Below are 144,179 nucleotides of genomic sequence, written 5' to 3' on the forward strand. Positions count from 1 at the left end.
TTACTTGTCATTAATTTAGCAAAACAAATGCAAAATCTGAGCAAGAGAGCCAAACCTTGCGTTACCATTGCTTCTATATTTGTGATTTTAGAATGGCTTACAAGCAAGTAAATACATGCACACTGGCCATGTAGTCTACTTAACAGTACTACTCTTTTTTGGCCTATCCATGGCCACAGCTAATTCTTGTTCATACATAGTGTAGCGAGCACCTTGGGGCACATGCAGACATTGGCTTGGTTGTATTCACCTTCAGAACAATTTGCATGGAAATCATTATTCATTTGATTCCACACCATCCCTCATTTATTAAAAAAGTTTTCAAGGGAAATGTCTCCAAATGTCATGTTGCTGCATGACATTCAAAATCCTGTATACTGCTTTGCTGTAGTGCATTGAAATGTTTTTGCAACATTCATTTTAAAACAATACATTCCCATCTTTGTACGTATTTGCACATTTTAGGATAACTTCAGATGTATGGAATTAAGAGAGTGGTTGTTATTCTAGCCTTTCCTGGTGAAAAACATTCCTAAGGGGAATTTCCAAAGCCCAAAGAAGTTTAATGTGATGCTGACAAGAATACCGACGTGCATTTAATAACTGAGTGATGAGTAGGCCGTTAATAGTAAGATTTCTGAAACAGTTAAATACAGAGATCGTATGCTCTTTTTATTGGCATACAGTCACTACCCATAGAAGTGCATTTGTGTCAAAAAAATAATTTTCATATTTACAGGAAGTGACAGAATTCCAGTTGTTGGCAGAGTATATAAAGCTTTTCATACACAATCTTTTTCATTATTAGACAGAGAAAATAAAATCTGAACTGAAAATCAAATTCAATGCATCCTGGAAACTGTATTCCTCAACAGCTTTTCTTAAGCTTATTTCTAGTTTCTTTCTGTCTCTCACAAGACATCCTTCTAGGACATCTGAACTGTTATGCTACCTACTTTCCAAAAATTCCTCACTCTTACCTAGAGCAAAGAGTGTAGTGAGATTGGATCAATACATCATTATTTATATTCCTACCAATGCAAGTAAAGTTGTGTGATGTAAATTATGCCTTATTTTGCTAATAAATGACTGCTTACTCTATGTGAAAGATATAATTGAGGGGGATGTTATAATTTATAACTGATTATTTATCTGTAACAGTGTTTTGATAAACATGCATGTATTCACTAGCAATTAGCTTGCTTATTAAACACATAGTTAAAATGCATTTCTTTGCTCTGAAGCAGTTTATTTCTGCATCTTATTTATGAAAAAATAACAGTGGTAAAAAGCTGCATAGCTGAATTTTCACTTAGTTAAATGGATTTATCTGTTCATGAAGACATGCTTTCCAAGTTGCCTGTACTAGTACCATTTCTTCTCAGAAGATAGAGCCAATCAAAGAGAACTTACTTCTATGTTAAGCCTTTTACCTTTTACACAACTGGTGTCATTCATACCAGACCTTTTAGGCACAGATCTCTCCATGAATTTATGTTCTTCTGTGACAGTCATTGGCCTAGAGTTGGGTATTGTTGGTTTGTCTTTTAACTTACATTACTTCAGTCTTGTTTCTAACAGCAATAGTCAATTTCCTTAAGTAGGTAATCAGTGACCTCTTTCACTTTATGGAAATACAAAATTTTGTGGTATTGCTGATACATCAATGTATCAGCTTTACATGAGTCATAATTCTTGAGACACTAAGGACCTACCTTTAACATTCAGTACACATTTAATGCATGTGCCAAAATGTAAAGTTAACCTATTGTCAGTTTTCCAGTGTGTACTGAATGACGTTTATAAACATGCTCCATAAAAACACAGAAAATTCTGAGCTGTGGGTAATATCCCTGAACATCCAAAGATCTCTCTGAAAACTGGGTGAGGAATATAGTTCCAGAGCTTAACACTGCCACATGAGATCAGTTAATCGCACATATTCCTACTGGGGTTCAGTCTGTTTAACTATAGCTTGTATTACAGTGACCCATATTTTACACACACAGCATATAGTACCAGCTAGACCAAAAAAAAGGGTTATTAAAAAATCTATTACACATATCTAAAGAAAAATAAGATGTCTTTTCTCTGTTCTTCCACACCCCAATAAAGTAATCTTATTTATGTCCATGGATTACAAGTGTTTCATGTTAAATCTTTTTCAAGTACTTTAAAAATCTGTTATACCAAAAAAGCTGCCTTTTTCTTTTTTTTTTAAGTACTTTCTACCATTTACCACAAAATTCAGGTGCAAGAATTTTAAACAAAAAATGAACTAAAGAGCTTTATTGACATCACAGTACATTCAATAGTAATTTTAAGAACATTACAGCTGAAAGAGAATGGCCTGTTTTATAGTCTTAATAAGCACTACCGTTCTTGAAAAAATGTAATACAAAGAAATCCTATTATTCTGAGCAGCATTTGGAAAAAATACACCTATTTACAAATAAAAAAAGGATTCTGGTTTCACCTACGTAGCCACAATGTGCCTCTATAATGAGACAAGCCTTTTATAACTCATGGAATTTTTAAATGTCATAGCACTGGTGCCATAAATTCCTCAGCGTTTACGACGAAGAGGAGTTGTTGATCTGAAAAATAAAGGAAAAGGGGGGAAAAGTTAATTGGAAAAAATAAAATACCCCCAAACCCACACACACTTTAGGCATAGTAATTAATAGTTTTAAAAGTTTTTCCAAAGTTACTTTTGCCTAAGACAAAATGTTTAATAAATACCATACTTTATTAAAAAGGTTCATATGCCGTACACATGAAGACGAATATAAAAAACTTTTTAAAAAGAAGTCAGACAAAATACTTTAAAAGTATACTACCTTGATCGTGACTTAGACTTGTGTTTGCGGCTTGCCTTCTTACCAGACCTTTGAGATTTCTCCATGGAGCATGACCGAATATGCTTCGATTTCTTAGCCTTCTTTTCTTTACTGCTTCCTGGTGATTCAGAACTACTCCTTGCACTAGATTCAGAGCCTGATCGTTTTTTGCTATCTTTGGTAGTAATTTTTTTGCTTTCTTGTCTGGAATCCTGTCTTATTATTTTCACACATATTGAATCACTGCGAGAGAAAGTTCTTTCACTGTCTCTTTTTCTCTTTAATCTACTGTCATCATGATTGCCAGTCTTACTTTCTTTTTCCTCTTTTTTGGGCTTATCTTTTCTTTTTTCCTGATCTCTCTCCCTTTCTCTGTTCTTTTTTTTGTCTTTATCTACACCTCCACCCTGCTCCTTCTTCCTTTCCTGATCTTTACCCTCACTTTTATGTTTGTGCCTATTTCCAGTAGGGCTTCTACGCTGGTCTTCGGCTTTACGTCTGTCCCTGCTCCTGCTGCGGCTCGCACGGTTGGCTCGCCGGTCTCTTGAGCGGCTGCCGCTTCTACGTCTATCCCAGCTTCTCTCTCTCGAAGGACTCCGATTTCTCCGCCTCTCCCCCCTTTCAGCACTGTGATTTCTACTAGATCTTCTCCTTTCCCTTATTTTCTCCCTGCTCCTACTCCTCTCTCGCCTGTTTCTGTGAGAGTAACTCCTGCTTCTACTGCGCCTAACTTTATGTGACGGTGTCCTACTGCGACTGTGTCTCTTCTTCCTTTTGGGAGAGGAAGAACGTGAAGTGCTGCGACTACTACCTGAGCTAGTGCTATACGATGAACTGGATACTGTGCTGCTACTGCTGCTGCTCCTGCTATTGCTGCTGCTGCTACCACTGCTAGAGCTTCTTGACCCACTCCTTCCTGTCCTCTCTTTACCCTCTTTCTTGAGTTCTACATCAGGTGTGATTGCATTTGGAGATCTCTTCTTTTCATGAACCATATCTGCTTCAATTTCTTTTGCCTCCTGTGATGCTAAGTTATTATTCTGTTCTTTGTTGATAAATTCATTCATCTCTTTTGAAACTTTTTCATTTTGTAGCTTTTCTTCTGAAAAAAGAAGTACACAGAAAAAAAATTGCAATTGATTTAGTGCAATATGTCAGTAATTTCCACACCGTTACACTGACAAAACCAAGTTTCCAAGCACCTCTCATAATACTTAAAATTAAAACACTGTCACTATACTAACTACTTAACAAACTACTTTTTTTTCCTTATAATTCTAGAAAAGTTGTCCTCTTGGTTTAGAAAAAGTGTAGAGCCCAGTCATTTTAGAAGTCTTGAGGCTATTTCATGTTTTAGTGGTTTAAGATGAAGTTCTCAAACAAATATCCTCCCAAACTGATCTACCCACAAGACTTTTTCCTTTTGCAACCTTTCTGCACACCTGATTCTCCCTTTGTCCTTCCTACAAGACTCCTCATCAGTACAGGAGGAAGTACTGATGCTTTCTGCCTTTCTCTGAGCCCCATTCATCTGGGTTTGAGGATTACTGTCTGGTCTGAAGAAACTATATTTCTCACACAGTGAGACCCTCAGAGCGTTTCCCAGAAGTTTCCAGAATAAAAATTATTTTTATTCAACCTAGGATTCTTTGCATCACTGCCAACTTTATCTCCCCATTTTAAATTGAATCCAGAAAAAAATAACTGACATACATTTTTTGCCTAAAAATGGCCTTTTGATGTGGGCCATCATTTCCTGAATTAATTTAGGGAATAAAACTGCATCTAGAAACCCAGAGTGGTCCAAATAGCAGCTAATGGTCAAATTTACCCAGAAAACAATTACAGCTGGTCCCTGAGTTATTAGGCAATACAGGAGGAAGCCAGTGTATGTTAGAAAATGCTGTATTGTCCATTAGAAATCTTCTGCCTTTCCAAAATACTGCTACAAATGAGATTCTGCACTAGCATTCTTCAGTATTTTGGATGTACAGAATCAGCTGCTTTACACCCTAGTTTTGTATATCTGCAAATAGTCCCAGGGAGATGTCTCCACACTGACATCTGGCTTCCTGCACTAGGAAGAGAGGTCACAGGCCACCACTCAGACACTCTCCATATGGCTATGCCTTTATGCATACATCTTTAAACACTCTAAGAGAGAGAGGACCATTAAGAAAACCAAAAGTTTAGCTAGTCCAGCCTTTCATTAAGGGATCCATATGTCTTATTTTCAGGACTTTAAATAAGAAGTTAAAGGAGGAAACTATCAATTTGAAGTACTGTCATAATAGCACTTTCTCCTCCAGCCTGTGAACTTGGTTCATGACTTCTTAACATTGCATCAATCTGTAGACAGCTCTTCAGCACTGCGAGGTGACTGTGCTACCATTTTGGCCTACATTATTTGTACAAAAGGACAAACCTTACCTTGTATGGAGAAGCAGAAGTAAATCACAGGGTTTTGGTTTTTTTTTAATTTGAATTTAAAAAGCATTATTTATAAATTTAGTTTCGTATTTTTTTTCTTAAAACTTGTTTCTTTGCCATCAATTTACATACACTAAGTAGTCAACTCCATTTGCACTGGCACAGTAAGAAGACTTCATATGATTTACCTTCTAGCTGTTTTTCTAGTAGTAGCTGCTGTTCTCTCTCTTTTCTCCAAAACGCTTCCTGTTTTTGCCTTATTCTGTGTCGCAATTCCTCATCATCAGTATCAGATGATTCAGAGCCTCTGTCACTCCTCTCATCTTCACTGTCTCCTGATCCATAACCACCCAGTCCACCTGCGTGCATAAAGTCCAGTCTATCACGAGGAAAGACTAAGCTTTGTTCTTAATACTTCTGTGAGGCAAAGAGGAGAGTAACATTGCCCTTCCTTCACTTCCTCGTCTCTGAAGAAGTCACTTTATTCTGGTAAGTGCCAGTGTTGTTTGCCAGTGTGTTCAAGGCCCCCGTATCTGCATTGATGGTCACTGTCTGCTTCTACTCCTTCTGGAACAGCTTGTTTATTCTCAGCAAGCAACCACTGTGACCATGGTACTTTTTTCCATTGTATGGAAAGGCAAAAAAGCTCCCTGTGGAGACTGTAACAGTACCTGCCTCTGTATCAGCAACGGGACAGAAAAAGCCTGGGATCTTTCCCAGAAGACATCTCTGAAATGACTTCAGCTGCCTCCATAGTCCAAGGCTACAGAAATTCTGAATGCCATATCAATTTTTCCATATGATTTAGAAAACTCTGCACTTTGACAGGAATGGAGATGGAATAGAAACAGATTTTCTTCTCCCCCAGAGATATTTTTAACTACTGGACTGATAGGGATAAAGTCAGTTTAAACATCTGACATGGATTTCTTTCAGTCTGAGGTCCTTAGGATCTTTACTGAGTTAGTTTTGAAACATGAATACTTGTGATGATAACATTCAATCTAATTCATCAATATTCCATGTAATGAACACATAACTGATCACTGACACTGCTGTAGTACATTTTAGATGATAAAAGTCATGTTGGGAGAAATCTCTTGCAGTTGTGTCCCAAGGCTGGAATTTCAATCTCTCTTTCCTGTGTTGTTTCTGGCAGTATATGATATGGGAGCCTTTGTGTTTATGTAGCTTTTCAATAAAATAATAATTACAAAGATTATAATATTTTTTCACATTACTCTTCTATCAACTTTCCACTCTGGTTCATATGGATCAAGACAGAAGAAAAGTATGAAATAGTATTACTTTCTTTGAAGGCTGCAGTGTGCTTCTGAAGCTATCATACTTTGACATGTAAATCTATCTAAAATTTTTATTTATTTTCAAAATTAATGCAAGATTCTCATACACTAAATCACACTGCCTAGTCCTTTACTCCAGCAACTATCTCACTTATATATCAGTAGGACCACCTGTGGAACAAACAAAGGTGCTGATAATGATGAAGTTATGAGAAAGTGACCCATACTCCCAGGCAATTAAAATCTAGTTTCAAAATGCAATTTCTAGAAATGCAAGGCAAAAGTGAAACTCCCCCTTTAAGCCCTCTCAAAAATAAGGAACATACTTACCGAGTCCAGTGAGGGAAGCCAGTGCACTGGACTGTGCCAGCTGTTTTGCAGGAGCTTTGTATCACATCAACAACAGGAACAACATGTTAACACAAATAGCCACGATTTCATAGTCATGAGTCTATGGTATTGTTAAATCTACTACTATTGCTGTTCTTTGGAGGGAGAGAAGAAACATTAAAAACGCATCATCCATTTAAAACCACTTCTAGATTTTCTGACCATGAAGATTTAGAATTTAACTTCAAATTAACAGTGAACAGAAAAAAAACCCAAATATATACTCATAAATCACTTTCCAAGTTACAGCATCTGCACATAATTTTCAGCTTCTGTAGTTACATACTTAGATTAACACTGTTATGTTAAAATAATCTGTTCTGTAAGTACAATACATGTTAATAGCAAAAGCAAATTAGTTACTAATTGAGGACTCAAAGTTCATCTCTTTTCACTTCTGAACAGCTTTGAGATAAAGATGATAGTAGTAAGGAACAGCTACAACTCAAGAACCATTGACACAGGTACCATTTTAACTGAAATGAATTGTATGAAAAAAATGGAATAACTCAAGTAACTCACAATACACTGCACAGGACGACAGTACATGATTACTGGATTTGAACTCTACCAAGTTGGATGCATTATACTGGAATTGTTCTTGAGGGAGAACTATGGAGGTTAAATGTTCTAAAGACATGCAAATACAGAATTTTCGCAGAAGAAACTAAAAAGAAAAAAAAACCTCCCAAATCTGGCATACCTTTAGTTGCTTTACGGTGAACATCTTTGGCCACATAATAGATTTCTTCATTTGTGACATCTAAGAGAATCTCTGTCAGCAGCATTTTTGTCAGCATCATCTGAAGAAAATTGCATATACAATTAAAGTCCAAAACATCTTGAATAAATGCTGCATTCAAATTATATCCATACAGCTTCAGTTCTTTTGATGACTATGAAAGTCGTCTCCTGCACATTTTATTTAATGACTTCTTTCAGAAGACATGACTAAAAACCCAAAAAAATATTGAAGCTGTTTAAATGTGACCTGATTTCACAACTTCATAGTTAGTATTTTGACTGTGAATTGTGTCTGCATGTATTGCACACAGCTGTATCATCTCAGACATTAAGATCAGTGCCCTGGATAACAAATGAATATGTAAATCAGAAATGTACTTAGACTGATTCCAATTATTCTTTCAAAAAAAAAAAAAAAGAGCACTTTTCTGACGGGTATGCTGCCTGTAAAGATCATCAGAGGTTACTTATATAGCATTTTATTATCACATATTTTCTACAAAAACTGAAATGGCAGCAGCTAGTTCTCCAAGTTGTTTATGTCTGACCAAATACTCTACAAAAATATATTCATTGAACTTAGTAGAATTCAGGGCCTTAATTAACAAGGATTCACAAGTATGAAGGTTGTGCAGACACAGTGAAACTGTTGGTGATCTAGGATTTAGGGTTGTAGCATTTCATTGCAAGAATACATTTCTTAAATTCCCTTTCACAGGAACTGAGGCTGAAGCATAGATTTGAAATGGATGAAATTTAATCAATAAAAGTTTTCAGAAATTTGATAAGTGAAGCAAAACTATAGACTTAATAAAGATCAATGCAAAGATTTCAGTCATTACACTCTTTCACTATTGTGCTAAATACGAGTTATATAACTGATATCCTTGTTTCTGTGAGAAAGACAGCATTATGAACAGATGTAAATATAACCCTGCTTTACTGTACAATGCTTATTCTGCCTCTGTTGACATTATCAGGCATAGAAAAAGTGATTTACTTTGATATGCCTGAAAAGTATGAGCAATTAAACAGAAATACTTAGTAAGAACTACATTATTCATACCATTTGATACTCCTTTTCTTCTTCTGTCATTTCTGGTTCACTTTGCTCCTCTTGAGGAGCTGGGGATGGACTCCTGCTGATTTTCCCAACACTTACAGCTTCTGTGTTTTCAGCATCTTCATCTTCCTCATCACTGTCCTACAAGCACAGCATCATACACCTCAGGAAAAACTTAAATATCCAGCTCCTTAGTTTCTATTTTTAATAGTCAACTTCATTTACTTTGTACTGAAATCTGTATTACAAGTTATCATCAAACCATTTTTCTCCCTTCTTAAAAAATATGTAGGTACATATACCCACAAAAGCTAAGAAAATACTTAGTTGTCGGTTCCCTGCCAGACACATACTTTGGACTACAAAAAAGATAATTGCTAAAATGAAGGCAATGCAAGGTTTCCTAAATTGGCTCTGTTTAGCAAATATGGGTATCTTATTTTTTTCAGCTGCTGATTTGGAATTCTGACTTTGAAAAGCTCTGTACATTCCAAAAGGAAAAAAAAAAAACAAGTCCAATTTCATCCTTGTTTCTTTGCTATTACAGATTAAATTATATACTTCTACCTCTTAGCCATCAAAAACTTCAAAACATCAAGTAATTATCAAAGAGCAGCAGCTTAACCCTAAACAACAAAACCAGTGAGGTAACCAGGAACACAGAGTGTCTCCTTTGAAGAGACTAAAAAGTTGATACCTTTCAGGAAATACAAATCTGAGCAAAAAACAAGCCCTTCTACTTACAAATTTACTTCTCTGAGGTAACCGTGGGCCATCCCCTTCTTCCGCCTCCTCACTTTCCTTTTTCTCTTTTTTAGACATCTGCGAACGTTGCTGCTCCATTCTCTCTTTCTCCAATTTTTTCTGTTTTTCTCTTTCCATCTTTTCCAGGCCCTCACGAATCCAGGCAGGAAGAGTTCTACGCTTCACAGCATCTACATAATCAAGGTTTACAGTTTTCCAAGATGAAAATACCTTCCCCCCCACAAAAAGGAATAAAAATATCCCCCAAAACAAAAAAGTAAATCCCCCACCCCCATCAAAACAAGTCGTACATCTGATTGTGGGGAAAAACATTTATAAGGGCTTTTACTTTCCCAGCTCTTATTTTCTATGAAAAAGGTCTTCAAATTTTGCAATTCTTTATAAAATACAGCTTTTACATTTTTTCATTAAAGAGTGGTTAACATGTACCAATCTGGGGAGGCTCCTGCTTCACAGGCATCGCAATAGGTGAACGCTGTCGATCTCTGAATGAGGGTCTTTCCCTTCGATTCTGAGTAGGTGCGGGAGGTGCTGGAGGACCTGGTGGCCCTGGTGGTCCTGGCTGCCAATAAGGTGGGTGAAATCCACCTTGAGGTGGACCAAAAGCAGCCCCATGCTGAAAGAGTAATGCAGTTTATTTTTCTTCACATGGTAACACTAAATGTAGCATGTGAGCAAGTTGGTCTACAAAAATCCATGCAAGTAGGAATCCATGATTTCTATGCTACTGAGATCTCTCAATCTCTTTTACTGTGGTCCCCAAGAAACAAGTTTCCTTTAAATATTTAACGACTAAACTTAAGACTTAAGCAGGGATTCTTAATAAACCTGAAAGGGTTTCAACCAATCTCCTTTCATATTGTGCTAAACATTAAGCTCTATAATCACTATCTCCAAAAGTTCTATGCCAACTTAGCATCAGAGCATGCAGTTAAATAAAGTGTGTACAAAACTAAGATTTGAAAGTCTAGGTATGTTAGCAGTCTTTTAACTACAACTTGAGAACAAGAATTTAAAGCTCAGCCTTTTATTACATAACAATTTTGCACTGTGCACTTTCCAGTAATTTTTTACAGATCTTATTAATATGGCTGATTAAAATATTAAATGCATAAATACACAATTTTAGTACAGATTCTGGGTTCTGGACAATCTGTATACAATCCAAAAGTTGTAAGTCTTGAGGCATATATGAGGAGTTTTTTATTTTAATATTTACTGGCCAGAAATACTAAATAAAACTATTTAAGAAGAGAGTGTTCAGGAAAAAGGGTATAGTATCAAATATTCTACTGAATATTTAAGTGGCTAGCATTAAACCACTCTCCACTACAATTTCAGGTTAAGCATCTCTCTTTCATTCAATGCAAAATAAGTTTTCTGTAATACTTAAAGAAACTAATTTTAAGAGTTTGTCCCATGACAATAAACAAAAATTATTATAAACTCACGTATTGGAAAATTATTGGATCTCTATTTAACAATACTATTGAACAAGAGAATTGTAAGAGGAAAAATAATCTAGAAGATAAAAAATAGCTGAGAAGATAACAAAAAAATTTCTGCCCATCTTCCCTTGTATTTGTTTATGAACAGGAGGTAGGTTTTTAGACAGCTAGTTTGTCATTTATATCAGGAGTTCTGAAAGAAAAATACTGAAAATAGAGGAAAGATACAAAACTTCTTTGTGTTTAACGGTCTGTGCAATTGACCCTGCTATTATTAGTGATAAAACCACCTACATGTTTATTATAGTATACAACTTATATGCCAGAATGAAGAAAAAAGTGGATATGGATTTATTCTTTTAGAAATACCATTGTTTATTCAAAGAATCACAGTAGGTAGATATGGAAAAGATCAATGGATCATCCAGTCTATCTCCCTGCAAACAGAGGACTGTTTCCTGCGGTACATTATCTAGTGTATTTAAGCATATCTTTCTGAATTTTTTTTTTCCTTCTCCTCTTTTTTTTTTTAACACAAAGCTACATAATCTTAATTTATATACTGGAACACAGTGATTCATTTTAATATTGCAGACAACAGCCATTTCTCATTAATACTGCAGAAAAATAAAACCCTTTGGCCTCTGAACAGAACTGAGAACTTTAAAGTATCTTCTGTCAAGTGTTTGGTTAAAGTGTATCTTAGCAGATAACAGATTCTGTAGATGTTTGTAGAACTGAAGAATGAAAGTCGCCGCTAGATGATATTAGAGGAACACATCCATGGAAGGGACTCTGTGCACCTACAATATTAAAGCAACAAATATGTTTCACCTGATAGTCAAACTGGTTCACTGGCCCCATTGCAAAATTATCGGGAGGTCCCCCAAAGTTGTGATTGTTCTGGTTAAACATATGCCTGTTGTCAGGAGTAAATTCCCCACTGTCCTGACTGTTGCTGTCTTCCGATGGAGGAACAATTTCCATTTGACCTGGGGTTGGAGTCATCCACTGCTGATCTGGAGGTGGGTGAGGGGGTTGGTGAGGCATTCCCCATTCTGTTTAGGATTTAGAATACAATACAATACCAAGTTAGTATACTTTATATGAGTCACCAATCACTCAGTGTTCTTGTATTTATGACAAGGTTCCTCAAAGCACCACAGATGATAAAGCAAGGAAGAAACATCAATCTGCAGACTGTATTATACTGTCTCAATTTCTTCAACTAAATGAAGGAAATACAAATAGCTGTAGCTGAATTGACACATGCAGTAGGGGGATAGATTTGGACAGGCACAGACATCCTGTAAATTTGTTTTTATAAATTTCTAGTGATAGTGAGTTCACCAGAAGACTTAAAAATTGCTTAAACTGTTAAAAAACTGCTCCTACTTCTCTATGTCAATTTTGAAAGCAAGGAGCTCTTTTACTATTTCATATAATAGACTTGAAATACCTACTATGGAAAGAAAATGGTGTTGTAAGCAGTACAATCACTGAAACCTGTGCTCCAAAGCCTTGAGTCCTGATAATGGATGATTTCTTGGATTGCCCACTATCTAGCACAGGTCCTAGAATAAGCTGTAGGCATAAGCCCTCAAACATACGTTACAATTGACTAACAGAGTGAAAAGGGTCTAAGGAATGAATTAACAGCTCATGGGGCCATAATTTTTGACTTACTCCTTAAAATGACAAAAATTATGTGCACTATACAGATACTTATAGACCGTGACACAGCTGCCTTATAACTCTCACCAGTAACAGAATTACTGTCTAGCCTCTCAGGTTAATTCCTACCATTCATCCAGTCCTTTAGTACATTTTTCTAATATTTACTGTCCTTCCCATCTGCATCATAATGAGATCAATTACTATAGCAACTAAAAAGTGTTATTATAGCTTTTCTATTTCTGTGAAAATTTCTACTTAGTGTACAGAAACACAGCTAGAATACACTCTGCCACACAGAAAAGTTTAAAATTCTTACATGTGCCTATAATAACTTGTAGCCTAGTACAGGTAGGTGAAACCTGATGGCTACCTCCCTTTTATTACGCACATATAAGAACTACCAATAACATATTAAGCCTACTTATATTAAATGTTGCATTTCAATAAATTTGGATAGTGACAGCGAAAACTGGGAGTGCTATGCTTTCAGCCATTAACAGAATCAAGCACGAAGTGCAGTTTTCCCCAAAACAACTGAAGACAAGCACATAGGCTTACTTTCTTGCTCATACACTTCAAATTGCATTACACTACAGTGTCATAACCTAGCTTTCAGAAAACAATTTCAGAAAAATTCTTAGCAGAAAATAACCCATTTCTATCCCATTCTTATTACCAGTGGTATCTTGCGAAGTTTTAAAAAGAAATTTAATTTTTGGGAAAAAATAAAGTTTGGAGGAAGTTAAAAAATACAGAAAATAATCTATACTAACAGAAGCCTCCAATCAACTTGAACTTAAAATGATTGAAAAATGCTGACAATCAGATACCTAAGTTAAAAACGCTAAATCCTAAGTATATGAAACACAATAAAACAATATTTTTCACACAGAATTTTACTGATCTTCCTTTTTAAAGATTTTATGACACCTAAAGGCAGCATCAGTTATACTGTGAACTCATTCTATAAGTCAAGATCATGCCAGAAGCAGGTATTACACTACAGGAGGCAACAGTAGCTCTCTAAATAGGAGCTGCGATAGTCAACTGGTGGTTTTGCATTTTGAAGCCTGAGGGACAGGGCATCTTCACATAAAAAAATATCTGACAAGAATAAAATGAAGAAACATGAAAAAAAGGAATGAACAGGAAAGGAAACAAACCTGGCTGCCACATTCTGTTGAAATTGGGATCCCCCTGAAAATTATTATGGTTGTTTGGACCAGATTCTATTCCTGAAATGTCCTGTCCATTTGGCATCATTCCTTGTTGTTCCACTACATTCTGTTGCCCTGAGGCTTCTCGCTGAGCAATCCATGCTTGAGCTAATGCAGCCCAGTCAATCTGGCCTAAAATAAACAGAGGAAGTTAAAAAGGTTAGAACTCACACATCTGAAGTGCAATACTGTTTCTCAATTACATGTCTTATTGCTCAAGATAAATGGGCAACATTTAGCTTCAGCAAGTTCTGTGAGCACCATTTAAACTTATTCACAGTGTATAGCAAAAGAAACAAAGCAAATGTCAGTGTACAGACTTGCTGAAGTACAGTTTCTCTTCATATGTTCAAAATGTCACAAGGCAGATTACTTTACATTCATGTTAGCATTGAATGGGTGGTAGTAATGCACTTTTTTCATATGTGAGCTAATTTTGACATCAGAAATTAATATATATATCCTTATATTATAAATTCATGAAGATTTGAGAGTAAAAAAGATACAGTTAGAAAATTATTCTTCAATATACCCTCTTCGTATAACCCTTGCGGTATATTATGTTACGGTTCTCACTCCCATTTTTTTTTCCCTTTATTGCCATTCCTATCAGTAAATAAATAAATTGCAGTCTCAGATAAGAACACTAGTATGTCTTCTGCTTATTGTCAAATTAGGAAAACTCTCCAGTGAATTTAACAGAAATTAAAGTGACAGTAAAACCTGTGTGCCTGATCACTTTGCCTTAGTATTAAACACACACCTGCACTTTCATCCATTTCTCTATTTCTCTTGATGTTTTGAATTGTTGCCACCTCATTCTCAACTTAAGGCATATTATGTTCTACTCTTTAAAGCACTTGGTGGTTTTGGTGGAGAAAAAAAATTTCACACAAGAGATCATGATTATCACTGCTGTAACCTAAATCAAGAACCGTTTTAGTTTTCCAGTGAGGTTTTTTTACTGTATATATAATCTGCATTAATACTTCTGCCACACAGGTACTGAATAAAAAAAACAGATTCTGTCAAAAAAAGGATTTAGCTTGGCTAAAGAACTGACAGGGACACATATCTGGTAACAGAGGTCTAAATGTTGATCTGTATGACTGGTAAAATGTTGGTAAATTGTGTAGGATAACTCAGGTTTCTTGCCTGTATTTGCATATTATATATTAACTATGTGAAAACATTTGGAACCTTTGTATGTTTTCTAGTTCAGAAAAGCATCATAAATGTATTATCTTGAGAGCAGCTACAAAGGCAACTATGAGTCATACTCTGTTACGAAGATTCAAAAATTTAAATGACAACACATTAAAAGAATTAATCCACAAAGCTTTCTACATACTTACTTGGATCTTGCTGGTGCTGAAATGACTGCATCCACTGCTGTTGGTTCAAAGGCCATTGCTGCCAAGGTTGTCCACCTTGATCCCACATCTTTTAAGTCTTTATACAGTCTATATTTCAACTAAAAATAATAGTTGTATGTTTAAACAGATGCCCATGAAATATCACATAACTGAAACTTACATAACTGCAGATATAGTTAAGCCTTGCAAAGCAAGCTGAAGCAATGCTGGCTTATTATTTTAAGCTGGAGGAAATGGTTCATCCTTTGAAGTAATATCTGAAATATTACTGTAAGATTTCAGGAGTCTAGTATGCTTTCTCTGTATTTTCACAATGAAATTAACTACCAAATGATGTTCAAGGAGAGATATGACAAGTTTGTACAACAAGATCTCATCTGGCAATAAATGCAATTTAAAGCAAGTCAAAATATAAAAGGCATGATTGGTATCTTTGCCTGCTTCTTAGGAAAAAGTTGTGTATTTCTCCAAACAAGTGTCATGCAAGGCTGTTAAGCAAGACAGAAGTCACCAAATGATAAAACACATTGTTAATGATTGCACAGGAAAACTGCACAGGTACAAGACAGTGCCCCACATGCATGTTTTATGCATTGTACAGACTCTTTTTAATTTATATATATATATATACAGCTTCAAATCTGAGAAAGAAAGCCAGTTACCACATTGTCCCTTAAAATCATGAGAAACAATTTTTGCTGTGCCATATATATCCTCACTGAGCAGGCAGCAGCAGCCCTAGCTCCAGATGGCAGGCAGCAGAGCTCCACAGCCTGCTTCCAGTGAAGCTCCAGGGCCAGCTCTGTGTGAATTTGAGGAGGCACAGCAGTCCAGGCTGGTGTGCCCGCAATGGCACACCAGTTCCTTCCAGTCATTTGTACATCAGCACACACCTAACCTGCTACACATGGAAGACCTGAGAGCAGCCACCTGCACTGCTCCAAACAGCTTCTCCAGAGACAAAGCCTAGGCACAGTTCTGGGAACACCTCACTCCAGAAGCAGTTCCCAAAATCAGTATGGTAGGAACGCACTGAGTGTGACCCCCTCTGCCCTACCCAATCTGTTAAGAACTTCTCAACAGGCTTTCCACTCAATGAATATATCCTGACGGAATTTAACATACAATCCCTAAGTTCACGCTATTAAAGCATTAAGCATGTGGGTTGTTTCAAATACTCCAAACTTAAAAGAAAGAGAAAAATTCATTCCCTGAGGTCACAGGAGCAGCATACAGGACCCAGCCGTGGCTCACAGCCAAGTGCAATACAGAATAGATGAACAGAGCCTCCGTGCTTCAGAACAAACCAGTTCAAAGCAGCCAGTGCCACTTGGGTGGCCAGCCAGGAGCAGCCCCAGTGGCTCTGAGGGAGCGGGACACACACACCCCACCCTCGAGCCCGCTCTCGGCACACGGACAAAGCTACTGGAGTGGAACCTGCTGGCAAAGGCATCTTGTGCTCACCCGCTCACACACGGGACTGCATGACTGCATAGGCAGAGAGCATCACTCTACAAAAGTGCACCACACAAAGAGCTGCACTCAACATCAGGGGCATGGGCCATGCAGAGATGAACACAAACTTGTATTTTGCATACTTCTGTCAATGAAGTTCTTTATCTGAAAAACTGTAGGTCGCCTTTGTTTTGAGACTACTTACTGTCAACACTGTACAAAAATTACATCTGTGGCTCTGAAACTCTCAGCTGCATTTTGAGAGGGCTTTAAACAAGGCCAGATTAACTTTGACAACAGGGGGAGTATTGGGCAAAACCTATCTAATACTTTATTATTTTCACTATCTTTTCTTGCCAAACTAAGTATGGAGGCTTTTTCCCATTTCATGAATACCTTTATGCTATTCAAACCTTTAGTAAAAGACACTCTCTTGTCTTTTTCTTTTTTCACCTTTTTATCTGTACCTAGTAAATTAACTTTTTTATACCAGCTGAGTGTATGGGTGGCTACTAATGCACTTCATGCAACATTTTAGCTGACCCCTTAAACTAGCTCTCCAGGTATTCACAGACACATATTTCATACACTAGACATGAGGAAGTAACTGCAAATACTATTTTCACCCTAAAGAAGAATGTAAGTAAATGTTTCTTCTTTCCCTCAGTTCATCTGTCCATCCAGAATAAAGATTCTTTCAAATGTCAAAATAAATTTGTTTACATATTAAAAGTTATAAGAATTGAGGTTTCAGACTACCACTACAGTGCACAGCCTCATGGTGCTGCTCCTTTTGTTTCCAGCTGTTAAATCCCACTAGCAATAATAAACATGGATTCCACTAATTCTGGTAGCACTTTTTTACCTCAATATATAGTATGTTGCAACAAGTTTGTGGAATTACACTTAAACTCAGCAAAAGGTTTAGTTTTTTTCACTAATAACTTATAAGACCACTTTGCATATAGCTGAATGCAAAAAAAAAAAAAAAATTACACAGTTAAATACCAATTTCTCTTATGAAAGTGTAACAATATTAAGACCACTTCTACAAATGCAACTAAATTGGAACCTCCTACACACAGCTTTTACGTGGTAGGATTAGATGAGATTTATTTTTACTGGACTTGTTCTATCTCTGTCCTAAAATCTTCAGTATTACAGATATTTTTAAACATGTTCCAGCTAACACAATTCTATATCTATTTCTCAATTGAAATGGACACTTAGTATTCGGGCTACTTTTTTTTTCTTTACTCTCAGGCCTTGATCCTCACTATGGACAAACTGAAGCACTTGTTTAGATCATTAATAAGGTCTAAGACAACAGATGTCTCCACTTCTCAGTAAAACCTGCCCTCAAGACAATAACTGCCTAATTATTTTACAGGGTATTCAAATAAATCTTGTGGAAAATATATATTACCTTGCAGCCCTGTACCAAGTGGCATCTAAATGGTGACCAAGGGATAAAGCAGACAGGCAGTGACCTCAGCAGCAGCATTCATTCACCTCCTGGCTGCCCCATCAGCAAGTTATTATATGCCCTAGGACACTGAGGCCAAGTCCACACTCCTACAGGAAGGGGTGCTGAAGGACCCCCCCGCCTCCCCATTAGAGAACAGCACTGACCCAGGCCACCTCGCACTCTCTGGGTGCTTCCAAGCACATCTCAGGTGTGTGCATGGACCGGGGACCCCACAGGCAGTTAACACATGCCCAGTCTAGTTTGGAAGGTCACAGGCTTTCCCTCAGTGCCAGCTGGCTGCAGGGCCAGAATAAAAAGCACAGCTGGGTTTTAGTTGTTAGCACAGACAGCTGCTGATACACTGCTCTGCAACATAATATGGCCCAGTCTTCAACTTGCCCTAGAGAGATTATTTCACCTTACTACTTCTATTCTGGGGAGAGAAATCAGGTGGGGAAGTGCAAAGCAATAGGTCAAGGCATGCAGCTGGGTTCTATTTTGATGCACAACATTATGACAAGACAGAAACAACAGCGTAAAACCCTGAAGAACTTCAACATTTGGCTAATTCAATTTATGCCACTCAGAGCACTAATTTAAAATCACTGCAATTTGAAACAGCTAATTTTAGTTTGTGAACTGTATTTGAAAGCTTTTAATTCTGTATTGCATTTGTACTTCTATGTTTTTCCTGAAGAAATGTTGATTTTCATAGGTTGATAACGATAAAATATGCTGGCTTTCAAGTACACAGATTTAATACCAAAATCAGTGTAAAAACATTCTTTACTAATCAGAAATATGTACTGCACAAACACTTAAGCAATGACATAACTTTTTTTTATGCAATTGTACATGCAGAAGCCCTTTTCCAAATATGATGTGAAAACTGTCCAAAACTAATTTTTTTGTTTATTTCAACACATCTTCCTTATTGAGCAATGTTTGCTTTACAGAAGCAGGAACTGGATATGGAAGGAATAAAATTCATACCTTAAAATGTTTATAGAAGTAATCTTAACATATACAGGCTAAAAGAGAAGGTAATGTATCCAAAATTTTTAATATTTAAGACTAAACATGTTGGCTCAGAGCCATTGAGCAGAAGAGGTTAATTCTAGCACCTCTCTTTATGGTGACCTGGAATAGCAGGACATGGTAATTTTCTGGGAAACAGGCTCCCCTGCTTTTTAGTTCTCCACTTATTTTCCTGCATTTTCTCCAACTTTTCACCAGCTGGTACAAGGTAAACATGAAAAAGGTACTTGATATAATTTTTTTTATCTACTACAGGGAAGCTACAGGCATTTGAAGACAGTTCATTGTCTTCAAAAACTGTTTTGCTAAACACTACAGTGTCAAATAATTCCATCTGCTTTTAAGTTTCAGAGGCAAACCCCAACCTAGTTTTAACTCTAACTAAAATAAGCACTTATGCTGTTTGATGTTAGTTTATTTTACATAAAGGCAATGTAACTTTGTATTCTGCTTGGGAAATTTCACTGAGTATGCAAGGACTTTTCAACAGAATCTCAGAATTGTCCTGTCAGACATCACTGACAGTTTCCTTCCTAGTGATATTTTAAAAGTGTCAAAAATAAAAACAGATCAAGTCAAGTCATACAGTAATGAACAAACTAGATGTGAGAGTCACCAATACAACACTTTTGAACCTGAGTCCATAAACAGAAAAGGGCACAAACTACTTTACAAAGAACTCACAAAACACAATGGAGAAAATGTAGCCTGTTTGCAGTAATTTTAAAATTACTGCAAGGGATTGACCTCCAATACCAAGGCAGGGGAAGAGGAAACAAACCCAAAATCAACAAACAATGCCTCTCATCCACCAAACCAGTAACTTAAAGGGTTCAAAGAACTGGAACCTCTTGTACTAACGTATGTGACAAGAAACAACCTGAGACACAAGTAGTAATTAATAATGGAGCAAAGATACTCAAAGTCTGCTCCCACTAACTAAAATATGCATTGACAAAATTACCTTAGGATGCTAGACACAAATAATAAACAAGTTTTTATTTCTTACAAGTTCCCAAATCTGCATTACCTGAAAGAAAGAGGTTTCACCTAATACAATGGATAGCTCTACTTCCCACCAGTGACCTAAGGCCAAATACACAGCAGAGCATCCAAATGACAGTGAAACAAACTTTATTTTCTTCTGAAGCTGGAGGGGAAGCAGATGAACACTGGCTAAAATTAACTCAGTTCAAACGTTAGCAAGACACTTAGTAACAGAAGGGTACCTCAACTGAGCAGTCATTAAGACATACTGGTTCTGACATCACTAGTGCATACAACAGGTTCAAAGAATGGATCCATTTTATAGGCACCTACTTACAAAGGAAAATGCAGACACTACCCCTGCTTTACAATGATGGGTTAAGGTTCTTTTACTTAACTGTTCTACCCTCCAATTCAATTGGGCATAGCCTTTTTTTCTTTCCTCCTCTCTCTCTAGTACACACACACAAATAAACAAAAGAACATTTATTGGTGCTTCAAGAGCTGTTCCCTGATGTCAGATCACAGAACAGGAACCTGAATCTATTAAAAAACTGTTTACCCATGAAGAAACAGAAGCCAATTCAGGATTCTTTTTGTTTTATACAAAAGCACAATCACATGAGCAAAACACACTCACTTTTAATTTCAGTTACACGCATTTAACAGATTATGGAAAGTTCACACAATACCTGAAAATCCTACTAGAGTTCTTAAGAGCAAACATGTTCTGAAATATGTTCTTTCACATGTTGGGTTTTTTTCTTTACAAATGTCTATTCAAAGGCTGGACCAGAATTCAATGAAGTTTTATTAAAGCAAATTACTGGTATGAAAATGTGCTGCCCTTGACAGGACTGCTGGTGAGGGCTCCCCTGATGATGATAAAAGCTGAGACAGCAACACAGACAGGACTTACCTCAATCACCATCAACCTCTTAGAGCCAACAGCACTCAAAAACATTTAAATGTGGTGTCAAACTCTCTACCACTGTATTTAAACTAGCTTTTCTTTGCATAAAGACAAAGAACATATTTTAAAGGTACCTTTCCACTCCCCTCCTCTCCAAGCATCTCAACTACAAATTACACCTCAATGTTAACCTGTTCTTCTATGGAAAAAAAAAGGCACCTCCTTCAAACATATTTGTTGGATTAATAAGGTATTTTCCAACACAGCTGTATGTGTCCAGACACACCACACACTGAAAGGCACACATTTAGAAGGTACTTACCACTACACAGAGTCTTGAGTGATAATTCACAAGCTCATCTTTAACTCTGGGAGACCCACCCAAGAAGTTCCCACAAAACACATAAGTTCCTTCAAGATAGCTGTATTTCCACACCAACAGGAATATACTCTGTCAAGGAGAGCATGGTTTCCTGAAAATTCACCAATGGCACAGGGCTTAGTGAAGGCCCTTGATGGCAAAGATGGGGCCATCTTTTAGACAAGGCCACCAACAGAACTTGAGCACTAACAGGCTCAGTCAGGTTCCTTGGACAATCTTACCTAGTTTCATAATGTAAACTCATAAAATCCATTACCAGTTCAACAGCACTTGTGCAGAGTTAACTGTGTTCTGACCTTTAAGATCTTTCAGGTCTTTTCCAACCTAGTCATTCTGTGAATTCTTTGAATTCTGTGACCTCTCAACACTGGAGAAGAGCAGTCCTATGGAGCAAGGCTCAGTCCTGGAAATGTCAAAAGATAAAGCCTGCTTGTCACCTGGAGATACTATCCTCCTTAAATGTCTTATGACATTGGCTGCAGCAGAACTGAAAAATATCAAGAAACTTTCCCTGGAAAGATAAGCAAGATCTGTCCCTAAACAAAATTTAATACTGCTAATGGATAAAGTGAATTGCTCCAATTCATGCAGCTAGTCCAAGACAAGAAGCACAGAGACCTAGGAAGTTAACTCAGCTCCAGAAAAGCATCAGGAAGATAACTAACCATACCAAGCTGTCCTGATAACTGCATCTTGCACACTCTTTCTTGCTCCTTCTAAGTAACTCCGATCACTCTGACAATTTGCTTCTTCCCAATATCAATGTTACACACCATCCTAACCGTGCAGAACACCTTATAACTCAACAGTTTCTGCAGCAGATACAGAGATTCTCAGTAGCTTGCCAGGAAATTCATGAAAGTAAAATATCTTAGAAATGAGAAAAAAGTAATCTTTGGAATATGAAATCAAGTATTTGTTAGAAGCTAGACTATCTCAACTCAAAGAAATCAGGAGACAGCCTAGAAGTCAAACTGTCAGTAGAAGGAGAGTAGCACACACCTTCTGCTCTATCGTGAGCTGAAAAGATCAAGGTTAGGAACTCCTACATCAGACATCAGTCTGGACCTGATCTTCAGGGCACAATCTGGTGGCTTTTCCAACCCTATAGACAGGCAGACTAACAATTCTGGAATCTACAGAGCCTTTGCATCACCTTTCTGATAATGCTACTCATCATTCCTGAAGAGCAGGTCAACATATGACATGAGATGGCCTGACAAGTTTTAATTGCAAATTGAACTCTTAACACACAGCTGCAGGAGTTTTTCCGGTGACTAAAGATTTGTCTTGCAGGCATTCCAAACAGGCATTGCATTTAGCAAAGAAATAGCCATCATCTAAATAAACAAGGAAGCTGAAAGAGCAGGCCATCATGCATACTCTTAAGAGAATTCCTACACAGCTAGTCTTTGTACCCCAGGGTTTAAAGACAACACGCTCTTTTGCACTCCATTCTCAGGTCAGGTGTCTTGGCAAAAAAACAAAACCAAACAAGAAAATAAAAACCAAACATTTAAAAAAACCCAAACAGCAAAAGCTAGAAAGATGTTTCACATCCTCTAAGGTAACCTGACAGTGCAGCCATGAGTTTTTGACTATATTTAGGTCTACATAGTTGAAGGGTAAGACCCCAAGAGGTAGGAGTCGTGGTTTGTAACAAACTGCAATTACTGGTTTTGAAACAAATCATTCTCTAACAGTCAGTGTCATTAGCTAGGTAATATTTTGGTGTGAGTTTAAGACAATACAAGCAGCAAAGGCACATTAGTCTCTGATGCTCTTTGTAGAACCTGGGCTACAGAAGTCATCCACATCACATCTCGAGAAGGATCTCAAAAGCGTCACATACTCTGTGGACAGAGTTTCTTTATCTCATATAGATTTAGACTCTGAAGGTGAACCTAAAGGAAAATGGAGATGTTTCAGGAGCAGAGCTCCTTGAAATCAATAGCCTGATTTCTTGATCTTTCACGTGCGTGCCTTATTCTAAGGTAAGGTTTTTACCCGTCATTCAAGGTAGCTGGTATTGACTCTGTGAAGTTTTAGCACTGTTGAGTGAAAGTTCATAATGAGTTTCCATGATGAATTTTGTGGAACTGCTCAGTTGCAAGGAGGATAAATCCAATCCTACATTCACCACACCAGGATCAAAGCAGTTAGTAGAAGGACAGGAATAAGGCCAATACCTCCAAGAGTTGAAGCTGAACAAGTGTTGCTGCAGAGCTGTTTCCCTCCTCACTTTCCTCCCACTGTGCTAGTGCTTCAACAGGGCCATGGCAGCAAAGACATCACCAATGAGGCTGGAACGACTAGTGGATAAATACTCTAGGGATACAACACCAACAGTTCACATAGTTCTCCCAAGGAATCAGAAAGAGCAGCTCATCTGTGGTATTATCAATATCCAACGAAGCTGGAATCCAAAGTCAATAATGGACACACACAGTACAAACTCCAAAGATGTCTATTTCAAAGTACTCCCAACTGGAAAAAACGTAAACTGAGCGCTTCTTCCATGACTGTGTCACTGGAATAAAAGATACTTTTCTGTAAGAACTTGTACATAAGAGGTCCAACTGAAAAGAACTGCAAATGAAAAACAGCTTTGCATACGCAAAGGAGCCCCCTTACCAAGAAGAAAAATTTAATGCAGAAAGGGTGTCACAAGAATTATCATTAGCTGGTGGTCTTAGCATAGGAGATCCAGGTAAGTCAGAACACTTCTGCAGTTAAAAAGATGTGGGAGTCTGGAAAAGTGCTGTATCCTATGCATCCACAAAGAAGTGAACCCTGCAAGTTACTACAGAGTGGCTGCAGACACATTTACTCAGAGTCAGAACAAATGCATACCATCACTCAGACAAAAACATACCAGCTTCAATTTTACTTGTAAGAATTAATATTTACTACTATATTATACTCAGCTGTTGATTATAAAATCAAGTATTTATGGCATGATTTAAGTCTGCACTAAATCAGAAAAAGTTACAAAAACTGTCTTGCCTATTACTCTGTTTCACTCATTACACTTTCACTTGGCCAAACACTTCTGTACATCATGTAGGGGACCACCCTAAGTTGTTCCTGGTATTTCATGCCCAGGTACTATGCATCTTTTCTCCTCTTGAGAGCCAGAAGCTACACCTATGTGCCTGCTGGGATCATTAGCAAGATGACAAGTCAAAAAACATGTAAAATCTTCCAGCTCACTTATAGTTGTGTATCACTAAAATTTGCTCCACTGCATTTTTTAACATCAGAACTATTCTTTCTCAGACTGAAGAATAGAGGCTTTTCAAATGTGTAACCAAGATCCAAAATATAGAACCACAAAAAGAACTGATGAAAACAGCTTGCTCAGTATCCATGAAGTTTTCTAGAACCTGGTTCACACATCAGTACATCTGACTAATATTTACAATGCTAACAAGATGAAGCAGCATGAACAAAGGTCAAATAAAAAAAATTAAAGAAATTAAAAAAAAAATAAAAAAGAGTACTGTGAAATCTTCCTCAGGGAGTTACTCAGGGAGTACAGCTTCCAAGGTCTGTCATTTCAAACTTAAATCCATATATCCATTGAGCTGAATACAACTCTTTTTTAAAAGAGCAAAAGGACCAGATATTGGCATTCAGGTACCATTTACTTATTTTTTTGTATTTCTAATACATAAAGACAAACAAATGATTTGATTATCATGAAGTACCAAATCACTGCTAGAAGATTTACTACCACTGAAACATTATCATAACTTACGTAGTTTAAGTCAAAACTCTACTGGGTTTGGGGGGTAAAAAAATTCCAATCTGATTAATTTTTGCATGTATCATTCTTCTGGAAGTCCTGATGCAGGATTTTCAATTAGCCCTGTAACACAGCATTATTTTTTTCTGAAGTGAATAGTCCATCTACAACTTCCTCTGCAATGAACCTGCTCTGCACAAAAATTAATAGTGCCAATAACTAAATAAACAACTATTCCTCACTTGTCATGAGCAGATATTGACCTCAATGATAAATACGGTTACTACTTAATAAGGGATCAGCTAGTGATGAAAGTAAGAACACTTTAATAACACCAACCCAAAATATTATTTGTCACCAAAAGCAGACTTAGAATCACCACATACCTCAGTCATGAAAAGATGTGAGACTAGACACTCCTGTTCCCATTGAATCTTTACATAATCCTGCACTTAACTAAAAATCAAGCATGGTTATAACTCCACTCTGCCACTACAGCTTATAAGGTGAGTTAATCATTAAAAATTTGTGGAACTGTACTAAATTTGTGGACACTTAAGCCCTACAACACCTCTGAGCCCAAAGTATAGAAAGCATTCTTATCAGAGCAGGAGTTTGTATGTCATGTGGGACAAAGGAAGTCTTGTAATGGCATAATAGCAGAGATGACCCAAGGTTTGCTGCTGCACCAAACAAATTAAAAACCAGGAGCTTGTCTGTCAGCAATCCTAGCAGCTTGTGCCTGGACAAAGCTGAGACTTTCAGTTCCCCTCTGTTCTACAGTCAGGGGAGCTGCAGCCTCTGTCACTCCCTTAAGAGCCATCTTTAGTGCAGCTGCACTCCAAAAAGGTTTCATACTCCTACCAACAGTATGGGTGTTCAGCTGGACTGCACTGGTATGCGTAACCCTGTCTTTGGAAAATGATGTTAGAACACTGTCTGCTGGTAGACATGCTTTGTGCTTTGCAGACCACCATTCCCCCTCCATGAAAGGCGGCTGATTCTGTTTTAAAACAAAGCCTTTAGGGCAACCCTTGTTTCCTGTATCCCGCACCTGCCAATACACTGTTGGCTTGAAAACATTTACAAATGCTAACTATAAGAGAAGAAATTAACAACAACCAAGGTGGCTGAATACCCTGCATAATCACTTGTTACAGAAACTTGGGAATTTTCAGCTGGGGTAGCACATCATAAATTATCCAGTGGTTTGGGTTGGAAGGGACCTTTGAAGACCATCTAGTCCAACATCTTGCATGAAATGATGTTGCTGAAAGTTCTGTCCAACCTGATCTTGGACATTTCCAATCGTGCAACTTCTCTGAGAAACCTGTACTACAGTTTCTCCACCCTTATCATAAAAAAATTCTTCCTTATGTTCAGTCTAAATTTATATTTCAGTTTAAAACTATTGTCCCTCATCCAGAGCCCTGGTAACAAGTCTTTTACCATCTTTTTCATATTTGAAAGTACCTTTCATACCCTTTAGGTACTGAAAGGCAGCAATAAGGTCTCCCTGCAGCCTTCTCTTTTCCAGGCTGAACAATCCCAGCTCTCTCGCAGAAGAGGGGCTCTAGCCCTCAGACCACTTTTGTGTCTCCATCCTTAACTGTAAAGCCTAGCACATCCTATTAAAATTCACTCCAATAACTTTGTGGGATTATCTAATGAAGTACAGAGAAACTGCAGGGATAAGTGCTGAAAGCAAAAAGGCTTTCAAACTCATCATCTGTTTGAGAAGCCATTTAAAAATACCCTGCGTTTGCCAAGCTACTGGTCCAGCTATCTTACCAATGCTGCTGTGTGAATTTCAGTTCTCTGGAGCCCTCCAGTGGAACAAACTCATAGGAGCGGCCACGAAACCCATGAAACAGCACAAATACCCCACAAATACATTTCATCCGCAGGAGCCGGGCTGCTGACACAGCCAACTACCAAATCCCGGCGCACATGTTGCTTCCCTAACTAGGCTACCGGCTAAACCAAGTAGACACTCTGCCCCGCGGAACCACGGCCGCTGCTTCCCCGGCAGCCGGCGGCTCCCGGCGCGGCCGGGCCGGCTGCGCGCTCCCGGCATCCCAGGATCGCCGGCCCCGCGAGGTCGCGCGCTCGGCACCGGCCTCTCCCGGCCCCGCCGGGGCAGCGGCAGCGGCGCGGGGCGGCCCCGGGACATGCGCAGTGCCGGCGCCGGGCCCGTCCCCACCGGGGACCCCCGCCGGGGGGGTCGGTGCAGGACGGGGGGGTCCCGGGGGTCCCCGCCGCCCCCCCGCGCCCTGGCCGCGCATGCGCGGCGCGCCGCCTCCCCGCCCCCCTCCCCCCCCCCGGACGGGCGGCGGGGGAGGGCGAGCGGCTCTCGGCTCGTCCCTTCTCGTCCTGGCCGCCGGTTTCCGCTGTCGGCGCCGCCGGTTCCTCACGCCCGGCGAGCAGCTGCTGCTGCTGCTGCTGCTGCTGCTGCCGCCGCCACCGCGGCGCGCGGCGCCCTCCCGGTTCGGCTCGGAGCGAAGGGGAAGACCGGGTCAGCGACACCCGCCGGCCCCCCGGGAGCGCTGGCGAGCGCAGCCCGCCCCGCTACTTACGCGCTCCCCCGCCTCCCGCTGCCGCCGGTGCCGCCGCTCCGCGGCCGCTCTGCCCCCGCTCTCACTCCTCGTCTTCACGGACAAGACAATATGGCGCCCGCTGGCGCTCACCCGGAAGTGAAAGGCGTCACGGTGCTGACCCTCGCCTGGCATACACGGGCGCCTTCCTCCGCCATCTTTGCTGAGGGCGGCCGGGCGGCGCTTCCCGTTCCCCTCGCCCCGGCCGGAGCGCCAACGCCCGCTGCCGCCATCTTTACTGCGGGCAGCCCCGCCGGTCCTGCTGCGGGCGCTCTCCGGGGCAGCCGCGGCGGGAGAGGGAGGCGGGGACGCGCTCCTGCCCGGGAGCGGGGAGAATCAAGCGGGATTCACCTTCCCGCCTGCGGTAGTGTGGGGAGGCCCATTAGCTCCGTGGCTCCACGGAGAACTTCTCGTCAGAGTGTGATCCGTGTTTCCAGTACGGGGTCGACATGAAGAAGTACGTAAAGCTGCACGAAGAAGTTTCTAAAGCTGGTAGCTACGTGTAAGTGCTGTTAGTACGTGAGTGGACAGGCTCTGGGAAGTGGCCCCACACTGAAATACAGCATAACTGCTGTGTTCCAGGGTGTGAGCGTTCGAAGTCAGGCCAGTGTATGGCTGTAAGAGGTGCTTGTGAAGCAGGACAATTCTCCAAGTAGCTTATCCAGAATATCCAAATTAACTTCTGTGAGTTCTACCTGGAATTTTTCATTTTATTTTAAAGCATGAAATAAAAAAAAAATCACCCGCAGTAAACAGCTCTTCTTGGATCGACACTGGGGCTGATTCTGTAGGCAGGGACTGAGTAATTCCATTCCTTTGTGTGGAGCAGAGGTTTCCATTAGCTGGCACATTGCTTACCGCTGGGATCACTGCCTTCCCTTCCTTCAGCGTCATGGATGTAAATGCCTAAAACATCCACAGTCTCTCTGATCACTGCATAAAGTTACATTAATACCCACACGGAGTAACAAAATAAACTCTTATAAATCTATAGAAAATTCAAGGATTCCTGAAACTTTTGTTATGATTGTCAGTGCCACTTAGGCTACATATTAGTGTTGGCTGAAGCATTCTAGATTTTCCCCTTCTTGTGTCACTTGGACTGGCAGGATTGAGAATGCTTTCCATGGACAGAAATGCTGTGGAAGTTTTAAGTCTGTCCAGTGTCAACTCACAGCTGGAACTCTGGTGTGATGCTTATGGATGGACAAACTTCCAGCTGCTACTGAAACAGGGCACGCCAGGAAGTCCCACTCTTGGTCCTGGTTTTATCACAGAATTACAGAACTCAGTTCTTGTAAAGGGAACAAATTTTATCTGTGCCCTTTGTCACAGAGGGTAAGGCAGTGGAAACAAGCAGTGCACCTTGTTCAAGGATATGGATTCATCTCTGGGGAACTCTTCTACAGAAAGTGATGATGTGAGACAAGACAAAAGCAAAAATACATGAACTCAGATGTACAACATACAGCTTATGTTTAAATAACACAGTTTTCCAAATGGCTGGATGTTTTATTTACAAATTTTTCTAACAATATATAACAGATGAAAAGACAGTATGAATAGATGACAGATGCAGCTATTCTCTCAGAAACTTGTTAAAGCACCTTGGGTAGACTGAAAAACTGATCAGACTTGTGTTTGTTTTTCAAATACAGTCTGTATGTAAGGCCCTGTTTACTTAGTAATATTTGGAATTAGAAATCTACTAATGAAATGTATCAGCACTGTAGTCAGATTCTAAAAATACTATTTGTTATTTAAATACCTGCAGAGTAGAGTCAAGACTATTAGTTCAAATAGATGAAAAAAGGAAATGAATGAAAACTAGATGAAACTTTTAACATGCTTGATTTATTGCTCACAAGTATGTGTTAGCGCAAGCACACATGAACATATCAGGGATTATCTCATTTATAAATGACAGTAGAATCAGAACTCAACTTTAGTGGAATAGCTAAATAGGGAATGGAGGCCGTTGACATGGTTTCACTACAGAATACACTAAAATGATTCCCATGTTACACAGCTCAAAAGCAAAAAAACCCTAAACCAGCAAAGCAATGAGGTAATTGCTAAGTCATAAACTCACTCAAAATAAACATTCTTGTTTTCTTTTAAAAGCAGTTCTGCAACTTTACATTTTGTACTAGAAAAATACTGGAAGCTGCAAAAGATGTACGAGACATTCTCGACACTTAAAAGTTAGTTTTTTCTACTGCTATCAATAATGATGGAAGTATTTATAACTTTATATAAAGTATATAAAGTACAGCAAGTAGTTTTGAAGTGGCTGAAATGCATAGCAATTGTTTTATTATAATGTAAAAATTCACTCAGACTTCTTATGTAATGTTGTGCAAAGAAAGTGTTTTGACTTGCACAAACAGACATCCATCTGAAAATATATTTTATAATCTCATTTACAAAAAAATAGATTATGAATAATTTTGAATAATCACTTTTCCACCATTTCTGCAATTTGTTCATACACCAACAGGAGAGGTACAACAGCTAGAACAGCTGGCAAAATGACAGCCTAAGACATGGTAAATAGACACAGAAGCAACAATAATCCGTTCTAAAACAATTAGACTGAAATGGTTCTGCCAAAGAATAGTGGCATTTCTTTCATGTAGATATACAAATCTTTGTACAAATGCATAAATGTGTACAGGGTATAGCAAAATAGAGTCCATATATTGAAAACTAAGGAGTATCAAATCTTTGTTTAATCAGGGTTGTTGTAACAACTCTCACCTAAATCTCATCTAAACATTATCTTTCTTTCTTACTTAGTGTAGACTTAGGTTATGATGTTGTTAGCTGGAATACAGATAGCTAAAGCTGAGGTGTGCTACCACTTTTTAATGAAAATTGAATTTGTTAATTATTGTTATCAGAAGAGTTGTATTTAAATGCTTTCTTTGTTCCCATCTAATTTGTTTCCTTTTTAATACATCTTAGATTTTGTACTAAAGAAATTACTCCTTTCTTAGTTTGTTACCAATATGTTCAAATAAGATTTTTATAATGGCTTGAGAATGTAGATGCATTAATTTCATGTCCCTTTATGATTCAGTTTGTGTTAGTATAAAAAAGAAGCATACAGAGAAGCAAATGGTGAAGTTAAGATATTTCAGCCTTTCAATGAATTTATAAACCACTCTCACCTGCTACCACTTGAAATCCATAGGCAAGAGCACTTCACTGATGCACACAGAGGGTGCAGATGGGAAAGGGGAGGAAGGTTGGCAGACTGCATGGATTTCATTTTCTAAACAAAGGCAATTACAGTGTGTACATTTTGGGCGGCAAAGTTCAGGGTTTGTTTTTCCTTCACCTCTATTTGTACCCATCTCTTAGGAGAACAGACTAATGCAAACATGATGTCTGTACACATATTGTAGACAGGTTAGTATAATAAATCTCTTTTGGTGTAAATGATAGATAAATCCAAAGATAACAAAGCTCTTATAATCTGTACTAACTCCTTAGCTGATGCAATGGTCTTTGTTGATGCCTCTGTTCTGGGGAAATTTGTAAGGGGTTCCAGTTGTCCATATATGTAAATCAGGTACTTCCCATAGGTGACATTTACTTACTGATGAGTGAGGAACTATTTAATTTGAATCCTTTGTAATTGTTTTAAGGGTACTGTCTTGTGACTGGTCAGCAGAGAGCTGCTCAGGAGTCACAGCTTTTCTCAGGGGTCAGTATTGCAGCCTGTAGGCAGAGCCAATGTGGTGGTGGGAACAGACCCGACTACAGCTACAGTAGCTCTTTCTGCAAGAGCTTTGCAAGCTCACGGAGTAAGTGATGAGATTGGGAACCACTATATCCTGCTTAAAGATCAATGAAAGCAAAGACATTGACATAGAGGCTGGTTTATGGAGACCCCAAAAACATAAAGAACAAATGGAGCTGATGAAGAAAGCAGTGGTGCCCTTGTGAGAAGAGAAGGGTGGGATGAAGAGAAAGCCATTTTGAAGGTATGCCACATGAAGACCCAGGCTACTGCACTTTCTCAGGGTGGGGAACCACAAAAGTATGGTGAAGCTCTGTAAGGAGTACATCCTGTAGGCCTGAAGAGATTTTTCGTTGGTAACATAAGACATTTTAAGGAGAGTCTTAAATTTTCAAGCCCTTCACTTAAATCCTGAAAACATACAGCTTTTCAAAAGCGTGCACACATCTAGTAATTGCAGCAAACTGCCAGTTCCTTGACTCTAGAATTATATTTAACATTCTAGCACATATAGGATATCTACTCTTGTTTTCCCAGAATGCTCTGAGCTTCTTTTCCAATTCCTGATAAAGAATTATAAGAAGTCTTCAGGATACACATTTATGTAGTTTCTTTAGAGCGAAAATTTACACAAAATAACTTCGATTTGTGTAAAGGACACTGTGACTTGCATCTAAAATTGTGTGTGACATCTTGCACTGGTCATCAGTTTTTTTCATTTTGAAGGCATGACTTCACCTATTGCCTTCATTTTTAGAGAATGCTTCCTTCTATCATATTTTCATACCTGTTCCTGACTCAAGGCTTACAGAGTTCCTCCCAACGTAGCTTTTTATTTCCACTCAGAACACCTCATCCAGGAACAACAGTGATGGCTATCTTGAATAAAGGCATTGGTTCTTTTTCATGGCACTTTCTCTCTATGTTCTATAAAATACCGGTAAATACAAGTAAATGTTCCCTGGCTGTTAAAGGGAAAATAATCCTGCCAGCATCTTTTATGATATCCTAGGCAGTAAAGTCCACTTGGGAAAATTTCAGCAATCAGCTTGCAAACTCCAGTTAAAAAGAAGCAAGACCAGCTCAGGAATTTCCTGATAATAGCATTAAAAGTAGGAAGTAACAGGTTAAGAACCTCATTCTCTTTCTGTCCTAGATGGGCAGTCTACGGAGGTAGTTCTAGGCTAAAAAGTAGATTAATACAGGTAATTCAGTAGTTTTCCAGAAGTCAGCAAAGAGAGGAACGTCAGGTGTCAGCTACTCACTCTGCGTGCTTTAGGGTGGAGGATTCACCATGTGTCCTCCTAGCAAGATTGTGTCACATAAGTGATACTTAGTTGCCATTTGCTACGCCTGTTGCCTGGATCTAATTCTGAGTTTTGATCAGTTACACACAAAGAGGATAAAGGCGTGTGTAGGTGGACGAATGATATGGGAAGATAAGGAGCCAAAAGAGAATTATGGAATTTTAACCAACTCTCAGCTAAACATTATCTTTCTTTCTTACTTAGTGTAGACTTAGGTTAAGATCTTGTTAGCTGGAACACAGATAGCTAAAGCTGGCTGCTTGGTTTCTCTGAGTTATACTACTTTTGGGTAGACTGAGACAATTTTAATTTATACAAGGAAAAAACATGGTTTTGGCCAAAACACAGAGCCTAATTTTGATCTAAACAGAGGAGTTTTCCTTTCGAAAATAAAATGCTGTGCAACCAGAGGCTCACTCCATTATGACTATCAGTTGTATGGCCTAGCAATCCCTAGTGCCTGAACAAGAATGTGCAAGTCATGTGGCTCTTACACCTCAGCAGTTTGAGCAAATGCAATTCTAGCAGGTTGTGCCATTTTCTTATGCCAAAGAGGGAATGCAAGTGGGATGAAGCTCTGAAATAGAAGTAGAGACTAGGAGAATCAGGCAGGTAGGTATGACAATATGTGGTACAGACAGTAATAGGGACAGCATGTTTTTTCATTAAAAAAACATTATCATAAATTAAAACAGTAAGCATATATTAACATTTTTTTCTCTACCAAAGAGCAAGTCATACAGGATGGAACTGTTACAGAGGTAATTTGTATTTAAGTAACTGCTTATTAAATGAATTAATTACCACAAAACTTCAAGTAGTCATCAGGTCTTGACCTTAGAATGTATCTGTTACTCTCTGGGATGGAAATGAGAAATTAACAAAGGAAGTACCACCTCAAAACAGGGCAGTCACACAGTCTACAGAAACCAGTTCTGCCACTAGGACTCCTGCTGTCCCCCACTGCTGAAAAAAGGAAGTCCAGACATGTATCAGAGGGCAAAGGTCATCATTTACTGTCCAACTCACACACAGTGCAAAAATAAGTTATAGTTTATTACTCCTGTGAGAAAAGTATTCAGGAACAGATAAACAAGTTCATATTTGGAACCAAAAGTAACAGAATTTACTGAATTACGCTTAAACTCTGTACATACACAAGCTTATATGCTGTACATTGTCATAACTGTGAAGTTGAAAAATTACTAAATACAGAAATTATTTGCAATTCTCTTTCCTAGAAGGTAAAATGACAATATCTATTGATGGATTTATGGTGTGTGTATATATCTCAGAGGATATACTTATGCACACCAAGCACATATTTATTTTGAAACAGGAGTACATTGCTATACCAGTGCCAGTTGGAGACAACTGAAAGGGTACTGGGTATCTGAGGATTCACTGTCACTATTTAGAAGCCATGTTTTCCCAATCTATTCCCAGCTCTTATCAGGAAAGTGCACTGAAGCACTACCCAGAGACAGCTGGGTAGTCACTCCATTCTGGAAGGACTCTGCTTTCCAGTTAATACACACAGAAGCAACACTATTTGACAGGCTCTTGTTTGCAGAAATCTTAACAGCTGACATCCAGCCCAGTGATGGGAAGGGTCTGGACTGGATCAAAAGAAGTTGAACACTTTATATTGTTACTGTACACCAGCAAATCCAGGCACTTAGCACTATCAGTATTTCTATTCTCAATTGTTCTAGAACTATGGGCAAAAGCTTATCTTTATTATAATCAAAACCAAACTTTCCCTAGACCTCAGTAGGATAGGACATCATCTTACATTCTAACAGTACTGCATCTTAATGAACCCAGGAATTTTATGTTTGTCAAAGTGCATACTTAAAGAGAATAATTCAGATATTTATAATAGTTTAACTGAACTTCAAAGTCAAAATATGATAAATTCTCTACGAGATAAAGGCACAATATTTACAGGTACTCTTACCACTGCAGCTTTAAATAAGATACTAAATAACACTACCTTATTTGAAATTAAACTGTTAAGAATTATAGTAATAATCTTTCATAAAAAAGTAGATATGCTTGTGCATTTAGTACTCTTGATTCTGGAACCATCTGAACATGAGCATCACTAACGTACACCCACTGTCCTCCTGATGCTCCCATGGCTTCTTTTAAACCTGAAATACAGAAGCAAAAGAAATTTTTTTCTTGTCTTTCACGACATCATCAAGAAAATACAGTGGCTATTTCAAAAAGCAAGTGAAGCTTCTAACGTACAAGAATAATTCATTACTTAGATACAGTCTGCTACTCAGTTTAAAACTTACGTGTCAAAGAGCATTGTAAGAGAAATTGGTGGAAGACAATGCCTAGGAATGGATGCTGCCATGGCTTTTTTCATATATTTTCAGAAAGCCTAAGACATTTCCAGTACAGCTTGCTGAGTTTCAACAGGAAATTATAATAGAATACAACCAGTTCTGACATAGAAAGAAGGTCTTATTTTAAAAGCTGACCGGTGTGAAATTAAGAACATGAAAAGATCTAATCTGTTCTAATAATCATTGCAAGTCAAGCATAAGACTGAAGGAAACTTTGATTTCATGAATAAGGTAAAAGATTGTCTTTCTGGGAAATGAGCTTCAAATGCACAGTGATAGTACATAAGATAGAAAGGATAATGTTTGGTTCATACTTTCCCCCAGGAAGGTAAACAGTAAATATATTTACCTAACTTTGACAGCTTAACATATTCTTGCTGCTGCAAATTTTTCACTAACAGATTCTGTCCTGGAAACTTATTTCATTCAAGTCCTAGGGTGACTTTATGATGCTTGTATCCCAAATCATCTGTTCTGCATACCCATCAAGTATTAATAAGAAAGAACTAGTGTGCTGTTCTCAAAATGCCAACAGAAACCCTACACCAAACCTTGTATCTTCCATGAAAAAGATTATTGCTGTTCACATTAAACCAGAGTATTCCAGATTTTTAAGTATTAAAAAAATTCCCATCCTAAAATACGTAAGATACATAAAATGCTCAAATATTCAGAAAATATTATTGAATATAATGGATTTGACTGGTGTACTAAACCATTTTCAGATACCAAAAATGCCAAATTAAATTTTATAAGGCAAAACTACTCATCAGGATGTATTATTTTGAGTAGGAAAGAGAGAAAAGTTTTCCCTCAATTATCTGTTTAATAGCTGAATCAAAATTCCATTATTCACTCAGTTCTATATGGGATTAATAGCAGAAGTAGGATATGTATTGTGTGCAACAACAACAAAAAAGAATAATTAATAGAATCATAGGTTGGTTTGGGTTGAAAGAAACTTCAAAGATCATCTAGTTCTAACAGTTCTGCCATGGGTTAGGGACACCTTCCACTAGGCCAGGTTCTCAGAGCTCCATCCAGCCTGGCCTAGAGCACATCCTGGGATTGGGTTTGTACAACTTGTCTAAAAACCACAATTATTCTCAGCTAAAAAAATATTTGTTATAAATCCCTGTAGACAGTTACTTTTGGTTTACAGTAAAGGAAAGGAAGCTCTGTTTGTACATACCCAGAACAGTTTTAGTGGTAGAAATATGCTCTAGCAATTTCTTGGAGGATGTCCTGACTTTCACATACGCCGCATAATGACCACCTCTCATTGAGCCACTGTGCTCCACTATTCCATAAAGACTATACAGCACTCTTGCACCATCCATAACGTTCTGCATCCCCAGAAACACAAAAAACAGAAGTGAATTATTTCATGATAAATTTTACAGGCATCTTAAGTAGCTACCAGCAGTATGATTCCAAAAGAGGCAAACAGGTGTCTACAGCATTTCCAACAGTAAAATACCTCTATTACAAGTACTCAGTAGTCTTACTAATTTAGTTACCATAGAGGCAGCAATACTTGTCCTTAATACTTGTCCACCAACATCACCAGGGCATCACAGTTAACTAATATTAGCTGACATCTATGATATTCTTGATATGAATGGGATTGCACACAGTTACAGTTCTGATCTCAAGACACTATCTGAAAAATTCACTCTACAATTTAATTAAAAATCATCATTATCATCATCATCAATCCAATTTAACTTGTGGTCAAGACACCAACTGCTGAAGTACAACAAAAATAAAGATTTTAAATGGTACCTTGCAAGATGCAGCACAAAATGGTGCTAAGTCTAAAATCAATGGGAAATCCACATGCCTGTTTACTTTCCGTAGACTCAAACCAGCCTTAAAAAAAAAAAAAAAAACAAAACCAAAAAAACCTCTAAAATAAGTATTTTTATGAGGAAGCTTTTTAAAGCTAAGGTGGATCGCTATACTATTAAAATTAACCAAATCCAAGAATAAGATTTCAACTGATTTAAACTTTCTTTGATATGTTTCCAATGTAGTGCTATATGTAACATGACAGACACACAAGGGGTTTCCCTGGATACATCAGGATGGTTAAATGTACTCTGAAGGTGTTAGAATAACCACAATAAACATCAGCATGTTTCACACAGTGCTTCTACCTTCTAAAAAGGCAGTACTGGGATCCACAATGACACTTGAAGAACTGCTTGTCCACCAGTGGGGCGGAGGAATATACAAGAGGGGTTTGGCCTCATACCTGGTGGAATCTTTTCAGGTGGAGAATAAGAATAGCAGGAACTGAAGAAATCAGCAGCTGTTTCCGAGCATTTGTGTAGACACCTTCCATTTTCTTTTCTGTATTTATGAATATCAAAATAATATGTAAAGCGAAGGCAGTCATATGGAATTTTTAAAGTACTTTCTCAACATCTGACAGACTAGATCTATGCTGTGATGTTTCTGTACATATACAAAAGACAAGGGAAATTTTGGGGAGTAACAAAAATATTTTCTCCTTTTTCTAGTTAATAAATATAATCTGTGAAATCTGAGCATTATTTTAGCCAGTCTTGTGCAAATCAGATCAGAAGCTGGAATCCTGTCCACTATCTAGGTCAGCTTGCACACTGAGATACCTATATTGTCTGTCACTATAGCACCCAACTTTCCTGTTAAAACCTAAAATAAATGCATGATCCCTGGATAAAAACTGGAAGGCACAAGTCTATTTATCTATGCTAATGTCCTAATCACTAAGAGTTTATTTTTCCATTCTTCGGTTCTTTCTGCGTGACTACAAGAAAGGTCTGAGGGCTGTCTACTTCAGGAAGCTTCCTAACCTGCTAGCTTCAGCATTCAGGATTGGGATATGTGGCCTCCAAACGCCCTATGGTGCAGAAGGCACGGAACACAGGGCGCTTACCAAAAGTAGCACAGTGAAAGCTCCACAGAAAAAGGGAGCACTCCACTAGCATTTGTTTTTGCTGAAAAAATTAATTTACTGTTTTTTTGTATGTTCAAAAGAAAATAGTTCATTTGAGATATAATGGAGCACTTAATGTTTCATTGGGTGACCTCTTATATCTTTTGTTTTAGAAAGAAAAATTAAATTATTAGTTGTGAATTGATTTTTCTTTTCCATGGTGCCCATGGAACTAAGATGTTATTAAATAGCACTTACAGTCCAATGATGATTAAAGGAATGACTATAAAATACAAGTAATTTTTCTGACTTTACTCATGCTTAACTTGTATCTCTCCAGATATCTATAAATATGCAGCAAACAGGCTATTTTTTGTTATTATACGAGCTCCCTTTATTGTATTTACAAATTATCAGAAGAGCTTAAATTTTTATTCTTCTGAAATTCTATATATAAAAAAACCTCAATCCTCCAGTCCTTCTAAAATATTATTTTTTCATTAAATTTAAGTTGGTTTTCTTATTCAGTGAATTCTAACTGTCTGCTTGGGCTATACAAGCATCGAGGAAAACATTGTCACAAGAAGGTACTTCTCTCTAATCTCCATTCTAACAAATTTTTGGAATTTTTTTTTCTCTCTTCATTACAACTCTCTTTTTTCCTCTTTTCCATATATAATTACATTACTTCCCTGAATATGTAAGCGACTGGGGCTGAATATTACAGCATATATTTCAAAGCTTTGAGGATTGTAAGGAACAGAAATAGCAGCAAAGATTAGTATCGAGCAATGCGCATACTCGGTTTACAGTCATCTTTAAATTCTTTATCTTGGATAGAATAAAGATGCAAAATGAATCCTATGTTATATCTACGATTATGTTCTAATATAAAAATTAGTCTTGTTGCCATTGCCTGATGAAGTTTTAAGTTGTTACAAGCAAGTTTTGTTTGGGGAGACATTTTCCATTTAACTACAGCAAGGGGGCCCATGCTGGAGCAATGGAAGAGCAGTCAGCACACAGGCTTTGGGAGGCAATGCTGAAAATTGTCCAGAGGTACAGGCTCATTACCTGTGGAGTTGGTTTTCTTCTGATACTTCTGTTTCCTTTCTGTGCAGCTCTCACATAAAAGCTTGTTGTTCCCCATTAAGAGCTCTACAGAGGTGAACTGGTAAAGGCAGGACTGAACAGAACATTCCTTTGAGCTAGTTATGTAGCTTTGGGAAAGTGTCTGGAAAGCATTTTGAGGGTTTTGGGATAGTGAGGACTTGCCTACTGAGAACATGGAATTATTTGATAAACCTAATGCTGGATCTCCACAACTTGATTTTTTATCTTCGTTTACAGGATCGCAGAAGCTAAGCTTGGATATGGCACTGGAAATCATCTCTTCGTTGCTGTCGCTTGGCTTGTTGTGCGGCGTTTTAGGGTTTAAGTGGTTGACGCGCACACCAGACACGCTGCTGGGTGGGCTCGAAGTTGTTTGCTTAGAAGCACTTTCACTTTCTGAGGCTTCACTGTCTGCATCAAAGCTGCTTTCCGAGCGGCTGGCTTCCTTCTCACTGCCCTCCGTCTGGCTTCCATTGACAGCCGCCTCTGCACAGGGGTCTTTGGAGTACAGGACACCAGAGCTACCTTCCAGCTCAAGCTTTTTGGCTTTCTCCTGCATGATAACAGGACTTCTTTCTTCTTCCTTTTCGGAAGCTTTTCTGGCAAGCCGTCTCTCATGGTTCAATTGATTCTGTAAATTATGGCATTATTAATTCAGTAATAGAGGGGAGAAACAGGAAGCAGATTCGTAAGTAAACAAATCTTTTGAAACATGACAAATACAAAGCAAATTACCAGGGGGTTATATTCTATATTCTATATTCTTCATCTCTGATGTTTAAGATAGCTGATGTCCTTAAGATATTTTTAAACTAACTTAGGATTAGAAACCTACATCCCAGTCAGCTAAGTCAGCTTATACTTACTGTGAGATCAATACTTCCCACAACTAATTACTTTCACTTTGTGACAGCTGTAGATGGCACATTTGAAATAGTATTCACTTAATCTAATTTAAGCTTCTAAAAGGTCCTCAAGTTTAAGCTACTCCCCTGACCTCCCATGAGAGGCCTTAGTTGATGAGCAGCTCCAGAAAAAATTCAACAGGCATTTGTCATAGAATTAACTAAGGCATCCCTAGGAGGATGTTTGCTGATTTGAATATTACCTGAAGTTGACTTTTTTTTAATCAAGATTGCAAGAAGAAAAAAAGATTGCTTCCACAGAAAACTACCCCTTATAGATTTAGGAAACCAAACCCACAGAGCTGCCATAATTTTAGGTGATTTGCAAATATTCATGACTCTTTTCTTGCCTTCTTTTGTTTGGCTGCTTTCCAAAAGAAACGAGCAACTTTCCTTCTGCTTTTTTTTTTTCCTTTATTTGAATTGGATCAAAATTCCAGTGTTACCAATGGGAATCCTTCCATTCATCTCAATAGTTTGAATTTTACGCCTTTTCTTCTATAACAATTAGTTTCTGCACTACTTCTTTCTAGCCTTTCCTTTGTTTCTACCTCATGTCCTTTTTCTACTTCTGTCTCATTTTCTTCTCCTATCATTCTTTTATATTTTGTATTTTATATGTTGTATTTTATACATTGTATTTTTTCTTCACATGTGTTTAATGTGTTAGGACTTGATTCAGGAGGGTTTTTATGGTACTCAACAGAGCACAGACCCTTGCAACAGTCCCAAAAGCAACATGAATTGAAACTAGCCTGCAGATTTTTTTTTCCTTATAAATGAAACCATGTAACTGAAAGCTAAATGGTTACCAATGACTGACATTTCTCATGCTTCTAATGATGACCTAAATATTTTAAAACAAGTCTATGTCAGCTATATGTATACTAAAAAACCTCACTGACACATGTCAACATTCCCTAGAAGTTCTCAGTCACCCTAGAAACTGAGTTAACTCAGGATGACTGGTTAGTGTGAGTATTTCAGTTCTTACCTTATCTTTTGTTAAAGTGTGTTTCTTGACAATTTTGGGTTGATTATTCAGAGTACCAATAGAAGAACAATTATACTGACCAAGATCTGCCTCCTGTACACTTTTACTTTTACCTGTTCTTCCCAAGGGCACAGGTTTTGCAACCTAAGAAATTAGACAGGAAATTAGGAAAGGCAACATGTCAATTTTGTATTCCTTTGCAACCTACAGAAAAGATGAATGTAGGTGGATTTTTTCTTTTATTTTAGAAAACAGCAACCTACATAAAACTAATTAAATGGCCCCTCTGAATTGTGATATAAGGCTACTTTCTAGGATTTATTTTTAATCATAAGCTCACTGTCAGTGTCTTAGAAGGTTCAACTGAGAGCCACAAGGAATAGGAATGATACAAAATTTCTGTATGTAATACAATACAAAATAATCTATTTTACTATTGTATAAGCACATGCATAGCTGTGTGAGATGTGACTTTACCAAAAGGGACACAGGTCCCCCTAAGTCAGTCCCTCTGGCAGCCTGTGACAACAGAGCTGCCACACCCCCACCCCAATCACATTACTGGCAGCAGCACATGTCACCTGTAAAGGAAAGTGTTGACTATAAAGTAATGCCCATGCTCAAGTAAGTGCAGCAACTGCTGAACAGCCACAGAAATCACTCTCTAACAGAACCCACGAACACATGGGAGCCAGGAAGCACAAGGACCCAGATATTCAAAATTATCTTAAAGCCTTAACTCCCAGAGGCATCTGCACTCAGTGCACCAACAAAGATGAAGAATTGGTTATGAAAAAAACTGGTGCTTGGAGAAAAATACATTTTATACAGAAATAAATATTACATTAATTACTCTCCCTTAAATGTAGATGAATATATGCAGGATGGAGGAAGAACCACTCCCAGCCCACACCTACTACTCTCAAATGAACAGCCCAAGTCCTGAAAAAATAGCTTATGCTTTCAAAGGAACACAGTTCCTCTGCAGCTAATAGAGGCAATCCATAAAATGCTGAGAACACCAGAATAAATAAATTCAAATATCCATTTTTAAAGTGTCTCATCCTATAGGTAAACATCAGCCAAGGGACTCAGGTTCTCTAGATACAAATCAATACGCTAGAATCTGACTCACTGGACCTCAAAAAAAAAGGCTTAAAGGCTTATAATCATTCTATTTATGTAAGTACATACTATTAAATTAAGCTAATCAAAGGCTTAAAACTATGTATATACAGATAAATATTTTCATAAGGCTATTAAAAACAATCCACTGGAAGCAATAGTTACTTATTACATATTCTGTTTCTTACCCTCTCCTCTATTATAGGAAGTGAAAGATCAATGAAAGGTTCTTTTACTGTTGAAATCTTGAAGAAAAAGAGAAAATGCACTTAAACACAAAGAACAGTATATGGGTTTAGTACATAGCTCCCTTTATTTAATCAATTTACTATCAAAAACTATACAACAAGCTAATTACTTACAAGATGTATGAAACTACAATGAAGAACTTCCCACTAACTTTATAAAAAATTTATTAAGTTACCTCTAATTTTCTTTCTAACACCACACAAAACTTCAGCATGTAGAGGTAAAGGGCAAGGCCATTCATCTGGGCATGAACTGACTTGAAGCAGTGTGGTGTTCACTTCCTCTGTGCTCCAGATAGATTTTTCTCTGTGGTACTATTTTGCAGAAAGCTAAACTTTTAGAGTTTCCTGATTCTGGATACTTCTGCACAGGTGTTTGAGCTGTTATGCAGCAAGGACTGGTTAATGACAATTATGTGACAGGTTCTAACCTCATGCTCTCAGTTAAGATTAAGTCAGTCTTATTGGTTACAGTCAAGAGCTTTGTTAGATTTTTTGACACCATATACTAATTGGTAAAATAAATACTATTACAGGGGAAAATGTACTTGAAAAAAAAACAATTCTTTTTTTTGTATTGAGGTTTCATTTTGCCATATATAAGCTGGAAAATTCTTGCAAAGCATACCTAAAAACAATCTCTTTCAGCACTTTCCATCTGCCTTTATCGCTAAGGCACTTTATTGCTGTTCTCAAATTCCTTCCAAAACTGACTTATCTTACCTCTGAAAAGACTGTGAAAAACAAAACCTTAAAAAAGGAAGTAAAAATCATATTGTATATTTAAGTCACAGCCATGCCATCAATTGCTGTCACCATGTCCCTTCTCCTGTATTTGTGACCCCATCTTCCACCTGTGACATTTGGTACGGACTGCAAGCTTATTTTTACCTGTTGTACGAGGGACTCAGGAATGTTTAGGTTCCAGTAAAGCAATAAATGAGATCAAAAGCAGGCAGCTCTGGTGACTGCCTGACTGCCTGGTGAGCGATGTTCAAACAGGGGTTCCTCTACAGTGTCGGTTTGCATGAACAAACATGTATCAAAAATATCTTGCCAGTGCAGGCAAAGGAAAATGAATGCTAAACTCTTCCTCAAAGGGCTACAGCTAGCATATTTCCAAGTCCTGTGCAGGCAGAATATAAGAAGCCAGCAAAAATACATGAGACATGCAAAATACATACAACCTCTATTTTTTATAGGGTCAAAGTTCTTCATTGGTACTAGTAGCACATTGAAGAGTAATCTGCACATCACACACAGGGAAGTTTACCTGGCACTGCAGGACTGTGCTTAATTTTTCAGATTGATTAATTTACTTAGTCTCTATAATATGAAATAGAATGTTTAAACCAAACACAAATGTAACATTCAATTTAAAAAGTCATGCAATTAAGATTTTTCTCTGTCAAACTTAAAAAAAAATTATAAGGATCATGGAAAGCATTTATGATGGAATGTCAGTAATATTAATTATGAAAGGATTATACTGTTCATTAGGGTTATTATGTTAATTATAAAAAATACTTCAAAGAAAAAGAAGTAATTTTAGCATTTTCCCACTCATTCTAATTCAAAGTAAGTAATTTCCAATTTTCAGGTGTATCCCAGAAGAGCAGGCAGGAGGATTTATGTTTTAAAGAAGGTGTTTCAAAAATATCAAATAACACTGGCGTGTAACACATATGATTATAGAATTTGGAACCTCCAGCCTTAAGTCAGATGTAAAATCAAGCCCAGTACTTGAATCCTTTTTGAATTCAAAGGATCTCTCTTCTTAGGTTTGGGAGGATAATGCTTTAAAGAAGCAATAAATAATTTCAAATGAGAAACTTTCGATAAAGTCTTCTTTTTACATACAAACAAACAAGTATAAAATTGGCAACACAATTTTATACTTTCAAGACAACGTAATCAAACCAGTATGTGATCTATTCCACATCAAACCAAATTCCAGAATACCTACATTTTCACATTCCTCACACATGACAGTGCTAGTCAATTCACCAACAAAGATCCTATCTATGAAGTTCATCTTCACACCCTCTCTTCCATATGCTGAAAAAACATTGTCTTTTTTAAATGTGAAAAATAACACATCCAATGCCACACTATAAGTACAACAAAATTCTTTCCAAGATATATTACAAAAGCACAATTTTAAACATATTCAAAATAGTTTGAACATAATACAGTAACTAATACATCATATCCTGTGTTATCTCAACATTTAAAAATATTTTATTGAGAAGGTTCCCTTTTATCCTTCCCTTCCCCATCTTCTGTAACAGAGTAATAATATTGTATCTCTTAAGAAGAAGCTTTTTAAATCTCAGGGGTTTTTTTAATAAATAATATTGCATTGCCTTGATATAGACACTGGGGTAAGCAGAGAGATTTTCACCCTTTCGAAATGGTTTTTGCAACTGTAAAGCTCTAAAACATAACAAAATCCTTTTCTAATATATCTTTATGCCTTAACTTTTGCAGATTTGGGAAGGATGACTTACAAAAGATCTTAATCATTAGGACTTTAATTAAAACAAAATCCCCCAAATTAGAACTACCGAATTAACAAGCACATGGAAAAAAACCCCACAAAAACCTCTTCTTTTGTAAAAAAAAAACCACCTTCTTTAGAAACAGCTGCCTATCTTGATTTTGAAATTGTATTTACAGTGCTCACAGTACCAGTCAACTGACAGAAATCAGTTTTATTTATGGAAAGTGGTCTCTCTGAGTATAAATAATTATGACTATGTAACAAATTTAGAGCAGGCTATTTTAGAAAACAAAATTAAATTCTACCTATTATTAAGAGATGGATTAACACTGGGGAGCCTTTCTCCTGGATATATAGATGCAAGTCAGCACACACTAAGCTCTCTACACTTTAGGTATGCACTAGGCGGCACTAAAGTAACACAGAATAAAGTCTGGCCATTACAGCACTTCAGATCTCCTGTTCCCAATAGGCAGTCTTGAAGAATGGTATTTAAAGACTAGTGCAGTTTTAATAGTTTTCAATAAGGAGTTGCATACCTTTGACTTTTCTTCTAGTTTCTTCATCTGCTGTCTTAGTAGTTGGGTTATTGAATGCTTTTAAGATACCAGTTTGTATACGCTAGAAGTAAAAATAAAACCAAGTATTTTAAGTGTAAACATTCTAAAAACTAGTCATGTATGATTAGATTTTATTTTGTCTTATTTCCATAAAGTAAACATAATCTAATATTGTAAAACTATTGTTGTTATTCACTAACAATGTCAAAACTACATGAGCTTAACTTTAGTAGATAATCATCCAAAAATGTCCTTCCCTTAAAAGGGAACCATCATAGGGCACTTCACAGGTTACCAAGAAACAATGAGATTTTCAGTGAACTAATGCTATCCATTTCTCCCACTGCGAATGGACGTACACTGATTGACTAGGATACAAAATACTTGGAAGGCAGCTAAGAGTCATTCACTAGCCAAGCTTCAGTGACTGCGTTCTGGCAGTATTTTATCACTTCTGTTTATTTTCTAACACTGCCAATTCCAGGGGTATATTAGAAAACCTTAGAAGAGAAAGAAAACTTCTTACAAATTCACGTAAATGTTACCAACATTTACAAAAAAAAAAAAATCCTAAAAACTACAGTTTTGAAAGAAGGATCAGAAAGAAGCGAATTAATTAATGAGCTGTAGCTGCCCCTCCAGACGGGGCGCTTCCCCCTGCAGTTATTTCTCAACTGCCTGGAGGTGAAGAGGCATTGTATTCCTGGCAGCAGAACCGCATGGGCTGGCAGAAAAGCTCAACCTCTGACATGCTGCAGAGAGGGAAGCAGGAAGATGAATCAGGTCCCCTGACTCTAACTACCATGCATGACCTGTGCTTTCCCTTTTCCTGGCAAATGTCCTGTCTCTCTGATCCACAGACTCCAGTAACATGTATGAGTCTCCCTTGTCGGTGTGCAAATGACATTTATAATTAAATACTGAAGTGGCACTTAGAGCACAGTACCATCCTAAGAGACAAATACCAAACCTTCTGCAAGCAACTCAAACCCGCTGTCCTAACAGGAAAAGATTAATAGATGGCTCTAGTTTCCAGGCAGCAAAGCACACTTCCAAACCACATATCACTGTAGTGTGAGGGTGACAGACAATGTCAGAGGTTTGGTTTCCAGTTCAGGCACCCATCAGACCAAGTCATACTCCGACCTTATGAGCATGTGACCTGGCTTGTGAATTAACTCCCGCTGCCCTGAGCTCAGCTTTGTTCATCTTAAAGCCAACAATATACTAAAAGGATTAATCAATAGGTAATTCATGAAGTTGAGCACCATAAATGGGTTTAGGGCCATAAGCAACCCTTTTGTTGGGATTAGCTCGTTGAACCATTTATTTAGGTCAAAGAAAGACATAGTCTTTGAATGGGCAGGGTGCTGTGGACAATGGCAGCAGACATTAATCAATTAGCAGCAGGGTTCAGCCACTTCAGGCCCCGGTGTGAAACCATCTCCAGCCCACATTGCTGGAGACAGCAGACACTATGTCATCTTTATTGTTATATGGCCAAGCTTTTAGCTGAAAAGTCCACTTGTGTACACTTTCTAACTTTTTTCTTCAGGAATATGAAAAAGTTCAGCACTGGTGTCAGATACAAACACAAAGCCACACAGAAGAGGAAAAAGTATAACAGGATTTTTGGTTAACTCCTGTAACTAATGTTATGTTATGTATTATATGTATTTCTCATCAAAGCTAAGGGTTTAAAAACAACTAATCCTGACAGAAGTAGGGAAGCAGGGATGGCCAGGCTCCTGCCTGTGCCCAGATGGTTGTCTACCATCTACAGACCTGAAACATGAGATAATTAAAAAAAACACCAGAGAGAGGGAGGGGGAGAGAGCTTTTACTAGTGCTGTCGGTGGCAGAGCACCCCGAGGTGATAAAGATGTGTTTGCAGTCATGCACCATTAGGGCAGCAGGGGGATGTAATTGCAGGGCAGGGTGGCACCCACGTCTCTGCCTGTTGATGGAGTGGCAGAAATACTACCCAAAAATCACTGTAAATTCTTACCATCTTCCATCACTCTTTTGAGGTAGGTACTGTAGCTGTCACTGCTCTCTAATAATAAATGATTCAAAAGGCAAATGCTAATGCAGGTTATTGCAATGATGGCACATCCACTGGTGAAGCTGACAGAAGACTGACTTGAGGGGAAAGCACAAGCACCTCCTGGAGAAGCAGCTTAGTTGTTGCAATAATCCTGCTTTCTGTGATTCCTCCTTTGTCAAGAAAACATAGTTTTCACCTTTTATTACATGAAAATAAAACAAACAATAAAGTTTCCCTCTGCTGCAAAAATGTAACCACTGTTTTCTAATTGAAGTCAGCTGCTTCTGTTGTGTGCCCTGTTCAAGACATCATTTTCTAAGTGTGTGTGTCAAGGTTTGACTGTTTCTTCTTGCAGTTCAGATCTGTTTGTAATCAAGAATGCTGACAAGACCAATAAATATTCACATTCTGGCAGGATGGGGATTTGTTCAGTTCTACTGTAGTGCCAGAAACCAGGCTCAGACACAGCTTTACATCTTATCTGTGAGATAATTCAGCTCAGCATCACAACATCCATTGGGTTACTAAATGAAAGGGAAGAGGAAGTACTTTGGTCAGTACAAGATTTAAGGCCTTCCTTTAGAGGAGGCCTAGAAAAGGCTATTTACCACAAAGTATCATCTGAAAAGAAGGGTCCAAGAATAAGTCAGACAGATTAAATCTGATATTGTCAAAATAGCAACCAAACACTCCCTTTCTTGCCTGAACAATGTAGGAAGCACAATTAATGAAGGAAAAGAAACAAAAAAAACTGACACAGAAATGTTTTCAATATAACAAACTCATTCTATACTTCACATACTTGGATGTAGATTTTAAGCAATGAAAAGGAGCACCTTAGTGATAAAGCAAGGAGTTCTTCACACTTTCAAGAGACACAAGAAACTCTGCAAGATTTTCCCCCCTCCCCCCACAATTTTAATTTAAAATTTTTGGTTACAGTTCTGGGCAGGCCCATAGCTAAGAACTGCTAATTTTTGATCCAAAGCTTTAAAAATTCACTTTGCCAGCTAATGCAGAGGTCCTACTTTTACTTTCTTGATGTCTCAGATGTCCTTTTTTTCCTCCTTTTCCTTTTTTTTAAAGGCAAACAACTTGGATTCCTAAAGTTATCATGTTCTACTTATCATATTCCTCCTACTAACTGAAACTTTGATTCCAATCAACTATTTTAATAAATCAACATGAACATAATTAAGTATCTTTCCAAAAAGTTATTTTCTCAAGATAATGAAAATAGACACTCCTGCTTCACTACGTACATCTTTAAAACATTGGGAGCATGAAGAACATTGAAGCAACGACTAGTAGTTCACTTTTAAAAGACACACAAAATACATTACTTTTGTCTCCTCGATCCTGATTGCATCCAACAGATAGTGCAGAAGCTCCTGGCTGTCCTGCTGCTGGAATCCCTTAAATCGAGGAGCCCTATGAAAGAAACAGTAAAGAATTTTAAATTATCTTGGATGATTCTTAACAAGACAACGTCAACATCAGACACTTTGCTGGGATACAAATAGGTACAATCCCTGCAGAACCTCAAGGGGCTTTAGGAAGCTCCTGGTGCAGCAGGCAATTTCGCCAACAAGGCTGCACTTTAACCTGGGTTGCAGTTTGACTCTATGGAGTAAGGCTTGACTAAAATACAGATTTGCCAGTAGAGTCTCATCTATGCTAGCAGCCCCTTCCTGACAGACTACACCAGTACTTCTGTACCACTAGACATTCCCAATGTCATGGAAGAGAGAGAAGGAAGATTTTCCAAGTGCTTAACCTCCTTTGTTATCTCACCCTTTTCTTAATTGAGGAGAAATCTCAAATGTGCACAAACAATCCTTTTAGACCACCAGCAGCATCTGCATCACCCTCAGAAGCCCGAAATGGAAAAATGTCTCTTTCTGACTATGCTCCCATTTACACTGGTGATCTTTTAGGCAACTGCACAGGGGTAATGCTGCATCAGTTCTGAGACAGCCATTCAGTAGCATCAATCACTACTATTCAAGAACTGTTGAATTCTTTTTTTACTATTCACAGCATCTAAATGTACTCTAAATTTCAGGCATAGATTACATAGAAATTAGAAAAAATAAACTTATGAGTACATGGATAGATCCTTAAGGTGATTCTTAAGGATAGATCCTTCTCCTTACCACAGCCAGAAGGCTCCCAATAAACAGTTTGAATCTTCAGGGTCTTGCAACCCCAAATGAATGAAAAGTATTCACTATTAACACATCTCTGTTCACATTAAGTGTAGCTGACTGGCCAAACTATACCTGTCTTTCCTGGCAGGTTACTCTTTAGATCTTTAATTACAGTCTTGAACTACTTAATCTAAAATGAGATTCCACAGAATCACAAGGGGTTGGAAGACACCATTGGAGGTCACCTAACCCAACCTCTGTGACCAAGCAGGGTCCCCTAAAGCAAGTTGCTCAGGATTGCAACACGTAGGTTTCTACATTTCCAGAAATGCCACCAAATGGCAGCTGTGACTCTTGCTGCAGACTGAGGTGAGCACACGCGGGCCTAACCATGCACACCCCTTCCAAAATCTAGCACAGGGGACAACTGGAGTAGCATAGCTCAAACAGGAGTTTTATCAAACTGGCAGAGCAGCCAGAAAAACCAACACTCACTCAGCTCCTCAATTTTATTTAACACACATTGAACCAGTTTGCACTCTGAGCTGTGCATTGCATGCTGTGGCTAGCTAGTACACAAAGCTGCAAATAAATGTTGGTATTTCCCCTGGCACAATGATCTCACTTGTCCAGTAGAGCTCTTCAGCTGTTCAGGGTTCTCGAGGGTTAGTGAGGCTTCCATCCCACTCATATACTAAAGCTGCTCAGATTTGCCCTAGAAGTTTATGCTTTTGGACAGAAGAAATTAAAGGTGATCAGAAAACACCCCAGATGTGCAATGTTCCTACAACAGAAAAGTGTAAACCTGGGCAAGGTGTCAAGACACCAAGTTAGGGCACAGCAGACACGGGCTACAGACAGGATAGTGACACCAGGGTCTCAGCTTTGAACTGCTTCCCGCAGGCACTTTGGGGTGTAACTGGGGAAGGACTGAAGGTGACAACTCAAATGTCTAAGGTCAATGCCTAAAATTAAGTGTAACAAATCGGGACCTGCATATGCAAAACAACATGTTCACATTTACAAATAAGATACTTTCACATTTGAGCTTCATATCTAGTTTTTGAAACAAAGTTGACAATATCCCTAGTTTAAAATGATGTAATGATGCTACTGTACTGTGAGGCTTACTATAAAATCTGGAATCAGTAGAGGGTGACTTTATTAAGCCTTCTTTTGAAAGTGATTTTTTTTTCATGAGCAAGTCAACCTCAAATTTTAAAAACTGAAATAATCTTAAAAATTAAATATTTTGTTTAATATTCCTAAAATGCCACCTTTTCTTCTATTAAAATCACATGGTTTATTTCTAATCAATTTGATTATAAATTGCAAATACTTTCTAAAAAGCACTGAACCTTTATTTTGGTTCCAACAAAACACTCAATATACATTAAAAAAATAAATCACATATGTAGCTGCATGCACGTTTGCATGCAAGCACAATTTCACTTTTCAATTTGCCAAAACAGTTTTCTCTCACTGAATGTCCAGGAATCTGAAAAAACCCAGATGCCAAAATCAGTTTAATTCTGAGAAATTTGGTTAGTTAGCCAGAGTATTATCTTTAATTTATGAGAAATTTCTTGTTTTCCTGAAGCAGTGAGAATCAATGAGAGTATTCAGCCCATCTCCTCCAATACAGGCACATTAATAGCTCCACTATAGCGAGAAAACCCTCCACATATACACGTTCTGGATCCTGGTACTAATACGGATTTTATTACTTTTTGGCAACAAAAGCAGGACGTCTTCAAGAGACACTATAATAAAAGGGAAGAAAAAATAATAATTACTTGACAAAGGAGCAAGTAAAAATTCCATAACTGTTACAGAAGGGGTTTTTTTTTCACTGCAGAGGCACCTCAAAGAACAAAATCTGCAATGCAAATCAGGAATAAGCCCCACACATACTTTTTGTTACTGCAGTGTAACCTCCCACTGATGAATATACAAAATTCATTTCAGGTGCAAATTCATTTCCTAATTTGTATTTCAAAGTAAAATAATTTACCTGCATGTTCCACACAGTTTTATTAGCTTAAATTAGAGAAGAGGAAATTAACTCAGCCATGGAAGTTTTTCATTTTGGTTTGTTTTGGGGTTTTTTCATTTTATTAGAACACGGTGCATTTACAAGCACAAGATTATTTAGGCTTCTCAGGGCCTGTACTAAATTTATAGGCCTGATTTTAATGGAAACAAGGATAATGGGAATGTAACAGCTACCACTTTAAAGGTGAATTGGCAAGGAAAGTGACTTGTAAAGATTCCCTGTAAGGCTGAGTCATTTTCTTGGACTGACAATTTATATCATTGTTAACACTGCTTAAAATATATTTAATCTGTCATTCATGTACAAAGCATGCTATGTAAAGTTGAATATAATTCTAAATATCTCATGTTTTGTGAAAAAGTATTTGAAATTAGAGCATTTGTTTTGGACAGGGGAACCACAAAGGAAACCGAAAAATAACAATAAAAAGAAAGGAGGGAATTTTACGCCTCATAATGCATTTACTGGAAACTTCCGACAGTATTAAACCAGTATGAGAGAAGAAAAAATAATTAATCCATGCTGATACACAGAAATCTGACAACTAAAAGATGTGTGCTCTCGTCTCCTTGAAAATATGCTTCAAGCAATATCCTTGGCAAAAGTGGGGGACTTGGAGATGGTTGGTTGAGTTGACCGCTCACAGATGTGCTGACATATGGAAGCCAGTGCCAATGCGATACAACCTGTTGTACAGTGTCAGCAGGATAATGACAGAACAGGTTGAACTCCTGCTAATGGCCATAAGTGGTGAAGGACAACTGTGACATCTACTAGCCTCTCGTTGCTCATCTGGAGACCAGTTGTAATTGCCTGACTGTCAGTTAAAAAAATACTCTTCATGATGATCTACTTCCTAGAATGCTGCAATAACAAAAACTACACGGTAACACAGTATTTTAAAAAAATAATAATTTTAATTCCTATATTATATTAATTTGAGGGAAATTAGGCTATGCTTTAAAAGCAGAACTGGGATACAATTAAAGTCATTCAATCATACTGCACAGAGCTGACAGACTTTTACTGTTTTTAATAAAAATCTTCTCCAAAGTCATCCTTTCAAGAATTACTATCTCTGTGCAGAAAATAGCCTAATACCTTGGAAAATTTTAGAAACAACAATAAGCACTTGGAAACAGAAAACAGAAGATACTAGTTGATTTTTTCTGCAAGGCAACATGCACAGGAATCCTTTAATGTAGTACATTACACTACAGAGTTCTGCTTGGTAGGAGGTGCTTAGGAGGAGCCCGGCCAAACATGGGCTTGCCTCCACATGCAAGTAACAGATTACACCAGGCACAACTGTACTATCTCAAGGGCATGGATAGACAGCACTTAGCTCTCCTTTGGATGTACTGGCTGATTTATTTCACCTTTTTTGTCTCACCTTCCCCCAATAGGGAAAATGAGATACCTCTACTTTCTTGCAATGTGCCAGATCTAGTCTTCCTTCCTTTAAGTCCTGCTAAGATTTCCAATAGCACTCTGCTCTGACAGCAAATACCATAGGTTAGCCCTATAAAATGTTAAAAAACCTCTTTTTTTTTTTCCCCTGGCTCTAAATCTGTTGCTTTTCAGTTTCACAGACAGCTCCTTGAACTCTTATGAGGACAATTAAAGAAGCACAGCTAATTTATCATTCATTGTTTTCTCTTACTGTCATGTCTTCTTTTCATGTTCTCTCCTGCCTGAACTCCCAATATTCAAGTCTCTTGACATAAAGGCTTCCTGTTTTTGTTACCCCTCCCTAAATTCTGGTTAACCGAAATGGAGAATACACTGCCAATGTACTTAATAAAATTACTGGCTTTCTTCTTCATTTTGTCTATAAACTCTGCTTACCCAGCTCACCAATACCACACACTGAAAATGCCTGTGTTCTCAAAAATGCTACACAGGTCTTCCTTCTGAGCAGAAGTGAACATAAAGCTAAGGAACACGTATAGATGATTTCTGCCTGCACACACTTTTACATGCAATTTGTTTACTTTGCATTCATAAACTTATTCATAAAATTATGAAAAATCTGACAAAGTTTGCTGGAAAAAAAAAAAGACATGCAATCTCTCAACTGCTGCTGCCCAGAAAAGCTGTAATCTCCTCTGCCAGAGCTCCTCAACATGACACAGCACCACCAGCAAGGCACATGGAGGCATATGACAAGGACACAAAATAATTCCTAACTACTGGTCAAGGAAACAAACTGTGTGTTCTACTGCTATTATACTTACATGGTAAAAGTCAAATGGGAAAAATAAACAAGCAAAAAAAATCTTTTCTAAGAAGATTATTTTTCAATAATATTTCATTATTTTTCAATATCTTCTTAGATACAGCAGTATTATTTAAAAAGAAAAGGCTCAAAAAGACTCCTTAATGAGAAAAATCCTGTTTCCTTTATCTCTTGTATCTTGTATAACATTACCTTAGTTTTCCTTAGCATTTCCTCTCAGAAGTGATAAATGTGGAACTGTTTAGGTTTCCCCTCCGAAACTATCATTCTGTTAATATCAACAGTCCTAACCACACATGACCTCCATTCTGGCAGTCCCACCTCTGCCTTCAGTTCTACTTTTTGCACATGAGAAGGAAGGATGAATAATGGTCTTTGAAGAATAAAGACCTATGTAGATTTTGTGAACACCAATAAAATCTTTGTTAGGGAAGTGTTTTTTCCTGCATGGTAATGTAGCAATAATATATCACTATTAATAATTATTTAATGGAGGTTTGAAGCAGCTAAATTCTGTAACTCCTTTCTAGACTTATCACTTACATGCTGCAACATTTACTTGCTACACAAAACTAAGCTTTCTTCCACCAATAAAATTACTCAGTCATAACAAATAAAGGAAATAACATGTATGTCCTCTTAATACATCAGTGTTGCATTAGTCACTAAGTCTCCAGATAAGTCAGAAGTCTGCAGTCCTGATATTCAGCATAGTGGAAAACCAACAGAAGGGCCCCGTAGCTATGCTCACAATCTGTCCTCACAAAACATCTGACAGCTGCAACACTAACAAAATTAACAGTGGATGAATTAGTACCAGACGCTAAACATTTGCTATAGAAAGACTCATCCACTTCTTTTCTTCTTCTCCCCTTCTTCAACCTGGCTACTCCACCACTTGATAATTAACACTTGATATCACCTTTTTCTTTTGTTATTTAATAAAAAAAAAGAGCACCTTTCATACACAAGATTATGAACTTCACACCATGATCTCCTCAGACTCTTAAAGAAGCAGTTTGCAGTTGAAAATGACTGCGTTCCAGTTCTCTTACTACTTTTGAGCAGTGAACATGTATCCACTTGGAGGTTTTTGGGATCCCACTCAGGGACAAGCCAGAGCTGCAGCTGAACAAGGCAGCGTCTGCACCCTTTTCTATCCTATACTATCTGTACAATCTACTTCATAAATTCTTTACTGAATAAAGGTATGGTGATATACTGTATACTTGCACTGAGACAGCAAGTTCTGTGATGGGAAAAGAATGAATTAAAAAAAAAAATAGAAAAAGAGGTTGCAACTGGAGTCAGCAAACTTTTATGTAATATATATAAACCCAAAACATTACTATCAGAATAGTAATGCCCTTCCCCATGTCCTTCTCCCTGGTAGCTGTGTCAGTGTAGTTCTTCCTTTTACACATTCATCCTGTCATCTCTTTAGGAAACTTGGTGTTTGAGCTTTGCTTGCTGAATTAAAAGAGTATGTGCTAATGCAATATGAAGACCACAGGTAGTGCCTGCCTCTAGGATTACTTCATTAACACAACCTCTTGGCAGCCCTCAAGAAGCAGTTTTACAGAGAACGCTGCAGTAACACAGACTTCTTCCTAGCTGAAACTCCTGCATTCTTGCCCTGCTCTCTCTTACATTTCAACTTCAATGAAAAACAAAAAGCCAACTTGAAAACAAAAGAAAGAAAAAGGCTTTGTAAAAATGGCATGACAGAACACTGCATTCATACTGTTAAAGCTAATAAGTAGTAAATGTGTTCTGTTTGCAAAGATAAAGATTTCCCATTCTCCTACTATTACCACTGCACACTGCTGAATTTTCTGAAACCCTCCCTTTCTTGCTTGTGTCGCCAACAATGAGAAAACAATCCAAAGACCAAAACCTTCTGTCATACCTGTCCAGCCCCTTACTGCCCTTGAACATCTAACTTCTCACTAACAGGATGTGGCTGACACTTCTGTTTTTGATAGTAGAGCTAGTAAAGGATTTGTGTCTAAGTGGTGTACTGCAAAGATAATGAAAGTAAGAAGTAGGGATGAAGGCAAGTGATGGTAGGAGCTGGCAGATTTATGTCTAAACAGCAAAAGTCTGCTGACCACATTAAAATGCTTCAATTTGAGCTGCTAGTTAAAGTGCATGCACATCTTAATGCTTAAAAAACAACATCTGAACAACTAGATAGCTAAGATTTAATACTGACATCGCTCAATGACTACAAACACACAGAGCAGACACAAAATACCTGTCACTTCTAGAAATACCATGCCATCTGAAGTGCACTGCATTGTGATTATTTCACAATCAATTTGCTAAGGTAGGCTTCAAAACATGTTTTACATCATTTTTTCCCTTCAATCCTTAATACTAACTGGGAAAAAACTGCTAGTATTATTTAATAATTTTCCTTCCATTTCTCAGCCAAATTTAATTCTTACACTCACATTTTTTGAGAGAGCCTTGAAACACAAGGAGGAGTGAGAAAACAATATAGTTTTCTTCCCTATATATTTTTCTTCCAGGTAGATAATGCTAAACAAAGAACACTGCTGTTTGACCCAAAAATGCTGTAAGGTAACTTTACACACATTTCCTTTTACAGCTCAAAAGAATCAAAAGGAACACAAGTACAATAGGAAATAATATTATATTAAATTTCTGAAGCTGAATTTTGAGGATAAAGAAAAGGCAATGACTTGTTTCTTTACAGAATTAAATTGTCCCTGCTCAATTTGAAAAGCTTTTGTTTCTTTCTACCATATTTTAAATCCATTCCTGCTCAGTAAGGTTGTCCTGGAACTCCGTGGTAGGAAGCTGCAGCTTTCCTCCTAACACTCCTGCTGCAGAATGTTTAAAGTTCCATGCAGTAATACTGTAGCAAATAAACTATCATGCAACATTATTCTTTTTAAAATATGAGATTCAGATATACCATCCTGCAGTTACTCTGCTTCTACAGATTCTGTTACTAGTAATTCAATATTTAAATATTTGTATCAACTTTCAAGTAGGTCTTCTACAGGTGTTTTTAAAAGTAAGATTGTTTGCATCATAATTTAAAGTACCTACAAAGCACCACTGTAAACATTTTCCACACCAAGAAACAGGAGTTTCTTTAGGGCTTGTAAGCTCTTTGCAATCTGCAGCCATATGCCATTTCAGTACTGCTTCAAGTCCTTACTTGTTAGACCCTTTTTAATTTTGAATTGATGCCAAGGTTAGACATCATAGCAGAAGTTCCCCATTTAAAATCTTATTCTTTTTTACAAAATACCTACGTACACTTTGTAGTGTTAGCACAGCTTTATGTTAACAAACAACAGAAACTGGAAGGTAGTTCTATTTTCTTCAGTTTTACCATGCCCTCTTCTGTCCCCTCACACTCAGTTCGAAGCCCGTTGAATGTCCGTGGTTATGAACTGGGCCACACATTACACAGAGAGCAGGTACAACCCCAGCACGCAACAAGGAGTCCTTCAACTTTAAAACATGAAGGAGATGTTTTCTGGACTGCCTAGTAAAAATCTAACAGTTTCTTTAGAAAGGCCAACAGACATTGCACACTTAGAAACACATCACTGGAAACTAAAATTAAAAAAATAAGTGAAAGATGAGCTTGAGGACACAATACATACTTTTGACAAAGCTGGCTGAACAGCACTTTAGGAGACAGAGGACCTTTTCCAGCCTCCCTCATGCTGTGAAGGAACAAGAACATTGCTGAAGTCAAAGGTCCCGGGCTGGACAGGTTTACCACCAAAGGATCCTTCAAAAACAAACGTAAATTACACATCAGATTTCAAAAGTAATGACACAAGACTTCTTTCAAGTTACTAGATACATGATAACGAGCAATGTAACTTCCAGTCTTAAGAATGTTTCAGGGTGGTTTTTTTTTAAATGTTGATATCACCCATTTGATTGAAATAATTTAAGAGCAGGCTTATTATTTAAGGAGTAATAGTTGCAAAACCAAACAATTCCTGGTGGCAACCAATAGCTTTGGAAACAGGCATGTCAATGAGCCAGTCTGGTTCTCACAAGAACAGGCAATCTTTGTATTACCTGCTTTACTCCTACCCTCACATGCACTGAAATTCATCTGGACTGACAACCCAGGTGACCACCTCCATGGGCCAGCCTAAGATTGTGCTCAGTGGCTCTCTGCTACCCAACCTCAGGAATGGGGCATCCAGCTTCTCTGATCTGTGAGCCACACACTGAAATTTCCACACATCTGGCAGCCACAGAAACACAACCTGTTCCTCCACAAACCAGGTGCTGTGAAGGTACCAGCAGTGGTTCACAGCAAGGGCTGCTGGCAGATCCCACACGTCCCCTGTGGCACTGAGAGACAGGCACAGGGTGCATCCTGCAGAGCCCCTCTTGGTATGATGTTCAGCCCAGCCAGCAGGTTCTGGATCTGGAAGGATCCAGCCAGCAACCAATCAAGCCCATTTTAAAGCAGAATTTTGAAGACCTGCACTGCTTATACACCGCGTATCACAACAACCACAGACCACCAGCTCTCCCTAACATGCTCCAAGGTTCCTGTGTGCCCCCAGTGCTCCCTTCTAGCCGGCCTGACTCTCAGAGAAACAGATTACAAGTGCCAGATAAACACTTGGAGAGGGCACCTCATTGCGGATATTCTCAGTTCAGTCAGAGAGAAAAAGAGAAAGTTTTCTAACCAGGCGAGAGCCTGGGAGACAGTTGGGAAAGAATGTAAATAGTTCTCTAATCTATCTTGTTGTTCACATTGTTTATAGATATGTTCTGCCACAGTGCGTCATTCACTGCACACCAATGGTGTGAGATGTTTTTACTCTAAGACCAATGAAATTAGTCCGAATGATGTTCCCTATAAATAGAGGGGTGCATTTGAAATAAATCAGAGCTCATTCTCTTTGCCTTTGATTTGGAGTCATTTTCGTTCCCGTCCTGCTCTACAGCGACACCTCGTCCAGAAGGCAAATCCACACAAAATGTAAGCAATATGGATACACACAAATATAAAGTATTTGCTTTATATGCACTATCAAAAGGTGGGAAAAGGCCCCTTACCATGCAAGAAGCTGCAGGTTTCTACATTGCTATTAATTAGACCACTGCAGCCCTCTTATTCAATGTCAAATTCTGCACTGGCACACAAAGACCAGAAAACACAGCCTTTGCTCCAAAGACCTTATTTTCATTGTAAGCATTGTCATGAAAAGAAAAATACATCTTTCAACCTTATGGCTGTGCAAGTTACACATCAAGCATAAGCCAACACCCCACTGGCTTGCTAAGCCTTGGGGCAAAAACAAGCTCCAGACCTCTGCTGTGGCTCAGGATAACTTCGTGAAACATGCTGCTGCTCTGAACTGCCACTGGAGGAAATAAAGACAGCAGTGCACTGAATTTCACACTGTTCTTGCCTGGAGAAGCTATGAACACCACCTACAGCAACACAATGAAATCATCCTCATTTCAGAGGTATCTGAAACAGAATACCACTCCTACCCTCACTGCCACCAGAAAGTTCACGGCAAACAGCAGGAAAAAAAAAGAAAAAAATTAAGAAAAACTCTTCTGTCAACTGTTTGCTTCAGCTAGCCGAGGAAAAGGGGTATTATCTTTATTGCCAACAACATATAATGAAACCCCAAGTCTCTAAGACATGAGTGGAACAGCAGAATATTCTTTGGATAATAGCCACAGGAGACACCTTCCCATATGCCTGCAATGAGCTTGAGGACAAATTTGTTCCTCACTGAAATTTTTCTTCTCTCGTTTTAATCCCCTGGCCTGTGAAGCATGTAATAACTTTACAGGCCTTATCAATGAAGGGCAGGAATGGACTGGAATAAAATATTTCACACACACTTTCTAGAGCCAAACACTATTTCCTGTATCATACAGTCATACTGTATAAATTAAACGCAAAGTAAAAATAAGCCAGATGCTCTTTCTTAAGGTAAGACATTATTTGATACTTCAACATCACAAAATGTGAAAGCAAGTAATTCTTCCTCCTTCTCCAGGGCTGAGTAATGACTTCTGTAAAAGAAATAAGTTCACAGGTAATGTAAACCCACTGAACAATTAAAATGTGAAAGAAATGGAAAAGGAACAGTGTGCCTTTAACAAAGATGTGATTTCCTCCGGCTTCTTCCCACATTTTCCCAATTTTGTGTTTCTCAGTGCATACTTACCAATTGAGAATCTGAAGTATGACAGATTTTTAACTTTGTTCCTTTCTCCTTTATCTCGTACATCAGTTCATTTAGAACGTGAGTCTGTGCCAAGTTCTTAAAGGAAAAAAAAAACAAAACATCATGAGAAACATGCTGAGCATTCAACTACAGAGTTGCTTTAGTTATATATTCTAGATTCAGGGGTACACCAAACCAGATATACTTCATAACATGTAACTGAGGTTTAGATCCAAACACTAGAAAGAACAATAAAAAAATCACTGATTTGACAGTTTCTAAAATTGTATTTATTTTTTTTCTGTAATTTCAAAATAGTTCACTAGTAATAACTTTTTAATTTATGTTGAGCAACAAGTTTCTTTTTTTTTTTTTTTTTTTAGGATGAGAACATTATTATCAGAAACCATTTGCCTCTCTTAAACTCTGCAGTCCCTTTCACCATACCCCATGAAGCACAAAGGCTTTGGCACAATGAAAAGTATTACCCTTCTGAATTTTGGAAAGAAACCAACTCAACATATCTCATCTTTGTTTCTTTATTTTTGGTCAAACGTGACAGCAGATCACTTAGGCTTCTACAATGTGGTAAGCATGGACAGGTAACAATTTGCAGTTTTACTAACTGTTTAATGAGTTTTGCAATCAACATCATAAACACAAGGTGAGGTGTGTCAGTGCAGAAAACCTTTGTAGCAGTTTTCTTTCACTTGTTCACTTGTCTGCAGACATAGAGATGTCTCTGCTTAGCTGACAAGCAACAGGATGGTGCAATATAAAACCCACTAAGGTTAATGCTTTTTTTGAGGATGTTGGATTGGTTGTACACTAAACATCAATAGATGTGTATTAGTATAGCTCATTCCTCTTATTGTAATCAGAAAAAACACATAATCAATACAAGTAATTTTATAACTGCATCCATTGTAGGGGCTTAAAATCATCCCAATTAATAGTGTAGACACTTACATTATGCACACAGGACTACTATTCACATCACCAGTATGGTAGATACCCTGCATTAGTCATGACTAATAATGCTGAACTTCAAATAAAACCATATGCTACAGTACAACCCACACACATATGCAGTGTGTAAAACACTTGGCATTTTCACTTGTTTCATTACTGTGCAAAATGCCAGTGATCCAGGAATTCTTTTTTATTATAACAGGAAACACTCCTTGGATAGCAAAGACTAAAAAGAATTTGAAAAGGACTCTCAGAAAGCAGAATGAAGATTTATAATACTCAAAACCATTTCAGAAGCCCATAGTTTATATAGACTTAGTACTTCTGAAATCTGTTAAGACAAAGTGGCATGATCTTTCCATCTTACCTGCATTACAGCATTAAAAAAGCAGGTATTTCCTAAATTATTTATTCCTTTAACTGGAACTGATGCACCATTACCAGAGGTTTTTCCTTTCAGTATTTCACTTGTTTCACTGTTTTCTTCACGAAGACGTATTATTTTTGATGAACCTATAATTAAATTATAAATTAATATGACCACATAACTGCATAGTTTAATAAATTAAGTCCTTCAATTATTATCTTTATTAATTTTAACATATGTGGAAGATACCTTGATACTACTTTAAGTTGCTGTATGCAGTCTTAAAAACACCAAAAAACCCAAAAAAATAGACATCAACAGATAAAGCCCTGGGGGGTAAAAAAATGCCCTCAACAACTACATATATCCAACAAAACCTTCCATAATAATCACACTGTCATATAAGACTGCAACTTCCACAATTACACAAGCAATAAATAAAGTAAAATTAGTTATTTATTAACAATAGGTAGCTGAGATAAATGTTCATTATACACATCAGAAACACCACCCAAAGGCTGCTTTTTGGTGCATTTGAAAGGAGGTAGCCCAAAGTTACCAGTGAACGCCGCAAGTCTTTATCAGCTCTAGTGTTCCATTCCAACTTCCTTGTCAAGAGCCCAGCTGGACTCATTATCCCTACATTTGCTCCTCAACTCACCTCCCTTTGTCACAGCCTGAGGAATTACTAATGCAATCCACATACATACAATGCTAGTGTTTTAATTTCAAGTAACAAAAAATTGATAAAACTATGCTATAACATCCACATAATTCCTTGTTCCCCTTATTATTTAAATAGATGAGGGGCAGAAAAGTTAGACAGTCATTAACTTGTAGCCTAGAGGTAATGGAAAGACTTGAGATAACAATATTTAGCCTTGAATTCTACTAGCAACTTTCATACTGTCATGGTTGCAGGACTAAATGTGAACATTACTGACATCTGCAGTGTCTTAAATATTGATTAACAATGCACATCAATGTAAATGAGTTATGGACTTAATAGATGCCAAGAACTGTGATGCTACAATCTCTGTCTTGACATATGAATTCATGTATTTGTTCTAATGAGTTTCACATTGAAGTCTCATTAAAGTGTTCTTGAGAAATAACTAACAGACCTATTTACGTTAATGAAATTCTCATGCCAAAAGGTTCTTTTATGTACACTCCTAAATACCTTCTTGCTTAGAAAATGAAAAAAATATAATTAAATAAAAAAGAAGTCATTAAAATATCTATTGTATCTGGCAACAAGCTTCTGATGCAGCCTGTGTGCACCCTACAGTGCCACCAAGGCTCAACTATTCTTCCAAATTGTATCAAGAGTTTTTCAAAACAGAGTTAGAGTTAGAGGTGCTTTGCTGTTTAAAAACATTTTTAAATGTTCTTGTTAACAGTGCTTACACAGCTTTAAATTACTCTCCTTTCCACTCAGGTGGAAAATTAAGACAGTACAAGGGCAAAGTAAAAGACAAAATTCTCCTTGAAAAAGCAGACGAAGTGGTTTTGACTATAATAAACAACGAGCAAGCTGCTCACACCCTTTAACAGTCACTGTTTTATGGGCTACATGAAGCAACACCTTTTAACTTGTATGCTTAGAAGGGAAATGCTACAGTGTCTGCAGCTCATGCACTCACAGAGCTTCAGAACAACCTCAGCATGGGAATGGGAGCTCCAAGTTATCTGCAACGCAAAGGCACTGCTCTCTCTCAGTTTAATAATATAACTGGAGATGTTTTCCCCTCAGAGAAGTGGGCCATTCAGAATAGTGTTGGGGGAAAGAGATGGTTAAAAAGAGGGGGAAAAAAAAGGAAAAAAGAGCCAAAATTGTGGAAATAATTTGTGTATTAGTATACCACAGTTGTTGCATTTATCCATCGGCATTCAAAAACATCTGGGACAGCATCTTAAAGTAAACAATGTTCACAGGGCCATCTGGACAAAACTGCAGGCAAAAATTAAAGCATAAGCATATGGAAAAGCAGATTTTTCTCTTCCCTTTAGCAGTACAGGATGACAAATGTCAAACCTAGATCTGTCCACGCTTCACTGTGCTATGCTTTGCAGCACCACCTGGCTCTCCTTGCACAGCCACCAAATATGGACAGCACTGCCACAGCGGACCATATCTGCAGGGCAAACTCAATAAAAGCATTTCACTTCATGGTTAAATGGCAGCTTCACACAAGTAGCAAGGTTCCATTTGCTGAACCTTACATACAAATTATTTAAGGGAGGGAAAACAAAGCTGAAGCATCCAGCTTTGTGATAAGAGCTGGATGAATATGCAATTAGAAAACACAAGAAATGAGAACCAGACATCCGATTGCCACGAAGCTGGATAACGAGGAGGATATGTAACAGGGATAAGGATATAGGTATAGGCATAATGAGAAGTAGTGGCAAATTGGAAAAATGCCTGGATATTGGTATCAAAGTTAGGAATCTCCTTTCATTCAGAAGGTTTTAATTACTGCCTTTTGATTTCTTAATAATTTTAAAAACACAATCCACACAACAGTTTACTACATTTTTGTATCTGTGAAAAAGTCCTGACAGGAATGTGCTGCTTTGCTATTACAAACATTACCTCCTGCCTTGTTTACAATGCACAGATATTTTTAAGTACATATACAGAGCCAGAGGAGGGACAGCAGTTTTTAATTTAGCTCTGCTCAATGTCCCTGGCTCAGTGATAAATGACAGACAGGCCTGAAGCTGAATGTTTACTTGACATATGAAGAGTTGGTCAGTCTTAATAGAACATGCTGGTAATGACTGTGATAGCTAATATTTCTACAGACTGGGGCTGGAGGGTCCTTCTGCAAGATTAACCCAAGGCTACAAGCATGTTATTAATCAAAAAGCTAATATGTAATTTTTTAAAGTGAATTTGCACTGAACAACTGTTTCATGGACCCTTGCTGACTCAATCTTGCAATCCTGTAATTTAACGGGCATGCTTTTGGGTATGAAAAGTGACTTTTAAGCCAGTGTATACACAAGATCCCAGCTGAAGGATTCCATCAAAACAGCTGTCATCTGCAGCTGCCCACAAGGACCTTCCGCTCCTGGCCTAACAGAATAAAAGAAGTAGTCCTTTGTCCACATGCAGTAATATTTGTTATAAAGAACCTTGTTCATATTAATGAGGGCAGGATGGGTGAAAAGCACAAAAGTAACTAATTTCAGACAGATTTCCATCGTTAGTTAACTCATCTGCTAGAGAATTGAGATGGTGACCCTTAAGCTCTCTGCCTTTCATAAGGTAGTATGGACATCAGCCCTAGGCAGGCCTATCCATCCCCAGCAGAGACAAAGTATCCCACTGTGCTTGGGACAAACATTCAGACCATGCCCCTCTGTCAGATTCTTCCTGCTGTTTTGCTGCAGAGGTGACCTTTCTGATGCAGCCATACAAGGAAAACTCCCACCTAAGCTGTGCCTTGATCACCAGAACCTTCTCTTCCTTTGATAAAGTGTATCTGGCTGCACAGACACTCTACATGAGCACTCTGCCAAAACCTATTGCCCGGCTCTCCATCCAGATCATCACACCCTACTGACCACCTCTCCATAGGCACCAGGTTAGTGCCCATCTCTGGTCCCACCATGATATCCACCTCCAACTCTCAGACAGCTGCTTCTGTACATAGACACAGCCTCAGGCTCAGCACAGCTTCCTAACACCACCCTGCTCTCCCCCACGCTAGAAAGCCCCCTTCCCACCAGAGCCCTGGAAAGAAGGGGAACAGAAGCTGCTCCTCTGCTACAACTCTTGCCTGCAAAGCACCCTTTTCTTGCTGCTCTTTTCTTCAGCTTTTCTTGTGCCTGCTCCACTCACCCGTGGTCCCGTCCCATAAGCTCTCCGGAGGCAGGGAACACTGCTTTGTCCCACAGCTGCTCAGCACCAGCCTCATGGGCAGTGACTGAGATTCCTAAACCAAACATTAGCATAGACAACGATTCACTCCACAAAGCAGAGCCACTTACTGCACCAGGTGTACAAACACACGCGGTGCCGACACATCCGCTTGCAAAGGGAAACTTGCTGTGGGTTCCCTACCAATTTGTTTCGCCAGCATTTCAAACATTTGCAGTACACACGGACTTCTGTACCGCCTTTGCTGAAACTGAGCTCTGTCTGGGGGTGCAGATGGTATGAAAGCAAGAAGATAAATGACATCAAGTTTTTTTTCAGCCAGGGGAGTAAGCACTATTGCTCATCTTTTCAATGCAACTTTTTTTTTAAATTGAAAATAAGGGTTCCAGGAATACGCACTTTTATTCCAAGGTCAAGCCTTTTCTATTGAATACAACTCTGGTACTTCAACTGAAGGTCTTCACAGTAAAGGCAAGGTTAACAGACTGCCTTTCTTCTACCAAGTTCTCATCATGCTGTATTATGAAATGTTACTAAATTGTCTGGCACTCCTTTTTTATCTAAAAGATTTAGGTGGTTTTTTTTTCAACACTGAACAACAATGAGAATCCAACCTTTAAAAAACAGACTGATTTTCTTCTGAAATAGTCACTAGCTTTACATTTTAAAAGCTCAATTTCTGTAGCAGTGTTACAACCCTACCAAATATAAAATATAATTTTATTTCTCTGAGTCTTGCCACAATGTTATAAACTGTAATTTTATTTCTCTGAGTCTTGCCACAATGTTATAAACTGTAATTTTATTTCTCTGAGTCTTGCCACAATGTTATAAACTAGAAAAGACATCTGCACAGCATGGAAGAGCAACCTATTCAAGGACTGCTTTTGATCCTCTATGCTCAGATGACTTGTGTTACACCTCACAAGTAAATAAGTACATGGTCAGGAAAGGTAAGAATCCATGGTTAAAAATGACAGAATGCCTAAATGTTTGGTTTTTTTTTGTCAATGATTCAGTTTTCATTCCTTTGCAAGGAGCTTACTAGCAAGTAAACAAAACTGAAAGAAAATTTCTGGCCAACAACCAAAATTTGCCTTTTTGCCAAAGTGTATTTTCAGATTCAGAAAAATCAACATAATCTGTTTTATTTTGCTAGTTAATTTTAAGTAGATAGAATGGTCTTCTATGACTCCAAACTACATGCAAAAGTCACTTAAGAAAGAACACCATTTTTTTCAGTAAGATCCTTTGTCAATTGCTAATATCCACCGCAGAATGGAAATCTGCAAAGTTATTCATCACACTACCTGTTTTTCTATACAAGTCTGCAGCTCTCACATGTACTGTAAAATTATATCTATTTTTATACATTAGTTATAGCCATCAAAACAAAAATCAAGTTTCTAACTTTCACTTACTGGCAAATCCAGGCAGCTGAACTTACTAGCAAAACCTTGTTCCTCTGCTTGGCCCTCCCAACAATAAATTTAACTACAACATTCAAGAATATATCTTCTTTCTTCCTATTCTATTGCCACACAAACCAATTTAATTAACTGCTCTATAAAAATTATGCGATCTTATATTTCCACCAACATATAATTTGGCTTCTGCAACGGAAAATACGCGTAAGATTCACTTTTAAGACTGCAAAGCGATTTGTTTTCTCCAGTAAATGAGCAGACACGCAGATTGCAATGTCTCAGCATGGTTCCTGTGTACTACATGTGCATTATGTCCATGTGAAGCTCACAAGTGTGCCACACGGACAATACTGCACCTGCCTTTCTGTGGCAATCATCACGGCCTGCTAACCTTCTCCACAAAACAAATTTCTGGGTGGTACACCCTAGAAAGCAATCTTGCTTTTTTCTTCCAGCTTGTGCCCAACATGACCTCTTAACCAAAGAGACTCCTCTAAAAAAAAAAGGGCAAAAAAAAAAAAAGAAAAGAGCAGGCATTGCTGGGTACAACAAACCATAGGATCAGATGTGAAAATCACACAGCTGCAAGCATTCTTTTGGGAACCCAGCACTGGGATTTATCTCAATCGCTTAATGTAATTACAAAAGTCAGTCATGTAGTAGTAATGTAATTTGCACATTTTTACAGCTGAAGTGAAGTTGAATCTTTATGAGAGGCTGAGTGAAAAGCAGGGATCCTGCTGCCACACTATTCCACCACATTAGTACCAAATGACAAGCATTTTGCTTTTGTTTATTTTCCAAGATGCATTAATTAGGAAATCTATATAACCCTCTCTCACATGTTTCAACTGATCATTTTGTCTTTAAATGAATCCTGCACTTTTGAAAACTTTTGAGAAAAAAAATCCTAGCAGCCCCCATTTTCTACTTAATCCATTTCATACTGCATTTCTACAGAAATTTCTACACAATGCTATTTGAATTTTAATGATGCACCATGCCAACCAGTCGTTACAACAGAAAGAAATCCAGACGTAAGATGAATTCTTGTTACAGTTCCACATTCTGCTATGAGAATTGTCTTTACTGTGACTGCTTTTTTAGAAAGAAACGGAAAAGCAATGGGGAAAAAAGCACAAGATGGATTTTTAAGCGAGAAATATGAATTAACTGTCAGTTTTACACTACTTGTTTTTTTTACAAGTTATTTTTTATTTTTTTTAATTACCTTATGTTTTTAAGGAGTGAATACACAAAATAAATTTTTTAAATCTACACCAACTAACAATTTAAAGAATGACAGCTACACTGAAAATATCAATGGAATGTGAAGTAAAATGTTATACTAAAAAAAATTAAACCAAAATAAAAGTAGAGTTAATTTTCGCAGTCATACAGCGTGCTCTTTTGTGTTCTGGACAACAGCATGAACTACATACCAATTTCAGATTTTATTTTTTCAGAATCCCTAAAGGTAGTCTAATTTAAAGAAAAGAAAAAAACCCTAGATAGATTTCTGTAGAAGTACCAAGTCTGTCGTTTATCAGAATGAACCAAGAGTGCCAGTTCTGGTCGGGAGTTCCCTGTGATGCACACCAGTCATTTAGGAATACACGGCTGTTTTCCAGCCTCTTCCAGCAAAGAGCCTGGCCTAAAGACACAGTCCCGGGCAAAGAGCTTTTCTGTCTTTTCCTTGCCACTCAGGAAAACCCAACAGATCATCTTTGGACCAACATTCCCAGAGCTTTTAGGAATGCAGTCCAAACTGCTCAACACTGACAGAGTGGAGAGGGTCACAGACTTTCACCTCCAAGACATCACTGGAAGTACACACACACGCTTAATGTATTTATCCAAGCCTGCACTGCAGCCTCAACCCTTTCCCAGAATGGAGCAGGGGACGTGGCTGCCCTGCAGGAGCGACCCTGGCACTCTCAGACCTCTTGCTGCCAAGGCAGGCACCCTGCAAGGCTATGTCTAAGCCCTGAACAAAAAAACAAAACAAAACAAAACAAAACAAAAACAAAAAAAAAAAAACAAAACAAAAACAAAAACAATTTTGGTTCCAGTTACAGCAAAGTATACAATTTTGGCTCCAGTTATATCAGCAAACATTTACATGAAATGTAAGCATTTTCAAAACAGAGTACCAAAATTAAACAAATGCATATACAGCAGAAACATATGCCACCCTGCTCTGCTATAAATACACTTACTTTTCCTGAGTTAGTTTGGAATTTAAGTTGATTAATTTAAGACATTTCACAGAAAACTTCTAAATTCTTAATCTGAAAGTTTTAGATGCTTTGAAGTTTCACAAATTAAGAATCTAAACCATGAGGCACAGAGTTGCATCACTCAGAAAGTCTTATCCAGCAGTACAATAATGGAATAAAATTGCTTTCATTACATTAACTGAAAAAAAAACCACCACAGCATTTTCATCTGCAAGAAAGCTGCAACACCCATTTATTGCACACAAATTTGAAACTAAAGCTGTGAATACAAGTGAAGCCACATGCTGTATATTCACTGCTCCAAGAAAAAAAGATGCAAAATATAGCAATATATCAATTTATTAAAATTGAATAATTTAATATACAACCTGTGACTAGATCAAAATACCATATTTTTAAGCAGCCCTTCATTTTTTCCCTCAAAACCGGTAGGATTTATGCACATTCAGCTAGAAGAATACTTAGTGTAATTCTGTAAGGCAACTGTTCTCCTTTCTTACTTCTATCTGGTTGATTATCACTGTTAAAGGATGCAACCAATTGTTTTAAAAGTTTACTTAAGGTGGGTTTTGAGAAGCAAATGCGGAATTCAATGCACTCTCTAAATCACAAGCCAGAAATGCTGCCAAGTGTGTTACAGCAGGGATGAATAACATCAACATTATCAAGAGCAGACAGCTGAGGGCCACACATACAAAGTTCTATCCACTAGCACATATATTGAGAAGGTACAGTATGCTCCTAATATAAGAAAATAATTTAATACGATCTTATTTTAATAAAAATGACCATTCTATCAATTAAAACTAAACAGTAAAAAAGGATATTACATCCAACAACAGAGTACAGGAAAATCCACTTAAACAAATCTAGCTAACTGTGGAGAACAAGTTTAAATCAGAAGATTTCAAGCTGTTATACATCCATGGCAAGAAAATTAAATTCATTTATAGTGAATGTATAATGTACACTTCAATATATTTTTATGCATTAATTTATTAATTTATATGGCCTTATCTTATTTAAGGTAACAACTCCTCTACGGTAAACTTTCCTTGTTAAAGACAAAATTCAGAAAAACTGTTCTATAGCGTCCAAAGTATTTTTAAAATGTAATCATACTGTAGAAAAAAAAGAGTGACATTATGTTTTGATAGGCATTACCTCCCCAAGAAGCTTTGCAATTATAAATTACATCATGGTCACATTTTACACAATTTTTCAGCTGTATTTTTAACATGACTCAAAATCTGAAATGCTTATTATTATCTCCAGATAAAACTATTTGTGCAAACTTACTTGGTTCAGCCCTGGCACCATGTTTTTGAAGGAAGTCAACTATCTGAGCCAGAACTTTCTTGTTGCAATGTGTTGACAGCTCTTCATCACACTCATAACACCTAAACAAAAGAAGAAACAAACTGGAATTCAGGGCTATCTGCCTGCAGATCCCAGCTCTAGCAAACCTCCCAAATAACATTCACAAATGACTTAAGCTCTCAGTTTCAATTTTTCACACTAACAAAATGGAATAGAATTGAATTCCTTCATCTCATATATGCTCTTCTATAGATCAGTCCCAATTCACTGTGGTCCTTACAGATTTAAATAATTTCAGAGAATACAAAGGACAAACACATATTGCCTCCAGAAAGCCTACCTTTCCTATATAGAAAGCATTAATTTTATCTGTCAGAATCATTCTTTATCATGAGAAGACACTGCCTGAAGTTATGTGAAGTCCTTACGTACAGGCACACACACCTGCATACTGATTCTTACCATATGATCCACGTGCTGAGGTTGATAACGATGCAATGAGGTTCTGCGCGTGCAGTTTGGAAGTGTTTCAGAGAATGCTGCCCTTCTGAATTCTTACTACATCCCTAAAAATGGACACATCAACCCAATAATGGGGGGAAAGAGAAGAAGGAAAAGACTATATTATTAAAAGACTATATTATTAGTAAACAAACTACAAAAACACCACTTTTCAAAACTAGACAAGAAGCTATTCTGCCCTACTTATTTAGGATTTGTAAGGATTGAGAGGATTTAACTTTCTCATCTTTTCTACTTGGAAAAACCACTTAAAATATAGAGAATTATTAATAGAAATAATTCCTAGCTTTCAGATAAGTACTGAATAAATATCAACTGACAAAAAATGATGCCATTCAAAAAAGCAAAAATGCTCTAATAATTATGAATGAAACAACTATATAGCATATATGGTCCATAGACTATCAAGGAAGAGGACAGCATAGGTAACCCTCACTGCTCAAGAATGTCAAATGCATTCTAGACAGTAAATGAAAAAAGTACAGAAGGTGCTTGTACTTGTACTATAAATCTGCTCAGAACACACCATTTATGTACAGCAATTTCAAGAGAAAGTATTTGCAATGGTTCAAGAATGAGCAGAGTGGGACTTAGATTCAGGACTGGTCTCTGAATAGGCATAAGTTTTAGAAGCTGTTAACAGCATGAACATGAAGCAGCACACAGAATTAACTCCTTTTAAAGGCCCTCCTTAATGGAAGTTTTTCAAGAAAGACATATGAGTCCTCCTCAGATCTAGTTAACTATTTTCTGAACTCTGTGAATAGCATGTTTCTTTGCAAATTCAAATCTGTTCATATTATACTGGTAGGAGCTGGCTTCTATAGTGAAACCTACTGAAATTCCAAGAAAATCATGACATGCTTTTGTTCAGGCAACTATTGGCTGAACCAAGCCTGACGCTGTCCACAAACTGATTTTTGCTATATCAAGCAAAATTTTTTATTTACTTCATTCCCAGAGCAGAAATCTGTGAAAGCCCCTGGGGTCAGCACCTGCCATTTTAAACTCCAAAGCCATGATTTGACATTTTAACTGATCCAATCTAATGGCTAGTTGCCACAGGAGCAGCATTCTCAGTCCAGCATAGTCCTTTCTCCCTGGTTTCAATCAAATCTAGCAACTGAGTGTCCACAGCACAAGTTCATTCAGCCATATATATGTTTGGTTTTTCATTCATTCCTATTTATGGGAACTTCTGCCAGAGGAGCCAGCTGATCAGATGCATTTTGCAGCCACACAGTTCCCAGAGCCAATTTTCTGTATGTGGCAAGAGGATGCAGATAAGAACAGAAAAAAGGCAGGACCATCACTAATTGTGATGCCACACCGCACTGTGACACATAAAGTTAACCCTCAACACTGCCAAAAACGAACAGGAACATAAAGTCACACCCCACTTCCCGAGGAAGCTGAAGCAGCGACTCTCACAACTAAGCACTTGCGTCACACTGCTCCTCTGGAGGTAACGAGATGCCAAACAGACAAGGATCCACAACATATCCTTTAGAAACTCCACCTCTGCAAACTGAGCACACCTGCTTACCTGAGAGCCACATTTGAGACACAGCCAGATGTCTGAAGGTGCCCCAGGCTCACCATCGCTCACCCGCCTCTCCTTCAGGCATTCCGCACAGATTGACCACACGCTCTGAGCCACCGCTCTCTTCACATGGTGCACGTCCACTGCCTGGCTCACGTGCTGGCAGGTTAGCCCTACAGAAAATAACACATACTCGCTTTTATCCATCAAAAATAATAGCTATGAAAGAGAGCACATGTACACTGAAAGACCATAATCTGCAATTAATTCAGCACCAGGAAAAAAAACAGCAAAGAATTAAAGGAGGAAAGAACAGCCAGCTGCTCCCCACATACTGAATTTTATGAAGGAATCTCTTTCATTCTTTCCGTAATGGAAATTCTTTTCAAGTCAATAAACGCCACCTCTTAAAACCAGATAAACTAGTTTGTACAAAAGTACAAGGATTACTTTTGTACAAAACTAATTTCCCTGGTTTTTGACAATAAAATAATAGATAAATCTATTTTTGCATATAACAACACAGACCACTGACCTCTTTTCAACCCATAAATAAAGATTTTCAAATACCCATGCATCCCTACTACAATTGCTCATTCTGAATGTGAATATCAACCATTCTTCTCTGTCATATTTTTTTGCAAAAATTCCACTGTATCACAGAATAAGCTAAGTTTGAAGTGACCTCTGAAGGCCATCTTGTCCAAGCTCTCACTTAAAGCACTGCCAAATATTAATTTAGATCTGTTTGCTCGTGGCTTTGTTCAGCTGAACGTTGAGTATCTTCAAAGACTGAGGCTTCACCAACTCACTAGAAAATCAGATTTCTGTCTGACCACCCGCAGAGTGAATATAAAATAAATTTCCTCATACCTAGTCAAATTTTCCAGGCCCTAAATTTGGTCTGTTGTCTTTAGTCCTCTCATCATGGACTTCCTACAAGAATCTGGTTCTGCCTTCTCTGTAACTACCATCAGGCAGCCAATGAAAGAAATTATACTTTCACTCCTTTGGCTAAAAAAAGACATTCCCTTCAGCCCCTCTTCCCACATCATGTTCTCAATCTCCTTAAAAATGTGAAGGGGGTGAACCACTGGCCTCGCTGACAGGTCAGCCTTTCTGGTAAGAGAGGCCACAACTGGGCACAGTTCTCCCAGAGAAGTCCCCCACAAATGCTCTGAAAAGATGGAAAGAATCACCTGCCTGCCCTGCACTCTCATTAATACAATCCTGCCTACAGTAGGCACAAACAGCACAGCTTGTTTTTTATTCAGTGTGTGCATTAGGACACACTGCAAAGCTGCCTTAATTCCCACCCTGTAATGGCACGTGGTTATGCCCAAGTGCTAGACTCTCCACTTGCCGTGGAGAAGTTTCTGCCTGGCCATTTCTCCAGCCAGTCTAAGTCACTCTGAATGGCAGACCTATCCTCCTGCTTATCAGCTGGCCTCCTCAATTTGTTGCCATAAAGAGATGGCAGAGCACAGCCTCACAATGACATCAATCAGTTTTCTCAGCACTTTCAGAGGCATTCCATCTGACCCCATGGACTTGTGTGCATCCAGTTTGTTTAACAGTTTTCAATCTTCTACTCTGGACAATGTTTATATCCCAGAGTCTGCCATTAAGGTCAGCAGCCAGGGAGGATTAAGTGCAGAGCTTACATGTGAAGACAGAAGCAAAGGAAGAATTGAGTTCCTCAGCCTTTTCCCACATCCTGTGTCCCTAGAACCCCTGCCCCCTCATGCAGCAGGTGTGCACTCACCCGAGTCTTCATTTTACTGCCACTGTACCCATACAGGCTCACCTTACTCTTTACACCCCTCACCAGATCCTATTCTAACTGAAGTTGCTTTACCTAATCCCCAATCATGCACACTCCAGACCTCTGCAAAGGCAGCCCAAACCTGCCTCCACCCTCTCTGCCATTTCTTTTTCCCTCTGAGCTCAGCTGGAAGCTCCCTGTTCAGCCACACAGCCTCCTGCCATGTGTGCCTGACCTCACATGGAGAGGCTGTCATCAAAGATCAACCAGCTCTCCAGCCTTTCAGGGAAGTCATGTAGTATAACAACTGATCATGTAATAAACAACTGACTGGGGATATTTCTGTTATAAATTCAAGCAAGAAAAGTTTCATGGTACCAATGATTTGTGGTTTTCATCAGTCAACACGGAAGTTACTAGCCCTCAGCCTCAGGAGAAACATGTATTATGTTTCTACATATTAACTATGTACTTACCCGAAATATCATCTGAAGAGTCCTCATCCTGTGGCCTATTAGGCCTTTTGCTTCTCTTTGGCTTCTCAGGGTTGGTTCTTGATGGATCTTTCACCCGCATCTGTTGCTTACTACAAAAGACAAACAGAGGTTACTTTATTTTTTATTGAAATGTTTCACTGAATGTAGCACATTTGAACTCTAAAAGCACAAAATCTAATCACACATTCAAATATCACAAACACAGTTTTAGGCTTAGTCTAATGTCAGCTATTGTGTAACAAGGAGTATGAATGTGTCAGGAATGAAGTCTTAGAAATGTCACAACACCAGTTAGACTACAGGACACTATGAATTGTAGCTGCAGGAAAATGGGACACATGCACACTCACTTCTAGTCAGTGGTGTTAAATATTTGAGGTATTGAGATTTTCTTTATTTTTGTTACTGCAAAGTAAGTTATTACAACCACAACATACCGGAAAAACTCCATCAAAATAAATGTTTCTCTTCCTTAACATATATCCCTCATGAAAGGTTTCAGTCATTATTTACCCTTGGCACATTCCCTAAAGGTTTTTGAGCAATTTCAAACAGTGTAAGAAAATAAAAGTCTTCCAAATCTGATTAAAGTGTTCTATCCTACAAGGGATGACTGACTGGAGTGCAAACTGATCCCTCTATTAAACACTGGAGAGTCCATAAAGATTAAGTCTCTCATAGGAAATTTGTGTCATTAATCAAGAAGTCCTATGAGGAACAGAATTAAAGCATAGATATTTGCCATAGATATTTGAAACTTTAAAAAAATCATGAGAGATTTCAGCACACCAGTCATTTAATCAAAATCTGAATGTGAATCCACTGAAGGACTGTAGTTGTGCACCATACAGACAGCTGCTGGGGCTTAGTTTACAGTTTGTCTTTTAATGACGTGGTTCATAAAAACAGATTTTTGTTTTCACATACAAAACATATGAATGTAAAATCATCAAATACTCATACACTGCAAACATGTGAGCCATTCTGTTCAGAAACAAAATGACATCTTGTTGTGTACCAGAAACAGGCTAGTAATGTCACCTGAGCCACCAGGACCAAAGATTTTCAACTGTGCTACTGCATTTAGGTATAGGAAACCTCTAAAATGCCCTACATTAGGGCATAGCAAAAGGTATATTCTTACTACAGATCAATTTGTTAAGTTTGCCAAAGTTTAACAAGTTTGTCTACTTAAGATTTTTTAATCTTTTCTGTATATGCATTTAGACCTTTGTATTACTGAAGCTCTGAGAGACACAGGAATCAACCAGTATATTGAATTCAGTATTCCCTCTCCTTACTTCTCCACTAAGCCAATCACCAGAACAGTCATTAATACTGATGTCAGAGCACCACCATCACTGATACCTGAACAGCCTTCCTTGAAGCAATGCATGCAATCTGTACCACCGAGCTCCTGTTCCAAGTTCCTACACATCTGGATAAAAGTCCCTGCATCTGCCCTACATCCCTACATACTCCTAGTGCTAGAGGTTTTCTGCGTGAACCTACCCATGAGAGATTTACTTTGGACAAGTCAAATTTTTGTAGAGTATAAAAGAAATCTTTACTCACTGCTTCCTTGCATCAACAGCTTCATGTTTCCTCAAGCCTTCAAAACACAGCACATTTTTTTTACAAAATGCTACATTTACACAGAAATTAGCTTATACTATATTAAATGCCATGATGTTCCTAAATTACATATCTCAAATTTTCCTATACTTATAGTTACAAAGCCTAGACATGCAAGTGAACTGTGCCACTGAATTCAGCTTTGCTGATCTCATGGATTCACAATTCCTGTTCACACAGTAAGAAAGGTCTAAATATTCCAGCTCCTGACTATATATTTTCAACAGATGTTAGCACACCTAATGTCCATCAACAGCCATGCAGCCTGGCATCCCTAGAACATGAGGAGGCTCAGACAACTTCAACTGTGTCTTTCTGCCTTGGCAGCTTCTCATACGTACCCAAGTTTCATGTGAAACTACCATCACCATCACCACTTGTCACTCTGCCTCTGAACTGAGCACAAGATTCATCAAGACACTGATGAATAGAGGGCCTATAGAGCTGCTGTGAGAAAACACAAGACCTTACACTAAATTATGCAAAGAGTCAATAGCAAAGACAGCAAAAATGTCCTCCCTAAAGGAACATAGTTGGGTTTAGGTGACTCGACATTGACATAAACAGTCTGTGAGTTCATTTCAGCATAACAATTTTGATCTCTTTGGACAGATTATGTAAGACTGTCCAATGCACAGACTTCACCCCAATGAAAGTCATCTTCATATCAGTACACTTAGAGAGCTCCAATAAATAATTGTGGGCCCAACCAGCTGAAATACAAGCAAGTCTTTCCCACGTGTGAAATCCTGCAGCCCACAGCACAGGTGATACAACCTGGATCTGGGAAAACACAGCCCACTGCTGGATCCATATCCTAGGGACCCTCAGGACACGGGGAAAAAACAGCGTCAGCTGATACCCACAATGACTGAAAAAAGCATGGCACTTCAAGCCCAACCTAATCAACATGGCATTAGAAATGAACACTGGCATAAGAAGCTGCACTCACACTGCACAGCCCGGACACTTTTCAGTCTCCTTTCACTAAGAGCAGGCGGAGGAAAAGACAACACGGACCATTAGATTAATTACTTTTCATGGACATACACACAGATGGACATCCATCAGACAATGGTTACTGACCTGTGAGCTCTTGGAAAACCAGAGCATATCAAGGACTTAGACAGCCAGGGTTTGTGCCTGATTTTGAAAAGCATGGAAGTGTGATGGAAGGGTAAGAGCAACGAGCTACTCCACGTGATCTACAATGCAAGTGTATATGGAGTACTGCCTGCCCTTTTCCAGTACATTCAGGGACTGAAAACATTACAAATTAAAGACCCCATTTGATAAAAACATGATCAACATCAATCACCATAATTTCAAAATCAGAATGTTTATTCCAGGAATTTGATTATTATATTTGAGTTAAACAAGGAAGAAACTTAGGATACTTCAGAAATAACCTCTCAAAAATATTTCAGTTTATGGGAAATAAAAGATTTGAGATTTTATTGGAATAAAAATCCTGAAAAAACAGACTAAAGAAAGCATAAAATATAGCTAAGAAAAAAACAAAAGGGATGCTCTATAGCTTATTGTTGGCCATAGGCACAAGCCATTCAGGACAAGCAGGCAAAAGAGAAAAGAACAATTCAGTCAAAATTAACTTGAGACGCTGAAGATTAAAAACCATGGAAGTATTCCCATGATTTGCCTCTTTCCAATCCATTCTCATATTTTTTTAATATGTGCAATGAGAATTTTCTGTCTACAGCCACCAACTATGGAGTATCCTAAAGGGGACAGACTCTCCTCCTTTTCCTATGCAAAAAGAGGTCACCACAAATCTTCACTTGAAGTTTTCTTTTGTGATGAAAAACAAATATATTTAAGCTTTTCACTTCGTACACATAAAATCAAGTCATGGTACACACGATATTTGACTAATGAATCTGACAATTAAAAAGACATGGATTTTTGGGGTAGAAAAATCTGAGTTTAGAGGGTATGTTAGCTCTACCCTCATCTCTACTTGGCACACAGTAAAAATCTTAAGTAGAAATTATGCAGTTTCCTTGGGAAAAAAAAAACAAAAAATATAAAAAGTTAGATTAAAAAAACCCTAAACCTTTTCCTTTTATAAAACCATTTTGTACAAAACTAAGAACTATTCCTTGCCAAACATGTTCACATTCTTAGAGCTCAGCATATGAGAGTTTGAAGTGCAATCATCACCATCACCACCTATTCTCAGCTGACTTCTTACTTCTTAAAAGACTCCTAATGTCAATCTTCCTACAAAAAGCTGATTAAGATCAAAACCTCCTCACTCAACTGCTCATTTCCACCATTCTAGAAAGAGCAAACCACTTCAAAAGCAGCAGAACAATCTGCCTATCTAAATTTAAAAGCTTCAGTTTTGACAGAGTGCCAAAAATCAATTTGCTGAATTTGTTAAGTTAAATCTATGGTGTGCCTAGACTATTTTAAATTTAAGATATGCCTGATATAGTCTATATTTAACACCATTAATATTCCTATATTTAGAAATTTACCCTCTTCATAAAGTATCTATTTAGATACTTACAAGAGTTGAATGTTGTTTCTAAAATAAGTAACTGCTATCTTTTTAAAAATTTACATTTTACAGTAATTCAGTAGAGCTAAGACCAATAAAAGTTACAAGGCTAGTATGAACTAAAAATCACTTTTCCTTGGGAAACTAAACCAACCCAACCCAACCCAACCAACCAAGTCATTCCTCATAACATTTTTATGCAAGAGAGCTGGAGAAGCAAACTGTCTTCACTGTCAGCACTTCCCAAAACCTTTTCCCATCTTACCATCTTGCACTTCTCACTTGGAAGATGTCTAGAGGTCCTAGAATGTCTACAGTTCACGTACTAAATGTTGAAATGTGTCACCTTAGTGAGTCTTCCCATACTGTGCCTTCACCATGACGCTTAGAAGAAACACTGACCAGACCACCAGTATGTTAGAGAAATAACCTGCTGCGCTGATTAATATCATATCACTGCTTCCATCTGCCTAGATCCACTTTTCCCCTCCTCTTATAATTAGGGTGCGAGCTCTTTCAGACAAGTGCCACACTTTTGTTCTTATCTGTGTAATACCTATTACAATATTTTCTGACTCTTGATTAACTAGGAGGATTACAGTTGCATTACTAGAATGCAAACAAGATAAAAATTATGCAAATCTCACCAGCCTATCTAAGCATACTGACCCTGTGAAATGTAGCTAAGTGAGTCTACAGAAAATCTCCAGGTACTATTTTGGATATGGGCAATACTCTCCCCATAGGACTGGCCATTAGCTGTGAAACCAGTATTGTTAATTATTTCATCAATGAGCACCTGAATGCAAAGAAGCTGGGGCAAATACATTTACCTCAATCCCTTAATTCAGCTGAGGCAGCCTAAATTCCAGCTGTCTCACTACTTGTTATCAAACTTTCAAGTTAAAATTGTATCATTTTATGTTGTTAATGCAAAGAAAAACCTGTGTCACACTGAAAGGGCAGAGCACACAGTGAATACTGGGAAATATTAGCATTTTCGTATGACTTAACAGAACTGTCCAGCTGTAAACAGCAGCCTTGCACCAAAAGGGGAAAGGAACAGCACAGATGTGCAGATTAAGTCCAAAGATGCTTTGAAACACATTTGTGAAAGGTCCCTGTGTGGTTCAGTAATGCCAGATCCTCCGCAGAACTGCCACATGTTTTGATGTAAGCCACAAGTTGATACATTTCAGACGTTTCTTCCAAGCATTACCTGTGGCATTTTGCCTTGCTCGCCACTAGACCAAGTGCCACCCAATCAAAAGAGGCACCACATCCATCACGGTCAGCAGCTGGGCAGTGTCACCCATCAGCAGGCCAGGAGGCTCAGCGCTCTGACAGCCACCAAAACCTTTGCGGAAAACAAGCCCCCGCTGCCTGTGAGAGCAGTAAAAGGACCAGAACTGCTGACTGGTAGTGGCAGCGAAGCTTCTTCCCCCGGAAAATGTCATCTGAAATTCTGAAAGCATCATCTCCGAGATTTCCTAGCCCAAAGGCACATCACACATCCTACACTGTCACTGGAGCTCAAACGCTAATCCTAACATGGTATTACAGTCCTAAAAAGGGTGAGACACTGATGTACTTTTGGAGCAAGGAGTGAGACAGAGGCTTTGGACCACTAGATACATCTTTCCAAGTGACAGTAAAAATCTCATAGCCCCTCTCACTTTCAGTAATCCACTTCAGCCAGCTACCCATGCTAAGCATATTCTATCACCTTTCATGTTTGTATCCTCACAATCCCCCTCAACAATCCTCCTTCTAAAACCACCTGCCACAGAAAAATTACTTCTAAGGATGAACAGTAGCCAGATACGTCAGAAACAGCCAGAAACAAAACTGAAAAGACTCTCTAACTGGGTTTATGACTAGAGTATATTAAAGCTCTAAGTGGTTAAAAGGAGTAGAATTTTGATTACATATTTTTTGCTAGTATCTTACAGCAAAGTTTTATGGAAAATTTCAGATATACCTGGCAATATCCAGCCCTATAAAGCAAACTGCAACTTTTGTTTATGTTCTCTATCCCACATTAAATGTTTGGGGTTTTTTAAATAACATATCAAAAGGGAAAAACATCTGGGAAGAGGCATGAGTGGTCCAACATAGGTCTTTCTAGAAAATACATCCTTTAAAAAAAAACCACCTAAATACGATAAAAAGAGCCATGGCTTATAACTAATGATGTTAGCTTACAAGGTAAAACTTTGTATGTGAAAAGGCAGTCAGATGACAGACTGTGCACTCCCATTACTGCACCAACATTACTGTACCATCACCACAAAAAATCTGAGGGCATAAGAACTGAAACAGCTGGAAAGCAACCAGTGAACTCACAGTACCTTGCCAGGATAACCATGTGCCAAAAACTGGGGAAAAAGCAGTTCAAGATGTCATAACAGAAAATAAAGGGCAATATGAGCAAAGGATGAACTTTGGAGAAATGCTCATTCTGTGAACTCAAAGCAATAAAAACGGAACTGTGCTTGAAGCATGTGTGTGAGAAAGAAGGCTGAAACCCACAAAAGACAATACTTTAGGCTAAGGCTCCTGCTGTACCTGCTAAACAGCTGAGTTGGAGAACATAAATGGCTGCCCATAACTTCCCATCTATTCTGGAAGGGTGTTGTGGGAGTTGGTTAATCAGTGAGGGTAGAACAGATAACACAGTAAGTTACTACTAGTTTGAGCTCTTTGAAAGTCCAAGTCTTGCCATCAAGAAAAAAAATTTAATTCCATTTTCTTCCTCCACACAGACTGCCCCAGTTTGCTTTGATGGCATGGCAGAAGGAGAACAACTTGTCCTCGATCTACAACTGATGCTCAAAACAGAAACCCAGATACACTAGCTTCAGTTCTGTGAAACTCACAGAAATAAAGCTACAGAGCACCAGTTCTTCAATATTTCATTAAGAAATCTGACAAAATATTTACAAATGTAGTAAACACGAGAACAATTTCACAAGGGTATAATCTGCTTCAAGCTTGCATATGCTCGTGCCATTACTATGTTTCTGTTTTAAAAGCTAGAAAACGAGAGCAGAAAGAATCCTTTAAATACAAGTCTGTTATTTATGCTCGTAGGAGAGGATTATTTAATGGAATTGGGAAATACTTGTAGTTAAAGATGACATGCAACTAGAATACAGTGCTACACCTCCAGCTATTGCTATCTGCTTCTATCTTCTTGATGTCTTCATTCTACTGCACCTATGTTTAATATGCTGTTGTGCATATCCTTTCAAATAGTGCAAGTAGCAACACAGCTATAGCAAGGGCAGGACAAAGTCCTAAAGTAAAGGACATGACAGCAAAGAAAGAAAGAAAGAAAGAAAGAAAAAAAAAAACACCAAAAAAAAAAAAAAAAACAAACAGGAATCAAATCAGATAATCCCAATATTAAACAAAACGTGGAGAGTTGCAGCTATGGGTCTAGAATACCACGTCGCAGGCCAACCGCGAGGACCGGCACCGGGCTGTCATTTAACGCGCGGGCACGGACCGCTCCGCGCCCGCCGAACACCGCACTTGAGGCCGCGGCGGCGCAGCGCGGAGCCGGGCGCCCCCCGCAGTCCCGCGCCCTACGCCGAGTGACCGGGCCGTACGTTCAACCCGGCCACAGGCGCAGCTACCGACGGCTCTCATCTAACACACCGAGAGACACGCTGCGGCTCACGGAGGCGGCCCGGCGCTGCCCTTCTCATGTCTCGGCAGGGTTAACCCGCTCCACACCGACAGCGGGCGGTCGCCACCAGCAGCTCGTCGCCGGCGACCCAACACGAGCCGCACTTGGCCACCAGCCCGGCGGCAGAAGCGCCGGACAGCGCTGCCGCGGGCGCCGCCGACAGCGGGGAAGGGCGGCCCGCCCGGCCCGGGGCCACGGCGGGGCACGGCCCCTTCCCACCGCCCCCGGCCCGCGCCCCGCGCCCGCCCGGCCCCCCCGGGACGCGGCTCCGCAGGCCGCGGGCCCGGTCGCCGCCGTGGCGGGGCCGATCGGCCCGGCCCGGCCCGGCCCTCGGGCCGCGGTGGAGGCTCCGCGACCCCCCCGGCTACGCAGGACGGGCCCGGCGCGGCCCCGGCGCCCCCCGCGCTGTGCCGCCCGCCCCCTCCCCGCGCCCCGCACTCACGGAGCGGCGGGCGGCGGCGGGCGCGGCGGCGGCAGGAAGCGGCGGAGGAAGCTCCGCTCCGCTCCGCTCCGCCCCCGGCCTCGCCGCGCCGCTCCCCGCCCCAGCCGCAGCCCGGGCGGCTCCGCGCGAGTGGCAGCGGGGTCGGTGCTGGCTCCAGGGCACAACGCGTCTCCCGGGTGGGAAGGGCGGTGGGGAAGCGGGGCTGCCCGGAAGCGCACCGGGGCCCACCGGGGGCCACCGGGGCCCAGAGGCAACAGGTAGCGACAGGTCTGGCTGCGGGGCACCCTGGAAACTCAGGGTAAAGGCTAGCGTGACCTTCACTTCTGAATTTTGCTGAAAGAGCTGGACATGCTGCGCTGGGTTTGTACCCGTGGGCAGCGCGCTAAGAGGAGGTTTGGCAGCGCGCAGGGCTGTGGAAAGTCGTGCCCAGAGGTTACGCAGCAGGGTCCGTACCCTGCGTGGATTTTCGAGGCAGCCACCGTGGGAGGGACTGGAAAGAGAACAGCATCAAATGTGCATATCCCCACCGAGGACAGGCAGAGTAAAGGATGTCCAGCACTCGAGGGAGGAGCTACTGGAAACTGGGTTGGGTGCCGCTGGGTTTGAGTGTGGGAGGTTGTACAGAACTGGAAAGTCAAGTGAAGAAGAGGTGAAATGGAGAGAGACCCACGAGGTGAAATGAAGGAAGCTGCTGAGGAGGAGTTTACTGAGTGCAGCCATGAGGACAAAAGGGGAATTGGATGTGCTGCTTCCCACCTTTTCACCAAGCTGCGGGAGTTTGCTAAGCTTGATCTGTTATGACCTCAAATTCTTTCAGTCTTTCACAAGATGGCTAGTGAATGCCTCCTATTTCAGCAAACAAGCTAGTGTGTTCTCTCTTTTTGTACATAGTATGATCCAGGGTCAAATCAAAACCATGAAAATGCTTCTTCCTGTGAATGTGCATTTCATATGACAAGTGTTCTGGTGCTTCACATGGAATGCTTTATGGTCCTTATGGTGATACATGCAGTAAGTATATTACAGATAAAATATACAGTAAAGTATACTTCAGAAGATCATTTCTAGAAGTAGTGTATTCTATCCTTACCTTGTGGAAAATGGAAAATGCATTAAACCTCAATTCATGTATAGATACACTGCTTCAGACAGACAATTTGCAAATGCCTGTCGAGGAGGCCATATGGAGAGGCTGGCAGAAGGGCAGCTAGTGAACCAGTTATATGTGCCAAGTTCAATTTGTCGCACTTTACAGTACCAAGAAATATTTTGTTCTTGTTTCAAGAAGGAAAACTAATTAGTAAAGATGCAACAACCTATCCCTTAAAGTGCATCTCTTATGAAAAGATCCAGCACGCCTGCTTTTAAAGACTAGAACTGGTGATATGTAACATATCTACGAAGGTATGCAGTAAATACGGAATACTGATTTAAAGTGCGTGGAACAGAAAGACCCTCATTTCTCCACTCACATACGTCTTAGCCGTTAGTCCTTGTGGCTAGCAGACTGACAGAATATTCAAAACTGAAACCAGGGATCATCAAGTCACAGAATATCCTGAGCTGGAGGGTACATACAAAATTCAAGTCCAACTCCTGACTGTGCACAGTACAGCCATAAGAATTACACACCATGTGCCTCAGAGTATTGTGCAAACACTTCTGAAGTCTGGTGGGTCTGGGGCCATGACCACTTCCTTGAGGAGGCTGTTCCCGTGCCTGACCACCCTTTGGGTGAAGGTTTTCCTAATATCTAACCTAAGTCTCCTGTGATGCAGCTTCATGCCATTCCCTCGCATCCGCTCATTGGTCACCAGAAAGGAGATTGGTGCCTGGACCACATCTCCGGAGGCTGTAAGGGGACAGTGACAGTAGTGAAAGCGGTGCAGGCCAGTGCTAAAATCACCTTTTCTCCTCGGTGAAACACTCACAGGCTGGGGTTTTTAAAATTGGATTTGGCATCAAAAATCCTCATCTCTCTTTCATCTCCCAGCCTTTGGTACCTTCAGGCGTCTCCACAGTTTGGGTTGGATGGTAGAATTTACCCTACCCAGGCAATGCAGGGTAAATGCTGGATGCACCGAAGCCGGAGGCCGTGTCTGTGTGACCCGGCAGGTGCCACGCGTGGCCACGCCGGCGGCGCTCCCCGCTGCCCTGCGCGGGCCAGCGGCGGCCGAGGCCGCGGGCCTCCTCCCCGCTGCGCAGAAGGCGGTGTCTCCTCCCCGCCGGCGGAGGCGGGCGGCGGGGCTGGGCTGGGTTGGGCCGGGCTGGGCCGGGCCGGGCCGGGCCTGGCTGCGCGGCCGCCATCGCCGAGGGGGCGGGGATGGGGCTCGGGGGCTGGTGGCGGGCGGCGCGGGCCCTGCGGGCGGCGGGCGGCGGCTGGAGCCGGGCGGCAGCGCCCGGTGAGCGGGGGCGGGCGGGGGTGGGTCTGTCCGGGGCGGGCGGGGGCGAGCTTGGCCGGCGCCCGGGGACAGCCCCGTGTGGCTGCGTTCGGCGGCGCTGCCGCGCCCCGAGCGGCTCCCGCGGCCGGGCTGACCGGCTGTGCCTCCCCGCCAGGCCCCACCTGCCGCAGCCTCTGCGCCGCCGCGCCGCCCAACCTCTCCTACCAGGAGCTCAAAGACTTGAAGAAGGCCAACGTCCTTCACATTGACGTGCGGGAGAAGTGGGAGATCGACAGGTTTGGAAAAATCCCGGAGTCCATCAACATACCCCGTAAGTTGCCAGTGCCGCTATTTGCAGGCGTCGGGTGTTCCTCCTGGCTGGAATGGTCAAGTGGTGGTGACTGAGCAAAGAGGAACGCTGCTAAAAAGCTGTTGGCATGTAATCAGGCTGAACGTTCCCTCCAGAGGAGTTAGTAAGAAGTCTTGCGATGTGAACCTGTCTTTGGATGGAGAATAAACAATAGCTTGTTTTCTCTATTTCCCAGTGGGTGAATTAATGGAAGCCCTACAAATGGACCCAATGGAGTTCAAGGAGCAGTATAATCAAAAAATGCCATCCAAGTCAGACCCTGTGGTTTTCTCCTGTTTGGCAGGAACAAGAAGTAAACAAGCACTTGCTTTTGCCATGTCCTTGGGTTTCAGCAGGTATGACTTTGTGTGTAAGGATGGGATAAATGCTGCTTCCCCCCATGAAGGTGAACACATATACACCTTGTGTGCAAGGGTAAAAATTTACATGTGGAATATGAACAAAAGAATTGGTGTTTGAGTTAGACACCTCCTCTTGTCTCCCCTGAACCTTGAAGGATGCCATTGGGTGTTGCAGCAAAGTGAGGTGTACCGCCCTCTGAAAGAACCTTTTAGCAGCTCTGCACATGGGCCGCTGGTGACACAAACTGTTGCAAGACCACTCTGCCACTGAAGGGTCCTTCTGCCTCGTAGGGTTCCCTTGCTGAGATGTTTCTTCCTTAAAGAGCTCCATGAGCACTAGTCCTGAGATGCAGGAAGAGTGTAAAGGTGAACTGCTTGCTTTGGTAATAGTACAATATTAAATAGTTTAAGAAACCACACCCTTTATTGAATTGCAGTTCTGCCTTTACAGTTCACTGTTGACAAAGGATGCCTTCACTTCCTGTAAAGCTCTGGATTATTTGCCAGGAGTAAAGCAGTGAAGGCAATAGCTGACAAAACAATCAGATTATGATAGACTGAAATGCAGCATTTGTTTTGCAGAATTGTTAAACCTATCTTTGGAAGGTGCCTCACTGTCTGGAAGACTGCAGATAAAATTTAAGACATTGGTTATTTGCTCATGTTTTCACTGAACTGCAATTCAGGAACTGGAACATTCATATTAATCTAGTCATAAGTGTGGAAGCATGTTCTTGTTTCAGAGTGAAAAATATCCTCCATTACCCGTTTTTCATGATGCCCAATTGAAGGTGTCAGTATTGTTTTGCATAGTGGATTTTTGTTTTACAGAGTTTAGTTTTGCACAGGTTGGTATCAGACCTGTAGAGCATATAGGTTTGCAAGGAAGTAAAGATCAGTGTGCAGGGTTTATTTGGTGACAGTATTAGACATAATAAATAGATGTGTAAATCTCCCACTGCTATGAGTCTCTTCTCACTCTTTTAAAAAAGAACTGGCAACTGTTTCATTGATCCAGCTACTATTTCTTGCTTGATGTTTGAGCTCCAACATGTCATTTGGAAGAGTTACAGAACTCACTGAATGGAAGCAGGCAGTATTAGAGCAAAGGAATGTCCATCTGGCTCATTGAAGCTAGGTACAAGTGTATATGGTTGCAGAGAATTTCTGTGTTTTCTCTTTATTTTAATCTGGTTTTTTGTAGGGGTTTTTTGTTTGTTTGTTTGTAGGGTTTTGGGTGTTTATTTTTTACTTTTAGTTTTGGGTTTTTTTGGCTGTGTCCTCTTTGAGACAATATTAAGGACTCTTCTTGAGAAAGGTATCTTCTGCATATTTTCAGAGTTCAGCAGTATGCTGGTGGCTTTGACGACTGGGTAAAACATGAACCTCCAGAAAAGAAATGAAGATGACAGCCCCACCCCTTACCCTTATCAAGGCTTCAGGATGGTTTATAGGTTTTAACAAACCACATGCATTCCACTTCCATAATAAAGCTCACTACTGGCTTCTTGTGTAAACGGACATTCACCTTCAAACGGCCGTGCATATCAACTGCTTGGTTTAAATTATACCCAAAGACTATGACACAAACAGAAGACATTAAATTTGTTCAACCTTTCAACCTTTACTTTGGGTTATGGTTTCAGTGGATGCATGTGAAGAGAACCTGAGTGCAGATTACGTTTACTTTTTTGTATGATGTAGATTATGACTGTTCAAACTAATGATGATAGGACAAATAAAATTATTATTTCTCAAATACCTGTGTCGGGTAGTTTGTTTAGAATAGTCAAACTGCAGATATTCTAGTATCAAGGGGTCAAGGGGACAACAGAAAACCACTGCTGGCTGTGTTGTACCAGGCCTCACCAGGACTAACAATGCCTTTTGAAGATCATTAAGGTAAGACTATATAGAGGATTTCAGGATTTAGTTAAATGTATAATTCATCATGCTTAGCTGTATTGATCAAGCCACCAAACTTCAGCATACAAATGAACAAAGCAAGGCACTCTAATCAACGAAGTCAGTACTTAGTCATGAGCAGCCAAATGCTTCCTTTTGTAACTAAATTAACATTTCTTGGGAATACCTAAAACTACATAACCACAAAAAGTAAGTTATTCTGTGTTACACCAGATCTATCTAGCCCATTATTTTCTGTTTGGCAGAAACATCTGAGGAAGAGCAGAAAACAGGATTAGTATGTAGTGGTACAATCTCCAGATTCCTCTCATTTACAACTCAGAGTGCTTCAGGCTTTGCATGTCTTACTATATTTGGGTATTTGTAAATTTTCAACAGAAACTCCAATCAGACACAGCAGTGGTGAGAAATCTTTCCTTTTGTTGCTTCCCAACTTGCCATGTATTCATCAGCTGCTCTGGTTTCTTCTGTCAGAAGTGAGCAGTTGTCACTTATCAGTCTTCACACCACCTGTGATTTTTCTAGACCTACTGTCTTTTCTGAACTGAGGAGCTGTGGATTGGTTTTTTTATAATGGGAAAATTACTGTATACCTCTTTTTTATTATCCTTTTTTTTTAATCGTGGTAGGTTTTTTCAAGATTTTTGCTCAAACTACTTATAACTTACCAAATTAGATGATCCTTTCTAATTTGCCTTCCAAATGATGAGGTTTGAGTTAAATAACTTGTCTGATCCAGTTTGTTTCCTTTGGGATTTTTCTTCAAGTCTTTTTGGCATAGATTGTTTGTGTTTGCTTTGATACTTTAAGAGTCACCTGTTGCCATATAATCTGTGAAGAGTTTCAGCTACCTGTCTTTCAGTGAGATACCACATTTTTATGCACCTCTCCTTTGACATGAAGCACAAGAAAGATGATTTTTTTCTGCATGCTTAGTAACAAGACTGTTGAATTCACATTATGTTCCATTTCCTGTCGTTCAAAATTAAATCTTTTTAAAACTGTCTTCACTGAATCCAGATCTTTTGACTGCACTTTATTGCCTTTCACTGTTTTTACTGGTATCAAAGCTGGTAAAATTAGCCTCATCTTCCCAGTAGAGAAATGCCTTAAGAAACTTCTAGGTACCATCAAGAAATGCCTGACATTTTAGCTCCAAGATATAGGTCTCATTGTGCTTTAGGTGTGAAGTCTGCAAAGACTCTTCAGCAGCAGTGATTAAATCTTTTCTTAAGAAAAAACTTTATCACTCTAGCCAGAATTCTTCATTAATTTCCCCAATTCCAAAACATGAACTTTCCTGGCAGATTACGTGGTATATGTGAGAAGACTGATGCTTACCTAAATAATAGTTCCTGTTTAATTACTCCAGACAACAGAGGTCAAGTTGCTTTGATTTATTTCTATTCCCCAAGTCCACATTACAAATCGCACATTTTAGACTTCAGGAAATGAAAGCAAAATAGCCAAATTCCACTTCATCAATCAAGTGTCTATAAAAGGTATGGATCAAATGGCAACCAAGTAGCAAAGACCAAAATGTATATTTTTTCCACCTCACCAAAGTGCCTGGGGTGGGTTCACATAATGGTTTATGAAAATAGCCTAAACAGAATTAAATGCTAGTAGCCTAATGGGCTACATATAAAACCACTTCAGTTATATTTCACTGAAAAACCAGCCAATTACAAAGACAGGTATTTGGAAAAACAGGTGGGTTTTTTAAGGGGCCAGTTTTTCAAACCAAGACACATCATAGAGCACATGTTTTCAATCTCCCTCCAGGATTTCAGAGCAGTGAAATGTGTTGTTTCAGGAAAATAAACAATCAAAAAACAACAAAAGAAAAAGAACAATGTTACTGAACTATATCATACAACTTTTATACTTGGGCAAGTTGGCATTATCATTCAAAATAAAGTTGTACAGAACTTTAGTTAGAAACAAAGTTATCTAAAAAATCAAGTAATCAGTTAAGGCCAATTCCTGTCTTCAGTGGGATATCTGCCTGAGTAAGGAACGCAGGATATGGCCTTCTGTTTGAAGAAATCTCATTTTCTCCAGCACAAAGGTAACCAAGGAATCCCATTTCAGTTATTCTAGAGTTGCTCCTAACACCCCAATTAAAATTAGCCAGTATGAAGCTCACCAAACACTTGATCCTCTTAAATAAACTCTCTAATGAACCACACAAATTCACATTAACAGTGAAGGCAGACTAACAGTGTATATCTTTTCTACAATAAAATCCACCATAAAAAATAGCAATAATATCCAGATTTGTACTTGACTGTGAAATATTCCAATTGTACCATACAGTACATTTATTTGAAAAAAAAAAAACCCTAGTATGTTGGGTTGTCTTAATTTCTAACACTTGAAATGTTTCAGAAAACTGCAGAATCACTATACATATTGCACTTCTCTGGCAAACTGGGCTACTGTATCGTGGCAAAAACAACCAAGTAGATCTACTGAGGAATACAGCTTTTTTAAACCCAAAAATAGAAACTGACTTTCTTTCCTGCAGTTTTCATTAAAACTGTAGCAATATTCTTTACAGGCTTTTCTAGGCATTTGTTTCTGAAGGACTGTGTGTTACTTGTTGCAGAATCTGTATTTATTTTTTTAAAATCAAAAATCAAAACTGAAGGTAATGGATAGATTCAACACAGAGTGCACTATCTTCCTTCAGTCACAAACAATATGAAGACAACACAAGTCATTAATACAGTTACACTTAGGCCTCGGGTTACTGTCACTCTAAAAATAGTTCACTTCAACACAAATAAAACCAATAATGAACTATTTGTTTTGAGTGAAAAACATCAATCTTTTGCAGCTTGGTTTAAAGTTTGATTCCTTACACTGAAAAATCTTAGCACATTTGCTCCAGCGTCAGAGAAAATGATATAATTTTAGAGAAAAAGCTTTCAAAATGCTTGACACAAACAAGCCATTTATTCTTCGAGTTCTTTGTCAAAGATGTCACTAAAACCTTCTGTCCATTTCATGAACACAGGAAATATCCCAGGATGTCTTGAGTCAAAGTGGTCCATAAAGAAATTCTTTGGAATGCCTTAAGATTGGCTATAACTAGAGTTCTGGCTACCATTTGGACCCTGTTCTCCTTCACTGTTAAAGAAAACAAAAACATATCTCTTCAATAAGAAGCATCACATTACATTTTATCCTTTTTAAAAATTAAAAAATACAGTATTCTGAAAGTAATAAAAATCTTTGGAAAGAAAATACTTCAACATATACATAAATAGGTCAAAATATTCCGCTCAGTTTAATTAAAAATGCAGAGGTTATTCTCAGCATGCATAAATAACTTCACCATATTTATGTGAATAATAATTTCAATATACATCCATGAAGCTGCCTGCTAAATCTGCTTCTGAAGTCAACATTGCAAAGTTCACATTACATAAGCATGTGCACAGGAATTTGCATGTGCAGATTCCCAGCAGTGATATTTAATCACAGTAATTAAATACATCAGGCAGGCCCAGTTCCACTGAATCTGGCCCAGCCATGGAGCCTCACACTGGGGTTCCTTACATTTGCTGAGCTGTATTGATCACATTCTAATCACATTAACGCTCTCCGGAAGATAAATGAATGTTATGCTTCCCACTAGCTCCTGAACAATCAGGCTGGTTTTGTATCAGAAACATCTGCACTATAAAAACATACACTACACCTTGAATTGAACATTTACACATTCTGGAAGATCACAGCCTAGCTTTTCCATAGGAAAGATGCAATAAGGAAGTACTGTACCTGTTTGGAGGTGGTTTTGGTTTAGGCATTTTACTAAGAATAGTAGCCATCTCTTTTCTCTCATCAAAGTTCTTCCACTGCTCATACAGCTTCAGAATAACCCTGATTATTTCTAAAATCTGTATTAGAAATAAAAGAGAGCCTAAGGTCAGACACGATAGTGACTTCACCTTTGTCATAGCCTGTTTAAGGGTGCAATTAACTAAACAGGCCCCAAACCGAAGCTAAGCAACAAATTTTTTGTATTATAAACAGAGCTGTCTCACACTTAATCTGGTCACAAAAAAGCATTTAATTAGTTTTTTGATTAATTGTAAATCGAAGCCCGAACAGAATACTTTCCCTTTCAACTGTATTTACTGTTTCTCTTCCCCTACAAACTAAATACCTTTTTAAAAATTTTATTTATTTATTTGCAACTACTGACACAGCTTATAACTAAGCTCCTGGAAAAATACAAACTTGGGCAGCATGACTGCAGCTATATGACCATGCATTATCAATACAGTAACTGATGATTATCAATGTTCTATACATATCAGGGGAACAGTGTGGGAAAACAAAAGCCCAAAACCACAAAACAGTCATCTGAACTCTTTCTTTCCAAGAAACAGAGCCAAAGAGTTTTTAAATACTTCTTACATTCTTATATACATATAATAAGAATTGTTGAGTCTTCATATTCTGCTTCTGGAAGCGTAAGAATTCCAAACCAGTTTGGACTTTCTATGTACCTTAATTTCCTATTAAATTTCTAGTGTAATATTCTATATAAAAGCTGGAGAATGTTTCATTCATAATATGTTTCATCATTCTCTAAATTAATAAAGTAGACTTCTTTCTTCAATACACGAGCTTTGATTAAGTGCTGGAGCAATATATTTTGAAATGAAAGTCACAGTTGGTGCTTCACCATGCCCATGGTGTTCATGTGAGAAAAATCAAACTTAGGCTTTATCACTGACATAAGAATCAATACAAGTAAACATTCAAAGATATTCAGTATCAAGCTTATGGTAATTTTATCTATTAAATATATGCAGGTTCTCCTTTGCTGCCAGTTTATTATCACCCTGCCTTTAAATGTATGACAGCAGAATTCACAGAGCTCTCCACGCAGCATAGCATCCACATTGTGTTTACATTTCAAGACAAATCCTGGAATACAAACACAATGCCGTAACATCAGTGGGATAAAGAGCAATACCAAGAGCGCAGAGGGAAACGGTACCTCTCAGTCATAACAGGCTATTTAATTCCAGACACTCAGTTTCAAAAAAAGACTGAAAAAATATGTGCTAGGTGAAACAGTGTGATAAGGAATATAAGTACTATTTCAATTTGCTTGCTGGAGCTAAATAAAGGTTAAAGAAGCCAACCTAAAAAGTAAAAGATACTAGTGAGGATGAAGAACATTGTTAGTACAAGGACAACTGCACCCTGAAACCTAATAAACTAATGAAGGGGATTATTTGACACAGAATTTGCATTAGCAGGGAACTCAACTGAATGATCTTGGTGTCTCCCTGTTTAGCACTGACTGAAGTCACGGTGCTGGGGCATCCTGAAAGTGTTGAAAATGTTCTACACTATGCTATACTCTGCACATTTACAAGGAGAAAAAGAGAATGGTGTGCTGGCATGATGCTGAAAAGTGAATCAGAAAATCACAGGCACTTGAACTTAAAAGTAAAACTCCTACTGACAATCTTGTGTGACTGAAAAACGCTGGGAATTCTTTTTCTGGAAAACAATGTAAAAGATATTGGGTTTATATTTCTGTCTGGAAAACAGCAATACCAGCAATGCTCTTCTGTTATGCAATGTTTTTTTCTTGACTTTCAGAGCAGGGTGATAACCAAATAACCTGACATTGTCTCCCTTCCAAAGAGATCTGCCTAACTGCAACAGCATCCTTCAAGAGCACTGAATTTTAAGTTCAAATCAGTATTGTGGATGTATGTGAAAGACAAGCATGACTACCATTTCTGATCAGTCCATAACAAGTGGTGGGAATAAAAAATAGACTACCTTTTCCATATCAACAGATAGCTCAGCAAACCATTGCCTTGCATCCTTCTGCTGGACAACACAGGCCACGTGTAGGCAAGCTGCAAAGACCAGGTGACATGGATATTGAATAAAGATACACTCCCAATACAGTTAGAAGCATTCAATTTTTTATAAACCCTATGCACTTCAACAGAGAAAACTGGGGATTAATTATCTGACTTTTCTTTAAGGCTTTTTAAGTTGCAAGGCTACAGTGTCAATGCTGTATGAGACACAACCTGCAGCACCATATGAGGGCACTGAGGAATGCTTGTGATGGGACAGTGCACAGAATACATCCAAGTAAACATGACAAGAGGCATGAATTGTTAACTTACCTAGAGCTATCATGAAAGGAGGGTACAGCAGACAAAGATCAGTTCTATATGTGTCATTCACTATCCTCCTGTGCAAAAAAGAACTTGTAAGTATCTTCCTAATCACCTTTAGACTATATTCCTTCCAAAACTGCTGTTGGTTTACAAATAATTTGCCAGTTTTCCAGATGGTCGAAGCAATGAGGCTGCAGGGCAAAGCATCAAGGAAAGAGATCTTTCCCCTTGTAAAAATCTCTTAAAGTCTTTCTTTTTTTCCGTTGTAGTTACAGCAGAAGTTTATTTAGAAACATTATTTTAGTAAATAAATATCTTTCTGGAATTTATGTGTATGTATACCATTAAATAATTATCTGTCTCACAGATAAATAAAGGCTAGAATAAAAGTAGTACTTCTACTGTCTTTCTGTATTTAAAACAGTTGAAGAATAAGAGCTCTGCTAACACAGCTAAACAACCCTATATATTGCTTCTACCTCCTATGACATGCTACAACAAAAAGACAACATTGACAAAAAGAAATTTCCTCTACTCATAGTCTCCATTCAGAAATGTTAAAACTGTGCTATTAGAGCTACTCTAAAAAATAAAAATTAGACCACTGCAAAGTAAAATCATTACAGGGTTAAAGACAGAATAAGCTGAGTCAGGGACATACACCTGCACAGGTTAGCTAGGGCACCTTTTGTATTCAAATATGGCTAAGCCTGCTTGGTTCAGCAAAAGCTTAACCACCTTTGAAGCATAACTATTAAACACGTGCATTCTTGACAAAAGGAGGAACTATTTCCACTGTCTTCATTACCATGCGAGAGGCAGCAGCATGTCTTCTTGGCCCATATCTTGCACATATTGGAGCAAAGGTCTATAAGGATGATATACTATCAAACAGCAGTCCTAGGAAAAATGTCATCGGGACAGAAGTCAGATTTCAATGCAGAGCATGTTGTCAGTTCGTATTAAAACATTTGGTTTACAAGTCAATTACTGATGATTTTTTTAGGTAGCATTCTAACACCTAGCCCTGCGCTAATGAGGGCAATGCTCTCTCTAGAATAACATTACACAGCACAGTTGCCAGTCTGTCAATGTCCTTCCCCTAAGAGACACAGAAAGTCACATCTGCAGCACACTGAAACCACATTAGCTTACAAACCCGTAATTCCCACTTGGATATACAAAACACTGCCAGAAAACAGTCTGCTACTAAATACCATACATGAAGAGCATGCCAAAATAATTGATGCTGGTTTGGAAAGAAAGAAAAGAAAAATTCTACTGCTCTCAAATCCCCCCCCCAGGTCCAGGTAAACAAGAAGGAATAAACCTCTTGCTAAAAGCAGCCAAATGTGTGGATACTACAGGGAAAAGCCACATTAAGTTACATGTGCTGAACGCTTTTGTGAAACACCATCACTGCACACACTATATATTGTATAGCATACTGGAAAAATAAGTGAATCCCCAAAATATAACTTCTTGTAAATGCAACTGCTTGTGCTAAAACTTCTGTATACAAAACTCAAGAGTTACTGCCATGTATAGCAGAGGTACCAAGGACTAAATCTACACAGGAATAGAAAAACTGTATTAAAATAACTTGTAGGTACAAACAAAGTCTTTGATCTGATCTCCTACGTGTTCAGTTCCCAAAACATATTCTCTCATCTGCTGTCTAACTCACTAAGCTGCTCCCTGGTTTCTCATTCCTTTTCTCTGCACTTGAGCAGAACTACTCTAGTACAGTATTACTCTAGTGGTAGAATTCAGTGCTTAACCCATCCAAGTCGAAGCCATATGCAGAAATGAAGTACTGCTTTACCCAAGCCCTTTAAGAAGCCTGGGTTGCCCCCTTTCAGCTACCTGAGCAAACACAGCAATGGGATAGCTACTCTTAGAAAAATAGGTAGGGCTCCTTTCTTTCAAAGGGTCTGGAAGAAAATGTCCCACTGCGTTCCTTTCATCCAACAGCCTAATAGATACAGCACCATCTCAGAAAATGGGAGGCCTGAATTCAGTTTCTTCCTCATAGGATTCAAACCCTCATCTCACTTCCTAGAAGATTACTCTAATTATTAGGTTGTTATAGACTAGCCTGAATGGGATAGTACCCACACCTTCTGCTAGAACATATAAGTGTAGCCCCAGATTCTTCCAGGCAAGAAGGAGAGGGCATAGAAAGAATATAACTCTTCATGGTCATAACTGGCCATTCCATCTAGGGAAAAAAGGACACTGACATCCCAGTCTCTGCATCAGGACTTAGATAAAATTACCTCTCACAAAAACAGAAGCAGTTCCACCAAAAAACCCAACCTACCATTAATTCTAAGAGATAGAATTCACATTCTAGTATCTGCAAAGAAGCAAAATCACCGTTAATAAGCAGAATGTTTCAGGCAGCAGAAAAAATTAACTGACAGTTTAACATCACAAATGCACAGGAATTCTCAACAACTATTTCAAACAGTCCAAAATGCATTTTCTCTGAAACTACAAAACCAAACAAAAATAAAACTATTATTGGCTATTGCCTTATCACTATTATAACTCAACTCCAGTCATAGTAACAAACAATTTAAATATTTTGCATCAAGTTTGCTGTGAAAGACTGCTTCATTGGCAGCACTTGCCTGATTTGTTTCAACACCTGGTAGCAGTAAATTGTTCCCAGTGCATAAAAACTTCACAGCATTAGAGAAGTTCTTCTGTAGAATTAGAGCATCTTCTTCAGCCCACTAAGTTGTCAAATAACCTTTCAAAACATCTTCAGATTTAATTTCATATGAAATATTCTGTACAATTGTAGCAATTATATCAGCTCTCACCCTCAATACAGAAGGTGATGTATTGGCGACATGAAGGAAAAGACTGGACTACTTTAGCTATATGAAAGCTGTATTCCAAAATGTATTTCCATTTGCCTTTACCTATAAAACAGCAGTGCAGTTTTATTATAAGGTCTTAGGTATTTTATATTCTGATGTATCATTTGGCTTTCTAGATTGGGTAAAAAGCAAACCAACAAAAAAGTAGTATTTGTTACAGCCAATCTAAAACTATTTAGATGTTTAGCTTTCAAAATTCTACAGCACAAGTCAAAATTGGTTTTAAGAAAAACTACAAAACTTCACATTATTGTGACTGAGAATATCTTGAAAACCACTGGAAAATTTAAATTTTAAGTACTAATTAAAAACTATCCTTCAAGAGCCATTAAATTTTACAGGCAAAAATAAAACTGCTTTCTGTAAGCCAACTCATGGCTCATGTGTGCAAGCTTGGAAGCATTCCAGGTGCAAAGGCCATTTACTTCCCCTGGAGGAATGTATTTGTAAACAAGAATATTCAAAAAACCCTAAATCTCTTTTCTCAGCACGCTATAGAAAAACTACCATTTCAGTCACCCTATCGCATCACTTGTCTTTCCTGTCAACAATTTAGGAAAGGAGGTTACATAAGATTTTTATTATTTTTAAAAGTAACTTTCAAAATATTCTACACAAAACTAATCATGAACAAATCTGACATATGAGTATGAAAACATTTCTTTCTTAGTATTTAAAAGAAATAATTTTCTGCTAACAATTACTAATTTATTTGATCAAGTTGTATTTCAAATAGCATACTTACATGGTTCATCCTATAAGGAAACTCCTTTGGAAAGGCATATGAAAACCTAGTTTTCACTACAGTAAAACAGAAAAAAGTATGTTAAAAATAATGTAATTAATACTTTTACTTCCTTTCCCTTTCTATTCATTCATCTGTATATAGCCCTTCAAATCTACCTGGCAGCAGAATTTCAGTTTGTGGCTTTCGGTACAAAAGGCGTGTATTTCAAAGAGAAGAGGTAAGTTACAAGATTTAAGATCCTGAAAAGGAAAGAGAAATACACCTGAAACCCAGATTTGCACAGATACTCAGCCAGACATTTGACTGCTGCTTTGGACACTATTAAGTCTTCTGGTTAACCACCAACTAGCTCAGAGACAGCTAACTTCCCACACGTTACGACTCACAGAGCTCTCCAGCTACTGATGTTCAGGATCTCAGTTCCAACACTAAATCCAAATGGAACTTTCATGTGAAACTTTTTATATAGGTTTGATCCTTCAACATGCAAGATTTTAAAATAACTAATGAAGTCTTAGAAAAGCAAGCCCAAAGGCAGTGTAAAGGAGCTCAGACAGACTTCTTGCAGGTCCATAATGTAATGATTATCTCCAATTGAGATATTTAATTAATCTTTGTGTATTTTACACGGAGAATGAGTACAGTTAGTGCACTGGTAAGAAGCATGCTAATATGCAAAACCAGAGTGATTTCATGTTAGAATGCTGAACAAAGAAAAACAAGAACACTTGAAGATGTGGATTTGACACATAAAACATTTAAAAAGCTATTTTAAGTCCTTGTTGTCCAAGGAAAATAAGTAACATTTAGCACCCTGGAAGTGGACAATATTCCATATATTAATGACAGACAGTATATTATTAAATAATACTATCAATATTACTTCTAGAAAATCAGTATGACATTAACTTGAAAGAAAAGACAGCATCAGTCCTCCTGGACCAAAGAATTCACCATTTAGACCTAGGGTGAACTTCACTAGAAAATTTGTTGTAGGACACCAAAACTGGGCTACTGGTTGGAAATTTTAATTATTTCAAGAAAGAGAAGAATTAATATAGTATTTTCTCAAGATGTATGCAAACTGAAAGTGTAAATGGTAAAAAAATACCAATTTGAAAAAGACGAAAGGGAGAAGAAGTATTTTTCCCTCAAAGCAAACTGCAGACACAATCACTACACGGAGCTGTATTTTTAGTGAGATATGTTAACAGAAGAAAAATCTTTTGAAGAGGTTGTTGAAAACCAGGCAAAGATCATCTTCTTTACAAAGGAAGCAAGTGTTGTTAACTTCATGTTGCTACTGAGCTAAAAAGCAAGCAAACCTCTTAAACCAGCCACTATTACATTAGTCACCCCTTTTGTTAGCTTGTTTTTGCTTTTACTTGTCTTGCCTCATCTTTTCATGCCTTTGGTATTAAGACCTCACAAAAACTGCTGTGTGCTACTGAAGCAACTCTGGTAAAGGAAGACCAGGTAGAATAAAAGAATAAATGCTTGGAGAAAGCCTGTTGCGTTTTGCCCCCGCTTCCATGAATGCATAGTACTTATCAGGGCTGACAGGACTTCTAGGTCTGAAGGAAGAACTGTGGGGAAAATCTTCTATAAGGTCCTGAGACTGGAATTTTGAGAAACAGCACAGCTAAGAACTAGATGTCAAAATAAAATCAGCATATTTACCAAAATCCATCTAACCTTCTCATTTATGCATCAAAACTTCCACACAATGATGCTTCTGATGTAAAAATAGCAACTCTCAGTGCTAAATGCAGTACTGGTCTTGGTCATGCTGGCACTGAAGATGTGTTTCAGTTCCTGGTGGCAGAACTGTCACACAGCCAGCCCCAAGGACTGATACACTCTCTGCATCGGGAGGCTGCAGATGCAGCCAGTCACCTGTCCCCTCAATGGCTACAAGGGATTTTGAAAGCGCTGACCTACATTTGGAAGAGCACAGCCAGGAATTGCCCATTGAGAGCAGCTGGACCTTTTGGGTCAGATAACAGCATTCAGCTAAGGAAGACATCACATCAAGAGTTTGATGGATGACATGTAAGTTACGTGAACCAGGAAATACAAAGGCAAGTGGGAAAGATAGAGAATTAAGTAACTACAGTGTAATTTTATTGAATTTATTGTGAACAATTGGTTATAAAATGTGTTTTTAGAAATAAATACCATGTGCAAAGACTAATTTTATGATGGGGGGAAAAAGGATTAAAAAAAATTGGAAGGTATACAAGCCTACCAAAAATTCTTAAAACAGGTACTTCCACAGAGCCATACCTTTTACTAAACAGACAAAGCTGTAAATTCCCAATTCTATCTTTAAGTGGTTCAGAATTCAATTTACTACTCGAGATTGTTTATAAATTTCAATAGTTTTATGACTTTGTTTTCACTTACGCCTGGCATAAGTTCCAACCATAATCAACCAAAACTAATACAGAAAGGATCCTTCTGTCTCTGTTTTTGGAAACAGAAGCTCTTTATTCTAAATGGCTCTTATAGTCCTCCATGATTTGATAAAAAGCTACCTTAAAAAAAAAATCCAAAGAAACCAACTGATCTCCCTACAGAGATACCTAACTAGAGTGTAATGAAAATTACTGATACTTACATACAGAAGTAGCAGCAGAAATCAACCTTGTATTTGAAACAACACCAAATTCCTGAAGAAAAAGAATGGTAAATGAGGTGAACCACCCGAAACACCATACACTCACACTGTTATCAAATTAAAATAACGGCTTCTTACTAAACTGGGCTTCTTTCTGCAGTATTGTAGTATTTGGTTTTTTTTCCCTCACCCCTTTTTTTTTCCTTAAGGTAAACAGGTTTAAACTCTTTACCTAAGTTATTTCATTTATTAGTTTATTGGTTGTTTGTGAGGAACAGTAAAGATTCATGAAAGGTACTAAAGCACCAAAAGCTCAGCTGGCTAACATTCTTTTTATAAAAGAGAGAAGAGGGCTTCAAGGAGGTTATTTTTTCCTTATCCCATCTGGAAAGAAAACTGTCTTTAGAAACCTGTCATTAGCTACCTTTTTTAGTTATGTTTTTGTGAAGTCTTAGCTCCTGTGCTGAGACAGCTCTCTGAAAATTTTCTGAATACAGTGTTCTTTCAGAGAAGTCCATAGCTGAATCAATAATGCTGCCCTCTAAAGCTGCAGAAGCTTTAGGAAGTCTACAAGGGAAGGAAGGCTACACAGACTACTAATTTAAGGTACATCTATGTATATACACTCTATGTCTGTGCCTGCTTAAAGGCTCATTTAAATGGTTGATAAAAAAGCACTCTCTCCAACACTCTTGCTATTTTCCTTGATGTCTTCCAAACATTGATGAGTGTCACAGTACTTGTACAGACAACAGTATCACATGTCACCACTAATTTAGTAGGACTGTTTCTACCATCCATTAAGTATTTGAGCTCCTTCTGTAAAACTCCTTAGTGCTGACATATCATAAAGTGGCCAATTTGACTTTTTTCCATTACACAGACACTTCTCAAACAGCTGTAAACTTGCTGCATTACAAGGACTAACAGCAGCACTCAGCTGATACTAACTCTTGGCCACATTCAAAGGGGAGCACTGATGGTGGAGGCATGGAGCCCTCTCACCATGATCCCTAGTGGGTCAGATCCTTATGATAATTTCTCAAGGACAGAGCATGAGCTACAACATACTTTTAATCCAAGTAATGAAAGTGTGGTAAACTCTGAGGATCCCTTGCTATATGAAATAGAACAAGATAATTAGGAAAAAAATTCCAATTATGTTTTAAAGTTTGAGTAAACATAAATAAGGAGAAACACACCAGAAAGAAGACACTGCTTAAGATATACACAATTTAAGATACAGTGTATGTAAATATTTAAACACTGTCTGACAGTAAAACAGCCATTTAAAATATTTTTTTTCAATTTTCAGAGGCACTTCAGGGTTAATAATTCAAACAAATTTTGAAGGCCTTCTCTGTCTCCTTTTCTTAAATGCTATAGAAGTCTATGCAAAAAAGAGAAGGTTTCAACCCCCAAAGCATGAAGAAAGACAAAAAAATTGAAAGTCCTAAACGTTTTCCTTCTCTCAAACATCACATAATATTACATTAAAAAATTGTAATACTTCATACCTCTACTTTGGATGCCAAAAACACACACGTAGGAGCCATTAATACTGGATCTATACTTTTTAGGGAATATCTGAAATGTTACAACAAAATTATAATATGTTGTTTCATACATGTAGAACGATTAATCTATTAAGAGCACCACACTTCCTTTTGAAAAAGCAAAGCTTAAGTTAACTTTATTAAAGCATAAAAGCTTTACACCATCCAGAAAACAAAAGTGGCACTGTTTTTAATACAGAACTGCATTTTTAAAGGGCTACCAAAATGTGCCTAGCAAATGTTTTATTCTTGTACCATCATAGTAAACAGTCCTACCTGGCATAGAATCTCTTGAAGTAGACTGTAGCAGTTGCAATAACTTGTTGTCTTAATTTAAGATGTTCACCTAAAGCCTGGATAACTTAAAAAAAAATGAACAAAAGCTTGAGTTGAAGTTTTTTTAAACAATTTGACACCAAATAGCAAAGGGTCTCAAAACACCGCTAGTGCTGGGGATTCTAAGGAGCAGCACCACAGTCTTGTCCCTCTGCTGCTCTAGAGAGACAATATGCTGCTGAAAACCTACGGACCTACAGGTGAAGAACCACTGCCTCCGGAAGCTTGGGGACACCTTCAAAAAGGAAAAGGAACTTTGACTTCATTGTGTACAAAGTGAGTATGACCTTTAAGAAGATGACAACACAAATCTCAGAAGGGTAAAGCTCTGGTATTCCATTTTAGAGCAAAACAAATTCAGACACAGGAAATATAAAACCTCAGCTCTTCAGTGCCACACAAAATGGATGGGTTTTTTTCAAACTAGTAAAGCTGCCAACACAAACACGGTCATTAAATTTGGCAGAGGTAGCAGGTGTTAAAAAAATGACATATTTAGTCTAGGGAGAGGGGGTGGGAGACCAGAGGATGTAGTCAGCTGCTCCATCACAGTGGTCCTCTGCCAGTTGGCCAAGAAACAACCCTGGTGTCATCTGTGCAGGTAGCTCTTGTTTGGCCTCCCAGGCAAAGGAAAGGTGCCAAGCAGATTAGAGGCATCAAGCTGGGATTAAGAGCAGGGGTTGGATGTAAAGAATGGCACAGTGAAACATAAGGTTGTTACTTGTTATTTTTCCCAAACTTCTGTGCCACCATTATTCTGAGCACGGCGCGGCTCTGTGAAGACTCCCTCTTCTTTTTTGCCTCCCTCGTGAGAAATGTCAAAAACAATATTTTAAAATACACTTAAGTAGATATTTAAAATAAGTACAGCAAGACCAAGACAGTGACCATTGGCGAGAAAAGCAAACAATTCTGTTGCCAGTCATCACAAATTCTTAGTCTCTACTTAAACACTCAAGTAGAGAGTTTTTTGCCCATGCTCTTATCACATATCCCCTGCGAACAGCCAGGGTACACATTTGTCATCCACTGGCAAGGCCTAAAGCAACAATAAATCCCTGTCTGTCTCATACCATTCTTTTTCTAGAGAAGAACACCAAATTGGGACTAGTTTGACAGTGACAGCAGGACAAGCAATACTTCTGAAGATGGTGTTAAACCTAGTATGTAATGTCTGTACAAATATTAAATATTTGATCAGCACATCTTGGGAGGTTGTAACGTATTTTTGCCTTTAATTTGACCGTGGGGCTAAAAAGCTGTCCTACTACCAGGGCATCAGAAAAATTCAAGTATTGGGCTAAACAGAATTCTCCAAATATGTCTCATACTCCCATGGGATTTTCAGGAATGGTTTGGCCATCTGCTGTCAGAGAAAAATCAAGTGTGGTTTAAAAGCAAAAAATGGACAAGAGCCTAGAGAAACTTAATGAAATGGAAGCTTGTAGATGCTGGGAAAAAGTCCAATGCTTTTAATTATTTTAATATTTGAAAAGAAACTGTAAAATCATTAATTCTTGTACATTTAGAAAGTAAGCAGTTTCAGTAGTTTGAGGTTTTTTAATAAAAGTTGTTTTAAATCTGAGTATTTTCTGTAGCCTTTAACACAAACATTACTGCTTCTGCACAAAACCAAAAAGGGAAAACAACTAATACACTTCTCAACCAAAATCAGTTAAGGCTTGGTGATCCAAACAGAGAAATCAACATTACTTTTTTTTTTCAAACTGCTTTAGAAGATGATCTTTTTCCTTCTCTTTATAGCTGCAGGGAGACATGTAATCAGTTAGTAATCTATTGCACTTGTTTTCCAATGAAGAAGCAGCAGGAAATTGCCCCTCTCCATGCAGATTTTAAATTGCTTTAGGGAACAACCATCTCCTGGGCTGACACACACTGAATGTGACATGCTGGGGCCAAGCCTCATCTGCTCTCAGGTAGTGCAGATGGGAGACAAGGGGGGACCCAAAGCAGGGTCTCTGTTCAGAGGCAGGCAAGGATACAACACACTGAGGGCTTGAACACAGCGAGCTCTGCCCGAGCATAGAGCACCCCTGCCCTCTGTCCTGCACTGTCCTGCCCTCTTTGCTAGAGAAGGGGAGAAAGCCCAGCACCACTCACTCCTGCAGAGTAGGCTGTGTTTGTACAGGCACAGGGGAGATGCTGGCAGAGCTGCTCTCCAGCTGCCCCCAGTCACTCACCTACCTTCAGGGGAGGCACGGAGGGCCAAGGAAAAGGACCCTGGGAACCACAAACCAAAACTAACTTGCTTACTTTGTAAAGCTTTGTTTACTCAAGAAAAACAATGAAGTGAAACATTTAAAAAGCATATTTCACAGTTCAAATTAATACTAGTGAAAATTAGCATAGAAATACAGCTTTAGAAATATCCACAACCTTCCTTTTGTCTCTTTTTCTATTATGAAGTTATGACATTTGCTTTTAACCTCAAGAAATTTCAGGAACGGATCAAATGGGTAAATCATTGCTAGCTTGATTTCCTGATGCCCTGTAAGCAATAACACAGAGGTATCCATAGTGATCGTGTTTATAGCATATGCAATTGTTACAAAAATAACTAAGCTAGGAGAGAAGCAATGGTATCTTTCACAGATACCATTCCAGCACTGACATAAGATCTTCCAGTGGCTCTGGGAAAGTCACTTCACTTCTCTGTCTCAAGTCTGTTCAGACAGCTGAAAAAAATAAGCATTCTGTACTTTAAAGGACTCCTGCAAAAAATATATGAAGAGCTGCTTGCAAACAAGTTACTAGTTAGCAGTATCCTTTGCATAAGGAGATTTTTTAAAATATTGAACAATTCCACAGAGAAAATTTTAAGTGCCTTTGTAATCCGATATATTCAGGTGTGGCCATTCACATGGATAGCAAAATGCTTTGCAAGATCAAGTAAATCTCAGACAACTTCATACACAAGTCCTAAATTCTTTGGGAGAACAGGCTGCCTGGCAACAGCTCTCAGAAACTTGTTGACAATTTGAGAGCCACCTGGTACTAGGAAATCAGTCAGAAGAAGACAAAACACGAGCTGTGTTGCAGGTTTCAGAGAATCTAAGTGAACACAAATAACAAGTTTCCAAACTCTGCTGTTTAACAGGAAAGCACAGATCACCTAAAATACTTACCCCACCCTAAGACCCCACCAAAAGCCCAGGCTGAGTCCTAATGCTTGATACTGAGCCTTTAATATACTAGCTTAGCAGTTTCTGCTTGCTTCTCCTCCTTTTATGTTTTGATAAGAACTTCTTGAAAATAAGAAAATTTACTGTTTCGTCCTATCACAGATTAAAATGTTATATATGCAGCCAATTAGCCTGCAAAGTCTCCTAGAATTGTGTTAGTACAACTAACAAATTATTTCTATTCCAAGTCTTTGTTAAAATAGGCTGTGAAATTATATGTAATACAACAATGAAAACATTACATTCTCTAAGTAACTCAAACCTCCATTTAGACATGGCATACATTGCACAAATTTTATGGCAGAAATAAAAAAAAAACTTTACCATTAGTAAAAAATATCTGTAGCTTCCAATATTCTTCTTCAGTCAGAAATTTCAAGTCTTTCTGGCGTTCTTTCAATAGATCTTGTTTATCCAAAATCCATTGTAAGCTAGAGGAATGGAAAATAATTTCAGCAATTCTTTATCAACATTATACTGAGTGTCTCCTACATAAACAGACTATGAATTGAGGCTTGGGGATAGAGGGCTTGTGGCCTTTTAGCAAAGCCACAAACAATCTTCTCAAGCAACTGCTCTTCAGGGTTTTTGAAAGACAACTTAAAAAAAAAAAAAAAAAAAAAAAAAAAACCCAAACAAACAACAAATCATGAACTACCAGGGGCTGAGATCAGCCTCTACCAGCAGCAAACTGAGCTGGCTTTACAGACTTCAGACTCTGACAGTCACAAGGTTTATGCTGCAGCCATTTCATTACGGGCACCATTCAAACCTCGACGCGCTCAGCACGAGGGCGTTTCAGGGCAGAATCACAGAATCAATCAGGTTGGAAAAGACCTCTGAGATCGAGTCCAACCCACAACCACCACCCTGTCAACTACACCATGGCACAGAGTGCCACGTCCAATCTTTCCTTAAACACCTCCAGGGATGGTGACTCCACCGTCTCCCCGAGCAGTCCGTTCCCAGTATCAATCGCACTTCCTAATGTCCATCCCAAGCCGAGGCCCGGCTGCCCCACCGCTGAGGGACAAGCGTGTTGGGACCCAAGCTCCCGCGATCCGCGCCTGGAGCCGGGGGTGGCGCGGGCACCCACACCGGGACGCGACCCCTGTCCCGGAGCGCCCAAACGCTTCCCAAGCGGCGGCTGAGCGGGGTCGGCTCAGGCTGCTCCCGCACCCCAGCCCGGCTCCCGCCAGAGTCCCGCGGCGAGCAGGCCCCGCCGCCCGCCCGGCGCGCCCGGGCCTCCCTTCGGCGCCGTGCCCGCCGCCCGGCCTGGCAATGAATGGACAGAGCGCGGCGGCGGCCCGCAGCACCCGTGCCCCGCGCCCCGCGGCCGCGGCACCCACTAGTGAGAGCTCTGCCAGAAGTTCCCGGCCATGGGAAGGAGCGGAGCGGGGAGGAGGCGCCCGGGCCCGCGATGCCCCGGCCCCGCCGCCACAGCGCCGCCGCCCCCGCGCCGGCAGCAGGAAGGAGGAGGCGGCCGCGGCCGCCGCCGGCCGGCAACACGCGGCACTGGGAACCGTTCCCCCGCGCGCGGGTTCCGCCCGCCCCGCCGGCCCCCGCAGCCCCGCGGGCTGGCACAGGGACACGGAGCGGGATGGGCCGGGAGGAGGCACCTTCCAAACCCGGTCCAGCCCCCGCCACGTGCAGGGACGCCTGCCACTAGGCCAGGCTGCTTAGCGCACCGTCCAACACGGCCTTGAACGCTGCCAGGGATGGGGCAGCCACAGCTGCTCTGGGCAACCTGTTCAGTGCCTCACCACCTTCACATGGAAAGAATTTCATCCCTATATCCAGTCCAAACCTGCCCTCTGGCAGTGCAAAACTGGCCGCTTCTCTCTCTACTGTAAGCAGCCAGGAAGATCCAGAGCTTACTTGTCTTGTGCCATCTCCACCTCACCTAAATTTCCCTTTAATTTATCTGTTCCCAAGTTTTCACGGCTCAGCTTGCTCCATGCTGGTATTTTCCTCATCGGAGAGAGCCTCTAGAGGTATTTACTTAATAATTCTAAATTTAAACTACAAACAGGAAGTACATGGGCCTGCTTTCTCTCCATGCTCTTTCCTGTGGTGGCTCTCAGCTTCTTAGTGCGATCTGAGATGTACCAATGCCACGCACTTGAAAACTTGAGAACAAGTAAGTTAAAGGGAAATTTAGGTTCTGTTTAGGAACTATGAAGCAGAGAGGGGAGATGCACAGGGTAAATTGGTGTCACAGTTTAGAAATTATATTCTCAAATGTCGTGTTTGCAACTGAAGCTACTCCAGACGTCCCATGAGTCGCACACTTCCCCATCCTCTTGTCCCCCTGCTGTGGGTGGCTGGAGAGCAGAACTGGAGGCACAAAAGGTAAAGATCATGGACTGAGAGAAGAACAATTGACTGGAAAAAACAATGAGATAAGAAATGAACAGTAACAGCAACAACACTAATGACAAGAAAACAAAAAGTTGTCACTTACCCTATGGAAACCCCCATCAATGCCCAGCCGCTCCCTCTGCAGTGCTATCCCAGCCTGCAAGTGAGCCTTTTTCCTGCTCTGTCCCTGGAAAATGACGCGAGGTGGCATAGAATAACCTCTAGGTACTGGCCCTGGCACTCATTGTTGCAGCAGAAATTAAGCCTGTCCTGCCTGGAACCAGGACAGATGGAGCCAGTGGTGTTTCTAAATGCCTTTGCTGGCAGAATGAACACTGTTCTGACATGCCAGAGAGACTCTAGGTTTGAGACCCTGTTTATACATAGGAATGTGGAAGAGGGAGGTAGAGAAAAAATATTTTGCATACCCTTTACCTTTCTTTTCTCAGCATAAGGAGACACGATGGAAACCACAGGCTGGGTTTGTGGGGAGCCTGTGGGGCCTCTCTGACCTGACACCTTTCTCCAAAAAATATCCAAAATATCCGGACTTTGCAGGGTATGGGAAAAGGAACTTAGTCTGCTGTGTCAATGTCACAAAGAGGTGAACTAAATTGCCAGCAAATGCCCTGGATCACAGCCACCCACAGCCACATCACACACAACATAGCACAACACCAAGGAATCAGCAGAGAGAGAGACAGAGGCTGCTGTGCAACAGAGAAGCTTGTCATCACCTCACTGAACATACTAGAGCAACCAAAATAGCAGCAAACCTCATGCTTCTGGTTATCACATCAAGTGAGCATCTCTCTTTTTTTCACCATCTTTCTCTACCTGACCATGGCCTTTTTCTTGCTCTGATTTAGTACCTGTTCCCTCATGGTGGTGATTTGGGCTTCTGCACAGTCAACAGCTGGATGAATATGAGACAGCTGTGTGCCCAGGTGGCCAAGAAGGCTGATGGCATCCTGGCCTTTATCAGAAATAATGTGGCCAGCAGGACCAGGGCAGTGATGTACTCAGCACTGGAGAGGGTGCACCTCAAGTGCTGTGTCAAGTTCTGGGACCCTGAGGTGCTGCAGCTTATCCAAAGAAGAGCAACAGATCTGGTGAAGGGTCTGGAGCACAAGTCTTAGGAGGAACAGCTGAGGGAGCTGGTGTTGTTTAGCCAGGACAAAAGGAGGCTCCGGGAAGATTTTATCACTCTACAGCTTCCCTGAAAGGAGGTTGTAGCAAGGTGGTGTCAGTGTCTTCTCCCAACAAACAAGAGCTAGAACAAGAGGAAATGGCCTCAAGTTGCACTGGGGAAGTTTTAGATAAACTTTCTTTACCAAAAGGGTTGTCAAGTGTTGGAACAGGCTTCCCAGGCAAGTGGTGGACTTACTATCCCTCAAGATACTTAAAAGATATGGGGATGTGGCACTTGGGGACACGGCTTAGTGGTGGACTTGGCAGTGCTGGGTTAACTTGATGACCTCAAAGGTCTTTTCCAACCTCAACAATTCTATGATTTTACACTGCAGTATGGCAGGATATTAGTAGGGACTGGGCAGGATATATACCATAGCTATGATAAATGCCATTGCTGCACTGCATACTAGGCATGGGAAACAGCTCTGCTTACCCTGTATCTGGCACCGCAGGGGCTGTCTGATACTGCTGGAATGGGAGCACTTGGCACCACAGATTCATGCCAGCTCGACTCCCGGACTGTCTCTTTCCCAGCAGGACAGACCTCATATTGCATGACCCCATTTCACAGCACTGCAGAATTGTACAGCACACCGGTATCAGAGCTATGGCGAGGGAAACTCTCCCTGCTCCACAGACCCAAAACCAGAGAGAAGCAAAGACTCCTTGGGGTACACATTGCCCTGCAGTGGAACACTCTGCCATGCTGGAGCTCCTCCAGTGCCCTACAAGGGGACACCCTACTATGTTGGACATCCTCCCTGCAGAACGGCACCCAGGGGGCTCCCAGTGCTTTGCGGGGGGTCATTGTCAGCCCTGCAGCATCCCTTGAGCAAAAAGGCAAAGGTTCCTCTAGACTGGGCCATGCTGGGGAGGCCCATTGCCAGGCCAGGAGGCCTGCAGCTGGTGTGGACCCACATTGCAGGGGTGCTGATGGCCATGTGTGGGTGCCATTATGACTCCATCTCCCTGGAGGCCCAGCTGGGAGATGCTTTCCTGGGCAGGGCCATGTCAGGGGCAGACAGGACAGAGCTTTTTCCCCTTGACATTGCTTTTGAACCTTTCCAGGAGCTGTGTGGAAGATCACTTTATTTACCATGTCCTCTGTGTGTGTGTGTCAAAACAAGCAAACAAAGATTTCATGAAACAGATGTTCAGTGCTGCTGTGTGTGCTGATATCTCCTGCTCAGCCTCAGACCTGGCTGCTGCTCTGAGGGACATCCAGATATAGGATGAAAAAATCGCAGCCAAGAACCTGCAGGTAAAATTATACTTTGTCATATTTGTGAGATGAAATTATCTGTCAGCTCTTGCTGATCTCTTCCTCCTCTGCCCCCCTAATAAAAACCATCACAAACATATTGAATATACTTAGTAGTCCATTGCTAGATATAAATATACACAGGATAGTTGGAAAGATTTTTTTTCTCCATAAAAAATGCTTCTTCCAATCCGCATCTTATAAATAGGATGATACGTGGTCAGTTTTTTGTTCATGGGTCCTCCCCCACAATTGGAAATACAATATTTTCTTTATCTCTTTCCCTTGAATGCACACAAAAACAGTCTTTGCAGATACTCTCAGGTTTTTCACATGTTTACATCTTCATCTCATAACTGTAAACAGTACATATCTTTTCACAGATCTGACAATAAGCATTCTTGTTTGCCCTCTGCTGTTTAATATCCCCTCAGGAAATGAATGAGTGGTACAAAACCAGATTTACTGACTTTAATCAAGCTTCCACAAAACATGCTGAGAATGTGAGACATTTCAGGGAAGGAACAGGGAAAAGAAGTGTAAGTGGAATTGAAAACCCCTTCCAGCTTATGTTATGTCACTTCTGATGGAAGCCTTTGTTATGATTTCACTAAGTTAGGTAATGTGACAGTTGTCCGATATTTTTCCCAATAATGGTAGTCTTTTAGGCTATATTTTGCAACAAGCGAGGTGGATTGGAGGAGTGGTAACCCTGGATGTGACTCCATGTGTCAAACCAGCAGCAAGTAGCCACAAATAATATTTATACATATGAAACAAAAGTTCAGCTGCTCAGTAATGCATGTATCTGAACATAAGGATCCTGTTATTTTGAATGACAGTGTGGGGGAAAAGGATTTATGTGGGAGAATTTTTTTTTATTTGAAGCACCATCACAGACACTTCCACTTCCACACCAAAAGCAGACTCCTGCAGAAGCATCCATTTAATATTTTATGTCAAAGACATTCAGGATAATTTCATAAGATGAGGGAAAGACCTTAGAATAATGAGGGTTTGTTTTACAGCATGAGGATAAATAACAAGGGACAGAAGTGTTATTAAAACCATCAGCTCTGTTTTGAGAACCTCTTGATAAGGATATCAGCCACCTCCTACTGACCTTTGCTTAAAATAATTTTTTTTTAAAATCAGCATTCCCACATGGTAGCCTGTTATTTCAAAGGGTTTTCCTTTCTGGGTCACAGACACACTGGCATTTAACCCCACGTCCTCTCAGTAAAACATGCAGCAGGAGCATATGCAGGATGGAGTATCATATCAATGTTTTGTTGTTTTGATTTTTTTCTAGTCTCCTTGAAATGCATCCTCCACTCAGATGGCTCAGGCTTTCCATGCAGGGAGTAGCCTGTGGGTCTGGATCCTGAGCAGCTCACCCTGCCCAGGCTGAGATGGTTATTCAGGCTGTCCTTCAAACCCTGAGAGTCACACAGATCGACCTGCAGGCTGGCCACCCATTCACATGGGGCATGTGTCCCATCAAGGAGGGCTTTGCCTCCAGGAAGGACCAAGTTGCCAGGGTCACTCCACTGGGGACCTGTGCTGGGACATGAACAGTGGACTGAGGGTCTCTTAGGTAGCCTGCATCTCACGGGGAGAGTTTGCCTCTCTCTCACCTCTTCCCAAATGTTCAGTTAAACAAGCATTAAGTAGGTATGGATAATGAAAGGCTTCCTGAGAAGTCAGGAAGCTGGCCACAGTTGCTGCTGACCAGCCAGGACAGGAGACCTCTCTATCCTACCCCTATCCCTGGGTGCCTGTCTGCACCCTAAACAACTTTTCATAGAATCATAGAATCATTAAGATTGGAAAAGACCTCCGAGATCATTGAGTCTTTCCTTTTACCAAGCACCACCATGTCAACAAAACCATAGCACAAACTGCCACATCCAGTTGTTTTTTGAACAGTTCCAGAGATTATGTCTCCACCACTTTCCTGGGCATTCTATTCCAATGCTTAACTATTCTTTCAATGAAAAAACTCCTTTTGATGTCCAACCTCAACCTCTCCTAGAGCAGCTTGAGACCATTTCCCTTTATCATGTCATTAGTTGCCTGGGAGAAGAGACCAACCCCCACCCTGCTTCTACCACCTTTCAGGCAGTTGTAAAGAGTGACAAGGTCTCTCCTAAACCTCCTTTTTTTCCAGGCTGAACATCAACCCCTTCTCATTATTTACTCTCTAGACCCTTCACCAGCTCTGTTGTCCTTCTCTGGACACACCCCAACGCCTCAATGTCCTTCTTGTAATGAGGGGCCCAGAACTGAACAAGGACTTCAGGTGTGGCCACACCAGTGCTGAGTGCAGAAGGACAATCACTTCCACAGTCCTTCTGGCCACACTCTTGCTGATACAGGCCAGGATGCCACTGACCTTCTTGGCCACCTGGGCACATGCTGGCTGGTGTTCATCCAGCTGTTGACTAGCACCCACAGTTCCTTTTCCACTGGGCATCTTTCCAGTCACTCTGCCCAGCACTTTGCCTTATTGCACTCCATAGAGTTGGCCTTGACCCATCAATCCAGCCTAGCCAGATTTTTCTACAGAGTCTTCTACTCTCCAGCAGACCAACACTCTCACCCAACTTACTGTCATCCACAAACTTACTGAAGGTACACTTGATCCCCTTGTACAAGTCATTGATAAAAATATTAAACAGCACTGACCCCAAAACTGAGCCTTGGGGAAACCCCACTATTAACCGGCCACCAACTGGATGCAACACCATTCACCACCACTTTTTGTGCCCAGCCAACCAGCCAGTTCTTAACCCATCAAAGCACCTGTCCAAGCCATTGGCTGCCAGATCCTCCAGGAGAATGCTGTGGGAGACAGTATTGAAATCTTTACTGAAGTCCAGGTAGATAACATCCACAGCTTTTCCCTCATCCAGTAGATGGGTCACCTGTTCATAGAAGGAGATCAACTTGATCAAGCAGGGCCTGCCTTTCCTAAACCTGTGCTGACTGGGCCTGATGTCCTGGTTGTTCTGTATGTGCCAAGTGATGGCACTCAAGATAATCTGTTCCATAACCTTCCCTGGAACCGAGGCCAGGCTAACAGGCCTGTAGCTCCCCACATCCTCCTTATGACCTTTATTGTAGATGGGCATCACATTGGCCAACCCTCAGTTGTCTGGGGCCTCTCCAGTTAAGCAGGACTGATAATAAATGATGGAGAATGGCTCGTTGAGAAGGAAAGGAGAAAGCAAGTCTGCCTTGAGGGTGTAGATTTTTGCACTGAGCTCTTGGCCCTTCCACAGAAAATGATACTGTTGTGAAATGGAAGCGGCTTGCAGCCTACCCCCCTGCAAAACAGCAGGGATGCTCCTTTGCTATTCCAGGCTTGCATAGGGGCTTTGCCCACTTCCTCCGTACCTCTCCTTCCTTTCTCACTACTCCTCCAGGTTTTCACTCAAAAACCTGCATTTCCTCCTGGAAAGCAGCTCTTCCACCTTCAGCCTGAGCCTCCAGCTAGTGCAGCAGTTGTGTCACTTTTATTAACTCAAATAAAATGAGGAACACTTATTTTCTTGCTTGACTCGGTCCTGTGGGACCTCGGGAGCTGGATTTTCTGCACGACTTCATGAAGGTATTGGGTAACCTTGAAGCAACCCGGCAGGCAGGAGGGGGTTGCGGCTTCTGGTGAGCACGGCAGAGCCTGGCCCGAGGAGAAACCCACCCCCTTCCTCAACAAGCGTCTGACATTACAGGAGAGAAATGAGCGGAAAACAGAGAAGCGAGTTAATTAGTTGCATCTTCACCGGATCATGCTTGAGAGATGCTTTCACAAGGGCAGGCTTCGCTGCCTTGCTCTATCTGGTAACGAACGGTTTCTCTCCAAGCCAGAAACTCAGAGGGAATTTCTGGATCTATATAAGTAAAGAACCACTATACAACCAAAGAGAGAAAAATATATCCCTGCCCCATTATATAATTCCGTGTCTCTATTCCCCTGGACAGATTTCATATATGAGAAACACACACACATATATATATCTTATGTACATATTTTCCACCCGGTTTTGCAGGCTCCCAGAGGGAATTTGAGAAACTGCTGTCTTATCGCCCCAGGTTCAAATGGCCTCCAACACAAGCCGCCTCTGGGGCCGGCCCGGCGGGGCCGCAGGACAGGGATACCGCAGCCTGCCCCCGACAGCATCCCGCAGTCTCTCCGCACAATATGCGCGGCTGCGCTGCGAAGCCCGCGGCTCCGGGCCGGCTTCTCGTCCCACGGACAGACTGCGGGGGGACCGCCGGTAAGGCTGATATTTATAGGAGTTGAGAGACACGGAGAGCGGGGCTCGCTTTGACCACTGGCACAACGGGGCAGGGTGACAGTTTCAGGTGGGCTGTGATGAAAATCCAGATATTTCCTCTCCTGAGAGCCTCATCCCAGGTGACAGTCGTAATTTTGATTTCCCCAAATTCGAAAAAAATACTTTTTTCTTTGCAAGGTTAAGTACTGGAAATCTCAGCATGCCGGCTACGGGACACCCAGACTGTAGAAGGGGCTGTTCTTTCTCAAATAAAAGTTGTCGGGAGTTGCAGGGTTTTCCACAGATCGGGCAGGGCAGGGACTTGGTCCGCAAGCCGCAGTGCCAGCGGGTGCGGACAGCTTGGTGTGGCGTTGGCAGCTCGGTACCCGGGGATGCGGCCACCTCGGGGGCTGCCTGGAAGGCTCAGAAGGGATGATTGGAAGTCAAGTATTCCTGCTGTGGGGGCATGCGTTTGCAGAAGGTCCAATCCCACACTCATCCGAAAGCTGTTTCTGTACCTGGGGGTGAGCCTTAAAGCCTGGGGGGCTTCTCTAGCTGACATGCACTGTTGAAAACCTTTTCTCAGTGGTAAATCACTGTGCGCAGTCGATTTTGTTTGTTTGTTTGTCTGTTTGTTTTTCAAATACCTCGGGACATGGGTTTAGAAACAATAGTGGCAAGTCCTTTCAAGGCAGAATACCTGAGATATATGGTGGGCATCCTAATTCAGCTGTAAAAACAATGACACAAAAGAAGGGATTAATTCGACTCTGAAATTTTGAGCCGAGCAAAACTTGATTCAAATCCGGTTTTAAGTGTTCATTCCACAAATAATTTAAGGAGGTCAGCTTAGTAAAAAAAAAAAAAAAAAACAACAACAACAAAAAAAAAAAACACCACACGCCAAATACCAAGCTATGATAGAAATAATCAAAGATAAATAAGATTTTTCCCTCCTAGCTGTGGAAGAGCTAACCCTTCTGTATATCTGTGCCCGAAGTGTGCCCTTGTTTTTCCGTGTGCGAGACACAGAGTGAGGCAGAAACTTTGAGGTTAATCCGTCCTCTTCTTCTAAATGCATATTTGAATATTTAGACTGAAAGATGATGACACTGGGGAAGCTGAGGGCAACGGTCCACAGGCGACTGGGCAAAAAAATACTGAATAATTTTATTTAGATTTTATTTAGATTTTAATAGCACAAACAATGAATAGAAAGAACATTACATCTGCAGGCTGTTATGAAAAATTGTTTTTGACAGATGACACCTACAAGTTTTTTTGGTCTTATAACTCCAAATCTGTCAAAAATGATGCCTATTTCAGCGTCGGAATATACAATGGTAAAATAAATAGAAGAAAAGAGCTGTTCTTCGTGATGTACTTGGTAAGCTCTAGATAATCTGGGTTTAACCTGCGGTATTCAGCATATGTAAATCAAATCTGGTATTCTTATTGGGTTAAAAAAAAAAAGATAAAGGAAAAAAGGAAAAAATAGGGGAAAAAATAAAAAGTAAAAAAGAAAAAGGAAAAAAGAAAAAAAAAGAAACAAGTCAAGTCACAGGGACCAGAGAAAGACCTTTCAGTTTGTCAAATTCATTAATTAGAGAGCTGCACATACTAGAAGATGCATTTTCTTGCTTTGCTTCCCACCCCCACCAACAATTTTACCATGAGGGAATGTTTACCAGAGTGTAACGAACAGTTTCCGATGGCTGCATTTTTGCTAAAATTCAATTTTTTTCTTCGTGTCTCGAAAAGTCGTATCTTCAGCATAAAAGGCTGAAACCCTTAACAACATTATATGCGCTCATTAGGAAGTCAACTCTCTTATAGCCCTTTCTCCTACTCGCTGGCAAAACCGATCTCTTTCTCCATTTACACTGTTACCAGCCAGCCAGCAAGCTCTGCCCTGCTCCCTGGTGCCACTGCATTGAGAGATCTTCCTTCCAGCAGCTACCATTTTTTCATCCCTTTCTTTCTTCCGTGCCAGTGATTTATTTCCCCTGCCTCTCCTCAGATCAAGCGCTGGATTCGGCGGGAGCCCAACAGGCGAAACCACCACCGTTTGCACCTCCCGACTCCCGAACCGAGGGCATCCGCCGCGGGAGCGGGCATGGCGCCTTTTCCCCGCCGCACCCGGCTTCTCGCTCCTGTCCCGGCACTGATGGCACCTGCTTCTCCCGAGGTTTTTGGCATCCACCTACGAAACAAGCTCCAGCTATGTCGTTGCTGTTACCGTACTATAGCTGTGCCCCTCGAGGAGAATATTTACAGAAATTAAGTGCCTTGTTTTACAGCTGCAATTCTTCTGTAAAAACAGAGTTGATTTTAAAAGAGGTGAACCCCCCTCCCGCCCTGTAAGCTCTTCAGGAAAATGAAACAAATTCACATAATTCTTTTTTCACCTTAAGCCGAGCTGAGCACGGCAGAGAATTCCACTGAGGATGAGGAGGGGAACTCTGCGGGATGGGCTCTCTGCCTGCGTGCTTTGGCTTCTCCTGTCGCTGCACAATTTCATCCCTGGAAGAGATTCAGGGTCTGGCTGGAATCTCTCAAGCTGTCAGAACGGATAGAGACAGTCTGTGGATATGCTCAGAGAAGGGTACTCCCACTGTATATTTTAAAACCCCAAACAATTAAAGCCTAGGCTGAAATAAAAAGTCAATACTATGTTGCCTGCATAGAGGTGGAGGGAACCTGATTTAAGTGTTACAGCCGTTGTCTTTACAAAGCCTGACTCAGAGAGAGCTCAGATCAGAAGACAGCTCCATAAATTGGATTCCAGGGGATATTTGATGCTGGAGGACGGGGAGGGAGGGAAGCATCCCCTGTTTCTTTACCCTGCTGCTCCCCGGAGCACAGGAACAGCTCGACGCCACGCAGACTTTTGCGGATGTTTCCTAAGATATCGGTCCTGTATACGTTCGGTAATCTTTGTCTTTTCCACATGCTTTTCACTATCAGCCCTGTGTCTCAGGGAAGGAGAGGAAGGGCCTTCATTCCTGTGCTCTTATCACGAAAACCATGGGGGGAAAAGGATCACAGTTACTCGAGCATACCGATTTATAAATAAATCCTTGGGTATGTTTACACATAAACATATTCAGGTGCGTGTGTACGGACTCACAGGCAAACCCGCATCCCTGATGCCTCTGAAGTGCCTGCGACTCTTACGGATACTGTAGCTGTAGACAGTTGCGCGCAGCTCTGCCTATAGCCGGAGGAGCAGCCTCCAGGCAGTGGGCCCTCCTGCACATCCCTTCCGCAGGCACCTCGGGGGTACCGGGCAGCCGGAGGCAGAGCCCCTCTTCCCCCGCCCTGGCCCTGGGGCGCGTTTTTCTCCTCAGGGAATGGCCAAGGTTTGGCTCGGCAGGGGCAAACAGCGGTTGCCCCGGCAGGGCTGGGGCTGTGCTGGCAAACCCGCCCGGTCCCTCGCTCCGAAAGCTGGGGCAGCGCTGCCGGCTGGCGCGGGGATGCCCTTTCCTTTTTTATTTAAATATCGTGGCCGTCTCGGGGCGGAGGCACGTCAGGGCTGGGCTTTTCCCTTTTCCTCCGGCCCTTAGCCAACCGTAGTTGCTGCGAAATTATGTCAGTGGCTTCTACCGGCCTCGGCGGCGGCCACTCAACACAACTGCTGTGCCCCGTCCCCCGCACAGCGCCACGCACGACCGTGCCCGCCGCTCTTTGTCTTGCAAGAATACGAACGTCGGGCACCCGGCGGTGCGGGAGGAGACTGGGAACAGAGGGCTCTGTCAATGTCCGCTAAACCAGATCTTCCACTTTCCAGGAGCGGTCTGCAGCGGCAAACCCGCCCTAGAGAAGCGACTTCAGTCCTTGATCTGAGACTTCAGCAATATCTGATGTTGAGTCATAGCGCTGTTTTCCAGGCCAGCCGAGCCTCGCATGTCGCATACAAATGTTTGTAACGCATTCCCTGTTCAAAGCTGGAAATGGGGCACCAGGAGCCTTACGGGGCACTCCTCATTTCCTGTCCCCACCCGGCTAGCCCCACGGGAGGTAGGAAGGTGCCCGCATAAGTGACCAGCGTGATCAGGTGGCGGGAGCAGGACCTTTCCCACCGCCACGAACAAGCCTACAGGTAGCGCCAGGGCATGTCCCGCACGGAGGGGACACCCAGCTCAACATCACCACAGGAAGTCGTGTCTGTGTCGCCTCGCGGTTGCCGAGTTCTGCTGGGCGCCGCAGGGACACGGGCTGTGCCTGCGGCCGGGTACTTTGGCGCAAAACCGCCCCGTCGGGGACGATGGCCGCTTTCCAGAGGAGAGTGGAGAGGGTGAGAGCAGCGGGCTGTCACCAGCTCTCCGTCATCACATTGGCACAGAGTAGCCTGTGCAAACAAAGGCCAGTAGCGGTACAGGATCATTTCTGTCTGATTGTGATGGGATTAAACATCGTCTTTCTGATAGCTGACCGTAGAGTTTAGAAATCGCTCACCTAATTATTAATTTTCGCACCACGTTTTGGGCTACTGCACCCCGACGACCTCACACACGGGACAGTCACAGTGTGGAGGCCAGGCCTGAGCTTTGGAGGTTGCTTCTCGCTGTGGCTCCACAAGCACAGAGTCCGCAGCAGTGGCAGGATGCTTTGCAGTGCTGGGGCTGCTAGGGCACGGCTGACGTGCAGACAGACAGAAGAACAGACAGGGCAATAGATGGTTATGGATGTGGAGCAGCTTAAAAACACTGCTTAAAAACACTGGAGCAGGTTAAAAACACTGACAGAGTGGTTTGGGTTGGAAGGAACCTTTAAAGATCATCCAGTCTGGGCCATGGCATCTTCTACTAGATCAGGCAGGCCCGAGCAGGGAGCACAGCCCTCGGCCATCCCTGTTGCAGCAGGACGGCATCCCAAATAAACCTCATTTCCCTGATGTCAGCCTGGCCTGAGCAGGCAGTGGTGTCTGCCTGAGACTTGCATTTCCTCTCTCTGCCTCCCTTCCCCTCTGGGAGACCTTTCATTCGGCTAAAATCACCCAAGGAAGTTTTTTTTCATGGGGTTTTTCACTCCCGTGTAACCCTCAGTGTTTCTAAACCCGAAAGCAAGCTGGGCACGAGAAACCTGAGGCTTGCTGCCCTTCCCTCCGAAGGGAAACCCGGGGCCAGGGCTCTCGCCACTGCCCACTACTGCCAGTCCTTGTCCTCGGCAGTTGCCACACTGGCAGCCCTGCAGAGAGACATTAGACTGGTCATTTTCTGAGTCTCCTTTATTTCCTCAGTTTCTCCCTGAAATCTTTATAAATCCCCCTTTTCCAGGGGGAGTGTCCAGGCGGGTGGAAGTCTGAGCACAATGAAACCTGAGAATTTCTGTCACTCTCTGCATATGGTCCGAAGTGCTTTAATCCCAATTAGGGGCGGCTGACACACGGTCCTATTCATTCCAATCAGCTCTTGAATACATTTGCCTAGAAATGAACTTCACAAATAGACTTTCTCCTAAATGTGCCCAACAGCAAGGAAAATCGAATTGAGGCAGGGGCTCATTCTGAGGCGATCGAGGGAGAAAAGGTATGAATTTATAAGGTACACCGAAACATTGCAATTCAGCAACAAGTTTACTGACTTTTATTTGCACCATGTCAACCGAAAGAACCAAGAGATACGGTGGGGGTTGCGGGAGAAGGGGAATACGGTTAAAAGGCAACTTTAGACAGACTTTGAATACTTTATGTGGCAAGCTTCGCCTCCAATTGAAGTTGGGCTAAAAAGAAAAAAAAAATCAGCCCCTACACTGGAATTTTTAACGAGCACAAAACGTGTTTGGATCCGATCTGGGCTGACGCTCGCGATTAACAATACGAATACCAAATCGAGCTCCTGTCATCTGCCCGGATTCCCATAGAACCTGAATTACTATTCAAAAGCTGCTTTAATATCCCACCCGCATCTCGTCTGCACCGCACAGCTGGTTGGGGCCGCCGGCCCGGCCGCAGCCGCTCGGCCCCGCCGGTCGGCACCGCCCGCCCGCAGCACCGGGCACCGGGCACCGGCAGCGCCGCGGCGGGGCGTCAGCGGCTGCTGCGGGCGGCGTCACGGGGGAGGAATGAAAGTGAGGGGAAGGAGGAGAACAGAGGAAAGGGCGGTAGAGAGAAAGGGGTTTAAGAAAGAGCGGCTGAAACTAGAGAAGGTGAGCGAGATCGAGGAAGAGATAGTCGGAAATTGCAAAAGAAGAACGGGAAGGGAAGGGAAGGGAAGGGAAGGGAAGGGAAGGGAAGGGAAGGGAAGGGAAGGGAAGGGAAGGGAAGGGAAGGGAAGGGAAGGGAAGGGAAGGGAAGGGAAGGGAAGGGAAGGGAAGGGAAGGGAAGGGAAGGGAAGGGAAGGGCGAAGAGGAAGAAGAGGAGAAAAGGGGGAAAAGAGAAAAAGAGAAAAGGGTAAAGGGTAAAATTTTCATTTAAAAATAAAAGAAATAAAAAGAGAAGGGGAAAAAGGCGAAAAGAAAGAGATGTTCAGACCATATTGGTCTCTTCGGTTTAAAGTGGATTTCCGTGTTTCAGGGTCTCAGCAAGCCTCCTCCCTGCCCTCCGCCCCGTGCCTTGCATCCCTATTCACCTGCCGCGGAGCCTCACGGCCTGCTCAGGCAGGGACGGGAGTCTCGGACCGTCCCGTCCCACAGCCCGGGGAAGGGCAGCCCTGTCGGGGCAAAGCCATTTGGGAAAAAGGTCACCCCGGGAGCCGCCGGCTGGGCCGCCCCGCCGGAGTATGGCCTGCTGAATGAACTTGCAGCATTTTGTTCCAGCCTCTGCTGCGATGCTCTGCGGCATAATGAGCCGGGCCCTGTATACAGGCATTCATGCTGGTCTGAATGTGGTGTTGAACCTTCTCTGTGCCGGAGCGGTTTGATGGTTTGAATGGAGCTCCCTGGTGGGACATTGCTCTCTGCAACTGTGCCTCTTTGGATGACTGTTGTTCCTTAACATTCATGCCTCATTATGGGGCAACCTGTTAAATCAGGGAGAACAGTGTGCCAAAGTGTTACTCAGGGGCACCGGCAGTTCAGCGGTGGGCATAAATAAGGGCCGCCAAGGAAAATAACTTTCATCGCATCTCTGGGCAAAAGTGATCTCTCTTTAATGGTGCCTCTAGTAGCCGAGTTTAAGTGTATAAAGAGCGATAGTGGAATGTTTTGATTGAATCTAAACATTGTCTTTGAATAAAGCTGAAACCATGTAATTAATGTGTCTTTTTAATAAGGGACAATACGGTCGTTCAAGCTATTTAATTTCATTTAATTTTCCATCCCATTTGCTCCAAAGGCTGCTTTTACTTTTAACACCCGGCCTTTCATGCTGCATCTTGCTCCAGTGGGCACATTAGATCGGTTTCACCCTTCCTTTTTAGGGAAGAAAAAATAAAAGAAAATGTGGTTCCTTTCCTCTTTTGTGGACAATTTATTTCACTTGGGGAACTTCAACTTTGAGCCACAGGACAGAATAAAAATTGGAGAACTGGTGTGAATGCTTCCAGAGCAAGGGCTTTTCTTTTCTGAGTGGATGGGAACCAGCCACAATCGGCTATATTAATAAATAACTTTCCTCACAGTCGGCCTTTACATGGTCCTATTGATAAAATTGTTCGCGTGTCGTTCACGCTTTTTGACTCATTAAGGCCTGGGAGGGAGCGGCTCCCGAGGCGGAGCAGTAGGGTACCTTGGTCGCCTTAAAGGCCGTCTCTCTACCTCTGCGGCTTGCGGAATTTCAAGCCGGTCTCATCCTCGAGTGGCCAGGCCAGAGGTTACAGGGACATGTTCATGGCTTAAATTTATTGCTCTCAACTTCTTGTTTATCCTTTTCCCCCATTCATGCCGCTGATCAAAGGGGTCATCTTCAGTTCCCCACATCCTCTCCCCCCTCTTCTTCCCAGCTCTGCCGAAGTGAAAACGAATCCATCCCTGCTCCCGGGACAGTCCCTGGCGTTGCACCCCGGAGAGATGCGATCGATGGTCACTGATGCTGCAGGCTGAAGGCACGGGGTGGGGCAGGCGCGACATTTATCTCGCACGCTCACCAATACGGACCATTATTAAGAATACATTCACAGCCTACGCGGGCTCAGTGCCGGCCAGCAGTCCCCGAAGCGGGCGGTGGCAGCGTCCGTTCCGTCCTTGTCCCCGTCCCTTCCCGATGCCGCCCGTCCGGGGGAGCTCCGCGCTTCCCTCCCCGCGCTCGCGGGCAGCACCAAGGGCGGAACGAGCCGCACCGACCGGCCCTGCGTTCCCGCCGCTCTGCAGAGGCGCTGACACTTCAGGGCTCGCCCCGGCCGTGGCAGCGGCCGCCGGTGCCCCGGGAAGGCGGCCGGCCCGCACCGGCCGCGCTGGCAGCGCATTGCCGCGGCGGGCCCGCAGCGAACGGCGGCCAGCGTGGGCAGATATGATCGCAGCAGCGGCGGTGACTTGGCACGCAGAGATTTCAGTGCTTTCCGGCGCGGTGAAGGGCAGAGAGAGGGGAAAGAAGAATTTTGCGACCGCCAGCTGGTGAGAGGTGCCGGTTCAAAATCGCTCTTGTTCCCCGTGCGCATCCCTGTGGCCTTTGCTCTCACGGTGCCACTCGTGACAGCGGCAAATAAATCCAGAGTAAAGCTCCCATACACAGTCACATCGAAAGCGACGTGCCAAGGTTTATCTTGCAGAAAGCGGGTTACTTGAGAAGAGCCGCTCGGTTACCTGGCATCTGTCGGCAGATGTACCTCTAAGCGTAGCTTTTTGGCTTTCCTTTTGAAATGTATTAGGGCTGACTATTACAAAAACGCCACAGGGGAAAAAATAAAAGGCTCCATATCTACAATTGTTTCTGAAAGCAGTGGATAAAATCTCATGTACAACTTTGCAACTTCTCCAAAGGACAAAAGTTTAGAAATCTTCTTTTTGGAGTGATATGAGGCATGGAGCAGAGAAAACCCGCCAGCAGGAATTAGATAGGAGTATAAAAGGGAAAGTGGAAAATTGAATTTGTTAGTGTCCTTCTTGATCTGACAGGCACATCTGAACTGTTGCATGCACTTAAGGAAAAAAGTCGCACACCTTTCCTTTTCAGCTCCTGGAAAATTCATGAGACATTTATCCAGCCTGAATTATAAGATGACTTAATCCTAGCACCTCATTGTATCTTAATTAAAATATTTATGCAAAGAGGAGGGTCATAGGCGTACACTCTGTTCAAATATCTTCGTTCTGGCTTTATTTAGTTGCTTTTTGCAGGTTCAACCTCCTAAAGCGGTTTCAGTGCAAGAGATTTTGCGTGTGGGCGAGGAACTTATGGATGTATAAAGGGAGGAATCCAGCTGCACACTGTTTGCTAGATATCTGTGTTATCTGCTGGCCGTGCCTGCCTGTTTCCTAGTGGCTGTATGTCTCTATTTCCTCCTGTCTCTATTTCTTAATAGCACGAACTACAGACCCAGCTTCCCCAGCACTCGCAGGTGCAGCGGTTTGCGTTTTACAGGGGCTACGGCGGCTCATATTTTGCGCTATTCATCCTCCTTAAGGATCAAAGCTCTTCTGAAACAGATTACTGGCCTGAAACCAAACCACTGAAATGGTAATATGGTCGTTCTTAAGAAAAAAAGTGTAGGTATTTTCTGGTGTTTTCCCATCAAGTACCTGCCCAATTTCTGTATGGCACACGCCAGGAATCAATAGAAGTTAACAAGTCCTCAAAACATTCCCCATCTCTTTGTTTAATCTCCTTTACAATAAAGCCAAGGGAAGAGAATTAAAAATCTTTGAAGTATATTAAACCTCAAAAGGCTCAGCCAAGTAGACTTAAAATAGTCACTTATTTTCCAAAACTGGTTTGTCGAGGAACAATAAAAGGAAGTAAAATTTATGGAGAAATTATACAGTGGATTTGTCACTTAAAATATCGTAACTGTCTCGGGGACAATACCCCATGCTGAGGATTAATGGTCCCTCCAGACCTTTGATTCACCAGCGCCTTTTCTTTGCCCTTGACAAATTGGATTTTTAGGAATGGGAAGGTCGCCTGGCCCATTGTCTGCCAGCCATTCACTCCGCCTGATTATGCAGGAGGGTTAGGGAAAGGCTCCATGTGACCCTCTTGGATGGGACTCCGCAGCTGCTCGAGGAGCCAAACTCTCTCACCAAACTCTGCGCCCCAGAGCATCCCCCTGCCAAGGGGTACCCCTCCTGCTCCCGTTGAAAAGCAGGCGTCCACACAGCGCCGCGTCACTCTGCGGGCGGAGATACGCCTGTGCTCATCCTCCCGCCGCCTGCCGCTGTCACTCCGGCCCCCTTAAGTAGTTGGGGTTCCCGAGCGCTCACACCCAGCGGCAGCGATGCAAACCAGCAGGGCTCCGGCTATCAGCGTCAGCGCGGAGAGCTGCATCCCGGCTGGGCTGCGCCTGGGTCCTGTGCCGGGCACCTTCAAACTGGGCAAGTACCTGTCAGACCGCAAGGAGCCAGGACCCAAAAAAAAGGTATTTTCCTACGGTCGCACCTGCACCGCTGGACTTTGATTATTCGTTGGCTCGGGGGAAGCCGGCTTTGGGAGAAGAGGCTGCTTCCCCCGTCTCTCTTCGATCCTCCCTTCTTAGAGCGAGCCAGGAAAGCAAAGGGAAGCATTTCCAGAACGTCCTGAGATGTCTCCCCGTGGTTATGCCAGGAAAGCCTGCCCGTCCGTGCCCTCTTTCCCTCCGCCCCAGCGCTGGGGCCCCCAGCCCGGCCGGCCTCCGGGACGAGGCCAGAGGACACGGGGGCTCTCCCGGAGGAGTGGACGCTCCCCCGCCTTGGACAGAGACGTGCTGGAAGCGTCGCCTGAGCCCCGCGCCCGATGTCGGAGGGCCCTGGTCCCGCCACCCAGCCCCCGCCCCCCGGGGCTCCGCTCACTGAGGCATTGCCCCTTTCCCTGGCAGAGCCGGGAGGTGCCACGGCCGGCTCCTCGCTCCTGGAGCTCCGGCGAGGCGAGGGCATGAGGCTGTCACAGCCCCCCGGGTTTTGTCTCGGGAAGGAGCAGGGCAGAGGCAGATGCACCCATTTATTTCTGCGTTTGGCTTGGGTTTCTGCCCCTCAACCCCTCTTCCCGTCCGCGAATCCTTTGGCTTCGGCCTGAAGGGAGTGCGGGGCGAGAGGACCGGGACTACCCCGGAGACGGCGCCGGGGTGCAGGTCGCAGGTGTCGGGGCAGCCCAGGGCAGCTCAACCTTCCCCCAAAGCCTCGGGGGGACCTCCTACCCTGGAGCTGCAAACAACCCGCACAGCCGGAGCGGGAAGGATGACGGCTACACGGCTGCTGGCTTCGGGGTCAGCCCGTGTCCGAGCGAAGGAGCGAGGAGGAGGCGGTGAAGGGCTCTCGCCCCGTCCATCAGGCTCCTCAGGGGGCTGCGGATGAGACCCCTCCTTTCGCCCCTCGGGCAGCCGCGGCTCACGCGTTCCGCTCTGATTTTTAATGCACTTTAATTGTTTTTAAACGCTCTGCCAGCCCACTCAAATTTATTTCTCATCTGGCTCCCTTGGTTTCTCGCTTTAGACTGCTTTGTTCCGATGACTTTTATTGCACGGTCATTCAGGGAATGGGCACTTCATTTTCTCTTTGTATGGGCAAGCAGATTATGAAGTATGGGGCTACAGGGACTTTGTAGCTAAGCAGAATCTTCTCCCCCTTTCCCCTCCCCATCTCCCGACAAGTCCTGCATGTCACAGTGGTTTTGCACGGACTCAGAGACAAAAAAAAAAAATTAAATCGTACCTGGGCATTTAATATAGCTTTAAGCAAAGTGTAACAGCTGCGACTGGACAAGGTGCATTTGGATCAATGCTACCCAAGGGAAAAATCCTGTTTTCCCTCGCCAAGCAGAGGGTCTTCCATCCTTACCCTGCAGAGTTGCAACTCCCGCTAGGGCAGCCGTATCTCTCCCAAGGCACCTGCGAGCTTGGGGAATGTCCTACCCAAAGGTGGGTGAGGATGGAAGCGTTAAACAGGAGGCAAAAGGAGATGCTCTCGCCGCTGCTTTCAGCTGCGATGCTCAGCCCCCTGCCTAGTGTGGGGAAGCAGTTCGACGGGCCAGGCAGAGCGGGCAAGCAGGAAGGGAGACGGGTAACCTTTTTGCTCTCTTTGTGTTTCGTTTCACGTGAAAATGACAGGAGTGCCGCCTATTTTCCAGGTGCGGATGGTCAGAGGGGAATTAGTGGATGAAGCCGGGAGCTCAGCTCTGGAGTGGATAGGGTTAATCCGAGCTGCCCGAAACTCCCAAGAGCAGACACTGGAGGCTGTTGCGGATCTGCCAGGAGGACAGGTACCCCACTCGCGGCTCCGGGCTGGCATGGCACCTCTCTCCACCACCTGCCTCCCCTCCCAAGCCTCCTGAAGAAGTTTCCTTTCTTCCCTCTCCAGATTTTCTACCGAGCGCTGCGAGATGTCCAGCCGGGAGAGGAGCTTACTGTCTGGTACTCCAACCCTCTGGCGCAGTGGTTCGACATCCCCGTCACGGCCACGCCGACGCACGACGAGAAAGGTAGAGATGCGGGCACTCATTTCAGATCAACTAAATTAAATTAAACAAAACAAACCCTCTTTAGCTGACACCTTTGACGGGAACTCAAACTGCGGTAGGCAAACGTGGGCCCTCAGAAAAATAAATGCCAGTACAGCTGCCGTAAATTTAACCCACCACCCTTTAAACTAAGACTCCATCTGCTTACATTTAAAGGGTGATCTATTAACTCGGTAGCGTATGGAAAGGCCCCCGTGCGTCGAGTTGTTCCGTCATCGGCCCGGTTTAATGATTCTTTGATAGGCAAATGGGGTTTCTGTGAAACATCGCTATAGTTGGTATGCGGCTCAGCTCAGCTCACCCGACGCTGTTTCTAAAAACATTGGCTTTACCTTCCGTGCTCAGAGTTTCAGAGATTCTTGTCAGGTTCTCTTGCGGGTAGATTCACATAGTCAAGCCAAAACTGGGCAGTACTGGGCAGTCCCTGTAAATTAGAATACATTAGGTAAAAGATTAAGTGGGGGTCAAAACACACTGAGATCAGGATATGCAAAGATGTTGGGAAGGGGAAGACACCCGTCTGGGACGGCTTGTTTCAATCCGCAAACCTATTCTTAGCTGGAATTACACCGGTGTTAGCAAAATGATACGATGGCAGCATATTAAAAAAAAAAAAAAAAAAAAAAAAAAAGCGAGGGAAAAAAAAGGCGAAACACTTCAGCTTCTCTCGGGCTTCTGTGTCGGCGGCCACCCCATTCTGCTGGTCCTGAGTCCGGACGCTCCCTGGGGCGTCGGTGGCGGCAGCTGCCTGTGGGCACTCTCCTCGGGCTGAGCCTGCTCCGCGGGAGATGAGGGAACCTCAGCCGCTCCTGCTTGACGCAGAAGATCCTTCAGCTTGGCAGTGTCCCCGGAAAGGGAGCAAGTGCACGATCCGGGCAGGAGCTGCCCCGTCCCCCCCGTCACGGCTGGCCGCTCTGCAAGGTGACCAGGGTCCGGCCCGAAGGAAAGCCAGGCTTTGGCTATTATATCACATCGTGCCGTGTGCAAGAGCCCCAAACCTTCCTTGTACGAAAACTACACCCGGAAAAGAAACTGTTGGTCACATCTCTGTCCCCGCCACGCCGAAAGGCAGTGAAGCAATGCATCTGCCGAGGGTCACCCCCTCGAAAAGCCTGGCGAAGTTTCGGTAGCAAGGACGACACGCTGCTGTGTTGCGCCCCACTCCTCTCCAGCAGCCCTTGCTGCGGTTGGGTACCAGTGCTACTCGGGGGACAAATGAAAGAGAACTCAGGTCTGCAAGAGGCTCCCAGCGTACGGCATCTTCCTCGCCCCGTCGAAGCAAGGCTGATTTGCAAAGTGACCCTACGTTTCTGCTGTGGCTTCGGTCCCACAGTTTCCAGACTGATTAATACAGACTCAGAAAAAGTGTATCAGCATGCTGAAATGCTCTTCTTTTAATGAGCATATGCTGAAAAAAAATCCGAAAAATCAAACTAAAGTCCCAAACCCCACCAACCAAAAAAGGCAGCGGAAGAAATTCGGAGAGTTAAAAAAAAAAAAACAAACCACAAAACGAAAAAACCAAACTAATCAAAAATTTATAATTCTTCTGTGTTTGTGTGTTTGACCTCTTTAATTTGGGTCACAGTGGTGAGAAAGAGGTGGTTTTTGGTGGGACTGGGAGGTTTTTTTTTTTTGGTTTTTTTTTTTTTTTTTTTTTTTTCTTCCCTGGCTCGGTGGCGGTCGGGAGCCGGTCCCGACCATCTTTTGCCGAGGATACCAGGACTGACCACTGAAGAGACCTGCATAGGCAAAAGAAGATAGCTGAAGGGAGTCCGTGGCGGTCCGTGGCCGTATTCCTTTCCATCCGTACCGCTCCTTTACCCTTTTTCCCATGCACGGCAGTGGGATTGCCACCATGGCCGCTGCTGCTGCTTCTCTGGGGCCCGGGCAGACACAGTCGCGTCTCTCTCCCTCCTCGACGGGGCGAAAAACAGCGTCCAAAGCCTTCACAATGCCGCAAATCCCGGGACCGCCTCTCCACGGCTAGCGAGGAAAGGCTGCGCACGGCGGCGAGGACACCCGCAGCGAGATACACGCAACAGCGTGCGATGCTTCCACGCAAGTTCGCACACGAGTTTGCAGAGAGGGAAGATTCCGTTTTCCACCCGCAGCGGACATCGACTGATCCCTGTCAAAAGCGTTTCGGGAGGCTGGTCACAGCCATCGCATCCACCCCGGCGACCCGCCCTCCCCGGGTGTCCCGACAGACGAGGGGCACGATGCAAGGTCTCACCCCTGTCATCCCCCACGGGATTCCCTGAAATGTGAGGAGCTGCTCCCAGGCCTGGAGAGGGCTCTCATTTCCGTGCGGCGCTTGGCCTCACCTTAGGTGTTTCTGTGCATTAAACTGTGGGGTGAGGGTCAGCTGGGGACGGTCAGGGTGGGCAAGAGCCGAAAGGGAAATTCAGGGGTATTCAGTGTAGTATGGTGACTGGGAGAACGAGAAAGAGAAAGATGGGTACAAAGAGACAGAAAAATAGAAGAAAGGAGAGGAGAGAAGAAAGAGGGGAAGAGAAAAGGAAAGGGGAAAGTGGGGGAAGGAAGGAAGGAAGGAAGGAAGGAAGGAAGGAAGGAAGGAAGGAAGGAAGGAAGGAAGGAAGGAAGGAAGGAAGGAAGGAAGGAAGGAAGGAAGGGAGGAAGGAAGGAAGGAAGGAAGGAAGGAAAAGATTGCTAGACAGACAGGTGGCCACAGAGGCGGCATTTCACCGTCGGGGCTGGGGAGATGCTCCTCCTTGGGAGTACCCTCCTGGCAAGCAAGGCCAGGAAAGGGGGGAGCGGAGTCTGAGCCTCTGCAGTGTCGGGCAGCCACCACAGCCGCGGCCACCGAGGTCTGTTCCGCTTGAGAGAAGTCGAAATGGGACGGGGTACAAAGGGCATTGTCCTCTGAAAGGGAACGATTACATATGGCCCATACATATCGGATATTGTCTCGCCGCGTAATGAGGGGCTCACGATCATTAGATTGGCCTTTGTTCGGTGTAGCCGACTCCCTGACATACGCTACCTCCTCTGCAAACGCCAACAGATGGGCCCTCCGACAGACGACTCGCGGCAGCAGCTGCTCCCCCCGGCCCTACGGCGCCCCGCTCGCGGGAGCTCAGCCCGGACCGCGCAGCACCCGCACCGCTCCGCTCCGCGGCACAGCACGGCGGGGGCGGGACGAGGCAGAGGGAGCGCGGGGAGGCGCGGGGAGGCGCGGGGATGCGCGGCCGCCGCTAACGGGTCCCTCCGCTTGCCTCCGCAGGGGAGGAGAGGTACATCTGCTGGTACTGCTGGAGGACCTTCAAATACCCCAACAGCCTCAAGGCCCACGTCCACTTCCACTGCGCTCTGAGCCACGGCCGGCCCTTCCTCCATCACGACCACGGCCGGCCCGCTGCCACCGCCTTCGGCCTGCCCCCCAAGGAGCTGCCGGCCGCCTCACTGCGCGGCCACCCGCCGCCCGGCTGCGGCCCTCGGGAGGCCGTCAAGCGGGAGGCCGTCGTCGCCTCCCCGCCGCTCGCCAAGCCGGCGCTGCCCAAGCGGGCGGCGGGCAAGGAGGAGCAGGAGCGCGCCCTGGACATGAGCGTGGGGGCCGCCCGAGGGCCGGGGCCGCTGCTGGGGCCGGCGGGCGGCAACGGGCTGGCGCTGTGCCCCGGGGCGCGCTCCGCCTTCCGCCCCGCCGGGTCGCTGCGGGAAGAGGCGCGGGGCGCCGCCGCCCTCGGCTTCTCCAAACTGCTGGGGGGACTGAAGGCGGGACGCGCCGCCACCGAGGCGCCGCCTAAGTGCGGAGCGCTGCCGGGTGAGGCCGCCCCGCAGGCAGCGGCGGCGGCGGCGGGGCTGGCTTGCGGCGGCGGGCTGCGCGCCTTCCCGCTGCTGTCGCCGCTGGAAGAGGCCTCGGCCTTCCGGCAGGTGGAGCGGGGGCTGCCCGCGGCCGCGCTGCCGCCCGCCCGCTACCCGCCGCTGCCCGGCGGGGCCCTGGAGCGCTTCGCGCTGCCGCCCTTCGAGGGGCTGAAGGCGTACGCGGGGGAGTGCGGGCTGCCGGTGATGCCGCTCACCGTCTACAACGGGGAGCTGCTCTACGGGGCCACGCCCTACTACCCGCTGAAGCTGCACCTCGGCGGCCTCCTCAAGTACCCTGAGTCGGTGTCGTACTTCGCGGGGCCGGCCGCGGGTCTGCACGCCGCAGAGCTGGGCTCACTGGCCAGCATAGACCGGGAGATCGCCATGCACACGCAGCAGCTCTCCGAGCTGGCGGCCGAGAAAGGCCGAGGGAGGCTGGAGACGCTGCCGGCGGGGGCTGCCGGGGCGGCCGGAGGGAAACCCAAGACCGGGCACCTGTGCCTGTACTGCGGGAAGCTGTACTCCCGCAAGTACGGGCTGAAGATCCACATGCGGACTCACACTGGCTACAAGCCACTTAAGTGCAAGGTCTGCCTGCGGCCCTTCGGGGACCCCAGCAATCTCAACAAACACATCCGCCTGCACGCCGAGGGCAACACGCCGTACCGCTGCGAGTACTGCGGCAAGGTGCTGGTGCGACGCCGCGATCTGGAGCGGCACGTCAAATCCCGGCACCCGGGGCAGAGCCTCGGCAAGGCGGCTGAGGACAAGAGTGACTCTAGCTATGCGCAGCCCGAGCAGGAGCAAAAGACTGATAACGAGAGCGATGTGGACGTCTGCTTCACCGACGACCAGAGCGACCCGGAGAGCGGCAGCCGGCATCGCGAGCAGTGATGCGGGAGGCGGCCGGGGCGGGGCGGGGTGAGGGGAGCGCTGCAGCCCCCCCTCCCACTACTCTGGGCTCCCGGGGCGGTCCCACGGGAGGCCGTGTCGCGGAGGAGCGCGGGCTGGCGGGCAGAGCCGCCGGCGGGGCGGGCAGGGGTGCGCGGGCGTCCCCGGGTTCCCTCCACGGCGTCGCCCCCGGCGCCGCAGCTGCGGTGCCGGAACAGGGGCGGGAGGGCGAAGCCATGGCGGGCCCAGGATTCCGCTGGACAGGCACCGCATCCCGATAGGAGCCCGCATTTCAGTGGCCATATATTTTTATTGTACCTTCGTGTCGAGAAAATTGTGCCTTTTGGAAAAGATTTTTTTTCTATGCGCTCTCCCATCACTCGTTCCAGCGATCTGAGCCGTGGGGCTCAGCAGCAGACCCGGGTCTGCAAGGGCCTCTGGCACCTGTACACTTTATTTGACACCTCACCTGTGCTTGCTCGGGTCCTAATAAAGCAATACCAACAGCTTTTTGGAAAGACATTAAAAAACGGGCAACAAAATGCCACTCTTGCAGCATGGAAGAGGTTCGCATAACAGGTGCACCATTTGACCAAGTTGCAATTATTTATAGCAGATAATATTTGAGTAACAAATGTAAAATAAATATTGAAAAGCATGACTCTTAAAGCACGCACTATATAATTTTAAAGGAAATACACTCTCTGTTTGGTAGAATACAAATGTGGTGTATGTTTGTTTTCTAATGAACGATGTACAGTGGATACAGTATTTTGGTCTTGGTTCCAGTTTGTCATGCGATTTTTTTAAAAAAAGAAATAAAGTTACTGACAAACTACTGTTTGCCTAGTTGTTCGTTGAAGTGCTGTCAGCAGGATCGCGTGTTTCTTCACAACGCTTCTGATGATTGGAAACTCAGACCGTCTGTATACAGCGTCTTTGGGTCAAGCTCTAAACAATTTGCCCCTGATTATGTCGCCTGAGCATTTACCTTCTCTCACTTAGGAAAACCAAAGGGCAAAACTCCCAAATCCAATCCTTTCTTCTCTATGCTTAGGATTTTTGAAATTATTTTTTGTTATTTTGTTTTGCACAGGGCGAAGACAGAGCTGTTAACGACTGGACATTATTAGTCTGTTTTTATCTGCACTCGGTCAAACGTGCCGCTTTTGCAAACACTCTTCTTTAAGAGTCGTTGTTACTTTTATTTGAGGGAAAAAATCTTCTTATTCTTTGCCTGAAACGAGTTCATTAAAACAAAAGACTGTCAGAAAGTTATCTATTTCCCCTGGCAGCTCCTCCAACTCACCAGGCAAAAGGATGCAACACTGCCGACAGTGACCCGCCAGCTGTGCGGGTCTGCCCGCTCAGGTCCGAGCTGGGGCTTTCCGTGTGCCCTAGGGCAGGCAGAGTCAGGAGGGAGCCCCGCTTTTTGGTCTGGCGTAGCTCACAATTCTGAAGCAGACGGTAAATCTCTTTGACTGTTCCATACACTTAGAAGACTGTGAGTTTTCATTATCAAGTCCTATTTCAGTCCGGGGTGTAGGCGATGCGATGTAAAATACAAACTAATTACTTTCAGTATCTGTGAGAATTTCAGACATAAATCTGATCCTTCGTTTGCTCATTTAAGGCTATACCGTGCTTGACAGCAATAGGAAGAAGGAATTCAAATGCCAATCTTGAATTTCCTTTAAAGGTTTGATGCTGTAGCGTCGTTTGTCGGCTTTCCCCCCCTTTTTTTTCCTTTTTCTTCCCCCCGCCCTTATTTGGGCTTGTGCACCCACTTACTCGGTTCATTTTATCCCAAGACGCAAGTTGCCTTTCTGACATGAGAATAAATGGGAAACCCCTCTCCCTGCAAAGAAGAGGATCTTTTTCTTCTGTTGGTGGAGCCGAAAATCCTGCTGTCATTTATAGCACCGTCAGCAGGACCTGGAATATCTCCTGCCAGTTCTTTATTTCAATATATTTGTCTGTTGCTTTCCCAAAGGAAGGCATCCACCGTGGAGCTGCTGCTGGGGAGGGATGCATCATGTGTGCTGTGAAGTCGTGGAAATTGTATAATAATTCAACTGTGAAACGGGAAATATTTTCATATCTGTAGAGTTTGTGAATTTTAATAGAAGTATTCCATCAAATCGTAACACTCGGACCACCCCCACAAGAAACAAAAAAGGTACTACAGAGAGTCAATTTGTAAGAATTAATGGTCTGTATAGACAAAAATCAGTCTTAGAGTTAAGAAAAAACCCCAAAACTGAACTAAATGTAACCAACCTCAAATAACCAAAGTCAAGGGAAAAACAAAAAAAGCAACAGCATATGGTTTGTCTGGTGGGTTTTTTTCTTTTTCTTTTTTTTTTTTTTTTTAATTGCTATGCAACGGCTAAATCGAAATACAAAGTACAGGCGGAGACACGTGGAGAAATTCTGCCACATTCACTTCTAGGGCCCCATTCCTGCGACGTTCCTAGCGGAGACGCACCCTCCAGCATGGGTCGGCGGGCGAGCCCCGGTGTCCGGCCCGGGATGCAGCGGCCCGCCGGAGCTGCCGCCCCCCCAGCGGCTTCCGACCCGCGCGCTGCGCTCCCACAGCCCCTCGTGAGAAGCGATGCCTGCTTGGCGTCATTGTTAATTTCCCCCCGGGTCTAATTTTATTTTATTAAATTTTACCACATTTTGGGTTATTTTATTCAATTTTGATTTTTTTTTTATTGTCCCTCTCAGGCCAGGGATGAGGCGACAACGTTCTCCCGAAACCTCAGTGATCTGGGCGGTGTCGGGCGCCCGGGGCGCAACCAGGGCCAGGGAAAGCAGCGGGTCAGCAGCCGCAGCCCCGGGGTTCCGGAGGGCCCCTCGCTCCTCGGGACGGAGCTCAGGGCTCCGCGGGCGCAGGGCTCGGGCTCGGGCTCCGGCTCCGGCTCCCGCTGCTCTCCCGCTCCCTCGGGGCGGGCTGAGGGTTCCGGGCGCCGCCTCCTCTCCCTCCCGCAGCCCCGGCCCGCGCCGTCAACGCCGGCGCTGATTGGCTGAGCTCCGCGGCGGCCCGCGCTCCTATTGGTCGGTCCGGGCCGCACGGCCCCGCCCCGCAGCGGCGGCGCTGAGGGCGGTGCGGGCGGCGCTGAGGGCGGTGCGGGCGGCGCTGAGGGCGGTGCGGGCGCCGCGTCGGGCACCGGCGGGCAGGGCCGGGAGCGTGCCGCGGCTGCGGGCAGGGCCGGGAGCGTGCCGCGGCTGCGGGAAGGGCCCTCTGTGGGCTTGTGGGCCTGCGGCCTGGCGATTGCAGCTCCTGGGATCACTGAGTCATGTGCCCGTCATGGCGGTTCCCGCGTCCTTCCGCCTCTGCGGGCAAATTTGGGTCTGGAGGGAGGTGAGAAAACTTCAGGTGGCAGCGTCGTTGCGGAGCTGGTGCCAGCCAGCCTGGGCACAATACCCGCTGGATTTTGTGTTCTTAGCGCCTCTAGGTCTACCATTGCTTCTGGCTGGCTACCATTTGAAGCTAGAGAAAAAAACAAAAACTCACAGGTTTTACCTTCTGAATTTGTAGTTATCGATAGCTGCAGTAAAGCAGATATGTCTTCTCCATTTTTATAATAAAGGAGAAAATAATTAGCCACATTTGCAGGAAATAAAAGTGGAAAGCATAGGCAGAAAGAATGGTGCTAAGACTGAAGAAAGATTAACTCTTTTAAAATATTATTCATTGAGATTCTTGTCAAGGACTATAGACATTAAATGACAAGGTTTCTGTATTTTATTTTCTATGGGAGGATGCAGGTTTTTTGAGTTAAATTGAACAGGGAATAATGAAGGGTGCATTTTGTGAATGAAGAATAGAACATTATTTGCTGGTTTGAAGTCAAGAGCCAACAATAATAAATAAATTGAGATGGTTTTTGGACATTATTAGAAACTAGTCTAGGCATTTTGCAGACTGGTCTTTCAGTTTCCAAAGATTCACACTCAGCCTCAGCTGTTCTTGCAAAAGCAATTGATTTCAGTAACATCCCATTTTTTAAATATGGGAAGCAGTTTTGATGATTATTGACTTGCCCTGTATTAGTGTCTTCTTGGAATCAGCATCAAGAAGTCTGGATGCATCTGGCAGGGGGTGCAAAGAATTGCCAAGAAGTAGGTTGTAAGGATCTTGAAGGTAATTTTGGTTTTCAAGCAAACTTGGTTGAAACTTTGGCACAAAGCTCTGTCATGTATCTTACTAGTTAATGCTGTAATTACTGTTGTATCCATGCACATGGGAGATGAATGGTGCTGTGAATGAGCAAGCTGTAGGGCCGGGTCTTACAGACCAGGGGTCTAGGTCTTGCTCTAAACTTGCTAAATGGGTTTGAACATAATCTTGGGTTTACAGCTTTAAACAACCCCTAAAATTACTTGCTTTTGCAAAGGTGTTGAACACCTGCTCTCCTCAGTGAAGTTAGTGGGACTGATTTAAAATCTGCCAAGCTCTTTGACATGCAAGTGGGATAGGCATCATTTGCTGTAATGCAAGAGAGTTCAGATTTTGATCTGGTTGATAGTACTCAGGGAAGACTTGATCACTTTAAACAAGGAAATGGCTGTGTACACTTAGAGGAATATAGTTTCAAAGATTTTTTGTATTAAACTCATATTTTAAATCAACACACGTGCACTCTTGTGATTTGATCAGAAAGCTCAGCCGTAGGAATGAAGACTTGTGTGTTCTTATGTGTCCCTTTCTACAGCTGCAAATCTGGTGTTGCAAAGAAATGATTTATTGATCCGGAAAAACCTATGGGTTTGTTTGGGTACATTCATGCTGAAAATATTTCCAGGGAATATTTTTTTTTCACTAGAAGTTATGTGCTTGGAAGTACATTTTGAAATAGTCACTGTGTTTGTAAGCTGTAATTTCAATATAAAAAAAAAAAAATCCCCACACCTGCATCTGATGAAGTGAGCAGCAAGGCTTGGATTCGTACTTCCTATGTGCCAGGGAGACACGAGGATGGGAGAAAATCTAACTGCACTTGGCTTCAGGTCAGGGAATGGTGAAGATCAAGAATTCTGTCTGAAAAGAGCAATTCTGCACTTGACTGTGAGCAGTTACTTTCTGAATTTTCACCTGAAGGTAAAGTTCAGCATGTCAAGGTCGTGTTCAAGCTCACTGGAGTTCATTGGACCATATCAGATAAAATCTACAAGCAACAAAAATGCTTTCAGGTATATTCAAAGTCAGTCCAATGAAGAATGATTCCCTACAGCATGTGTAACAGTATAAACTTGTATTTTACAAGAAACATGAGAAAGTTTCTTAACAACTGAAAAAAATTGTAGCTGAAGAAACAGATCACTAGATCTGAGGTGTATATTCATCTGTGTTTAGAGCTGATATTCTGAAATGTTATGGAAAGCTATGAGCAAAGTTCATAAGCATTTTATGTAGATTTGCATGAGTGTGCCTTTTTGATGTTTAAATTTTGATTTTTTTAATCTGTTCTGTTTGGAATGCTTTATCCTGTTTCAAGGGTAATGAAAGGGCTTGCATTTATATTCTTTTTTAGAAGCTGTGGACTGCTTGCTTCTGATGAGAGTGGTTTAGTAGCAGGTAATTTGAAGTCCTGATCTGAAATGGAGCAAGTGTGATCTAAAAAGACAACATCAGTAAAGTGAGGTTCAGAGTGCTAAGGAAACATTCATCACTGTTATGCTGTTTGCATCACTTCACATTCATTGCTGATGGCTAAGCAGTTGCAAAGAGAAAACTTTAGGAAGAATGGGAAGAGGTGAAGTCTTTATACTCCTTTGTAGTTTTAAAAACCTGCTGGTGAGTCAGAGCAGTAGAGGCCTGTAGTTTAGCTTTGGAGCATATAACTGGTTCTTACAGCATTAACAATTTTTTTTGGCACTACTCAGAAATTTGGAGGACTAAAAATATGTTTCAGCTCTGAGTCCTCCTTTTCTGTGTAAGACTTGCACTTACCTATTTTTCAGTAGTCTAAGCTATGCAGTAGTTCACCAAAGGAAAGAAAAGCAGGCTGTATTTTTTTAGTATACTTCTTGAAAAATCAAAGAGGCTGAACACTCTGGGGTTTTCAGAGGTACTCCACCAAAGATCCTGCTAGCTATGGCACAGGGCTCAAGAGTCCTGTTGGGAATGCACATTTGCAGCGAAGCAGCAACTTAGAATTGTGCTGGAGTAGCTGCACGGCTGATGGTTGGCCTCCAGTTTGTGCTTGTTATTTCTCCAGAGAGCCCCTCCTTGCATGTAGAAACAAGCAAAACTGACATTTTTTGATGGAAACAAAGGACTGTGGGGACCTCCAGCCTCTGGTCTGAGTTCAGGCAGGGTTCTGGTTGCAGCTCACAGTGCCCTGTGGCCACACTGACAGTTGTCTTTGTCGGTGCCCATAAGGAAAACTGCTTCAGCTTTGCAGAGGCCAGAATTCACTGCAACAACACACTGAAATTTTGTGGTCTATTTTTTTCCCTTTCTGTTTATAAAGCAGAAACTTAATTTAACATCCCTTTGTTTTGTGTTGCTGACAGCCAGCTAGCTAAAATAATGCCTTTTGGACAAAGCAGAGAGAGGAAGCAAAACAATTTTTCACTGCTTTAGTCTAAGAGATCTAAATTGTAAACAAGTTTGTTATATTAAATTATTTCAGTGGTTCTGTAACACTGTATGCTAATATTAAAAAAAGCAGCTTAATTATTGAAGAAATGAATGAGAGTTAAGTTTCTGAATCACTTAATTTCAGTTTCATGTGGGGCAATAAAGTTGCTTAAGCTTAATTTTTCTGTATACATCTTAGAATATGCCTCTATGCTTTGCCATGATCTTTGAAAACGTTTAAAAATAGCGAACCTTAGAATTTCAGAAGGATACATATTTTTTTAAAATAAAGGAATAAGTAGGGAAGAGTTATATGAATGTATAACTTTCGTTCCTGTATGAAATTTATTGGGAATAATATCTCATGCTTTTGTCACAGCTAATGAAAAAAACCCCAAACCTATTTTAAGGGGATATATATAAAAAGTCAAAACATATAATTAGCAAAATAAAACCTTAATAATGATGCAGACAATTATTTGTCTCAAATATTACATTCAATATTTATCTTAAATGAGAAGAATTTATATTAAAACCATAACCCTTATCTCTGATTATATATGCATTTCTTCCATAAAGGTCTGATTCACCACACTTCAGGTAAGACCTTCCTGCTTCTTGCTCTCAATTTAATGCTTTGGAAATAAAGAAATATTAATGTGGCACAGAAAGTAATAGCAAATGAGAAGCCATAGTTATAAGGATTTCCTCAAATCATTCTTGTAAAATGCTTGTCATATTTAAAGTCAAGTTGCACATTTATAAATCAAGGAATACATTTCACTGATTAAGATGTATCATGTAAGAAAACAAACAGATCCTTTGCTTTTAAAATGCCTTCTTCCTTTACGCAGCAGATGGTGCTAGATTGTGAATATATGTCAATTTGATTTATTTATAGTCTGAAGAATATAGGGTGAAAGACATGGCATGTACAATGTTCAGATAGACTACATAGCAAACTGATCTTTATAAACTCATTTGTTTTGGCACAGTCTTCTGTGGTCTGCATGCTTTTCCTGATGTCTCCTCTGCACCCTTCCAAGACTTTCAGAATTGCTATTGTGCTTACAAGAGATGTCAAATATAACAAGCAACTGAGTGACAGAATTACAGTCAGTTCTAAAAGGTATCTTTTAGCTAAAGAATAGGTAGAGTAGACATAATAGTAGTTTAGACAAACTTCATTTATCTTTCGTACTAGAGCTTGTGCTGTCAGCAGCATCCCAAAAGACTGGCAATTTTCCCAATCCAGATCTGTGTGTTAGCACTCCTGGACTTAATCATACCAGGTACAGCTATGCTACTAAAAAGACAAACATCTACAGAAGTGTGCATGTTTAGACCTGCACTTAGACTACCCCCCAATAGGTCTTTGGGCTTACCTAGAGTGCCTGTCTGCAGCCTGGCATCTAAAGCTGCCAGAGGTAAGAGAGCTGCAGAAGTGTCAGTGCACAACTATCAAAGCACAGAATGCCACATGGCTTCTAATGTTATTCTGTCCTTGTGCTCTCCTGCCCCCATCCAGCGTGAGCCATTGTCAGAGTACAGTCAGCTCCAGTCACATCACCTGTACCTCAGCATAATTGGATTTGTTGGCTGAAGCATTACTCAAGGAGCTTGGTGTCTCACTCTTGAGGGATTACAATGGACATTTGGTGTCTAAGTTTTCAGGGCTCTTTGGAAAATTCCAGATGCAACAGTATGCAAAATAGGCTGTTTTGTCCCTTGACAGTCAGAACCTTTGTTAGAGTCTGTTAGCTTAGATCCTGACTTCTCCTTTAGGAAGTGATAGATCAAGAAACGTGCAAAGTTAGAGCTTATTTGCCTCATCCAAGACCTTGAGGATGAAAGAGGCCATGTCATTGCAGCCTTTCCAGAGGCCTTTCCTGGACTGGAGAAATACCCTTTTGGGATCCTTCAGGTGTTGGTTAGAAATTCAACAGAGAATAAAAGCCTGCTCAAACACAGAGGAAAACTCGTATGTAATCACTACAACATTCTCAAATGTCACCCCAGAAGTCAGGTCCTGAGGTCAGTACATTGGTAAGTATGAAGAATTATTATTTCTAAATTAATGCATTAGTAATGTAGAGACTAATGAGTTTCCAAAAGAGTGAAAGCATGTTTAATCCTATCTATCCTTCACTAGAAGTGGTTACTAAAGCAACTGCAGGAAGTTTAATCACTAAACCACAGCTAGTGTCAGGATAACCAGATGTTGCTGTAATTCCTAGTAAGTGAGGCTTCAACACAATAATGGCATAATTATTTAGTGACTCCACAGATGGGGAAAACAATATAGAAAATAGTCCAGAGTGTTGGGATTGCCTGAGTAATTTTCTCAGAAAGACAATTAAAGTGTTACCGAAATTCATATCTTATTAAGGCTTTTAAGTATCATTGCCTCAGTTTGAATGTTTATGGAAAAAACCTCTTGTATTATAGCTTCCCACATACAGTTCAGACTCCTTGCTTCAAGGTCTTGCACAAATTAGTTCCTATCTGTCTTTTTTCCACCCATCTTCTAGCCCATTTCTTGCCTGCCTTGTCTGGCTCAAACCTACTCCTTTTCCTACTTCCTACCGTTTCTTTCCTGGTAATAATACATATATATTCTTTTAAATTTTGCCACTTGCTTTATGGGACCACAAACACCTTGTTTTCCCTATTGAAGAAGATTAAAATGTAAAAACAAAGAAATCATACAAGAATAATGCGTGTGTTCTCTGTGTTCTGTATGAAACTTGCCCGAATATTGAGAATGGACTATATGTAAGTAACAACTCTACTTGGTAACATAAACAGTGCTTAACTGTGCAACATACTCATGGTGGACCATATTATATTGTTAATAATGGACATCATCTTACGCCCTGACCAAGTTCTTGTTGGGGGATTGACTGGCCTTTGAGAACAGGGAAGGTATCACAGAACCTGACTAAAGGAGAAGAAAACAAACTTAGGAGAAAACCAACCCATAATGATGTTGAGCTAAAGCTGGTTGGTGCAGATGTTGTTGAAGAGTTACAGCACCATATGATTAAACCCTGGATGTCATATGTGAAAGATTTCTGAAATCTTAAACAGAAATCACTGACAGCTTACTTCAGACCCCTCTTTGCAGAATTAGTGTTTTTGCACTCTCAACTTGAATTAGTTAGTAGAGTTTAACTCAAGTTTTAGCTCTTTAGTAAAAGTTTAAGTTGAGTTAGCTATTCAGTGGAGTTAGCTCTTTTGAAGAAGTCAAACTGCTTTGTATTCCTTGTTTGAGTTAGTGGGTTGAGTTTTAAGTCCTGTCAGGCAGGATATAATTATTTGGGTCTTTTGCTTTGCTAATACATAGACAGACTTACCTAAAGTCAGCTTGCACTTTCCCCCTTCCATCTATTCCCAAACCATTTTAAAAGCCTTATTTTTTCATGCCAGGTGATGTCATTCTACATTTTTTTATTGCAAAACATTCCAGAATGTCCAATGACATCAGCATCAAGTATTTTGCTCTCGTCTAGGGTAGGATCTTCAGATTTTCTAAATACTCTTAACATTGTTTCTACAAAATTGTTATAAACCCAGAAGAATTTCATTGCAAACATGACTGCCATAAAAACTTTTTTTTTTGTTATAATTCTGGTTTTCTCAGATACCTTCAAAATTAGCCCATTCAGTAAGATGTCTTAAGTGTGCACAATAATGGAGCACAATATGCTTGAATGATTAATTTTCAGTTCTGCCCTTCTGCAGCTCCAAGCTTTGCTTTATGCCCATTCCTGCTTGTCCCCATAAGAGATGTTCATTCTCCTTTGTGGATTCTTCTAGAAAAAACATTGCAAAGTTCCTAGGAAAAGTTGGATGAAAACTATTTTTTATTTTGTGTAATGGGGTATCTTGACTGAGATTGTTCTAAAAGCTTTTTTTTCCTCTCTGCCTAGCCAATTAGTCCTCAGGTTTTAATGACTGAGAAGAAGAGATCTCGCTTTTGTGGGATTTGTTTCCTTTGAGATAAATCTCCAGATGTTGCTGTGTTTGCCTGCATCTCTTGTCCTCAGCTCAGTGGAATAAGCCTAACTCTGTCTGTATGTGGCCAACTTCAGGGTGTTTGAAACTGAGGGTCAGATCACTCTTCATGAAATTAATTAGATAATCATGGGGTATTAAGGAGGTATTAAGAGGGCCTGCTCTCTGCCCATGATCTCTCTGAGTAAGAATTATGATATCAGACTGCAGTAGAGGTTTCTGGCAAAAAGAAAATACATCGTATGTGTTGACATGTGTCTTATCCCTTGAATCAGTGCCCTGGGGAAGGACCTTAGCTTCAGGATTCAACCAAACATTCACTAATCAGAGAAGGCCCCTGATTCCCCACCAGCCTTGGCCATGTCCCTGGGTAACAGCGAGCACTACTGGAGCCAGGCTCAAGGGCTTCCTCTGAGGAGAGGGAGCCCAGGCTTGAGGACACATGCTGGAGAGATGACAAATGAACACCATGAGATGTGACAGTGTGCGTCATCCCTGCAGGAGACTCCTCTGTTGGGATGAGCCAGTCCTACAGAGCAATCTTTGTTGCTCTGTATATCTTTTCAGTAATTCAACATGTGGGGAGAGCTCCGAAAAGGCTGCTGATCCACTGGTCTGTCTATTTCCAGTGCTCCTCTTTCCTAGCCCCTGGTTTATAAAAAAAAGTAACCTATAATAAAGTCTGTTATATAGTCTGTGAAGGATGCACATGGTGTGGCAATGACTATTGAGACCCCAGGAGAAGGACACCTGTCCAGTGAGCAAAGACCTCACAGGACAGGTGAGATGTGTTTGAGACAGTACAGACGTGACTGAGAGCCTCCAAAACTGCCATGCAGTGTGGGTAGAGGAGAATGCTGTAGTCCTGGAGGCATTTCCAGGGACAACTCAAATGAACAACCTCCCCCCAACATTAAAGTGATTCTTCTGGTTGCAGAGAGGGGGCAGAGCTTAGTGCCGTATGGGCGTGGCTAAGTTGTTATCCTGTACCATGCACATCATCTGCTGGGGGCATGGTTTTGGGAAAGAAAGGTAAGAACACTGCTGGAGGTGTGCCATTTTTTGCCTTGCTGTCTCCAGTGGGAAAGCTGTCAGCATCAGCCTTGCAGACTCCATCCTTTTCTGCCTTCATCCATCCTCTCCCATTTTTCTGAGATGCAACTACAGGATGTGGTACTGAAAGGAAAGTGTTGTCCATGTGGAACTAAGCTGAGATGGTAACCACCTTTCTACAGGTATTACACCTTCTTTTTTGTATGCTTTTGTTATTAATATTGCTGCTGTTACTGTGTGTTTCTTATTTAATAGCCTTTTGCTTTCACTAAATTGTTATCTCAACTCATAGTCTCTGCTTTTGTACCTCTCTTACCAGAAGGGGCGAGGGAAGGGAGTGGCTTACTTGGAGTTTAATTTCTGGTTGGTATTAAAGCACCACAGTAACCAACAGGACTTAATATCTGATATATTTTCAGTCTGCAACTAAGTGACTAAGTGCTCGATTTCCCAAAACACTCAAAATGT

General features: G+C 41.6%; 5 protein-coding genes and 1 long non-coding RNA gene across 14 annotated transcripts; 3 read left to right on the forward strand and 3 right to left on the reverse strand.

Annotated features, from left to right (window-relative positions):
• Positions 1-651: 651 nt before the first annotated feature.
• PNISR (PNN interacting serine and arginine rich protein) lies at positions 652-27,967 on the reverse strand. Its single transcript, XM_068184136.1, has 12 exons — positions 27,822-27,967; positions 15,234-15,352; positions 13,825-14,010; positions 11,819-12,042; positions 9,966-10,152; positions 9,516-9,706; positions 8,775-8,912; positions 7,668-7,767; positions 6,905-6,958; positions 5,459-5,629; positions 2,841-3,942; positions 652-2,597 (listed from the first exon to the last, which is right to left on the reverse strand). The coding sequence occupies exons 2-12, from the start codon at positions 15,319-15,321 to the stop codon at positions 2,567-2,569; spliced, it is 2,472 nt and encodes an 823-aa protein (XP_068040237.1). The 5' UTR covers positions 15,322-15,352; positions 27,822-27,967; the 3' UTR covers positions 652-2,566.
• A 5,962-nt stretch (positions 27,968-33,929) lies between these two features.
• On the reverse strand, positions 33,930-83,216 carry USP45 (ubiquitin specific peptidase 45). 8 transcript variants are annotated; one of them, XM_068184131.1, is made up of 18 exons: positions 83,167-83,216; positions 74,851-74,960; positions 72,613-72,782; positions 71,007-71,110; positions 70,524-70,624; positions 61,666-61,811; positions 60,327-60,422; positions 57,765-57,895; positions 49,016-49,103; positions 45,605-45,686; positions 44,529-44,620; positions 42,503-42,559; positions 41,190-41,333; positions 39,252-39,921; positions 37,512-37,609; positions 37,040-37,126; positions 36,447-36,600; positions 33,930-35,050 (listed from the first exon to the last, which is right to left on the reverse strand). In XM_068184131.1, the coding sequence occupies exons 2-18, from the start codon at positions 74,948-74,950 to the stop codon at positions 34,917-34,919; spliced, it is 2,454 nt and encodes an 817-aa protein (XP_068040232.1). In that variant the 5' UTR covers positions 74,951-74,960; positions 83,167-83,216; the 3' UTR covers positions 33,930-34,916. The 8 variants fall into 8 exon arrangements, 6 of the variants coding, with proteins under 6 accessions (XP_068040232.1, XP_068040231.1, XP_068040233.1 ...); XM_068184130.1 differs by lacking the exon at positions 83,167-83,216 and adding an exon at positions 82,694-82,712; XM_068184132.1 differs by lacking the exon at positions 83,167-83,216 and adding an exon at positions 80,250-80,267.
• A 2,222-nt stretch (positions 83,217-85,438) lies between these two features.
• TSTD3 (thiosulfate sulfurtransferase like domain containing 3) lies at positions 85,439-90,040 on the forward strand. Its single transcript, XM_068184143.1, has 4 exons — positions 85,439-85,568; positions 85,723-85,878; positions 86,093-86,252; positions 87,598-90,040. The coding sequence occupies exons 1-4, from the start codon at positions 85,490-85,492 to the stop codon at positions 87,659-87,661; spliced, it is 459 nt and encodes a 152-aa protein (XP_068040244.1). The 5' UTR covers positions 85,439-85,489; the 3' UTR covers positions 87,662-90,040.
• Positions 89,567-107,219, reverse strand: CCNC (cyclin C). 2 transcript variants are annotated; one of them, XM_068184141.1, is made up of 12 exons: positions 107,061-107,219; positions 106,036-106,142; positions 102,449-102,533; positions 102,134-102,203; positions 100,617-100,668; positions 97,994-98,049; positions 96,681-96,716; positions 95,166-95,257; positions 94,364-94,431; positions 94,005-94,084; positions 91,974-92,092; positions 89,567-91,319 (listed from the first exon to the last, which is right to left on the reverse strand). In XM_068184141.1, the coding sequence occupies exons 1-12, from the start codon at positions 107,090-107,092 to the stop codon at positions 91,265-91,267; spliced, it is 852 nt and encodes a 283-aa protein (XP_068040242.1). In that variant the 5' UTR covers positions 107,093-107,219; the 3' UTR covers positions 89,567-91,264. The 2 variants fall into 2 exon arrangements, with proteins under 2 accessions (XP_068040242.1, XP_068040243.1); XM_068184142.1 differs by lacking the exon at positions 102,449-102,533 and having other exon boundaries at positions 107,061-107,080.
• Positions 107,220-107,956: 737 nt separating this feature from the next.
• LOC137470598 (uncharacterized) lies at positions 107,957-111,375 on the forward strand. The gene is made up of 4 exons (XR_010997153.1): positions 107,957-108,873; positions 110,335-110,527; positions 110,962-111,066; positions 111,196-111,375. It is a non-coding gene; the product is annotated as an uncharacterized lncRNA (long non-coding RNA).
• Positions 111,376-124,897: 13,522 nt separating this feature from the next.
• On the forward strand, positions 124,898-133,223 carry PRDM13 (PR/SET domain 13). Its single transcript, XM_068184144.1, has 4 exons — positions 124,898-125,261; positions 126,944-127,075; positions 127,174-127,294; positions 130,581-133,223. The coding sequence occupies exons 1-4, from the start codon at positions 125,121-125,123 to the stop codon at positions 132,050-132,052; spliced, it is 1,866 nt and encodes a 621-aa protein (XP_068040245.1). The 5' UTR covers positions 124,898-125,120; the 3' UTR covers positions 132,053-133,223.
• Positions 133,224-144,179: the final 10,956 nt, after the last annotated feature.

Source organism: Anomalospiza imberbis, chromosome 3, assembly GCF_031753505.1.
Source record: "Anomalospiza imberbis isolate Cuckoo-Finch-1a 21T00152 chromosome 3, ASM3175350v1, whole genome shotgun sequence".
NCBI classification, from domain to species: Eukaryota; Metazoa; Chordata; class Aves; order Passeriformes; family Viduidae; genus Anomalospiza; species Anomalospiza imberbis.

Excerpts from the sequence above, each read along its gene's own strand:
- CCNC (XM_068184141.1), bottom strand. The coding sequence starts at position 107,092 with ATGGCCGGGAACTTCTGGCAGAGCTCTCACTA. Across the intron at positions 106,143-107,060 it reads TTCTGGCAGAGCTCTCACTA|CTTACAATGGATTTTGGATA; the intron begins GTGGGTGCCGCG and ends CCATTCCTCTAG. Across the intron at positions 94,085-94,363 it reads TCCTTTCATGATAGCTCTAG|CTTGCCTACACGTGGCCTGT; the intron begins GTAAGTTAACAA and ends TGGTCTTTGCAG.
- USP45 (XM_068184131.1), bottom strand. The coding sequence starts at position 74,950 with ATGCGGGTGAAAGATCCATCAAGAACCAACCCTGAGAAGCCAAAGAGA. Across the intron at positions 70,625-71,006 it reads CTCAGCACGTGGATCATATG|GTGTTATGAGTGTGATGAAG; the intron begins GTAAGAATCAGT and ends TCTTTTGTTTAG. Across the intron at positions 35,051-36,446 it reads TACCACTAAAACTGTTCTGG|GTTTAAAAGAAGCCATGGGA; the intron begins GTATGTACAAAC and ends TCTGTATTTCAG.
- PNISR (XM_068184136.1), bottom strand. The coding sequence starts at position 15,321 with ATGTGGGATCAAGGTGGACAACCTTGGCAGCAATGGCCTTTGAACCAA. Across the intron at positions 9,707-9,965 it reads GCAGGAGCCTCCCCAGATTG|ATGCTGTGAAGCGTAGAACT; the intron begins GTACATGTTAAC and ends TTGATTATGTAG. Across the intron at positions 6,959-7,667 it reads TCACCGTAAAGCAACTAAAG|CTCCTGCAAAACAGCTGGCA; the intron begins GTATGCCAGATT and ends TGTGATACAAAG.
- PRDM13 (XM_068184144.1), top strand. The coding sequence starts at position 125,121 with ATGCAAACCAGCAGGGCTCCGGCTATCAGCGTCAGCGCGGAGAGCTGC. Across the intron at positions 125,262-126,943 it reads AGCCAGGACCCAAAAAAAAG|GTGCGGATGGTCAGAGGGGA; the intron begins GTATTTTCCTAC and ends CCTATTTTCCAG. Across the intron at positions 127,076-127,173 it reads CGGATCTGCCAGGAGGACAG|ATTTTCTACCGAGCGCTGCG; the intron begins GTACCCCACTCG and ends TTCCCTCTCCAG.
- TSTD3 (XM_068184143.1), top strand. The coding sequence starts at position 85,490 with ATGGGGCTCGGGGGCTGGTGGCGGGCGGCGCGGGCCCTGCGGGCGGCG. Across the intron at positions 85,569-85,722 it reads GAGCCGGGCGGCAGCGCCCG|GCCCCACCTGCCGCAGCCTC; the intron begins GTGAGCGGGGGC and ends CCTCCCCGCCAG. Across the intron at positions 86,253-87,597 it reads ATGTCCTTGGGTTTCAGCAG|AGTTCAGCAGTATGCTGGTG; the intron begins GTATGACTTTGT and ends GCATATTTTCAG.